Genomic DNA, 143,450 nt, shown 5'->3' on the forward strand with positions numbered 1-143,450 from the left:
TGGTGAGCAAACAGCTGGATTACCGTAACAGAGGCCCAGGGTGCAGTGCATCCCTCTGCTTGCACACCACCAGAACAGGCTTCCGGGATGGCTCTGGGTGATCAGCGGATCCATTTCCCTGGCACCGGAGTTCTCCATGGTAACGTCTGTCAATAAATAACTGATATGTGCACCATTCTTGCCAGCTGCAATGGCAAGTCAGTCAGGTCGGACCTCTCTGTACAAGATCACAGATTCTAGGGTGATTCCAAGATGTTCCAAAGCCAGCTGGGAGATATAATCCCTTGAGTGAGGCTTGGGATTTCCCCTGGGCCTCTGCAGAGCGGGACGTGCCCAGAACAGCTCCTGTTATAATGCCATAAAACAGGCGTTCAGGGAGTTCCTTCACACTAATAAAACCTCAGGTGACGCTTTGGAGCAGCATGGCATTGTGGGACATTGAACCAGGCCACTGATTCTCACATCATTGCAGCCATAATGTGGTGGAGAGGTTAATGTGGTTCAGTGTTCCATATAGGTATGTCTTCCGGAGCCTGATTTCCTGCTAGGGTTTCACATGCAAACTTCACAGCAAACTTCCCAGAATAGGTTTACCATAGAGCCCACTTGGGTTGAGGTGAGAAATAAAGTCGTACTCTGTACCCAGTTTTGCAGACCGAGAGCAATTCGATTTAGCAATTCCTACGCACAGTTTTGCAATCCGATCACATGGTTTAGAAATTCGTGCACACAGGTGTGGGGAGTGTTAACACTGTGACTCTGGTGGGGATTACGTACACATGTGCATGAAATGGCACCTAGTGTCCCAGGTTTGACAATCTGGTCACCTGCTAGACTCAAAATTGTCTTCACCCTATTTGACACTTTATAATTGGACAATCACTCATGCAGTAAATGGAAGTCTCTAGAGACACAAAGTTCATCTAACAAGAAAGCCTGGGAAGCTAATGTTAACTGGGTGGGTATGGATTGTTAAACCGTGGGTATGGATTATGAATTTATTTTTCACCAGGCGGGCTTTGCAGGTTACCAGGACCCATCCCTGAAGCCTAGTCAGGGTAGCATTCCACAGTGAGTGTCCGGTGGCTGCTTGACAAATGTGACCGGGCCAAGTTCAGCCCTAAATGGCTGCAGCTTGGCAATAGATACTGCCTTTGGAAAGGCAGAATGTTAGCTGTCTGGCAGGGCTGGAGCCTGAGCTATCATGGGCCTTTAAAAGATAGCAGCAAGAGTCAAGGAATCAACCTTCTCATTCTCACTGTTGGGTCCCAGGACTGGGTTCAGGGCACCATGTTTCATGGTGATGTTGTGCAAGACACAGCAGGCTTTGATTATCCTACAAACCTAAAAAGAAAAGATAGCCATAGATTACAGAAAGAAAACAATGATGATAGAATTTGGTCTATAGGATCTCTAATGTTTTTGCAAGAGTAGAACACCCTTTCGCAGCTGTTCTTTGTATACACACTTTCTTCGATTTGTAAAGCAGCTTACCACTGCTATGGCCAAACACATTCACCATCCTTTTAATCTCACTATCGGAATAGAAGCCCACTCCTGCTGGAATTTATGATTACTCAAAGTTGTTTCCCAATGAACCATGCTTCTCCAACAGCTTCATGTTCAAGGCGCACAGCCATTTGGTAAAAATGCAGGAGTCGTGTGCACCTCCTGGGAAGCAGGAGATCACATTCAGAAGGTAGTTTAGGGAGTCTCAGATGAGTTGGACATTGCTTGCGGTTCAGATATAGAAATGGATCTGGAGAGGGTGCCTTAATGTGCATGGAGGTGCAGTATATTGTGCCGATGATGTTGGGCAGAGCAGCAATAGATTGGAATCCCCTCTTCACCGAGACCAGTTCTTCTGCTTTTTAGGGAAATTTTTATGCATTGTGTGGCCAGTTGATTTAGTCCATCCATGACTCAGGTGCCTGTGATATGCTCACCCTAAGGCCCAATCTTATCAGAGTTCTGTATCAGAATGCCGGATTTTTCACGCAGTGTTGAATTATTATGTTTTTAAGTACAATATTTGTGGGAAGAAAATTAACAAATTGTTCACATATAAAAAAAAACTCACAAAAAAAGTAAAAAATAAGGCAAAATGGAAGTGAAAAACCCTTGTCACTAACAGTCAGAAACATCACCCAGTTAATCACCAGTTTGCATAACTAAACTCAATTGTATGTTTTATGGCATTTTGGTAATTTCTAAAAACATTATTTTAACAAAGGTACTCAGAGTGTTATGTTAAAATACACTGATCAGCCATACCATTCAAACCAGGGACAAGTAAAGCGAATAACACTGATTATCTCGTTAAAATGGCACCTGTTAATCGTGCCATTATATACTAGGCAAGTGAACAGTCTGTTCTTTAAGTTGATGTGTTGAAAGCAGGAAAAATGGGCAAATGTAAGGATCTGAGTGACTCTGAAAAAGCCAAATGGTGACAGCTAGACGACTGGGAGAGAGAATCTCTAAAATGGTAGGTCTTGTGGGGTGTTCCTGCTATGAAGGTCAATACCTACTAAAAGTGGTCCAAGGAAGGCCAACTGGTGAACTGGCTGACTAATGTGTGTGGGGAGCAAAGGCTAAACCCCTCTCATCTGATCCTACAGGAGAACTGCTGTAGCACAAATTGCTGAACAAGTTAATGCTGGCTGTGATAGAAAGCTGTCAGAACACACAGTGCATCACAGCTTGCTGTGTATAGGGCTGTGTAGCCACAGACCGGCTGGAGTGTCCAAGCTAACCCCTCTATACCGCCGAAAGCACCTACAATGGGCACATGAGAACTGGACCATGGAGCAACGGAAAAAGGTGGCCTGTTGTGATGAGTCATGTTTTCTGTTACATCATGTGGACGCCCAGGTGCATGTGCGTCATTTACCTGAGGAGTAGATAGCACCAGGATGCACTTTGGGAAGACGGCAAACCGACAGAGGCAGTGTGATGCTCTGGGCAATGTTCTGCTGGGTAACCTTGAGTCTTGGTATTCATGTGGATGTGCTCCCCTCCATGGCAACAGTATCCCCCAATGGCAGTGGCCTCTTTCAGTAGGATAATGTACCCTGCCACACTGCTAAGGCTGTTCAGGAATGGTTTGAAGAACATAAAGAGTTTACTTGGCCTCCAAATTCCCCAGACAATCAAGTCTGATTCATGGAAGCCCCACCTCATAGCTTACATTACCTGAAACAGCAATTCAACCCATGGTTTTTGGCCAGTTCTGAAAGGGTAGTGAGACAGAGCATTTTAAAACCAGCAAGCTCCTATACCAGGGGTGGACAATCTTATCTGCAAAGGGCCAGTGTGCGTGCAGGTTTTTGGGATGACCTTTAGGTGTGAGGACTCTTCAGCCAATCAGTCCTCTAATTTTTATTTTAAATATCATTGTTGATACACCACAGCACACAGTGCACAACAATGAAATGTGTCCTCTGCATTTAACCCATATGTGACTTTCGTGACATACTGTAGCAGGGGGCAGCTAATTCAGTGCCCGGGGAGCAGTGCTTGGGGGCGGTATCTTGCTCAGGGTACCTCAGTGGTGTTTTTGCTGGTCGGGGATTTGAACCTGCAATCTTCTGATTACGAGTGCGCTTCTCTAACCATTAAGCCACCACTACCACTGTAATCTAATTAGGGAGTTGCAGTGAAAACCCGCATACACACCGGCCCTTTGTGGATAATATTGGCCACCCCTGTCCTATACTGATCCCTGATCAGATTTCCCAGCCCCAATCCTAGAATTAGCCTAAACAGGTCTTGAGTCATCCAATGGTTAACGCAAAACTAGTGAACAATCAACCAATCCAAGACGCCAAACCACAGATGGTTAATTAAGAATTCACTGGCACATCCAATCAGATCTGTGTGATAGGCATTGACTGGTGTAAATTGCAGAATGCACTTCATGCTTGATCATAGCTTTAATTTAAACCTATATTTGATATAGGGTCGCGACTGAGCTGGCATGGTAAAAATTGAATTGTGAAGCCAAAAAGGTTGATAACCACTGTCTTAAAGGATGTGCTGATAATGTCTTGGTGCCAGATACCAAAGGACAGCACAGGTCTTGTGGAGCTCATGCTCATGTAAAGGTCAGAGCTGTTTTGGTGGTATGAGGGGGCCATACACAATACAGTGCACAGTCCTTATTAACATACTGTTGCTGCTGTATAATATATTAAGATTCATGGAAGCCTGACCTCGCAGCTTACATTACCTGAAACAGCAATTCAACCCATGGCTTTTGGTTCTTGGCAAGTTACTGTGTGTGAGGACTAAGAATGTCAAAATTAAACTTTTTAACATAAACAGACAATAAGCACAAATACAAAACAATTATTAAAACAAAGAATTAAATGCCAAGTTTACTTAAGAAAAGTAGCCAATCTATTTTACAATTAAAAAAGCTAAATAATGAAAATGAATATATGTAGACCGATAATAAACAGGTAAAGAATAAGAAAAAAGCCCTTTTCTCACTAGACAGAAGTGGAGGTTTATGCGGGTCAGGCAACAAAACCTTATAAATTATGACATTATTAGAGATTGTACATTTACTTTATTTTCTTGTCAGTTGCTGAGTTCTTGTTTTGTGTGTTTATTTCTTCAAGATCAGTGTCTCAAATAATGTACAGGCAGTCCCTGTGTTACGAGCAAAATCCGTCCTTAAGTTTGTCCATAAGTCAAATTTGTAGGTAAGTCAGAACAGGTACATATGGTTCTTATTTAGCATCAGTTAGTCAAATGTTTGTCTTAGTATACAGTATACATTTTACCTTTCAATGTATATAAAACACTCAAGAAACACTTCCAAATACACTAAAGCATCTTTAACACAATAATACGGTACATAATAAATAATAATAATACTACAACAATTAGAAACAAAATTAACAAAATTAATGATTTAGATGCTTCAATTTCATCGGACACTTACAACATTATAGGAATAACTGAAACATGGATGAGTGACAATGATGGTGAGGAATATAATATGGATGGTTATACGTTGTTCCGTAGAGACCGGATAGGCAAGAAGGGAGGTGGTGTTGCAGTATACGTAAAAGAAAACTTGCAGGCAAGGGAGCTCACTCATAAAAATAAAAGTACAGAAGCTGTATGGATAGAACTTGATGCTAAAGACTCAAATGGCCTAATTGTCTGGGTTTGTTATAGAGCACCTAATGTAGCTGCAGAGGAAAGCAGAATGTTATATGATGATATCAGGATTATGAGTAATAAAAATGATGTGGTTGTTATGGGTGATTTTAATTTACCTGGGATACAGTGGGACACAGTCTCTGGCTCTTCTGTAAATGAACTTGAGATGGTGGATTTTTTTACTCAGTTTGTTAATACCCCTACCAGGGGAGAAGCCCTTCTTGATCTTGTTTTCTCTAATAACCAGGATAGGATTGGAATATTAGAGGTTTTAGAACTTTGGACGGTAGTGATCATAACATGGTTAAATTCGAGGTTAATTTTAGTGTCCGAAGAGCAAAGTTGAAATTAAAAGTATACAATGTTAAGAAGGCTAACTTTAATGGTATGAGACTGAAACTAGAAACTGTAAACTGGATGGAGTTAAACAGCAAAACAGTTGAAGAGGTATGGGAATTTTTTAAAAGCACGTTGTTGCAAGTGCAAGAGGACTTCATACCTGTTTCCAGCAAAACTAAATCTAGGAAACGACAACCAAGGTGGTTTACTAAGGAAATTAAGAATAAAGTCAGGAGAAAAAGGGCTCTGTTCCACAATTGGAAAATGACTAATGATTTCAAAATTAAGCAGGAGTATCTAAGTCTACAGGTAGAGTTAAAAAATAACATTAGACTGTCCAAGAGGGATGCAGAAAAAAAAATTGCATTGGAGGCTAAGGATGACAATAAAAGTTTCTTCCAATATTTTAACTCCAAAAGAGCTCTAAAAGCTGAAATCACTAATTTGCAGGATAGTAAGGGCCTTATAATTGAAAATGAAATTGATATAGTAAATGAGTTTAATGATTATTTTTCACGGGTGTTCACAGTAGAGAACACGAGTAACTTACCACCAATTAGTACGAATTCAGCGTTGTCTATGACCAATATATGTATAACTGAGGCTGATGTGGTACTAAGCCTAGCTAAGCTCAAAATAAATAAATTGCAGGGCCCTGATGGCATCTTACCTATAGTTTTAAAAGAAATGAGGGATATTATTAGCCAACCTTTAATTTTAATATTCCGGAAATGGTTATCTGCGGGTGTGGTACCTTCAGATTGGAAGCATGTTAATATAACACCCATATTCAAAAAAGGGGATAGAAGTAATCCAGCAAACTATAGGCCAATCAGTTTAACTAGCATAACTGGAAAGGTAATGTAAGCTATAATCCAAGTGAAAATGGCAGATTACCTGGATTCAAATAACATTCTGAGGGATAGCCAACATGGATTTAGGAGAGGTAGATCCTGTTTAACGAATCTACTTGAGTGCTTTGAGGAAGCTACAAGTGAAATTGAAAACAAAAAATGTGATCTACTTAGATTTCCAGAAGTCCTTTGATGTTGTCCCCCACAAACGGCTCTTGCTAAAGCTCAAAGCTGCAGGGATTTTAGGAACTGTGGCAGCTTGGATCGAAAACTGGTTAACTGACAGGAAGCAGCGAGTAGTTATTAGAGGCACAATGTCACAGTGGGCCTGCTTTCATAGTGGAGTACCACAGGGCTCAATTTTAGGACCACTAATGTTCCTAATTTACATTAATGATACTGACACCAATACATACAGTAAACTGGTTAAATTTGCAGACGACACCAAGGTGGGTGGTGTAGCAGATACTGATCTAGCAGCAGAGAGGCTACAACGGGATCTGGATTTAATTAGCGACTGGGCTGATACTTGGCAGATGAAATTTAACACAGATAAATGTAAGGTAATCCATGCAGGGAGCAGAAATATACATTATACATACATATAATATATACAATATACAAGTACAGATATTTTATGGGTTCCACTGAAATAAAGGTAGCTGATTACGAGAAAGATCTCGGTGTGTATGTTGATGCTTCCATGTCCCACTCTCGCCAGTGTGGGGAAGCAATAAAAAAGGCCAATAGAATGTTGGGTTATACAGTATCTCTAGGTGTGTGGAGTTTAAGTCAAGGGAGGTGATGTTACATTTATATAATTCCTTGGTAAGACCCCACCTAGAATATTGTGTGCAGGTTTGGTCACCATACCTTAAGAAGGACATTGCTGCCTTAGAAAAGGTACAACGGAGGGCTACGAGAATGATTCCTGGTCTTAGAGGAATGTCTTATGAGGAGAGATTAGCTGAGCTGAATTTGTTTAGCCTCGAGCAAAGGAGACTAAGGGGGGACATGATCCATGTCTATAAGATTCTAACAGGTCTGGATGCTGTTCAGCCAAATGGCTATTTCAATATTAGTTTAAATACTAGAACTTGTGGCCATAAGTGGAAAATAGCGGGAGAACATTTTAAAACAAATTTGAGGAAGCACTTCTTTACACAGCATGTAGTTAGAGTATGGAATAGTCTAGCTAGTGTAGCGGAAGCTAAAACCCTGGGTTCCTTTAAATCAGAGCTAGATAAGATTTTAACAGCTCTGAGCTATTAGTTAAGTTCTCCCCAAACTAGCTTGATGGGCCGAATGGCCCCCTCTCGTTTGTAAATTTCTTATGTTCTTAATAAATGTAACCACGTGATACTGTACTGAAGAGAGATAGGGAAAGAATCTGTGTATAGGAATACAGTATTGTAAAAAACATTAAAGAAACTTCTTAAAAGAGTTTAAATAATAAAAAAGATCATGATTAAATGTTAACACTTAAGCTGGCTGTATACTTCAGACAAAATCGAGGATATTTTGGCAAGACACGTACGTAATCACCACAGTGTGGTGGGTCCCCGTGGCCAACTTCTTCTTTTGTTATAATCCTGCACACTGTCCATTGGTGAGTCCAAATCCAGGGGTCGGGTCCTACTTAGGACGCATTCGTAGACTGATTACGTCACAGCAACGCGACAAAGGCTGTCCAAGGCTCCTCCAGATGCGGCCCACAAATGCATCCTTCGTTTCCCAGTTTTTGAAGGATGGGCTGGGTGGATCCTTCACAGCCCGCCCTATCCCATAATTGAATCTTGGGATTGTTTAAAAAAAAATGACAGTAGCTGCGGAAGAGGCAGAATACACTCTTAAATGTAACTAAATCTAGCAGTGCAAATGTTAAATAGTTTAGGTTCCATCATTTTCAAGTTTGTCCACTTGATATGTTCACCGCTGGCATAGCAACCTTTAGCCAATCACATTGCTTCTTGCTCGGGATACGACGCAATTGGCTGCCACTTGTGGGAATGTACCCTCACGGTTGCTAGGCGGTGGGGGCATTAGGAGCTACGAGGTAAAGATTTGAAGGCTAGACCGTCCAATTTCACAGCCATTGTCTTCCGGCCTTCGCGGTCTTCGTGGCATTCGAAGGACGAGGTCTACGGAAGCCGCATCATAGGTAGGACCCAGCCGCCGAATTTGGACACACCTCATGATTGGCTGACGTAAGTGTGATGCTGTTGGTCAGCAGGACTAATTATGCTGTTTCCAGCATGCTTTGCGCCACAGTGCATATTACATTGCATACATTAATATATGTATTCCTGTATATCTGTTAATAGTAACTGTCGTAACCATGCTCGTAAGTACAAGTTGTCCATAAGTCATACATTGTTAACCCAGGGACCTGTTAAGTGTGCATACAGAGCGGGGGAAATGGCTCTTCAAGTTTTCCCTACTCTGTTTCAATTCAATAAGCATGATGTTTGGCACTTCAGTCTTAAAAAAACCTTTTGAAAACATTACAGGAGATGAAACAATTAAAACAGATATAAGACTGTTAAAAAATGGAAACAGTGGGACGATAAAATGATGATTTTTTTCAGGTGACTCCTTCAGTACTGAAGGCTCCCTTTGGTTGAGTCTCCCAATTCCAAACCTAGTGCTCCCAGTAATTCCCATCAGCTGGAGCAGAAGCTGCAGTGCACTGCCCCCGTGAGGTCGGATATGACCCCCTCCTGCACCAGCCCTTTCAGCAGGGCAGTCTCCTGGGCCACATCATGCATGGTCTGCATCAACATGGTGGTCATGGGCAGGCTGTCGTAGTAATGCAGCGGCATCCCCTTCTGCGTGAGGTCGTATCCAAAGCCAGCCAGGCTTACCTCGTCACAAAGGTAACTGGCCAGATTGAGGGCGGTCACGCCCAGGGTGGGCACATTCTGCAGACACACAAAGGTCATCATTCATAGCTGTAATAGGTACTGTAATCATTCATTAGACTAAACTTTGTCTCACCAGAAACAAATACAAACATTGTTCCTTACAATAACTTTATATCATAATAATTCCTTATCAGGCATGGAGAGTGACACACTACTGTACTATACGAATTTACACTGTCTCTTTTACATTTAAGAAAATTATTTGCATAGTGTGTGATAAGGATGTGACTTGTATGTGTGACTATCAGAAATGACCTTTGCATATATTTTCAAGACAGACCAAATGTGAAACTTTAGCCATCCGAGACAAAAGAATAGTATTTATTATTACTTCAAACCTAGACCTTACTGGTACAGATTAAGACCTACATGTGAGGACATCATTACCCTTTTGTTTACCGTTTTGTTAACTCATGTGTAATTAAAACACGACAAAAGATAAAATTTACACAACTTCAAAGCAATAAAATCCATGTGTAGTGCTTCATGCTCTACTAAAAAGCAACAGCATATGGGATGGGTTTGGATATAGTTTGTACTTTCCTGAGTACCCATCTTCACATGTGATGCCTATAGCGGGCAGAGACCTTTTCATAATGCTTCACATGGAGAGTTTATTTAGCCATAGTTCAGAACTCTGCAAGTGTAGACCTGGAGGGCTACTGGCTAATCAGGTTAGCCACCTAGACTGGAGGAGGATAAAGGATCCTCACATTTCAGTGTTTTCCTGTTTTCCAGAATGAGATGTTCACTCATGTGTCTCACTTATAATGGACACAACAAATAACACAAAGAAATGAATATTGTGATAACACATAACAATACTACAAAATGAGAGACAACACTCAACAGTAACACAAAATAACGTTAAACTAATACTGAACAATAAACATCACTAAACAATAGTACAAGGCAATAGCTCCAAACAATTACACTGAACAACACAAAGCGAGGCTTCACTGAACAGTAAACAACACAAAACAACAATGAACTACCAATGAAGAAAAAATAGCATGAAATGGAAAACACTGAACGATAAATAACATCAAACAATGAATTACGCAAGACATTAACACTAAACGATAAGACCGAACAATGAATAACAGAAAATAAACTACTATTACAAAAAATAGCAAATGAGTAGTGGTGATAAAGTGTGCCATTGTTTCATCTACAGTGTGTTTACATCTTATACCACTTTCTACTCCTTCCAGAAAAGAATGGCCCCTGTTTTGAGGAAACCTTCAACATGCAGATCCCCCTACACCCCTTATCCACTATAATTTGTACTACAGCAGAGTACTGCTTAACAGCCAAATGGCTGAGTTAAAAGAGATAATTGTATGACGATATCAGGTGGCGAGCGGCTTTCAGTTCTGCCTGAGGTTTAAAAAGTTTTGCTGTGTCAATAGGTAATTGTACCCAGGCATGGGCCTCCCACTGAGACCTTAAAATATAGAGACCCACTTACAGTTTGGCAAGGACACATCACAAATGAAGTCTAAGAGATTAAAGTAGAACGCTTAATATTTTATTTAGAACCTGCATAACTGCGCAGCATTAATTGTTAAAATGTCACTTGACTGGAACGTTTAGGGTTTCATATACCCCTATAAAGTGACACCACATGCATATTTCTTGTTTTCTCATTGTAGTGCTGGGGGAATATCCTGAAATTTTGGAGTAAATCCCTCCCACTTACCTGAGAGAGCAGCTAAACTTTCTGAAGCTGTGAAAAGGATCTCTCACCTTGTCCCATCCCCATATGTGGGACTGGGGGGTGGGCAGGTGCAGCAGGTCTAGCGCGGTCTCCCTGACGACATCCGGGTTCAGGATCCGGAACTGTGATAGCTCCAGGGGAATTCTGTCAGGCACCTTCTGCCAAAAGAACAGCCAGTCCCAAAAAGACTGGAGGTTCGAAACATCAGCGTAATCAGACGAGCAATAAAATACAGCCTTCCTGTAATGCTCGTCACAAAACAGTGATTAAGGTGATTAGGTGATTAGATTAAGTTCATCAGGAGAACAAATGGCATTCCAGCCTTGAACGCTGAAGAAGAAAGAAAAGGGAGAGGGTGGCACCAGGAACCTGCACTGTGAACGCTAAGATGGAAGGTAGAGATGTAGGGGTACACACTTTCCCCCATCACTACACCATAGTACCCTGAATGCTTTCTTACACGTTTCTCTTTTATTTTCTAAGTCAAGACACAAGTGAAGCTTTTGAATTCAATATAAATTTCACGCTACCGTAATTTAATAATAGACCCAACGGAAGGCATTGATGACTGTTTATGTGTAAAGTTGGGAAAATTGTTTCACTGTACTGCACCAGATACACGTCTGTGGAACTGTGAAGCATATCTGCAGGTTTAACCCAAAGACCCATCCTCTGTAATACACTTGTATGGTCCAGTGGTCGCCATCTGGTTGATCGTGATAGACCAGGGGGTGGGGTTCTCAGTTCATTACTGCATCACGTTTTCATTGCTTATTTTAGAAAATATAGCAGCTGACACGTTGTTGAAAATGTTGCAGCTGACATCTTCCAGAGTGTCAACACTCAGTGTGTGAACCGATCGGATAAAATCAAATTAATAATAAATCAAATGTGTATAATAAGCTAATTAATATGGCCGAGGAGAACTTACCACTTGCTTCTTGGTAATCATGGCCTTCAGCCAACTGAAATCCACTGATTTGAAGACCACCGCCACAAAGAGCAGCCTGGGGTCTGGGTCTTCCCACTTCTTGGGGCTGCCTTCTGGATAACTCATCCTGATGGAGGTACGGTTGCCCACATCTCTACAAAAGCCTTGCATGGGACCACTGTTCAGCCTTGGAGACCAGAGAGTCCAGTGTCAGTGGTGCTTATCAGAACGTAAATTTGATCAACTGTTGAAAGTACTACACGAGTGGTGAAAAAAGTGTGGATATACTTCCAATTGTCAGAGATTGCAGAACTTTATTTCAGTTACTCCATTTACTTATTTAGTCATCCATTCTATGATACTTGTAAACATTCTTTGATTGTTTATAAACATTACCGCCAATATTTGTGTAGTCATTTTTTAAACGTAATACCAAAAATGCTAGGTGTTTCCACAAGTTTTGCCACCAGTTTAAGTGGCCTACTTGAGAGGAGCACGGCTGTGATTTCCAGCTCTTAAAAGTATAGTCCTGGAGGTAAACATTTCACAGAGCAGAGAAAAATCAACAAGATTATTAGCAAATTAAAGAAAAACATGTCTGAAAACATTTCTGTGACTGAAAATAAAAACACCATGCATTAACTGAGGCAAGGCTTTGACGTCATGTACATTTAAAATGTTACAGGTGTTACATATGAAACACCTGCTTAATTTAATTGCTGGGTATTGATTACAACACCTGCCGCTGACCCGTTCAACACAAAAATCAACACAGAGAGCTTCCAGTGTTATGTAGTCCCAGTGTTACATCGAATGCTAGTTCATTGTTTGTCTAATATGCAATGTTTGTTATGTTAGGTAGTGAATATACTGTAGCAAGTAGTCTTCCCTATGTCTCCCTTATTATTAATAATTGTACAAGACTTTTTAGTAAATTATTCCATGACTTTAGCACTGCAATGTCTGTCCTGTCATGACTTCAACAGGAACATTTCGCTGTGTGTTGTACATTACTGAGATGACTTCACTTGACTTCTACAGTGAGTGACTAGTTGTGACCAGAAATAATAATAGTACTAATAATACATTTTATTTGTGGGCCCCTTTCTAAAACCCAAGGTCATCTTACATAACACATAGAAGACAAACAATAAAAACAAATAATTAAAAAAGGAGTTATGTAATAATATGTACATAATAGACAACAATTGGGTTAAAACGAGTAAGCCAATTTAAACAGATGGGTTTTGAATTTTGATTTAAATAATGGAAAAGAGTCAATATTTCTGATAACAGGCGGAAGTGAGTTCCAGAGTCGGGGAGCAGAGCAACTGAAAGCTTCTCATGGTGATGAGGCGGGAAGAGGGAACAATTAGATGGGTGGCAGATGATGATCTGAGAGAGCGGGAGGGAGTGGCGATGTGACACAGGCCACATAGATAGGGAGGGGTGAGATTGTAAATGCATTTAAAAGTGAGAAGCACTTTTAAAAACTATTCTAGTTTCTATGGGAAACCAGTGAAGCTGTTAAAGGACTGGGGTGATATGTTCCCTGGGGGGGGGGTGCCAGTTACGACTTGAGCTGCAGCGTTCTGAAGGAGTTAGAGTTTATGGAGGGACTTGTTGGGGAGACCAAAATCAATCCTAGAAGTGACGAGGCTATGGACAAGAATGGCAGCAGCATGGGGAGTGAGGAAGGGATGGAGTCGGCTTATGTTGCGCAGATGGAAATATGTGGACCGGGTCATATGATTAATGTGTGACTGAAATGAAAGAGTACTATCAAGGATGACGCCCAGACTCTTAAGCTGGGTGGAGGGGTGGATAGCGGAATTATCAATGTTGATGGAGAAACTGTGGGATTTAGTTAGAGTGGAAGTTGTACCAACGAGTAGAACTTCAGTTTTATTGCTATTGAGTTTGAGAAAGTTGGAGGAGAACCATGATTTAAACTCCATTAGACAGTCTGAGAGGGAAGAGAGTGGAAAGGAGCAGCTAGGATTGGAGGAAATATAGAGTTGGGTGTCATCAACGTAACAGTGAAAATTGATATTAAATTTCCTAAATATATGCCCGAGTGGTAGCATGTAAATAATGAATAAAAGGGGCCCCAATACTGAACCCTGGGGAACACCGGCTGAAACGAGGAATGAACGTGAGGAATTAATGAGATTTGAGTTGGATAAACTGAGTGCAGCCAGAGAGATATGAGGTGAACCAAGCAAGGGGAGTATGACTGATGCCAATGGATGATAATCTATTCAGAAGAGTATTGTGAGAAATAGTGTCAAAGGCTGCGCTCAGATCCAGGAGGATGAGAATGGTGAGACGACCAGAATCAGTTGCTATCAGGAGGTCATTGGTGATTTTTAGTAATGCTGTTTCTGTACTATGGATGGGGTGAAAACCAGACTGGAATTGTTCATAGAGGTTATGGTTACTGAGGTGTTTGAGAAGCTGGGAGGCAACGACTTTCTCAAGAACTTTTGAAATAAAAGGGAGGTTTGATATAGGACGAAGATTATCGAAGTTATAGGGATCTGCACCTGTTTTTTTTTTAAGAATTGGAGTAACGGAAGCGTTACAGAGTAACGGAACGGTTTTGAGTGATGGAGGGACAATTCCAGTATTAAGGGAAGAGTAGATAATGGTGGTAATGAGGGAGGCCAGGGAGGGGAGACAGGTTTTAGCTAGAGTAGTGGGTACAGGGTCAAGCTGACAGTTCACACAGGAGGTCTTTGAATACTAACACCTTATTAATACAGGAAAGTGCTTGTTTTGTGGAGGTGGTGTAAATATCTCGGTTATTAATAAGGAGTGTTAATATCTCCTTTAAGCCCTATACCAGGACACAATGACAGTAAGCCAGGAAGCACAGGGCACAGAATAGCAGACACCCAGTACACAGTGCCAGTCCATCACAGATTATGGGCAGCTCAGAGACACCAATAAACCTGACTACATATCTTTGGACAGAGAGGAAACAGGAGTCCCTGGAGGAAAATCCATGATACACGAGGAGATCACGAAAAAACACTACTGCTCATAACAGCCATTGTAAAAATGTGCACCTCTGGTGACTTATTTTTAGTTTGAATACATTGTTGTCCTGTTGTGATCAACATCAAAACTTGAAGTTTCAGTTTCAATTCTTTTATCAAATTGGAAAAACAACTGTCCCTGGTTTAGCCCCATAGTGTTTTAGTATTGCATCATTTTGTAATGTTTTATATTCTATATTATATTGTTGTATTATAACCAAGGATTGACATAACTGGAACACAAGTAGGCATTCACCTTTAAAAGCGATATTTGCGGCAATCGATTGTTGTAACAGCATGAATGCGTACATATTTTATGTACATTCACGCCGATATGACAAGAAATTATCGTTTGTTAAGATGCAGTCTTATTTTGGATTTTTTAATTTAATTTCTTAGGTTTTTTTATTCTGACATGTCGAGAAACACATTGCCTTTTGTTAGATTTATACCTGTTCAGAACTATTAGTTTTAAAAAATAATTTCAAAACAAATTCTGTTTTCCCTGTTGTACTGCAACTGCCCTGAACCATGAACCCAAAACTGAATTGTTCACTGAACTGCGAATTTTATGTACCATTACACCCCTGATTTGCGTGTTAAAGGATCCAATACCCCTTCAGAATAGCTACGAGTCCAGTGAATGGAGACAGACCTGATGATCACGTCAAACTGATCGATGAGAGGGCCCAGCTCCATTCCACGGAGGATCCCTCCATTCCCAACCACCACACATCGCTGACAGGCCTTCTCAAGATGCACCTGGGCTGCAGGGGTGGGCAGCAGGTTGAGGATGTCTGTCAGTTTGCCACGCATGTCCCGCAAGCCGAACGGTGGCGGATACTGAAACATGTCTTCTGTCAGTACAGTGTCTCTCCAAAGGAAATGGTCAGTCACACGCCAGGAGCTGTTCAGCCTGGTTTTGATGGCGTTTCTGACGAACTGTGGTCTGCACTGCCTGGTTAATATGCTCTGGGTATGTTGGTGCATGAGCTGACAGGACAAATGGAGAAGAAACAGTGAATATTTGCTCTGTTTGTGGCAAAGAGGTAGTAAACATCTTCAGTGCAGCACAGGGCACAAGGCTGGGGTGCCCCTTGGACAGGATGCCAGTCCATTACAGGGCACATTCACACATTTACTCAGAAACACAGTAATACACTACAAGCTCCTTAGAGCCCAGCCCCCCATAAACTTTTTGACAATATTTTTTGTCACGTGACAGAGAACTTCGGCCAGCTGGCCAGATTGAGATTTTCAATTCGAGATGTCTGCACACATATGTAACAGTTCTTACGTTGTAAATAGTCTGCTTTTGTATTTAACCATGTAAATGCACTTTTGACATAGCTAATTTTGGGTTTATAATGGAATAATATAGATTTGCCGTAAGATTTCCTGCGTGAGTCTGTACTAATTGATATATACCATATGTGTGTATGTGTGTGTGTCTGTGTATGTGTGTGTATTATATATATATTACAGTACTACAATACTATATGTACATACAGTCTATATATATATACACACACAGTACTACTATATATAAAAAATAAGATCTGAATCCGAAAATTAAAAAAATGCAACTGAAAAATAAGACCTCAAATATTAAAATATGACAGTGAAAGTGAAAACATTTTTAAAAATCTAGAACTGAATCAAAGTTATTTTTAAACCAAAAGAAACTTTCAATCACTTATTTTTAGTTTAATTTGTATTCAACATCAAAGCTTGAACTTCCAGTTTCAATTCTTTTTTCAAATCAGCAAAACCACTGTCCCTGATTTAGCTCCATAGGGAAAATAAGAGTAGAATGTTGTGGTGAAAGATACGGCTATACTGGGATCGGCCAGATCATGTGACCAGTCCCTGCGGCCTGCAGCTAAAGCAGAAGCCCTCTGCTCTCTCCCCAGGCCTGACCACATGGTCAGTAGCCAATACTCTGCTGCGACCTGAATATCAGTTTTCACTGCCGCTGCAGCTCCCTGCCCCCACCTGTACTATAAAACTCTTTACTCCAAATTAAGCTCCCGTTTGTTTCCCAAGCCCTGTGTCATGTGGCTCTGACCACCATGCTGCCCAAGGTGGATTTCACAAAGCGAGCGCTATTCTAACACTGCTGTCAGACATCAAAAATTTGTTTTTTTTTTTGTTTGTGGTCATGCAGATATTAATAGCATTACAAAAATGCAGAAATTAAACCAATGGGAATTTTATGCAGCTGCTGGCCTGATCTCAGAGTCCAAGGACACTGGGGGGGGATCATTCAGAGCTAAGCCCAAACAGCACCAACAATGTAGAGTGGGATTAAAACCCTGGAAGACGTGCATCTAAAGGCAAACAGGCATCACACCATCAGCTGAAAGATTGTTTGCCATGACGTGACACCGTATGTCATCACATCATTTTTGAGATGAAAAAAGAGAAAAAAAAACGTGAGCTGCACTGTGGCTCATTGGGTAGGAAGGTTACCGTACACCACCAAGGCTGGGGGTCTGAATCCTGCCCCTAGCCTGTGCAAAATGTTAATGTTTGTACAACAATAAAGCCCCCCCTTCTCTGGTAAATCACACAAAGAATCATGAACTGGCTGCCCTACCTTTCTGTGGCTGGGATCCACGACCCAGGCATGCAGTTTTGAGTCAGTCTTGACGTCAGAAAAGTAATTAAGCAAGTAAAAAAGGCAGACTAACGTCAAAAGCATCAGTGAGACTCGAGAGGGCCTGCAAGACAACACAAACACACAAATGCAAGGTTACTGGGGGCAGTAACACTAAACAGACATTAAACTGTTTGGTCGATTAGACTGGTGTGGCAGAGCTGAACATGACATCATAGGACTAATGGAAATGAAAAGCCAAAATCAAGAAATAAAAGCTAAAAAGCTGACATATAACTGTTATCAGTGCAAAAATACAAAGAGCTCCATCATGGAGGTTTCCACTCGTCCTGCTTCCTCTCCCTCCTCTTCTCACCAGTCCAGCTGGGCCTTTGTATAGTTAGCTTACTTTTTTCCTCCTGATCACGTGTCATTACAGCATGTTCCCTCATCCCACACGGAGCAGTCATGTGATAATCATGACTCACCAATGCCTGCAGGTATAACATTTTTGTTCACAGCGATCAAAGATGCATGCATCAAAAATATAAATGATTTCTTTGTAGTTGTGATGAGACAGTGGTTCCATAGATGTCACTGTGACCTCACACGACCAGGACTGTAGGTTTTATTCCAGCCCCATCTGAGTGGTGTCATGCCCCACTCGTCCTACCCTCTCGTAGGGCATGCCCCCTCATCTACCCCGTATGGATTCCCCGTGTTCACCAGCTGTTTCTCATTGTTGCAATTAGTTCAGTGTATTTAAGTCCACATAAGAGTATGTTTCCCCAGTCCTGTCATTGATGTTACATGTTTAATGTCCTTTATTGGGAGAAGATTCCCAATAAACCCGCATTCCCTGATCTATCGTCTCGCTGTTCCTGCTTCCACGGTCCCGTGTTGTGACAGAATGACAGGACTCCACAAAAAGACACCTTGCCTGACTGAGGCAGAATACCTCAGTCTATGTGACGAGGTGATTTATTGGCTTGAGCAGCCGGAGGTGAGGGGCGATCCCGTGCTGCGAGCCATCGCGCTTCGGACGAGGGATACCCTTGAGGAGATATCCCTGCCCGGAGACGTGCACCTTTCAGGGGAGGTGCGCGAAAACATTCGGCGGCTTTGAAGCGGAGTGGCGGTGGCTCACATGAGGCATGTGGCTGAGGCCTGTAGCTTGCCTTTTGGTCCACTGTCCGAGCTACCTGAGGTGTCCCAAACTCCACCATCCACTGCAGGAAGGAGGAAAAAGCGGAAGAACCGGAGATGGGAGGACCCGCAGGAGGTACTCTTCGCTGCCTACCCTGCTGCTTGTCGGGAGGTGTCCTTCCCGATCCTCAACCCAGCAGTGTTCCCCCCATCGTTCCTGTGCCGGCGGTTGAAGCTCCACCCCCGTCGTTCCTGCTTCATTCCCTGTGGTTCCAGACCGACCGGCTCCTGCTCCCCTGGTTCCAGACCCTCCGCCTCCAGCTCCCATGGCCCCAGTCCCCGTGCCTCCAGCTCCCATGGCCCCAGTCCCCGTGCCTCCAGCTCCCATGGCCCCAGTCCTCCCCAGTCCCCATGCCTCCAGCTCCCATGCCCCCAGTCCCTGATTACCAGACCTCCATAGTGGAGTTGGAGGAGCAGCTCAAGTGGGACCCCTCGGGAATCTCTCTGACATCCCCGGTGACTCCATCTGTGACTCCTTCACCATCAGCATGGCAGATCCTGGCCAAGCCCCCACCTCTCAGTCTCCCAGAAGGGGAGAGGACACCTGTGCCGGGGTTGGGTCCCACTCGCCCTGCCCCCTGTCCCTCTGGCTACGGCTTGGCGGTCTCCTGTGGTCCCCCTGGCTTCAGCTCGGGGGTCACCTTCGGTCCCGCCAGCAGCACCTTGTCGGCCGGCTACCGTCCCGCCTCCAATGCCTTGTTGGTCACCTGCAGGTCCCCCATCTTCGGCTCGTCAGTTGCCTATGCCTTCGCCTGCCGCGGCTGCTGTTCCTTCCTCCCCTTCACCTGTGTCCCCTTCGCCTTCCTCCTTGCCCCCTTTGTTGGTCCCCCCGCCTTCCTCTTACCCTGGTCCCATGGTGCCCTTGGTCTCGTTCCTCGCTCCCCTTGGGCACGCCCAGAGTGCGGTAATGTCATGCCCCGCTCATCCTACCCTCTTGTCGACCACGCCCCCTCATCTACCCCATGTGGATTCCCCGTGTTCACCAGCTGTTTCTTGTTGTTGCGATTAGTTCAGTGTATTTAAGTCCACATAAGAGTATGTTTCCCCAGTCCTGTCATTGACATTACATGTTTAATGTCCTGTATTGAGAGAAGATTCCTAATAAACCCACATTCCCTGATCTCTCGTCTCGCTGTTCCTGCTTAAGTTAAGTTGGAAGAAAAAAGTTGACAAGTTTCTCCCTGGATGTGCAAGAGTTTTTTCTCCAGTTAAAAAAAGCACCCAGCTACCTTCCTAAACTTCCCACAGTGAACAATAAAAAATAAAAAAAATTGCTTCCACCTGCGTGTTTGCACTGCGTTGTTCTTGTTATTTGCATGGTCTTCCATCTATATGCACTGTCATACACCACGATTTACTTATTTCCTGTAATTTTGCTGATTTACTATATTGCTGTAATTGCTGTGTAATTTTATTTATTTTCCCCCAATGTTTATTGTCCAGTGTTTCTTATTCAACTGTTCAAACTGTCTGATGCTCTGAGGAATCGCAATTTCATTATATGTGTATCAAATGACAATAACGTGACCTGACTTGGGCTCTAGTCGGTCTGTGCCTCTGTGCTTAAGCCTCTGTGTCTATGATTAAAAGGATTCCGGTTCAAAATCCATGTCTGCCAAAATCACTATTGAGTCCTTCAACCCAGCTGCTCTAGGTACTGGCTGACCCTGCACTTTGAACAAAAAATATCTCCTAAATTAAATGTAAAGGGGCACTGGAACCCAGCAGCACCTAAGTGGTTCTAGACAAACGAATGAATGAAAAAACATGAACCTCACAAAGCTGCCACAATGAGTGGTTAATTCGGCACTTGAGATTTTTGGTGAAGCGTACTTTGCACATTTCATGTACTCAGGAGATTTTAGGTTTCTTTAATCTCCGGTAGACAGTACTGAGATAAGGGTGAAAAGAAATTAAGATTTTTAAACTGCAAAATGAGCTCAGTGCTCTTTTTATACTCTGCTCACTCTCCATATTAAAAAAGTGGTTCTTGAGAGGACACTCAGGAAACTGCGTGTGTGTATGCGTGTGTCACTTCCTGTGTACGTGGCCCCACCAAACTCACAGTGCTCCAGCTATCAAACTTCAACATTGAAAAAGTGCATCGTGCAGAACACAAATAGAACAAAGATCAAAATTAGAAAACAACCTACAATTCCCTAATTTTCAAAATCACTGCTTATACCTATTTGAAGTTATCCTAACTGGAATAGAAGGGCAGTCTTTAAGCATATGTAATAATTTAAATATATTCTGAAACACAATATAAGAACAATTAGATTAATTTCCTTAATTATGACAAGCCCTTTTTAGCTAGCAGCACTCCTAATTACTTTGCGAGTTGACAAGCTGCTTTAAGGTGCCTGACACCCTGCGGCAGCAGGTTGTTCTGGCGAAGGCCAAAGGGATTAACCCATTCAGCCATTGCAAGAGTAGCTGTTCATTCCAAGTCTGTGATTTTTAGAATACGGCAGTTTTACAATGACACTAATTCATTCAAGTCCCCCAAAAATGCTGGCCCGTCCCTAGTTTATATTTCTTAATTTATAAAAATTATTTAGTTGGTTTTCCAGGGGTTACTACTACTACTACTAACAAAAATAATAATAATAATTATGTTATACTGTATAAAACCTTTCGATAATCAAAAGACAATCAGGTTCTGGTCCAGGTCCTGCTTAAGCGTTCCCAACGGGAACCGGAACTTGACCAGTTTTCAACATTCTGGGAACGCTGGGGGTTTCGCAGAGGGGTTTGTTCATTTCCAAAAACGAACTATACATTTTCAATTTTTTGTGACCCCTGATTTTTACTCATTGTGTTCACATTTGAAAAAATAGAAACCATTACACTGAGGAAAATCCCCCAATGACTGTGCAACATAAACCTCAAAGTGTTGTTAGCCTGTGGTCTACTGTAGCTCATACATGGAATTAGTGACACAAACATACACGTGCATCAGCTAAAATAATCGTGAGAATGCAGCACCTAGCAGAGATGGCACACAAGCCCTATTGGCATTTCCGTATTCTGCAGTGTTTTTGCCGGACAGCGACTGGTCATGTGCCAAACCACACTGATTTATTTCAGAGGAGAGTCTAATTTAGCCCACCTGAAGCAGTGCAGTGTCTTCAGTTTGCCCATGGTGCACAGGAGGTTCCGGACACCACAAGTCCTCAAATGGCGACTTCTGTCTGGGAGGCTGCATTTGCTGCAAATCAACCACAACAAATAAAACAGTCCAGACTACCTTAAATCCGACAAGTTACCCCGATAAATCAGTAACCCTGCTTTGTAATACAGGCCACAGATGACCTCATAGATGTGTGGCCTTGATAATTACAGAAACATTGCCAATGTTTGTATATTTTTAATTATCTGTACTAGACAAACAGCAATCGGTTCTCAAAAGCCTGTGAGGGCCAAAATAACTGATATTCATGATCCCCACATCTACAAAATCTGAGCTGAGTCTCGTCCTGCTGGGGAGAGGAGGGCTGGAGGCCAGTGTTCTGACCTGTACCTTATGGAAATAGTCCAAAAACACTGAACAATGTTGGTATTATCTACCGCTCTAAATTACCTTCAAACTCTCAAGAGGACAAACTGACCCAAAATTTCCTCAAAGCTTTCAATGGTGTCCTTCAAAATGCGGGCAAGGTCATTCCAACAACAAATGTCTTTTGCATCACCAAAATTTCCCTTTGACCGTGGGAGCAAAAAAAAGATAACTCAGAACGTTTTCTTATGAACTGTAACTTCAATAAATTTACCTTTTGCATAAGTCTAAGTTTCTTTTTTCAAAGTCAAAGGTCACCTGACGAACTACAGTGTTTTTTAAATGTTTTATTTAGAGGTTGCAGCAAGAAATCCTTCCTGACAAGCCTTTTACCTGTACCCCCTACATCATCACATGGGCACTTTACTTGGGAAGTCAGAGAAGATGCCACTTTGCATGCCACTGGGATGACCCAGGTCAACTTCAGCTTATCAAGAGAGTCAGTCAGTATCATTACATGCACAGCTAAGTCAAGCTATGGTTATAGCTCGACTATGCCATTTAATTGGACTACTGTCCTTGTTCCAGTATTCATACACAGGAGGGAATCGATTTATTGACTGAAGTATGTCAGACTCCGCTATAATAGGTGGTGACAAGGCTCCTTTCAGCTTATTAGTATTGGGCTTTTTCCGGTTGACCTATTACATCACAAACTTCAAAAATGCTAAAATTAATAATAATGGATGTGTGAATAAATATTGGGGTATTTATGACACAAAAAATAAGTTCAACATCCATCCATCCATCCATTATCTATAAGCTTTATCCATCTGGGTCGCGGGGAAGCTGGAGCCAATCCCAGCATCTTCGGGCGAGAGGCGGGGTACACCCTGGGCAGGCCGCCAGTCCACCACAGAAATTCAACATAAATTTGTTTAAATTGATTTAAACAGCAAGGATGAAAATGATTATGATTGTCTCGTAGAATGTATGTATGGAGGGCTAAGAGTGCCAAAATTAAATAAATAAATACACCAATAATTAATTAATTAAATGTGCCATGAATTGTTTGAAATGGGAAATAAAAAGAGAAACTATTACTTAAATGTGTCATGAATTATTTAAAATGGGAAATAAAAATATCGTTAATTAAATGTGCCATGAATTATTATCTACCATTAGAAATAAAATCATTATTAATTAATTACATGTGTCATTTACAATTATTTCACTATTTATTTAATTTTGGCACTTTCACCACATCATGAATTAATGTTATCTGTCACTGCGGGTCGTCAACCGAGAGTAACATCTGATTGGTTACCCTGTACAGCAAGTCAAAACAAATAGATCCCAGATAATGGATCGGTACGGGACCCGTCAACATACTCCGAGACAATAGATGACAGTATTTGTTTTTACATTGCTACTTATAATAATCAAGAAGAAGAAGAATTTCGCAACGGCCTTAATTGAGCGATATAGGTAGGGGTGTCACTACCGAAAATGTTACACCTACCGAAAATGTAACTTCCGCTACTACGCATGCGCATGGCTCCAATCATTAATTAATAATGATTTTATTTCTAATGGTAGATAATAATTCATGGCACATTTAATTAACAATATTTTTATTTCCCATTTTAAATAATTCATGACACATTTAAGTAATAGTTTCTCTTTATATTTCCCATTTTAAACAATTCATGGCACATTTAATTAATTAATTATTGGTGTATTTATTTATTTAATTTTGGCACTCTTAGAGGTAAACATTAAAATTATTTTTAAACGTATACTAGATAATCTTAAAAATGATTCATTATTAAAATTGCAAAACTTGCTAGGTTTTGTTTCCTAAGAAAGAGTAAAAATGTTTTAGCGAGACTTAAACTGCTTGCACTATAATATCCATACCAAACTGAAGGTAAGAAAAAGCCTGATCTTAATCTAGCTGACTAGTAATGTAAGAATTGCATGTGCATAACATGCGCTATTGGTATTAATATCGCAAGTCTTGCAGTCCTACTACAGGCATCTTTCAAATTCAGTACAAAATACCACGCCTCGCATTGTGATGTCATTTGGTGCCGGTACCAGTTTTTACGACAATGGAAAACCAACACCTTGAAGTACCGTACTTTTGGTAACTTCCTGAAGTACCAAAAGTACGGTACCTGGTGCGGTGAGAAAGCGGCCTTTAGTTGAGTGGTGAATAGGACGGCTTTACATCCTCTGCTATGCTCCAAGCTTCTTCTGTTACTTCCAGGTAAATGCCTGGGGAGAAACTGTGGAGCATGCACAGAGTGCCTAGGCCAGTTTCAGTCCGATTAAACTAATACATACCGGAGTAAATCGACTCCCAATCTCATTATTTTGGGGTCCGAATCAAATTCAATTTAATACTATTTCAGTCAGACTAACATGTTTACATGTACTTTAAAAGTCCAGTATGAGTCGGACTAACACAATCATTCTTAGTGTGCATGTAAACGTACTGATTAATGAAACAGAAACTTTGGGTTTGGATCTCCCCTTTTCTTTTCCAGTAGACCATAAACAGGTGTAATGCTGCCTGTGAACCTCACCAGTGGTACGCCTGCACTTCATTTTGCAAGTCATAGGAGAAATTCTCTGAGAAATCCCCCAAAACCCTTTACGCACTTTATTGTACACCTCAGCTACTTGGTTGGTGACCCCCCCAGGCTGACACGCGGTCCAGTCCCACCATCCGTAAATGGCCATCTATCTGCCACAGCCAGGTATTAGTTTGGAGTTCCCACTCAGGTTCTCAGCAATGAGGATCCATTTGGCACTCCCAGAACAACCACTTATTCAACAAAAAAGTCAAATTAGCAGTACCTAAGGATTCTCCAAAGAGAGAAAGTACCAGAGGAGTCCAGTCTTTGTCTCACGTCACTGGATAGCGTCCATTGTGGAAGGATTGGGTGCATTGTGCGATTGTTGTTCTGTCCTAGGTCTTAGGCAGGAAGATACTCTTTGTTCTTGTGGACATGCAGCCAGGCACTTGAGTGGGGAACATGCTGACCTGGTACAGTTACAGGGTTACAGGAAATTGTCAAATTAGTAAGAGCAGGAAAGACAGGATATATCTAGCAACTCGAAAGGAAAAAACAGGGGTTTGTGGGGCGCTCTCATGACAGTGAATAGAAGTACAGTGGTACCTCAGAACTCGAACTTAATCCGTTCAGAACTCCGGATCGAATCCTAAAAAGTTCGAGTTGTGATCAAATTTTCCCCATAAGAAATAATGGAAAACCAATTATTTGGTTCCCGGCCCCAAAAAATTACAGCTAAATATGTTTTTTTAGCATTTAAACACAAAATGAACCGGATAAAACAAGAAGAGCATATACTGTACTAAACACATCTAAGCACACTTATCAAAACAGTAATTTGTAAAGTAAGAAAATAAATGTATCCAAACAATGTGTAAAGTTAAAAAAAAAACAATGTGTCCTGCCCCGATCGTCCGCTCCTTCCGTGTGCAATGCCCCCTCGTTAACCCCGTGTGGAATCCCTGTGTGATCAGCTGTTTTTGGTTGTTTTTATTAGCTCTCTGTATTTCGTCCGCGTTTCAGTTTGTTTCCCCAGTCTGGTCATTGTATTGTCCGTCTACGTTTTGCCTGCCTTACCTGTAATTAAACCCTGTATTCCCGATACCCTGACATCTGTGCCTTTGTCTCCGTTCCGTCCCCGCTCAGCACGACAATATTATTATAATTAAATTTATTAATGGTTTATTATTAATATTAAAATAATGAAGAAATCTTTATTTTTAAATGTATTTTATTATATAATAATTACTGTTACTGTCTATCATTGTCTAAATGTATTTTTACTGTCTAAATATATGTATTCAGCTAGTGTAAACATGCACTATGCTATCACAGCAAATGCAAGGCTGAGACTGAAGCATTACCCTTTGTTTCCGCTGAGAGACGTGCCGCGTGACTCATTTCCCCGCGCTTACAAGTTATCTTAGGTCGGCGTTCACGGTTTGACTTCTGAGATTCAGATCGAGCTCTAGGTAAATTTTTTTTCAAACTGGTTGGTTCGACTTAAGAAATTCGAGTTCTAATGAGTTTGACAACTGAGGTACCACTGTAATTGTATATATTTGTATCATTTTTAAATGTGGTTTATTTCAAGGATTTAAAACCGTGTTTGTTGTTGAGATCAGGAGATAATAATAAAAAAAAAGAAACAAAAAACCAAACCAAAAAATTCTGGCCAGTAAATCCGTGTATCGTTCGTTCTTTGAATTTTCCATTTCAAAACCAAATCGGAAAAACAAAAAAATCAGCGATGTTTTTTGGTTCTTCTCTTTTGAAATCAGAACAGGGAAAAAGAAAAACAGGAAAAACAGGCTTAATATTTTGTTTTTCTGTTTTAAAATCAAACGAAAAAACTGTAAAATCACATTTGTTTTGTGATATTTACATGTTCACACAGTCAAACACGAAAAGGAGAGCAACAGTGATTCTTCTTCAGAAGACACATCTGTCACTGTAAATGCAGTACGAGTAATGACTGTGGGTGAGAGCTCAGACGGGTTCTAGACCAACGCCAAGTTGGAAGGACATTCAGTAAAGATACAAATAGACACTGGATCAAAGGCGTCCTTAGTGTCCTATTAAATCTACAGGAAATGCATGAGACATCTTCTTCAGAGCATATACAGGAAACCCAGTGCACATGAAAGGGATGACAGATGTACTGGTGCAGTGCAATGATCAGACTGTGAGACTCCCAGTCTACATCACAAAAGGAAACTATGCAACCAGTGCCGTATGCTATCAGACCGTAGGTGGAAGCTGACTTGGATGCTATGGTCCAGAATGGGGTTTTGGAGCCTGTAACAACCAGTGAATGGGCCACACCCATTGTTCCGGTACCAAAGAAAAATAGTGGAATCCGGACGTGTGGAGATTTCAAAGTAACCCTTAACCCTGCCTTAATAACGAAAGAGTACCCGCTTCCTGTGATTGATGACTTGTTTGCTGGACTGAGTGGAGGTCAGAAATTAAGTAAAATAGATCTAAGTCATCATTCCACATTTATTTATCCGGTTCATTCCACTGTCACTTCGTGTGAAAATGTTGCAACAGCTTCATGAAGTACAAAGTGGAATAGTAAGGATGACAGAAATTGCGAGAAGCAATTTCTGGTGGCCAGGCATGGACAGACAAATCGAAGAAATGGCTACAAGTTGTTCAGCTTGCCAGAAGACAAGAAACAATCCTCCACTAGCTCCTTTCCATCCTTGGGAATTTCCACAAGAGCCTTGGCAGCATGTGCACATTGACTTTGCAGGACCAGTGGAAGACAGAATGTTTCTGGTCGCTGTCGATGCACACAGCAAGTGGCCTGAAGTGGCTATAATGAGGTCAACTACAACAGAAATGACAATCGAAAAACTAGGAAAGATGTTCAGTCGTTTTGGATCCCCAGCTCAACTAGTCTCTGACAATGGATCACAACTTGTGTCTCAGAAAATGTCTGCTTTTCTACAAGCTAATGGAGTGCAGCACATCACATCAGCTCTTTAACATCCTGCTACTAACGGCCTTGCTGAAAGATTTATTCAGACTCTTAAACGAGCACTCAAAGCATCACAAGGACAAGAGAAACTACATCAAAGACTCCATAACTTTCTGTTGAACTACAGAAACACTCCTCACAGCACTACAAGATCATCTCCTGCAAGCCTAATGCTCAAAAGAGACCTGTTAAAACCCGCACCAGTGAAAGATGTAGTTCAAAGTCAACAGAAAAAACAGATACAACGCAGAGAGCATAAGGCTAAGAACAGAGTTTTCACATCAGGACACACTGTGTTAGCAAGAAACTATAGTGGAGGACCTAAATGGGTTCCTGCTACGGTCATTGCCCAAACTGGACCAGTTTCTTATACCGTCCAGACAAATGATAGTGTGTGGCGAAGACACGCTGATCAACTCCTCTCCGCTTCACCAACATCAGCAGAGCTGTTCCCAGGACATTCTTCAGATGCACTGACCGACACTTCAGTTCTTTTCCCCACACAAATGCTGCACCCAGTTCCAGTTCCAGTTGTGCCGACTACAGATGTGACAGCCAAAGGGACTGAGACACCTGTTCAGTCGAGTCCTAAAGACCCTCATTGGACAATAAGACTGATGTTCCCATAGAGCGCCAATATCCTCAGAGAGAGCAGCGAATGCCTCTCCGCCTGGATCTGTAGAGTAGATCAGTGGCAATTCCAAACCATTAAGGGCAGAATAATTCCCTTGGAATCAGTCAAGGGATCGAGACAGTCTACCCTCATCCCTGAGTTAGAGTTCATAGCATGTATGCTTATGTGTATTGACACAGAAGAAAGAAATGGTTGGCTGTGATGTTCAATCACCAGTGTTGTCATGTTTTGCTATAATGTTTGATACCAGAACTAGGGTGGATGTTCATATCCTTGAACTAATTTTTTCTGTTATTTGCATGGGGGACATCAGTTGTAAGAGGGGAGGAGATGTTATGTATTTTGAGTTACCAGGGCCACCGTAGTTGAGAGTGACACATGGTATTATGGGTAACGTAGTAGCCTGTGTTGTGTTGGTGCGAGCCGCCAAAAAGAAGCAGCCGTAATACAAATGATGTACGGAATAAAGACAACTAAACGGTAATCTGAGTTTGCATCTTCATTAAGGTGAAGACTTAACAACGTATTATATAATTTATAACATAAATTTTATATTACAACTTATACAGTGCCTGCCAAAAGTTTGGAAACACCTATACCCATAGGGAGGTTTACCTGTACTATTGTCTACATTTTGGATAATTATAAAGACATCAATAATATAAAATAACACATCCCTGCTAAAAAAAAAAAAAAAAAAAAGCCAGCGGAAATCAACAGAAACAGCCATGCTGCAACCACCGAAAGGGAGCTGCGAACTGCATATAACCACTTTATTTTGCTGTGGTTAAAAACAAGCTAGCTAAATACAGTAAGTGATATGTTGTTGAAGGGGTGTGCGTGACAATCAGAAAGATGCTAGGTTTCCTTCTGCCTTGTGATTTTGTTTTTTGTTTGCATTAATTAGGCTGTTAAACTTCTTGCATGATTCTTATATTGTTCTTATTGTGTGCCTATATGAAATGTTACTGACGGTATTAACTGCCTGCAGTAGTAACAGTCAAATGTTTTTCGCGGTAATTATTTATTAGTTATTGACTGCGCTGCCGAGAACTCACGGTGCACACCAGAAAACAGGGCTCCCCAAAAGCTACTGTGTAATTCGAACCCTGCCTTATGTCAATACGCACTGGAGACGCAAAAAGCTTGTAGGTACAATTGGAAACTACACCTAAACCCCAAAACAGTGGAGGATGCGCAAGTTGTTTTGTTAGTTGTTAGTTACTGGGAGAGTCATCTCCCAACTGATCTTTCGGTTTCATGGAATAAAATAACGTTACGCGAATAATTGCTGGCAAGTTTCATAGCCGACATCGGTGATATTGGTTATCGATCGGATATCCTATGCAAAAATATGGAGACGCAAACAAAGAAAATGTATCCATTAAATTAACTGAAATACAAAAAAATTCCATCTACTCAATGTTTGCTCCGGTAGTTCCATCTCTGTTCCCCGAATTTCCGCATAAAACTACCAAATTAGCGCCGGTGCTTGTGGGTGTTCGAAAGAAAAGTACCTGGAGTAGGTAGTAAAGAGGGTTCCAGGACTAGCTCTGATGAGGTACAGTCGGGCCGAGACCCTGCGGTGTGAACGCGACAAAAATTCCAGTTCTGGAAAAGGGTTCTCGTTCCCATAAAAAGATGTCCCGGCATGTCCATATATGTAACTGAGCACCGCGGGCCACCAAAACGCTTTCAGAGCAGTACTGATTTCTGAGTGTCCACATTCAAAAAGTTCACAAATAACTGCTGTATGTTGTTAATGGTTAAACTGTACCGTTGTCCTTTCTCTTTCTTTTCTTCTTCTCTGTGCTCTGCTGCCCTATATCTGTGGTCATCGAGATAAAAAAAACACTACTCTACTGTTTTTCTGATTTTTCGAGCTTCCATTTTGGTTTTAACTTTAAAACTGAAAAACGAAACATTATGCTTGTTTTTTTTATTGCCACGTTTTTCTTTTTCCCTGTTCCGATTTTAAAATAGAAAAACCAAAAACAATTGTTTTTTTGTTTTGTTTTTCTGACTTTTGAAATGAACGATACATGGATTCTAGTACCACAAATACTATGATTAATCATTCATTCTCCTAATCATCTTCATCATTAATGATTATCTCATCCTTGAGCATCCAGGTGGATTCTGCTAAACGGTTAATTAGCCACCTACAGTAGCATAATAACATGGACATATCACTGACATAGCAAACTTAAAAACGACATACAAACACGAACACACACACACACAAACTTTCAAACAGCCAGTTTCAGGCAAAAACTTAATGTGGTTTTTACTAGTAGGCTATTTCCCTTATTCGGAATAATAGCCACCTTCGCTACTAATTTTTAAAACTTTAAACGTAGGCCTACATAAAGACTTACAATCTCATTTATGTTTTTTGTTAATCTTATCTGTAATACGTACACTACAAGATGCAATAATATGGCATTTCAGGTATTAATAAAACAGACATGGTTTGAGGTGTTTCATTTTTGCTTTGGTTAATTTAAAATGTATTAAAATATATTTCAGTTGTTGTTTGCTTTAAGGTTTAAGGTAAGTACGTGCTCCCCTTCAAAAACCATTGTCTAAAATTGTTGCCTAAAGATTCTTAGTTTCAAGATGATCTGTGCCTGCCACACAACAACCCCTGTTCTCTTTGGGTAATATTTTATTACATTCTGCAAGGTGGGAACGAGTTATATCATTTAAATATTTATTCAGAGTAGAATACCGTAAAACGTAATTAATCTCAAACGAAACTCAATAAAATATACAATACTTTAAAAGACTACGAAGGAGAGACTGCCCCGCCGGAATTAAAAATTGCACTAAATTAGAGTGGTAAATTGTTATAGTTTTAGCTGTTTTCACGTGTTCTTAACGCTTATAAATCGTTAGCAATTGCTATTAACACTAAAAGCGACGACCGCGTACAACTGGCCAGCAGCCTTGTGTACTGCATATCGTGTTACCTTCCCAAGATTTGGTGGTGGTTTTTAAAACTATGTATCTATGCAGTTTCTCTCAATGACACGAAATATAAGCGCTGATATGCTTTAAGCTAATAATAACATTTAATATAATAATCTGTAGCAAAATGAACGCCTCTTTCTAGAATAGCCAATGCAGGATCGAGATCAACACTGAATTGAAATGTTACATATCATGACTGGGGGCTCGCTTAAGTGTACTTTATATAAACATGCGAAATTATACGTGATTTTATTTATTAGTTATATATAAAAATGGTTTTCTATTTCTTGTCGTGTTTCATTAAAACTTAGAATGAACGATACTTAAGCTGAAATCCGAATAATTTTTTTTTAGCGATGAACCCCACTCCAGTCCAGACACAGATTACATAAATACTGTACTGAAATACGTACCGTTATTTACAAGCTTTCGTGCATTTCCATTTTGCCGTGAACAAATGATATCATATACACCGACTGTGCTCAAAACCACATTTTGTTTGTGTTTTGGGACGTCAGAGTCAATCACAAAGTGGCCGTCGCGGATCATAACTGCGAAAAGCCCCTCCCGCATTTAATACCCCTCCCAGTTCTTAAGAATTCAACTGAGGAATTCCATGTATGAGACAAATAAGAGAATATGAGTATAAGAAGAAAAAAGAGGAATACCTAAGGTGGGAAATCGGAACGTGCGCAGTAACGCCGCCGCGAGACCACGTCCGTCCCGCAGCCCGACCGCGGCCATCCCTCACGGACAGTTACCTAGCAACTACTCCTTTCGCGAGCTTGCTGGAGCGAGGTTAAAAACCGTTATCCCCGGCGGCTTCAGGCGGCATCTCGACGCCGAAAGTCCATTTCTAAAGTCCGCTGCGGCCCCCCTCACGCCTCCAGACTTCGAGAACCACACACCACAAAGCAGAGATATTCAAAGAGCCTACCTTCTAGACTGCGGGGATATCCTCCCATTATCGCGAGAGACGTTAGCTGCATGTGGTTTATTACTATCTTAAAGCCGGTATGTACCCAAACATGCATAATAGGACGTCTGAGTTGTGAGCCTCCGCCTGCTGCATGGAGCAGTCTGGCCCTCGTCTCCCCGCATGAGCTGGCCGGCTGTCTCCGGTCGCCTGGCTCTTACGCAACGCTGCGCAGTTTCCACGAAACTGCTTGATTCGCAGCGTCGACCCGTGGGTTTAGTCGACGGCAGCTATGCGGATTTGTAACCCATCTCACGGCTCAGCGAGTCAGTGATCCTCACTAACGGAAATAGTTTTTTTTTTTTTGGGGGGGGGGGGAGGTGGTTAAGGGAATTCGAGAAGATGGGGCGCCTCCTCGCACCATGCTGGGTCACTTTCCTTCTCCCCCATCGCCTCGTATTGTGTGAGCCAGTGGTGTATTGGAAGTGTTATATTACCCGTGCGATAACATCGCATCATCTCCTTTATCTTTTAATTTGACAGGAAATCCAACTAAGACGGCCCCCCCGATCCTCAGTAAAATCATTCAGACTAAACTGTAATCTGATTTTCTGTAATCGGTTCAGAATGTTTATTTCTCTTTTGTACTGTTATATCTTTTTATGTTCAATATAATATGTCCAGGTTATGTCATTATGAGTGGCTGATGATCCTGTACAAACCCAAACATAACATTTTTTAATAAGCAGCCAGATTCCCCTGATCCAAAACAAATGTTTAGACATAAACAAAGCTGATACAAGTTCTCTGATCATAGAAAAATTTAAGCTTGTGGCCACCTATCTTACTCAGTTAATGGGACAAGTATTAAAATAAACTGTTCAATTAATTTCATATGATTTTCCACATGCTCTCAATTAATCTAAACTATTCCCAGCCCATCACCCACCTTTATTTAAATTTCTCCGAAACACAGAATGTCCCACATTGCAGTGGTCAGAGGCTATAACTAATGACAACCTTTTAAAAACTTTTTTTTTTTAAATGGTTACATGTATACGCATTGCGATGGACTGTGCATGACCAAAACAAGTGGTTGCTTTTTCACAAATTAGCTCAGGAAATATTTAATCAGAATAAATGTTTCTAGTAACAAAAACAAAATCACAATATCAAGTAAAGCTATAAGCAATCCACAGGTGTATAAGTCTAATGTGATTTGGAGTATAGCTATCTCTTAGTGCAAGGTAATCAAAAGTCCAAAGCTCACACAATGAAGTTCCTCCAGGATCAGGATTCACCTCCACAGTCCACAGCTGTCCAGCTACGTCACTTGTGGTATGTTGAAATGTGATATGGGTTAGGCTGATTTATGACAACAGGCTGCTCCATTAATGTTTCACTAGGTTTCTGATGTAATAGTAATAAAAATGTTATTGGCTATGTCCTAAAGTAGTCGAAGTTAGCATCTGGGTAGATTAATAACTAAAAAATATTGCTTTTAACTGAACTTTTCAAATAATCATTTAAAATGTGTATAGATTTGGATTTTTTAAAGCTGACTTTATATGTGATCTTAGATTTTGTCTTTGATTCTGTATCTGACTGGCTTAGCTGTTTATGTAGGATTGTGAACAAATCAGAAGTTTTACATCAACCGATATCATGGTTGTTTATAAATTCAAAACAAAAATGGAACAATGGTTTACATTTTAATGGATCTTTCCCCAACAAATGTCACATAGGATGTATGTTCATATATTACATGGTTAAGGATGACAAACACTAAGTAGCTGCTTTATTTAGAAACCAGCAGTATTATCCTTGATTTTCAACAGAAATGTAAAGAAATTACCAGCAATGCATACTAATGTATCCTTCACAGGTACTTAAATATGGTATGAAAAATATTGACAGCACATGATTTTCTGAATTTTTGCCATTTCAAATCAAGGTTTGTATTTTGCCTGTTCCTGTCCTTGGACCTCACTGGGTGAGGAAGAGCAGACTATTGCAGAGGTTGCTTCAGATCAAAAAGTCCTGTTCCACCTTTGACGACCTTACCGACCACTAGACAGGCAGAAGGAGAGCATAACTTGTCTTGGGATCCTGTGGTGAGGAGAAGAGGAAAGAGACCTCAGTGAGGACTCTATTCAACAAACAGAAGCTAGGCAGGTCTTAATCTGCATTATTAGTTATTTAGTCCTGGCTACCATGAACTTAGTTGGATTATCAGCTGTTAGGTACCCTATAATTGCTGAGCAACAGTGAACTTCCAGCTATCTAACCTCCACACCACATATGCAGTACAGGGTCGCAGGGAGACTGGAGCTTATTTCATGTAGCACAGAGCACATGGCTAAAGGATCACTCTGGACAGGATGCCAGTCCATCACAAGGCACATACAGTCACACTCTATGAGACACCATTTCAGGTAACCACATGACTTTTCCGGACCATCACAAGAAACTGAAGGAACATGCAAACTCCACACCCAGAATCAGGACATGATGGAACGCAGTTGTACTTTACACACAACGTCCATGCAGAAACTGATTCGGCACACTCAAACCAGTATCGCCTAGTACCCCACGGAAATCTTCGACTGGACAGACACAAGAACAGATGCAATTCTGACCCATCATGGTGGCCTGCTTCAGGAACTTGTAGCTGGTCTCGAAGGTCATCTGCTGCAGTGGAGAGGAGCTGGACTCAATGGCGAAGCGGTTTAGTGGCTTGTACTCGCCTTCAAAGCACATGTAATCAGCCACCAGGGACAGGTGGCGGGGGTCAACTTCAATGCCTGTGCAAACAATGATCTAATATCAATATACATAGGTCTCCACTGTTTGTTCCAAACCTGACAGCATGGATTAGTTTTCATGAAGAGCACTGAGCGCTCTATTACTTTTCTAAACAAACTATTTTTAATTAATGTTTTAATGATGATATGGGTCTTATTTTGTTGGATTTATGGAACCTTAGTTTACGATGAGTTCAAAGGGCTGCTTTACCGTAGACAGCAAAGACATCCTTGATTTCCTTCTCAATGACCCTGACTGCCACTTCGATGCCATATGTGTTTGCCATGGCATGGATCTCATTGGAATACAGGCGGTTCAAGTCAAGAATCTAGGAGTGCAAAGGGACAAAGTGAATTTCTTTTTCAATAACTGCTTTTGAATCCCGCTCATGTTTAAAGAGCGAAGTAGAAATACTCACGTCACCATACTTGATGACCTCCTGCAGGTTGATGCCTTCTGTGTTAAGCAATAGTCGTTTCTCGCCATGCTGACTGGTGACCTCGCTGAGCAGGCAGCGGGAAATACCTTTGATCTCATGCACAATGGCACTCTGGGCCTGAGATGCCACCAGCGAAGTCAAGTCAAGGCGTACATTGCTGAGAGGTAAAGCCAGCATAACCTAGCAACGTAAAGATAAGGGGATGATTATCAAGGGTTTATAAACTCACTCAAGCACCACCTACAAGTTAATGATCCATCACATTATTTCCTAGTATGATATGTGAAGTTTATAAATTAAGTGGAGGAACATGAACATTTTTCCAGAATCATAGGGGTATTGGATCATTTACAGTCATTCACATTTAAGTGCCAACAAGTATAGTAACAGTTAAAGCTGGTTAATACTTTTCTGCATGCATACTAGCGGAAATGTCTGCTCAAACATTTATGACACATTTGATGTCATTGTGCGCCTCTGCAGATGAACGCCTTCTGCACTATAAATTTGTGTCTACGCAGCTCTGGGCACACTGCGCATGACCGATTCGCTAGTGTCTACTTTAAATACCAACATGTAAGCTTTTGACAAGCGTTGGAGTAATTTGCAAACCCTACAGACTATTTAAAAGGAAATAACATTGTAAATGCATATATGTGAGTGTGTGTTTGCATATATCACATTTGAGGGCCAAATTGTCCCCAAAGTGTAGTAAAACCTGAAATTATCCTACTTTTGGGGACATCTTTTGGATAACCTCAGTTTAAAAAAAATCTGTGAATGCAATTAAAAAAGTAAAAATGCCAAATGTCTTGTATTTGGGTTGGTTACCTATGGTTAGGGTTAGGGATGGGTAGGAGTTACAGTAAGGGTATCGTGATTGGGATTAGGATTTTCCCCATAAAAATAAATGGACGGTCCCCATTTAATTAGGAAGACCAACTTGTGTGTGTGTGTGTGTGTGTGTGTGTGTGTGTGTGCGCGCATGGAGACTTGTCTCGAATTGAAAATCTCACGCCAGCCAGCTCATCAAAATTGGAAACCCTGTGAGCTGACTCTCTGAATTTTTAAAATATAGAGAAACGGATACAAACCTCACTGCTGTGGTACGTCTGCAGGGAAAATCACAGAATATAAATACAACGTGTTGTGCACATGTGCAAAGTATACTTGACCAGAGAACTGTGAGCATTTCTGTGTACACATACGCACAGTGGGTACGCGAGTGTTGCGCTTGTGTGGAGTAGTATGAACCAACCTTTAGGAATCTTTGTGAAATCAGTTTCATGTATCACCAACCATCCATCTTTGAATTTATGAAAAGCAGAGTATATACATATGTATGCATCATACATATGTATATGTATGTGAGAACCTGTATGACGAGACAATCAGGAGCTAAGCTGCTTACTTACTACATATTAAAATAAAGTCATGCCCACCTCACACCAGAGGTCACTTTGGCTGTCATATCTGTAACTTTCAATTGCAGTGCTAAGATCCAGCACCCTGTTCACCCGGAGCTGGTTCTGGTCCTCCGGCTGGGTTGGGTCTGGAGTGGCAGCTGGAGATTTTGCCGGAAACGGGTGAGGACTCCCCAGAAGCTGCTCTTCCTCATCATTCTCCTCCCCCTCTTCTGCATTGGGGGTTGATTCCTCTTTTTCCTCAAACAGGTCTTCTCCATCATTCTCCTCCCCCTCACTTTCATAATCCACCTACAGGGTGCACATCAACTCTTCAAAAAAAAAATGTATTGGACCCCCAATACAAAGCTGGTAGCTACTTAATCAAAAATAGTTAGAGCTATTATTGCAGCAAAAGTTGGCGTTACCAAATACTAATGTGGAGGGGTTGCATACAACTTGCAAGCAACATTTTTCAGTTTTTGAGTTTCTTTAAAATGTTTGTTAAAAATGCGTTCTGAATTACTGTGAAAACTATGCAGACATAGGAAGAATGTGTGCATGTGTCATTTGTAATTCAGTGGAATCTGATCATTTTATGGAGGGTTCAATACTTTTGCAAGGCACTGCAGACCGTGAGCATGCAAACAAGCAATCTGCATATGCTTTACATTATATATATTATATGAAATACCTTGAATATTCTAGTGGATTTCTGTTTTTCTGGTTTGAGTTAGTCAGTTACTCTCCATAGTGCCATTATTACCTCCTCTGATTGTTTTTCTCTCCTCTTTGCATCTGTAGCGTCTGCATCCCCCTCATCAGCCTCCGCATCCGCTGCATTACCGATGTCTTCCATCTCTGTGTCTCCGCCATCCTACACATAGGACGGTACCAAGTCATGTCATGTCAACTATGGGGTGCTGACATTTAGGCAACAGCTAGGTGCGACACAAAAGTTGGCAGTCACATTTAGTCAACAATGGCCAAGTGGATTCTTTAAAAATAATAATAATAAAAAAACATTCAGCATTTACAAAAACAATGGGCCCACCCATTTCTGGGTAGCGGAACAATTCCTCCTCCAAAACCCCTTTCTCTACCAGACATTCCCATTTAGTACAATAATTTGAAGTTTCTAAACTGTGGAATGATAGTGTTCTTTCTACTTTGGAGATTTTTCTACCGATTTTTACTACCACTATCTAAGCATCAGTACTGTGCACTGTGTGTGTCAAATTGTCATTCCTTATCTAGACCAATTAATATAGCAAACCACCTAAATTATGGTCCGGAATGTACAAAGTTAGTATTGTATGCACTGGGAGCACTACCTTTTGGATTCGTTATTAAAGCCGCAACACTAACAGCACTGAAAAAATTTGAAGGTATTGTAAGAAACGTGAGATTCCACGGTCACACAAGTGAGGCTGGTGGCCAAGAAAGAAGCATGGTGTACCCAAGTCAAGACTTTAATATTGAAGATATAGTATTTACTAATACTAACATTGATGTATTATATGCGCTACGTGAGCAGACTACGTGCTCTAAAGTGCACCAAGGGAGCACTGGCTGGGTCTTCATTCCTGCTGCTATCAGGGTACACAGCTCTACCAGGCCCAGCAAGACAGCCACGGGCCTGTCTGTACACTAACACTACTCACATACCCTTCTTGTTGTCCTATTTTATCTATTTATTGTTCATTGCACAGTCAATTCATACTACATATTTTGCACTGCTTTGGATTGTATATATCCATTTCTCATTTGTGGCCACTAATTTCTGTACCGCACCGTTGGCGTATTACAGCTTTTTTGCACATTTTTATTATACACAGTAAGACCTCATTTCTAATGCATTACTTTTTCTAATTTTTATTTTCCAATTACTTTGAGTGTACCTCAGTCTAGTGGTCATTAAGGTCGTCAAAAGGGGAAAGGGTCTGCTTTTCCTTGCCCAGTGAGGCCCAAGCACAAGAATGGATGAAGCGCTAACCTTGATGCAGGTTTTTTTTGCTGTCACTGTCTATTGTCTGTCCCTATTTGCTGCTGTAATGCCTGAATTGGATGGATCCATCCATCCACCCCCCCTCCAAACAGTTTGTGCCTGTGCCTGAAAGGTCATGTTTCATGTCACATGGCTAACAGAGTACTTGAAAATCAAATCACCACTGGGCCCTTAAAGCGAGGTCCTCAAGCCCCCCTGCTCCTGAGCAATGGCTGACCCGGTGCCCTGGCTTGACCTTTGCTCTCACCTGTATGTCTGGATGGAACAGGATGGAATATGGGAAGACTGGAACTTTGTGGTACATTCTGCCTGTATAATAACAAAGGTATTCTGTTCTTCTGCATTCCATTAACAAACCTGAGTCCCACTGGCCTCGCCAGCTTCCTGGTCAGCATCCTTCTGGGTGGCTTTACGCGCATCCACACGGTTTATGGATGCCAGCTTGGAGCTGCGTTTCTTTATGGCCAGAAGCAGAAGGTGCAGAAATCTACAACAAAATCATAATAAATCAGGACAATACAAAGAGACCTCGATAAATAAGACATAGCTACAGTACTGTGCAAAAGTCTTAGGCAGTCCAAAGAAATGTTTAAAGCTGTTTATCTGCGTAGCAAGTGCACTTTGGCTTAGAACAAAAAAACACAATTAAACATTAGAACATATGCAAATTAAGAGTGACAATAAAAACTAGTAATCATTTCTTCTGTTTTCTAAAAAGTTACTGATATCTAGTTGGACAACTAGATGAACGCCGCTTCAGCTCCCAAGCCTCTCCTCAGGGGCACCCCAGCTGTTCCATGATTTTGTTAAATTTCACCAACAGCTCAAAAAAAAGTCAGTGACAGATTGACTAGCTGTGTGAGGTGCTAGTGGCCAAGTTAAAAAATACATGGCTGCACTGGACGGTCGCTGCAAATACTGGGGTGATTTTAGCAGAGGTTCTGAAATGGCTAAGCTGACACACTTTGACAGGCATAATATCATAGTTTTACACCAACACGAGGATAATCTAAACATCATTTTCTTTGCCTGCCTAAGACTTTTGCACAGTACTGTATATCAATAAGTAGAATAGAATAGAATAGAATAGTTACTTTATTGTCATTCAGAGATACACGGGTTAGTGCACAACAGAACGAAATTGCGTTGCATTATTTTGCTCAACATCAGCCTGGCAGAGTGTGTAATAAATATATATAAAAAGATGTATATATAAATATATAAATAGGAGCAGAGTACAAGTACCACAATTTAGCAGCAAAAAACACAGTGTACATCACCACAAGACATAGTGCAAGACAGTAGACAGTGCAAGACACAGTGCAAGTTCTTGAAAAGTGACATGTGCATGGATGGAGAGACACGGAGTGTGGGGGAGGGGGAGTAGGGGAGGGGCTGTTATGAGTTCAGGAAGTACATCTTGCAGACACACAAGGAATGAGGAACTGCTCCACCACAACCTGCAGGTGAGCAGTCCCTTGTTCTATAGTTTCATCAGGCAAGTTCTGCCCTTCAGAAAGTCAATGCTACCAAACCTGCTGGTCCATACAGAGTGCCTGGACAGACTCTGAAGGCATGCGACACAGCTGGCAAGTGTTTTCATCAATATATTTAACCTCTCTCTACATCAGGTGGCTTTATCCCACTTGGAACAACCAAATATATATGTGAGGATGTTATTTGTAGACCCTAGTTCTGCATTTAGCACCATTATCCAACAAATTGATCAACTTACAGACGTGGACAAATTTGTTGGTACCCTTCCACAAAAAAAAAAAAACAATTTCTAAAATAACTTGAAACTTACAAAAGTGTAATGGCATTCCTTATTGTTCATTCCATATCTAACACAAATCAGACTTTGCTTTTGATTATTGATTCAGTTGAATATTTCATATTATTAAACATAAGAACATAAGAAATTTACAAACGAGAGGGGGCCATTCGGCCCATCAAGCTCGTTTGGGGAGAACTTAACTAATAGCTCAGAGTTGTTAAAATCTTATCTAGCTCTGATTTAAAGGAACCCAGGGTTTTAGCTTCCACTACACTAGCAGGAACACTATTCCATACTCTAACTACATGCTGTGTAAAGAAGTGCTTCCTTCCTAGCTCTAAAGCTGGAAGCACCTGAAAGCGGTTAGACACGTCACTTCAGGTGATGCCGCCTCTGTGAATGGTGTACGCCCTTTTCTACGTCTACGACCTACGTTCACCCAGCTCTCTCGACCTACCCGTTCATCATTCTCCCACCTCCCCGCTTGTGACGTACACACTGTCTCCCTAAATGGCGTATTAACTCTCTCCTTTAACTCATTGTTATGTTGGATGAGAGCCAGTTGCTCCTCGAGGTCACGAACCTGGACCATGAGTGAGTCCACTAACTTACATCGCTCGCAGACGAAGTTCGACTGGACGCAAGCATCCAGAAGGGCAAACATCTTGCAAACACAACACTGAGCTGGCCCCACAATTACCTAACTCACTATGACCCCGCCCTTTACTCCCAGCCCAGTATATTAATATAGCGTATTTAAACTTTTAGTTGATCTAATTAACGTATAGTTAAAACAATAAAGTGCCGAGTACACTAAAACACTAAATTAACACTTGCGTTAAATCTGAACTTTTTTTTTAATTATCCGACAGCGTCGGCGATAATTTTAAAATAACCAAATTAACAATTACTTACCCGAGACTAACTTCCTGCTGAACCACGTTTAGCTAAACTAAAGCAAAGTTGCTCTAGGGAGGCTGAAAAACCACAAAAAACCCTCTCAAAGCAGGCTACTGCCGGAGCGGGAAAAAAAGTGGAAAATGTCCTCCCGGCTCCGACCGGCGACCGAGCGAAGCTCAGGAGCAACTGTCCTTTCTAAGTTAATGTTACCGACATTAGACAATATTACCCCGCGAGTGTTTGATGCGAAGGTACGCAGACAGAAACGCCACTCGCACAACACCTGCAGCTATCGATAACACTCATGCTGTCAATTAAAAAGGACAGACAAGTACTCACGTAGACCGAGAAAAAAATTAAAAGTTAAAAATGAAACAACAACCACCCACGTAACTGTACTGGGACACAAACACTCAAATATACTTCCAGATAATTCCAGTCAACCGCTTCAACAGACGCACAACACAAGTGCACACAGCATCTACACCACTCCCGCACAGTGCAGCAATCCCAGCAGCCTCTACAGCAAACAAATGAAAATGGCATGGACTAAAACGGCTCAAGCTGTCTCAGGATTGAAGGGTGGCATCTCCAAACTGCAATTTTCAGATCTTTCCATAGATGTTCAATAGGATTAAGATCTGGGCTCATGAAGGGCCAATTAAGAATAGTCCAATGGTTTTCTCAGCCATTCTTGTGTGCTTCTAGCTGTATGTTTTGGGTCATTATTTTGTTGGAGGACCAATGACCTGCGACTGAGGTGGAGCTTTCTGACACTGGGCTGAAAGGTCTATGTTTTGCTCCAGGATGCCTTGGTAGTTGAGACTTCTTTGACTTCATTCAAGGTTCCCCGTGCCAGATGCAGCTTCTACATGTTTCACAGTAGGTACAGTATGGTGTTCTTTTCTTTTAAAGCTTCATTCTCCTTCTGTAAACATAGAGTTGATGTGACTGGCCAAAAAGCTCCGGTTTTGTGTCATCAGTCCAAAGGACATTCTCCCAGAAACTTTGGGGCTTGTCAACATGCATTTTGGCAAATTCCACTCTGGTTTTTATGTTTTTCTGTGAATAGTGGAGCCTCCTGGGTTTTCTTCCATGGAGCCCATTACTGTTCATAATGCGATGGATGCTGCAATCAGAAAGTGATGAACCTTGACCTTGGAGCTCAGCTGAATGGTTTTGGATGGTTTCCTTAACTCTTTTTCTACAATCCACAATATCCTTTAGATCAACCTAGGGTTGCATTTCCTCTTGCATCTATGTCCTGGAAGGTTGGCTACAGTTCCATGAACCTTATACTTTTTAATAACACTGGCAACTGTGGTCATAGGATCATGAAGCCGCTTGGAAATGGTCTTATAGCCTTTACCTAAAACATGATTATACTGGTATACAGTGATTCTGGTGCCAACGATGTCTGAACGGTTTTATATTAAATTTGTGGTGCTGATTAAGAATAGCAACTAGTAAGTAAACAGTCTAAAATCATACAAAAAAGAAATTAAAAATATTTAACAGTGACAGGAAAAAGTGATTTGATTAATTAATACAGTATTAATTAGTTATTAATTGTTCCGTGGCTGGTTGAAAAAGACTGTCTACGAAGTGTGATGTGACCTTTGTAAAAAAGTCATCAAACTGGCAACAATGGGCTCTAAAGCCATTGACTCACATATCAGGGGAGAGAAGCACAAGGCGTTTTGTTGACAGTCGGACAACAACTGTCCCCATTCAGTTGTTTGCCAGTCCTGCAAGTACAACCTCTACAGATGGGCCTACACCCGCTTTGGCAGTGTCTCCGGATCCCACGACAAGCAATGCCTTCAGTACATTCTCCTCAACCGGCACACTGAAAGCAGAAGTGCTATGGGCTTTGCAAACAGTTAGCAGATATCACTCCTGTACGTCCAATAATGACATTCACACTGGTGAGCAATTTGCTGGGGCACAGTTAGTAATTGTGAGAAGTTGTGGCCTACATACCCTTCACAGCTCATTCAACACTGGTTTTGAAGTGTGGATGGTGGAGAAGGTGCTCAAAGCACTACATTTTCTTTTCCACTCTGCACCAGCCAGAAGAGAGGACTTCACAGCTGCAACATCATCCTTAAGATTCCCTCTACCTATCTGTGGCCATCAGTGGCTCGAAAATTTGCCAGCTGTCGAACAAGCATTGGAAGTCTGGCCTTCTATTGTGAAATATGTGGACCTGGTGAAGTCAAAAATAGGTGGAAAAACCCAGGGACATCTTCTTCTCACTGCATTTGTGAAGCCCGAATGGATCCCCTTCTTCTGACCAAACTACATTTTTTCATGGCCCTATCACGAGCATATCAACCATTTCTGGCTAAATACCAGACAGGTGTTCCCATGATGCCCTTCCTTTGGAAGGACTTTGATTTGATCTGGGTAAATATTCACCACCACAGTAACAACAGCAATAAATGAACATGCAAACACGCACATGTGAACTTTACTCTAACTTTATTTTCAGACTCTCCTTCAACGCTTCATCATTCATTTCATTACCTAAGACACTGTTAAAGAGTCAAAAGACAGACCAAAAGCTATTGCATTTGTTATCACACACACAAGTCTCATTGGGGGAATGCATTATTATCATGGATGTCCATTATCTCAAAAACTAGAACCAATTCAGCAAAAGTAATGGGATTTTTGAATTCAGCACCCTCAAAATACCCTAAATGAATTCAAAAAACCTTGGCACCTGAAAAAATTTAAGCATATCTTTCTAAAATAAACAACAAATCGTTTCTTTTCACAGTAATATTGGTTTACTCTATCACATACTAAAGGCAAGCATATATTACACAATTGCTTTTAATTGTATCACTTTTCAGGAGAAATAAAGCATTGTTTCAATGAGCTGTAAGGGTATCAACAAATTTGTTCACATCTGTAGACCTGAGCACTTCTCTCTGCTCCTGGGTACTGGATTTTCTCACATACAGACCAAAGAGTGTCAGGACTGGAATGCACACCTCATCCACCCCGATCCTGAATACAGGTTCCCCACAGGGCTGTGTGTTGAGCCCAGTGCTCTTCACCCTTCTTACACGTGACTGCACCCCTACGCACCCATGAAATACCACTGTGAAATCTGCCAATGACACAATGGTAGTCAGACTGATCTATGATGATGAAGCAGCCTACAGGACAGAGGTCACACACCTGCATTAGTGGTGCACTGATTAAAAACCCAATTATAAACACCAGCAAGACAAAGGAAATCATTGTAGACTTCAGGAGAACAAAGATGAATGGACCCCCCCCCCCCCCTACATTCATGGTGAGGAAGTGGAATGTGTGAATCTATATAACAAAGGATCTCACATGGCTTCCTAACACCACTAACCTGGTGGGAAAAGCCCAACAACTGTGCTTTCTCAAGAAACTGAGAGAACCCCATATACCTTAGTAGCTTCTGTTTAACTTCTACTGCAGCCCCAGTACCACTTTACAATAAGGCTCCCGTTTGCGACTTGTAAATGGTAGTAACTCCTTAATAAAAAGAAAATATATTATATATATTATATATATTTATTTATAACTTTTTTTTAAATTGTCCATTAATAATGTAGAAAGTGTTACAACGTAATTAATAACCAGATTATAAACCATTCATAAACTCTTTATATGGGTAGCCTTATTGTAAAGTGCCACCACAGCACCACTGAAACTATCCTCTCCTAGGGCTTGACTGTGTGGTATTCCAGCTGCAGAGTGTAAGGACCTACATCGTGTAGCAAAGGTTGCTCAACGAGTCATCTGGGCTGACCCCCCAAAACTGGACTAACTCTAGCCGAATGAAGAAGGCAAGCAGCATAAGAGAGACAACCCACCCAGGTTATCATCTGTTTGACCCGTTGCCACCTGGAAAGTGATTCAGGGCGATCCGGTCCCAGACTAATAAACTGAAACCACTTTCTGACATACATTGCCACCCTCACTTTTTTCTAGACATTACTTAGAGGGGCTGTATGTGTGAACTCAAATGTCCGAATCAGTTATACATTAGACAGGTCAGTACTAGCTCCCTAGTATAAAGTAAAAGGTAATTTCAGATTGACCTCTACCCCCCTGCCCATGTGGGAATGGGGAATCATGCATGCTCTACCCAAGCACCACCCCTAATCGAAACCAACCAGCACATTTCTAGCAGCAGTGAATGTGTATGATAGACATTTTTCGGTTGTGAGCCACATGTGTGAAAGGGCAACTCCAGAAAAGTTGAAACCAACTTCCCCAGAGCTGCGACTTTCACTAACCCTTGAAGCAAACTTTCAATCCCCTAAGCACAGCTACACACAAACGCTGCCACTTTAATGTCTGCATATTTATATTTTATATTTGTTTTTTTTTTTTGTTTTTTTTACCTCATTTAATATTACTCTCCATTATTTGCATTAATGTTTTCTGTTATTCCACTGTCATTGATTTAAAATTGCTGCACAAGAAGAAGCGCAAACAGAATTTCATTGTACTGCAATGTGATGACAATAAAGTTCTCTAATCTCTTGCAAATAATTTTACATTCTTGCATGTTACTGGTCCCTTGGACAAAAATTAACGAACGTAACTGTAAATAATTTGAGTCAGCACTTGGCATGCCATTCTGGTCTCGACCCTGGAGTACACTTTTAGGCGAAGGGACCAGGGTCTGTATGGACTCTGCATGCTTAAGGACAGCTTTATTTCATCCAGAGGTCTCTCAGAGCCCATACAGTCAGCACACATCTAAATAACCACATTGCACCAACGTGCCTTTGTGGAACCTACAGTTACAGACCTAGACTGTAAGTAAATGCTAACCTTCTCCCCCATGCTCTCATACACTGTGTGGAGGAACAGCACGTCTTTGCTCTTTATTTTTGGACTTCTCGCACACTCAGCTATTTCAGGAAGTCTGCCTTGGTTAACTGTAGTCGTAACTACCATATTTAAATGGAAGCTAGCATTTAATACTGGCCTATACCTACTTCATAAAACAATCATTTAAACTGCGCAGAAATTCATGTCCTCCCCCCCGAAACAGCTTCTTCACTCTCCTAGCACCCCCCCCCCCAGATGGAAACAGTCCACAAGATCCCCCCGAGGAGCCGATGTTTTGTTCTAAATCCCTCTTTGTCCTTGCACATCTCCGTCACCCCTCCCCCAAAGAGACCTTCATTCTCAGAAATCAACAGTGGTACAGCTGAGACTGTTGTGAAATGCTCACTTTTAACTGTCCATTTCGCAGGAAGCTTCAGAATAACAATCATACGAATAGCCAAATGTGACCCTTGCCTGCTCCCAGGAACATGGCTTACCTCGGACTGTGAACATTATACCTATAATCCCCAACTACAGAATATCAAGTTTCACAGAGTTCCTCCTCTCAGCTTTTTATTACTAACAGAGAGGTGAATCACTCATTCGAAAAACAAAACCAGGAGAGCTGACCGGATATCACCTTGCCACTGTCGGCTGCTGTGCAGATCAGCTGTCTTAAGGATTCACAGACATTTTGAACCAAATCTGAGAATTATGCACTGTTCCTACATCCACCACCATCACTGTTAGGCCTGTAAGGTTGTACTTCATTATTCAAATAAAATAGCATTTAAATAATAAATGGTAAAAATATAAAAATTCATATGTGGATTTATGTAGGCTACTACGACTCATCCAACACGTGTGTCTTCATGTTTGTTTTGTCTAACGGCCCTTCTCTGGTACAATTCTACATTGCCATCATTCAGTTTATTGTAACCTCATTCATAAGAAAGAAAACTTCCTCTCAAAAGCTTTTGTTTAACTGTATATTTACTGCATTCTTGTCTGTACAGCCATATCTGTCTGTCCTTACATCTGCACCTTTCGTACCAAGTAAAATTTCTTGTGCACGTTTGAGCTTAGCAATTCTGACTGTCGCTTAATATAGAATATACCAGGGCTGTGGAGTCGGAGTCGAGGAGTCGGAGTCGGAGACAATTTTGGGTACCTGGAGTCGGAGTCGGCAAAAAGTTAACCGACTCCGACTCCTACTAAATTTAAATGGGAATTAAAAAAGTAAGTTGAAATGTCCCAATTCACAAACAGTCATAATGAACTACTTCTCTGCTGTAAGAATAAAGCCCAATGCATGCAGTGCATAATGTTACCACAAAACGAACATGTCAAGTAACCACGAAGCATGCTTTTCATTGACTGTATGCGTCACTATATGGGATGTAATGCACAGGTAAGGTGCGGCACCGCTTTCCATTGTGTCGTGTTCCACTGTTACAGGGAACTGTGAACCTAGCCTAAAGCCCCCCATACATTTACAGATGCACTGCCGATTTTTCAGCCGTTCAACGAGTCATCACGCGTCTGAAAAATCATCTGGTGTGTTCTCAGCTCCGTCGGCTCCCCTTCGCTATGCGCTACCCTTGAAACCTTGTTTTCATTGTGTTTGTCTTTAATCTGGCATTATAGCAGAGTGTTGGCTTCCTAGCCAGTAGTTCTGTGGTGAAATGACATGTATGTTGCCTTCCTTTCCTTCAATGGATGTAGAAAATACATTAGCATAGTATATACATACAGAGGAGTCGGAGTCGGGGAGTCGGAGTCGGAAGATTTAGAAACTGAGGAGTCGGAGTCGGAGCATTTATCTACCGACTCCACAGCCCTGGAATATACGATATGCCACTAGTGACAGACTTCTGTGAGTTTATTCAGCTGGCTAGAATGGCTGAAGCTAGTCAGCAAGAATCACAATAAGAACAATAACAAGAAACGTTTGGATTTTGCTGCGCAGATAGATTTGACAACGTTAACACTAGATATAGTCTAAACATTATTTTTTTTTACTTAGTTACGTGTTGTGTGCGAAGTGTCTGACTGTGCACCAGGGATTCTGATCCGGCAAGAGGCTCAGGGTATGGAGGACAGCTACCAGCAGCCTGAAAGTAAACTCAAATACCTGAAATCGATCCCTTTCACTTCAGGCACCGGCCATCAATACATAATTTAAGCTGCCCACACCTGCCTGATTGTTCAGGACAAGGCTTGTTATCTAGTTCCTTAGTCGTTGTGTTTCTTTGAAGTTCATTAATAGCACATGTTACAGGGCCCTCCTTTTATCCAAGTAATTGTTCTGCATGCTGTGTTTGTTGCTTACCATCTTTCACGTCACATGACTGAAGTGAATCTAAACAACAGCCTTGACCCAATCAATACCCGGCTGGAATTATGTGACCTCAACCTAGTTATGTTGGACAGCTTTAGTTCAGTCAGGATTAAGTAAATGGCTGTAACTGAGATCTGCCAGTTCGCCACTTGGCAAAGAGCTCTAAGACACTATGATGTGGTGAGAGTTTCTTTCACTCCGAACACCATAACAAAAGAGAATCTGGCACTGAGATCAGCCAAGGTTACAGTGTATGTAGGCTCACCTTGTTTCCATATAGTGTAGAATTTGCTGGGGCGTGAGCAGCTTTTCCTGTTTGTAGCACTCCGGAGGCAGGAAGTGGAAAGTGATTTTGAAGACGTTGTTCTTCTTTAGCTTGCCCTCCACCCGGATTGTCTCCTCCACTTCCACCTTGTGCAGGACCTACAAGCCGAAATACAGAGCAAACAAACCTCTACTCAATTACAACATTCAAACACTATAAACCCATGTATCAGTGGAACCACTTTGCAGATGTCAGAGGTAGACTAGGGATGTGCATCTCCATCACTGAGGCCAATTTCACACACATCTCAATGCATTGCCAATAGCAGACGTGGAGATATCAGTTCCAGAGAGTACAAATCCAGACCAAGATTTTGTTTCAACCAACCAGTTCAGAACTCTGTGACACTTTATACTCAACTGGTTAGTTGAAACAAAATCTTGGTCTGAATTTGTACTCTCTGAACCTGAAAGCTCCACCTCTTGCCAATAACCAGATACATTAAAGATACTGAAGCAACTACTAATGCAGTACAATAAGATTTACATTTATTACAATGCAGTTCAATTCAACACTATTTGATTCAACATGGTGCGATTCAATGAGATACAATAAGATCCACGGCCAGACACACCTCCAACTCGCGTGAGACTTGGCCAAGAATTGGCCACTGACAGCAGTGGCGAACTGGAGATGAGAGTGTGTGCTTGAGAAATAGTTTAGAAAGGAGGAATCGATCTAAATATAAAAGTGGTCAAAAAATTTTGGGCCCATTTCTGGAGCAATAGGGGATAAATTGCATTGCTCGGGGGCCAACAGTGAAACCACTCTGCTCATTAGTGACCTTCCGATCACAGGCACAGTGTCCTAACCCACTGAACCACAGATGGATATAAATCACAGTCTTTAAATTACATCCCAATTGAAACCAACTCAGTTGCAGGTCAGGTTACGTGGGAAGTGCAGCCAATACTGCAATCAGCCTGATTTATGAACTATTAGCATCGTGCCTACCTCTGCCAAACACACTCGGGTCAGCTTCTTCTTCAGGTTTTTCGCCTTTTTCAACGCTCTTCTGGAGTTCATCACAGGGATGCTCATCATGGGAGTCTTGATGTTTGAGCTTGCGATCAAGAGGATTTCCCTAAGCCTGTGAAACAGCCGCACCAATCACACAGAGTGCTTCAGGTATTAGACACTGACACAAATAGCTACAGAAAGGCCTGAAGTGGCCCTTCCACAAAGAGGAAGAGGAACGTGAAACACTTTGGCAGGAAGTGGCACAGGGCTGTCCATTTAGTTGGCAGAAGTTTCTTAGCTCATTTAGCACATTGGAAAACTGAAGTGTGAATGGTTGGAAATATATGTATTCTCAAGAAATTCTTTTTTTTTTTTCCTTCCACAATGTCTATATATTGTTGCCTTTTAAATAAGTAAATAATAATGACAACATTTCTGAATCTAAGTGAAACAGTTGGAAAATAATAATTGCTGCTAAAAGCACAGACTGAATTGACAAAATTTAAAATTTTTCTTTGTTGACCACTGATAAAACACTTTCCTCCCACTGCCACCAAACATGTTGTTTTTAATTCTAAATTATTTTTCAAGTACTTCATTAAAATGAAAGTTCTGACGTGGGAGCTTGCTGGACCCACATTACCCTCGACTCTCATTGGGCAATTCGCGTGTGATAGTATCTGGCGGTACTGCAGCCGGGGGGGGGGGGGGTGGCAGGTCGGTACCTGGGGATCCCCAGCGTGACGTTCATCTCTCCCCTTCCAGCAAAGTGGAAGGTGTTGAGGGTCATCTGTGTGGACGGCTCCCCGATGCTCTGGGCGGCAAGTAGCCCGACGGCCTCCCCGGGGTCACACAGGGCCCTCTGCCACTTCAGCTGGAGCAGGGATCTCAGCCTTAAACCAAAGGACGCAGTGAGAAACGCAACAGACCATGGGTACTTCTCAGGCTTGGTGACTGGTGAACAAGTTCAGCAAGACCAGGGGAAGGAAGGTTCATCATTTCCCAGTCAATACAACTAGACCTGTGTTTGCCAATACAGTCCTCGGGGACCCACCGACAGTACTCATTTTTGCTCCTTCCCAGCTTCCTACGGGGAGGGAGCAAAAAATGTGGACAGTCTGGGAGGGTGCTTGATGGGAGCAAAAACGTGAACCAGCTGTGGATCTCTGAGGACCAGATTAGGAAACACTGACCTAAACTAATACTTTTTAGCTGCCACAAACTAGCCTGCCTACTTGTTCAACTACATATAGTTTAGCTACTGCATATAATTAAAACATCATTTTTAATTATAGTCCCAAACTGCTCTCTTTCATGTTGCCCGTAACGTAAGTCGGTTCCAATTACTTCAAAAGAGTATATTAGCTAGTTAAGTTGAAAGCCAATGAAAAGCTGAAACTGGGGTCACCTGTCTATGTCTGTGTTCTCAATGTGTGTCGCTGTGCCCATTCGAGCTCCACATTCATCAAGGTACTCCTCTACGACATCATGAAAGGTCTCGGAGACGGATCCGAAGCACACGTCAGGCCGGAAGATGGACAGACACGGCTCGGGGCAGCGCTGGGCCTTCTTTGTATACTTCCGTCGGCCAGAGTCGTCCAGCGACTGCCATCTCTCCATCAGCTGAAAACAGATTAGCATTTTTCCAGCACTGGAAACAGCGAACCAAAGGAATACAATGACAGCTATACACTTAAGAGATTTTCATTCCTATTTTGCAATTCTGCGAGCAATCATACAATCTTAATCTGCATTACCAGTTACAAAAAAAAAAAGCTAAAAAAAAAGATGCCCGAATTGTACAATAGCTACAATTAATTTCCTTAGCAGAACCGGTGGGAACACCAAATTCAACCCGTGCAATGGACGTGGCATGATCAGTTATAATGGGAGTTGTCCCCGTCTACCTGAAGACTGCAGCCATCTCTCCCCTCTTGTAGACCCCCAGGCGGGTTCTGGGACTTCAGCTTAGCTAGCTTCTTCTGCGAGAAGAGCAGGAAGGCCCCCTGTCGGGCCGAGGCCGTCTGCTGCTTAGCCTTCCACCTCTCTATGGCTCTGAAATGGCTTTCCACCTCCTGGGGATCCATCTTGGATAGCACTTCATCCAAGCACTTGGACGTCCTGATGACCTGTAACGAATGAGAACCACCACTGTCATGCCACGATTTTAATATCTCAGTGTACGATAAAAAGAATCCAACTCATTGTACTGTTAACTGTGTGGCAACGTTGCATAATTAACAAACAGTGAAGAACAGAAGACTGGTTAAGGAAAGAAAGAAAAATGAAAACCTGTGCATCTCCCACACATAGGTGGCTTACCTCACAGTTGTCCCTGACAAAGGGCAGTTGACGACGCTGCAGGAACGGGGTCTTGGGGATGTCCAGGCCGTCCTCCCCGTAGAGGAACTGCACCACGCTGCCGTCACTATCCCGCACCGTCAGGTCGTACTGCACCACCAGGCCCTCCAGGTGCTTAATGACACACCTACGGGCAACAAGTGCACATTTCAGCACCCTGCCCTGTACTCACTGTCACTTACAGACAGCAGTTACCAGGACTTGACTGGTGAGGTATGGAGCACCCCGGTTGGTGGACAGTTGAGTTCAGAAGGTTTCTCACCTCTGAAGATATCCTGAGCGACTAGTCTTCACAGCCGTGTCTACAAGCCCTTCACGACCGGCCATGCAATGGAAGAAATATTCCTGGGGAGGAGGGGAAATAAGTAAAATTGTACCAGGAATCATGAATATTATGCTAAATTTATATATTAAAATCATCCTCCAATTTTTTAAGGGAAGGATAAAATTATAATATCCTAAACAATGTATTCAATTTTTACCATCTCCCGGGTTGGGGGTTTGAATCCCGCTTTTGCTCTGTGTATGGATCTAGCACGTTCTCTCCGTGTCATGGGGGTGTCCCCCCATGCACCTGCCCTGAGGCTAACTGGCGTCTCTAATTGCCAGCATTGTGTGAGTATGTGTACCACACCCCCAGGGAGAACCCCAGCTCTGGGTCTCCAGGACACGTGGACACCGCACATAGCATGGACTAACCGGAGGCCTGATGCCGGTGAGGAACCTGCCGGAAACAAAGCCCCCCGAGCGAGGCGACACGTCATAGGCCTGGAAGCATGGCAGGGACTTCCCAGAGGGCATCAAAGGAGGGCGCCTTCCTTCCAGCTCAATCTGCCCCAGCAGGCAGGAAATCTGAAGACAAATGTGTTGTGATGGTATGGTTCATAATGTAGCAGGAAAATAATGTGCTCACATGTACTATACTACTTAGAGTATAGAATTATTATACAAAAGTACGATATTCTAATTTTACATGCATGAGGGGAAGGTACCATTACTTTTACTAGGAAAATACCTGCATAGTGTTTACAGTGGAACCCTTTGCTCCAGACTGCACCATAAGCTGAAGGTTGTTGTCTGGGAAGCGGCGATGGAGTCCTAGAGGCATGCACACCTGTAACCAGAGCAAAGTGCCTGCTCAGAGGTATGCACACCTGTAGCCAGAGCAAAGTGCCTCCTCAGAGGCATGCACACCTGTAACCAGAGCAAAGTGCCTGCTCAGAGGCATGCACACCTGTAACCAGAGCAAAGTGCCTGCTCAGAGGCATGCACACCTGTAGCCAGAGCAAAGTGCCTGCTCAGAGGCATGCACACCTGTAACCAGAGCAAAGTGCCTGCTCAGAGGTATGCACACCTGTAACCAGAGCAAAGTGCCTGCTCAGAGGTATGCACACCTGTAACCAGAGCAAAGTGCCTGCTCAGAGATATGCACACCTGTAACCAGAGCAAAGTGCCTGCTCAGAGGCATGCACACCTGTAACCAGAGCAAAGTGCCTGCTCAGAGGTATGCACACCTGTAACCAGAGCAAAGTGCCTGCTCAGAGGCATGCACACCTGTAACCAGAGCAAAGTGCCTGCTCAGAGGCAAGCACACCTGTAGCTAGGGTTGCAAAATTCTAGGAATATTCTTGTTAATTCCCATACTTTCCCGTTAATTCCCATGGAAAGTTTCCAATGTGGAATATTTCCAAAATTCCCCAGCTTAACTTCCCATGGAACGGAAAGTTTCAGGAAAATTTCCAGAAATTTTCCAGCCCTTTGCGACCCTACCTGTAGCCAGAGCAAAGTGCCTGCTCAGAGGCATGCACACCTGTAGCCAGAGCAAAGTGCCTGCTCAGAGGTATGCACACCTGTAGCCAGAGCAAAGTGCCTGCTCAGAGGTATGCACACCTGTAACCAGAGCAAAGTACCTGCTCAGAGGTATGCACACCTGTAACCAGAGCAAAGTGCCTGCTCAGAGGTATGCACACCTGTAACCAGAGCAAAGTGCCTGCTCAGAGGTATGCACACCTGTAACCAGAGCAAAGTGCCTGCTCAGAGGCATGCACACCTGTAACCAGAGCAAAGTGCCTGCTCAGAGGCATGCACACCTGTAACCAGAGCAAAGTGCCTGCTCAGAGGCATGCACACCTGTAACCAGAGCAAAGTGCCTGCTCAGAGGTATGCACACCTGTAACCAGAGCAAAGTGCCTGCTCAGAGGCATGCACACCTGTAACCAGAGCAAAGTGCCTGCTCAGAGGCATGCACACCTGTAGCTAGGGTTGCAAAATTCTAGGAATATTCTTGTTAATTCCCATACTTTCCCGTTAATTCCCATGGAAAGTTTCCAATGTGGAATATTTCCAAAATTCCCCAGCTTAACTTCCCATGGAACGGAAAGTTTCAGGAAAATTTCCAGAAATTTTCCAGCCCTTTGCAACCCTACCTGTAGCCAGAGCAAAGTGCCTGCTCAGAGGTATGCACACCTGTAGCCAGAGCAAAGTGCCTGCTCAGAGGTATGCACACCTGTAACCAGAGCAAAGTACCTGCTCAGAGGCATGCACACCTGTAGCCAGAGCAAAGTGCCTGCTCAGAGGCATGCACACCTGTAACCAGAGCAAAGTGCCTGCTCAGAGATATGCACACCTGTAACCAGAGCAAAGTGCCTGCTCAGAGGCATGCACACCTGTAACCAGAGCAAAGTGCCTGCTCAGAGGCATGCACACCTGTAACCAGAGCAAAGTGCCTGCTCAGAGGCATGCACACCTGTAACCAGAGCAAAGTGCCTGCTCAGAGGCATGCACACCTGTAACCAGAGCAAAGTGCCTGCTCAGAGGCATGCACACCTGTAGCTAGGGTTGCAAAATTCTAGGAATATTCTTGTTAATTCCCATACTTTCCCGTTAATTCCCATGGAAAGTTTCCAATGTGGAATATTTCCAAAATTCCCCAGCTTAACTTCCCATGGAACGGAAAGTTTCAGGAAAATTTCCAGAAATTTTCCAGCCCTTTGCAACCCTACCTGTAGCCAGAGCAAAGTGCCTGCTCAGAGGTATGCACACCTGTAGCCAGAGCAAAGTGCCTGCTCAGAGGTATGCACACCTGTAGCCAGAGCAAAGTGCCTGCTCAGAGGCATGCACACCTGTAGCCAGAGCAAAGTGCCTGCTCAGAGGCATGCACACCTGTAACCAGAGCAAAGTGCCTGCTCAGAGATATGCACACCTGTAACCAGAGCAAAGTGCCTGCTCAGAGATATGCACACCTGTAACCAGAGCAAAGTGCCTGCTCAGAGGCATGCACACCTGTAACCAGAGCAAAGTGCCTGCTCAGAGGTATGCACACCTGTAACCAGAGCAAAGTGCCTGCTCAGAGATATTAGGGTTGCAAAGGGCTGGAAAATTTCTGGAAATTTTCCTGAAACTTTCCGTTCCATGGGAAGTTAAGCTGGGGAATTTTGGAAATATTCCACATTAGAAACTTTCCATGGGAATTAACGGGAAAGTATGGGAATTAACAAGAATATTCCTAGAATTTTGCAACCCTAAGAGATATGCACACCTGTAACCAGAGCAAAGTGCCTGCTCAGAGGCATGCACACCTGTAACCAGAGCAAAGTGCCTGCTCAGAGGCATGCACACCTGTAACCAGAGCAAAGTGCCTGCTCAGAGGCATGCACACCTGTAACCAGAGCAAAGTGCCTGCTCAGAGGCATGCACACCTGTAACCAGAGCAAAGTGCCTGCTCAGAGGTATGCACACCTGTAACCAGAGCAAAGTGCCTGCTCAGAGGCATGCACACCTGTAGCCAGAGCAAAGTGCCTGCTCAGAGGTATGCACACCTGTAACCAGAGCAAAGTGCCTGCTCAGAGGTATGCCAAACATACAAGAAGCACACACCCAATGTAATGCCCAAGTATGGCAACCCAGGGGAAAACCCTCCAAAGGAGTACCCCAGGGTTCCATGTTAGGGACAAAACATTTTCTAATATGTGAACAATGACTTAATAAAAGTGGTTTAACTCGCACACAGCTGGGACAGCGGACCCAGGATGGGGGGTGAAAATATACATAAAAACTTTAAGTAGTAAGTGGATAACAGGCAAGCTGCAAAGAGACATGTAAAATGGGGAAATGCTATATGAGAACCCTACAGAGAAACATTATCGTCAGCTGAGATAAAAATAACACAAGCCTAACAAAGAAAATCTGAGTCAAAATGTAACCTAATAGGGTCACATTCTGCCTTGAGGTAAAGGCATTGAAATATAGGAAGAAAAATTATTCAAATAAATCCTTCTACATTTCAAACAGAAACTAAGACTACTTTATTCAACTTCTCATTCAAAATTTAATCAAACTTATCATACATAATACAATATAGTACATAATGTATAGTACTATGCCAAAGTTTTAGGCAGTCAACGAAAACTATGTTTGAATGATCTTCATGTTGGTGTAAAACTATGACAAGATGTGTGTAAAAGAGTATCAGCTTAGGCATTTCAAAACCTCTGCTAAAACCACCCCAGTATTCATAGCAACTACCCAATACACCAATGTATTTTATGACTTAACCACTAGCACACCTTATACAGCTAATCGATACTTCACTGATTTTTTTTTTATTAAATGACTTTATTAAGTGAGCTGCTGGTGAAATAAATAAAAAAAAATAAATGGAATGACTGGGGTGTCATTGAGGAGAGGTTTGGGAACTGAAGTGGTGTTCATCTAACCATCCAACAAGATATCAGTAACTTTTTGGAGATCAAGAGAAATTCCTGTCAGTTTTCTTGTTTTACTCTTAATTTGCATATGTTCTAATGTTACATTGTGTTTTTTGTTCTAAGCACATAAACACTTACTATACAAATAAATGGCCTTAAACATTTCTTTTGACTGCCTGAAACTTTTGCATAGTACTGTATTTATTTTCCTGTTATGCATGGGATGCTGATAGTGCAAACACACCTTGTTGATGTTGTTGTTGACGAGGTTGACTTCCTCCTTAAACTTGAGGTCGACCATGTGCTGGTCCCTCTGGTCGGTGCTGAGATGGGCGTCCTGCCAGCGGCTCCTGGCCTCACTGACCTCAGCTGATGCAGGGAGGCTGAAGGCGGCTTGCAGAGCCTAACAGGGAAGACAGCAGTAGGAGGTGAGTGAGAGCCCAGACGGGGAATGGGATTGACTGAGATCTATCACGCATCATATCTAGATGTGCATCAAACCCATCTCCATGACCACTGCCAGGTGTCTCATCTCCCAAGATCACTGCTCAAAGCATGAGATTTATTTAAAACCTGACATTTAAAACACAAAAGCACATAGAGGAAGAAACACGGTTCTACTTTTTTTGCTCACTCCTGCTTTGTAAGAATTTGTTAGATTATAGAATAGAATAGCCACTTTATTGTCATTCAGAACCTACACCGGTTAGGGCACATCAGAACGAAATCACGTTGCATTGACTCACCATCGACCCAGCAGAGTGTTAGTACTAGAAAAGACTTAAACTTAAAAATATAGAGCTTAAATAGAGAATAGGAAATAGAATATACGTGGAACTAACCTAAAAATATATTAACTGCAGTATAGCAGCAAAATCCAGTTTACATCACCATTTCGGTTATAGTGCAAGACATATAGTGCAAAAAGTTCTTGAAAAAGTGACATGTGCATGGATGGAGAGAGGCAGAGTGTGGGGAGGGAGTTGGGGAGGGGTTGCCATAAGTTATTAAGAGTTACCAAGAATTAGGATGGTTTACAAAAGGCTTTCTCTACCCCAGTCCTTATAACAGTTTGCTAACCCATTCCACAGGGACCCCCAGACTATCCATGTTTTTGGGAAATGGGAGGGAGCAAAAACATGGTCCCTTGGGGGGGGGGGGGGGGAAGCACTGGCTTATAAGAACAATCAGGGGTACCCAGTCAAGGATGGTGCCACTGAAAAAGGCTGATGTGAGGCTGTAAGGCAGCTCAGGAGAGCAAAGGGAGGAGAGGCGACACTTATGCATTTCTCAATAACAACAACGCAAAGATCGTACTTGTGATCTTGGCAAGAGCTGTCTTGCTATCTTGCCTTCCGAGAATGAACTTGGGCCACAATGAATCATGGGATTGGTCTGTTTTGGCGAGGATGCAACTGATGCATCTTGATATCTGTGGCAGGGCAAGCGAGGATGCAACTGATGCCAGAGATGTTCACAAAATTAAAGTCCGAGTCAAGTCTCTATCGTGGTTCCAATTTGACATTACTATTTATCAAAAATGTAACCGCTTATATGTTTTTTTCTATCAGTAACTGATGTGACTAAATGGGAATCACCACTTGAACAGTTCAAAAACTGCTTGTCTCATAGTTCCTTAAGTTTATACAGTGGTATCTCAGTACTCAAACTCAGAAGTTGAACCGTGAACGGTGACCTAATAACTTGTCCGCGCGGGGAAATGAGTCATGCGGCACGTCTCTCAGCAGAAACAAAGGGTAACGCTTTAGTGTCAACCTCGCACTCGCTGTGATAGCATTGTTTGTTGGTCAGTGCTTTACACTGTGCTCTATCATTTTGGTAACCACTGCTCACCAAAAAGTTACGCAATAGCTGTACAAATGTTAAAACCTAAAAGTTTGCAATTTACGAATAAATTAACGAATACAGAGTAATAATAAAAATAAACAATAGACCGCATGGCATACACTCACTTTTTTTCTAATTTAAATTTTTTTTTTTTTAATGTTTTGCTTTTGTTCCTAGATTAAATACAAAGCCTTAGTATGACTCAAGGCAGTAGTGCTGTGTGTGGGTTTATGAAAAAGGTGTCACATTTTTGGGAGGACTGTCCATTCATTTCTATGGCCAAAACCCTAATCCCAACAATGACAACCTACAATGTATAATGTACAATATAATTTTCAACACAGGTTAAGCAATGCCTGTTTCTAAGTGGTGCAATCTAATGTAAAATAATACTGCAACCTTTGTCAGATCGGGTCTGCAGTTTGAACTAGTGGCAAAACAGAAAAAGCGTGTTTGTTGATATCGCCTGGAAGACGACGTAAAATGGGTACACAAGAACGGTCAAGTACACATATTGAGAAACAGCCCTAGTGCTCATCACTACCTTAATTCCACACTTGACTGACTCATTAATGATCTTCTTTCTCTTCTTATTGGCTCCAGGTTTAACCAAAATGTCTTCCACACCTATAAGAAAAGTGAGATTAAGTTAACTCAAGGTACAATGAGGGACAAAGAATAAAACAGTAATGACCACATGAGAGTTGGCTGACCAAACCAACCAACTCAAAGGTTTCTTGTTTTATAATGAATGATCCGTCATTGGTCTGTGTGAAATCTCACCCAAGGTGAAGCCGCGGTACAGCTGGAGGTACGCCGTGAAGAGCCGGGCCAGGCAGCTGAGAAGGTTTCCACTGGTGTGGCCTCCATACAGCTCATGGCAGCAGTGCACCAGGCCATAGGCAGAGCTGCCATAGTGGGCCTTATCTAGCACCCCCACCAGAAGCTCGCCCTGCCGGATAACAACCTGCCGCAAAGAGCCGTCAGAATACCTGAAAAGGTCTCGCCAGTGAAGTTGCCAAACTGCGTATATCTGGTTCTTATCAGTGTGCAGAAGACTAAATATTTATGTAAACAGGATAACTGAACTAGTGTGGAACAGCAGCACAATTAAATTCAAATGTAGGCACTGTCACGTTAGCACCAGTGACTTGTGGATAATAAAGGCTAGCATGGGGGAATAAGAGGCTGGCTGATGCATCTCACCTGCGATTCACACATGTCCTCAGGGTTGTATCGGGGAATGGCTCTCAGCGAGTCCTTCACCCACGCCTTGCTGGGTATCTTCGACTTCCCTGTCAGGTTTAGGGGGATTTCATTTTCTGGAATTACATTTAACAGCAGGGTGGAAACCACCTGTTGGAAAGAAATACAACACATTTATGAGGCTGCGCTGGAAAGCTGTGACCCATAAGGACACAGGACTCCATGCTCTGCCTGAACAAGCTCCACTGACCAGGACTGACCTGTTTTCCTGTCCAGAGAGGGTAGGGCTTCAGCAAGGCTGGTGGCTGGAGCTTCACTCTGCCCCTCCTGTCCGTCAGACCCCGGTACACCAACTCCATGTACTGCTCCCGGGTGAAGAAGCACCCTCGGATGGTCATGCTGGTACCGGATACCATGTGGTCCTGAATTAGCCCGGCAAGAGGCTTCCCATCCTGTTAGAGACAGACGTCAGTCAGAAGCGCAAGGTTCCGACGCGGCGATCAGGACGACTCCATCACAGATCAGACGGCTTAATGCAGGGCGACCAAGTTTTGGTTTGCTGCAACGAGAACACTGGAGGCAGGACGTGAAGAGGAGCGTCAAAAAGTATTCTGACTGTAGAAAGCAAAATACCAGACATTTCAGGCATTTTTAGGTCCCAAAAAAGAACACAAGTTCTGAGAAAGAGGATGTATGGCCACCCTGCTTAATGTAACTTTGGCAATGGCTAAATGAAGTGGAATGGAAGACAGGATAAAGAAAGAAAATGTTACACCCATTATGCCATGTTTTCCAAAGTCCTTTGAAGGCCCTTCTCATGGGACCTCAATTGGCAGGAGTCAAATTACAAAGCTGTGTCTAATCACTGCACCCCGAGGCACCTGATATCCCTTAGATTCCAGCCATCCAGGAACCAACCAAAACCTCAAGCTTCTCAACTAGGCCATTTCAGGATCTTTTCTTTAGGCTGTTATGGCCTCTACTCAACTTTGATCTCCTCCAAGTAAAAATAAAACTGCTTTAACTGAAGCATTACACGGAGCTCTCACCTTCGGTACCAGGTACTGCTGAGTGGTACTGACCAGGGTGTAGGCCTCCGCCCGGCCGAGCTCACTTTGGGGGAAGTGGGCGTTCATCTCATCGCCGTCAAAGTCGGCGTTGTAGGCCTTGCAGTTGGCATAGTGCAGCCGCAGCACCTTCTCCGCAGGCAGGATTCGGGCGCAGTGGGCTTGGATGGACGGCCGGTGCAGCGTGGGCTGCCGGTTCAGAAGCAGCACGTCACCGTTCTTAATGTGCCGGTTCACCTGCAAAGGAACCAGGAAACACCCGCTAAGACCGTGGCCGGCGAGAGTCGGACGCTTGTGCTGGCACGGCAGCACTGGCCGGAAGGTAAAGAGGGGAGATACTCGGCCGCGAGTATGTTCTTAAACCCCTAACGTCCATAAATGTCACACGACTGTCCAGAAGGATGTGAAAATGCGGGACAAATATGCACATCATTCAAACTGACATACATGAGGGTCTCTAGCAAAGCTTAAGCACCTGTTACACTGGTAGGTAATCAGTTACACATTAAACTAATGCTTTAAAATGACTAAGCATTTAGCACCACAAGAAATGCCCTCGGGGCAAATATATGCTAATAACCAACAACTTCCCCTACACTGTAAGGAATTTACGGTTTCTCATGTGATACTGACCAATCTACTAAAGAGCTTTCAAAATATATATTTCACCCATCTTTTAATGTGCAATGTGGCGTGACAATAAATGACCCTTTGAAATGCCTTGAGAATGTAAACCACATTAAGGGCACCTTCACGCTGTACTAAAGGGAAGCAAGGGACATTAAGGAGTCATTACTGCTGAGTCATTCAAAGCGAACACTGCTGCACACACGGACCCTGGGAGAAGGAGCCCGTACAGAAAACACCCGAAGCGGGGCAGCCAGAGGGCGAGGGTCACCCTTCGAACAACCAACACAGATTACACCACCTGCAAAGCCAAATACTGGCCGGCTGTTTCCAAAACAAAACGTTTTCTTGCTATTGAATTGCCAGATGGCCACACATAACCGAGACGGGGGGGAGGGGCAAAGACGTACAATCTTCATGGGCATGCGGTGCGGGCCAGGCGCGGGGGTGAGCAGCTGCTTGGCGATGGCCTCCCGCTGCGTGCGGTGGGTGGCACTTAGCATGGTGCGCGTGCCGTCCTCGTTGATGACAGTGGAGGCACCCGGGTGCACGTTGGGCCCGTTCATCACCGCCTGCCGTAGCTCCTTCACGTTCCACGGCGTCACCGGCTGGGGGTAGGTCAGCTTGGTGGCAAAGACCTACAGTGGGTTACACCAGCTTAGCGTAAGCTATCAATAGAAGTTAAAGCTGTAGTTTTATACCGTTTATTAACACTTATGTCTTATTTGTGGGTCATTAAATCGGTCGTACACACAGTACTGTATAGCTGCTATCTGTGGCCATGTTGCTACGGTGTTTTTCTGCATAAAATACTACATAATGTGCTGTTATCCATTGATGTTGCTAACTATTAACCAGGCTAGAACTGGGGCCTGTTTCATTATGCAGGATTTCTGGCTTAAGTGGACAACTTGTCAGATTTAAGGTAGTCTGGACTAAATGCAAGTGAATGAAAATAAACATCAGTTAAACTGGAGTAAATTAAATCTGCAAAGTTATCCGGGTAAGCGATCCCTAGTACTGCCAAATGGCTTTCGACTTGCTGTACTGAAAGGCTCGTGCGTGACGTCATTCCCACTTTCGAGTTTCTACCTCCGAGCTAAATGGAACGCAGCAATAGTTAATGATTTGTGCATTTGTGAGAACTGTTTTAAACACTGCTGTAAGGCAACCCGTAATGTGCCGTGTGCAGTGTGATGCAGGAGTGTTTGCTAGGTAGCTTGCTGAGTACGGTTTACGGGTACAATGGATCACAAAACTCACAGTTTGGCTCATATCACAATATCGGAGTCAAAGTTTGGATCATTTTTTTTGAATCAGCAAAAAAGACAAATATGACTTTGCTTTCCATTTATTGCTTAAAAAAACTGAAAGAAAACTCAAAAAGTAAGGAACTTTTAACCTGCCCATTTTCACTGCAACTATGCATCAGATGGAAGTCCATAGAGGACATACATCATTGTCTTGTTTTGTCTTATGTTGAGATCATGACTTAATTTTCTCAGGATCTCAACACAGCCAAAGTTCTCTCAAACCCACAAAATAAGTTCTTGGAAAAGCAAAAGTAATTAGACACGTGAACAACATGGGTCATGAGATGGAGGGAAGCAAGTTTAAAAAGTGATAGGGGCAATAAAACTTTCACACTATCATGGTTAAACTTTGCAATTAATAGGGAAGGGGCAGAGCCAATCAACTAAGGTCTGTTATACCACTAGTATGTTTATCAAATTTGAGGAACGCTTAGACATTTATTGTAGGTGCTTGACATTCATTCTGTTACGTGAGCAATGGCAGTGCAACTAATGTTTCCGGCTTGCCAGCTAACGTTAGCCGACTAGACTAAGATTGACATATCAAGCCGGTGACCGTGTTTGATCCTAAATCAGAGGAAAAGGTAACAGATTATTGAAATTCTCTGATAAAGTTATACTATTACATGTTAAAAACAAGAAAGTTTTGTTAGGTTACATCTGTGCCATTTTCACCACTTCTAAACATTTTTACATTTTTTGTTACAATGGACCTTACACCTAATGTTAAGGTAGTGTAAAATGTACATTATAACTAAGTGTCATGTTGAAACTATTTGCGTGGTGCAACCAATTATTTTTAGCAGTGTGTAAATTGAAAAATATAGGGGCAGCACACGTCTATTGTAGGCTACGATCGAACTTACACTTTAGCTGGTGCAACCCAATGCTGGAGGGTAACAACAGTGTGAACCAGCCTCAGAAGAGGAGAGACACGCATGCAACACGCAGTTGGGGGGGGGGGGGGGGAAGTGCCGAGAAAACCAAGGGTGCTTTTCCACTGCACCAGATATTTGAATATTTCCCAATATTGTGCAACCCTAGTATACTACAGCAAGTATTTTATTTCTAGTCATGCCATCCTGATCTTCTGTTTCTCCTGACCAGATCGCAATTAAGACCGTAATTAGTATTAACTTTTTTACTTAGAAAGCATTTGTAAGTCCCACCCAAAAGTACCAAAAAAGTTTGGTACTCTTGACAGTGGAACTTTTGGTATTGGCACACAACCGGAAGTCGATGGAAAAGGGAAAGTACTGAATGTACTGTATCAAAAGTACAATACCTGGTGCAGTGGGGGGGGGATCGAAACACTAAGTGGAAACACATGGACGGGGAGGAACATGCAAACTCACTGCCAAAGACACAGACACACACACAGACTTATACTTATATCTATGTGGGGAAAACCATAATCCTAACAATGACAAAATTGAATTTCCCCTTGTGGGGATTGAAAAAATGTCAAAATAACAGGTTTTTAATCACACTGTTGGGATATTTGGTCCCCAAAATGTGATATATACCTGAACCACACACACAGATACACACACACACACACACACACAGGTGTGAAACAAGACAGGCCAGAAGAGAATAAGACAACCACTTTTCCCCACACTGGCTCTCACACAGCCAAGCTAAGGTCCCAGACTCGTACCATGGGTATTCCGATCTCATTGGTGCCAATGTACATATCAGGACAAATGACAGAGCGGGCAGCGTAATCCACACGCTTGCCCATCATGTGCTTCCGGAAAAGACCTTCCTTTTTCTCCAAGATCTGGGGGGCAAAAAAACAGAGCTTTGTCAATGCGACGGAAAGGGCAAGTTTTCAAAAGAAAAACAACTCCGGGACTCACAGGTGTAAAAATTCAGGAATAACAGCTTAACATAATGCAGAGGTGCAGGCTAATTAATTGACACATTTTCATTCATTAATTAAATAAAAAGGAACTAATGAAGTCAGCTATGCCATTAAAAGGAGGAGAGAAGGGGTTGGGAAGACCTGACGGATTCCAGGAAATTTCTCAGTCATCAGCTTGTCCATGTCACTGTCGAACACAATGTTGACGTGACTCTGCAGGCGGATCCACATGTTGTACAGCTTATCGGTGAGGGTCACCCCCGGAACACCAGCCAGGAAGCTCTGATCAGTCTGATTCACTTCCACTTCTTCAGACTGAGAGATGTTCAGAAGACGCTTTTGTCAAAACAGCCATATTAACAGCTATAATGACATCATTCTGCTTATGAATTTTCTATGCATGCATTATGCAGGGGCACTGAATGTTTCATGAATGCATTATGAATGTATTATGAAGGTGCACTGAATGTTCTTTAAACACATACAGCCACAGAAAAAATTAAGAGACCACTAATATAAAGTGTTACCATTACTCTGACAATCATGTTCCTAAATCATCTGACATTGTATTATGTACAACCCAAAACAAGAAATTGAGAAATTAAGTAAGGCAAACTAGATTAGTAGTGACACTGAAAGCGCATAGTTCATTCCGTGGAACGAGCACATACTGCAGCTCTGCTAGATAAGCTTTTTGGAACACTGCACCGTGTACATACAATCAAGCAACAAGTTAAGATTCAACCAGTTAAGGAATTTCTGGGTTTCCTGTGCAACAAGAAGCAAGATTATTCAGATTGGCAAAATGTTAAGAGAAGAATGAAACGGTTCACCTCCAATTGTCGGGCCTTCTCATTGGCCATAAGAGCCAGCAGCTTCTGGATGACCACGCTGTCCTTCATCACAGCCTGCATATTGACCGTCTGTCCATTCGTAAACATCTGGTCCCCCAGGCAATTGACTGGCCGATATCTAAGAAAACGGGAGCAACAACCTATCAGCTAGTGCAGCAACACTAAAGACTGCATAATCAACATCTTATAAACTTGATACTTTAAAATATTTCTTCTACCACATTTGAGTAAAACAAGCTGCCAAGAATTCACATGCCGAGTGTAAACTGTACCTCGATGGGGGGACCACCATCAGCTGCAGAAAGAAGATCTCCTGGCTGATGTCTGCGTTGGAGCCCTCACAGACATCCAGTCCTGAGAAGAGGTGCTTCAGGAAGAAGCCTGAAACACCAATTACCATCATCAGTTCAATCAACAACTGGCGCAGCAGGTCTTCAGTGTACATGTGCTGGCTAACAAGGTTACTTTTCAGGTTAACATCATGTCTGCTTCTAGGACACAAAAGGTTTCCTCTGTATTCTTATGGTGCTTTCGACCTCACCAGGCACCATACATTAGTTGCTTCAAGAAAGTAAGTACGGTTCTTCAAGGTGTTGGTTCTCCACTGGCATAAAATCTGGTATTGCTGCTGAATGACGTCACAACACAAGGTGCGGTATTTTGTACTGAAATCCAAAAATGACTGTAGTACCCTAAAGGGTTACACGATGGGTGATATTAATACCAACGTTGCATGTTATGCACATGCAGTTCCCATATCAGTGCAAAGGCCACGCCGGCAGGTTTGAAATCATACTGTCTGGACATTGCAGAGCAGGGGATTTAAGTTTCACCAAAACATGTTTGCTTTGTTATAGGAAAGAAAAACTTGGTAAACATTGCAATTTTAAAGTTCCTTTTCAAGATTATCTAGTATGTTGCATATTTAAAAATCAGTTTAAAGCTTTCCTCTGCTGCTTTTGCATGAGCACGGCATGCATTCTCTGAGAGAATCATTACCATTCCTACCCTTGCAGTTTAAATCACTCCTAGACAGGTTTATGAGAAATTTATGTTGAACTCATAAATACCCAATATTTATTACAACAAAATCACACCACGATAGTTGAATATTTACCAATATTGTGCAGCCCAAGTATTTTATAGCAAATACTTTATTCATCTTCATGCCATCCTGATCTTCTTCTGGTTCGCAATTAACGCCTGGGTGTCTTTATTTGCCCACACATACTTTATTATTACTTTTTAATGCGTTTATCGTCGTTTTCCGAGTTCATAACTTTTTTCAAGGCGGTGTTTCTATCATCTTTCAAAGGCACAAGAAATCCACAAAGAAAGCACCTGCAAGTCCCACCCCAAAGCACCAAAAAACATTCCCCAGCTGGTTTGGTACTTTAGGTACTGAAACTGTGGGTATTGGGACTCGACTGGAAGTCAATGGAAAGGGGAAAGAACCAAAAAACCAAACCAAAAGTATGGTTCCTGCTGCAGTGGAATAGTGACCTTGGTTGCACTCGTCTAGCATAACACTCCCTAAAAGGGTTAATTCACTCTTGAAAGTAACCAACATCAGATCGTCGCTACTGTGTGAATGCGTGCTATGCATGTTACGTCCTTATTAGGCAGACTGACCCTTGCGGCAGAAGCTTTGGTACTCTGCTAGATGCTCAGCCACCCTGAATGCACAGATGGGTCACATTCAAGATTTTTATCCCATTAACGTTCATAGTACATGCGGCTAATGTAAGTCATGGGAAAGAGTTCACATTACATACTCATTTAATCATATTTATTTGGCCTGTAAATCTTACATGAATTGAGTGAAAATTTCTGAGAATCTTTAAAATTCCTTTTCATTTTGATTACATCAAAGCCATAATCATAGGCGGAGCTTGATGTTTACACTTGGTGGGGCAAAGAGAAAAAAAGCATCTTGCTTACCCTATGTGTTATCACACACATCTTCTTTTAATCTGCCCGTATGTTACCAACAAATGCAGAAGCTACCCAAAGGCGCAAAATGCTGACAGGAAACACGATTATAAACTCACACCAACAGTTTACTGAGCTTTGATGGTAAAAAAAAAAACCAACTTATCAACTAACAAAACTGCTAAATCCACTCAAGCAATAACATTTTGTTCATACAGCATGTGCAGGTGTGACTCAGACACATGTTCTATGCATTAATGCACATCACTGTCGATAAGCAACTTTTACTCATCCACCCTTCAACCAATATCCAGTACAGGGCAGTGGGGGGTCTGAGGCTACCCCCGAAACAGAGGACACTCTATGCGGGATGCCAGTCTGTCACAGTGCCCACGGACACATATAAAATGCAGTTTTTAGAGATGCCAACCACCCAAAGCATGTCTTTGTAAAATTTTACTCATAAATCAAAATAATAGCACTATGCAGAATACCTCCAATTGGCCATACACACAATGAATTACGTATTACCCATCTATCCATTTTCTATACCCACTGGTCATGTGCAGGGTCATGGGGTATGGAGCCTAACATTAGTTATTATCTAGAGCAGGGGTGGCCAATCTTATCCAGAAAGGGTCGTTGGGTGTGCAGGTTTTTGCTGCAATGCCCTAATTAGATTACTAATCAGAGCACAGGTTGGCTGAAGAGTCCTCACACCTGGGTTTAAACAGCTGACTTAAAGGTTATCCCAAAAACCCACATAAACACTGGTCCCTTATCTAAAGTTTCTACACAATAAAATCAACCAATATAAAGTTTTGCTGCCCTCTACAGTACAGCAATGGTATTACAGTTATTGATTACAGTCTAGCCCAGACCTGGGAAAAAGCCATTTATTTCGCAGCTGCTTTTATCCAAAATAAGATACAACAGAGAAAGCAGGGTCAGTCAGTCCCTAGAGAAACTCTGGGTTACTGGTCTTGCTAAAGTGCCCAACAGTAAAATCACTCTCCCAATCCTCAGATTTGAACAGGTGACCTTCTGATCACGGCCCCAGAGTTCTATCCCGCTGAACCACACACTGCCCATGCAGCTATTACTACTACACCACGCAACCATTAAAACCACTGAAAAAATGCAGTCCAATGAATGTTAGCATTTGCTGCCTCCCTCCCACCACACCTGGTACATCTCGACTCAGTCCCCTCCCCATGACCTGCTCTCTGGGGCCGGCGGCTCAGCCCCCTCCCCTTGACCTGCTCTCTGGGGCCGGCGGCTCAGCCCCCTCCCCTTGACCTGCTCTCTGGGGCCGGCGGCTCAGCCCCCTCCCCTTGACCTGCTCTCTGGGGCCGGCGGCTCAGCCCCCTCCCCGTGACCTGCTCTCTGGGGCCGGCGGCTCAGCCCCCTCCCCGTGACCTGCTCTCTGGGGCCGGCGGCTCAGTCCCCTCCCCTTGACCTGCTCTCTGGGGCCGGCGGCTCAGCCCCCTCCCCGTGACCTGCTCTCTGGGGCCGGCGGCTCAGCCCCCTCCCCGTGACCTGCTCTCTGGGGCCGGCGGCTCAGTCCCCTCCCCTTGACCTGCTCTCTGGGGCCGGCGGCTCAGTCCCCTCCCCTTGACCTGCTCTCTGGGGCCGGCGGCTCAGTCCCCTCCCCTTGACCTGCTCTCTGGGGCCGGCGGCTCAGCCCCCTCCCCGTGACCTGCTCTCTGGGGCCGGCGGCTCAGCCCCCTCCCCTTGACCTGCTCTCTGGGGCCGGCGGCTCAGTCCCCTCCCCTTGACCTGCTCTCTGGGGCCGGCGGCTCAGTCCCCTCCCCTTGACCTGCTCTCTGGGGCCGGCGGCTCAGCCCCCTCCCCTTGACCTGCTCTCTGGGGCCGGCGGCTCAGTCCCCTCCCCTTGACCTGCTCTCTGGGGCCGGCGGCTCAGCCCCCTCCCCTTGACCTGCTCTCTGGGGCCGGCGGCTCAGTCCCCTCCCCTTGACCTGCTCTCTGGGGCCGGCGGCTCAGTCCCCTCCCCTTGACCTGCTCTCTGGGGCCGGCGGCTCAGCCCCCTCCCCGTGACCTGCTCTCTGGGGCCGGCGGCTCAGCCCCCTCCCCTTGACCTGCTCTCTGGGGCCGGCGGCTCAGTCCCCTCCCCTTGACCTGCTCTCTGGGGCCGGCGGCTCAGTCCCCTCCCCTTGACCTGCTCTCTGGGGCCGGCGGCTCAGCCCCCTCCCCTTGACCTGCTCTCTGGGGCCGGCGGCTCAGTCCCCTCCCCTTGACCTGCTCTCTGGGGCCGGCGGCTCAGCCCCCTCCCCTTGACCTGCTCTCTGGGGCCGGCGGCTCAGTCCCCTCCCCGTGACCTGCTCTCTGGGGCCGGCGGCTCAGTCCCCTCCCCGTGACCTGCTCTCTGGGGCCGGCGGCTCAGTCCCCTCCCCGTGACCTGCTCTCTGGGACCGGCGGCTCAGTCCCCTCCCCTTGACCTGCTCTCTGGGGCCGGCGGCTCTCACCTTCATTCTTCCAGAGACCGGCCACGTGCTCCTTGGCTGTGCTCGGCGTCAGGTACCCTCTCTTCCCCAGCTGAGATCCATCGATGACTGGTAAAGGAGACAGCGTCAGCGAGGCCTAAATCACGCCTCCTGCTCAGCTTTTCCCGGAGCTCAGGAACACCCTGCAAGCTCAGACCACTGCCAGCTCCATCACGCCTAAGGAGATACCTTCACCCACATAATCACTAGTGAAGGTGTCAGCAACAATGCAGAGACCTAACAGCGTGACACAACTTGAAATGAACAACACTACCAAAAGTTTTCAAAGATTAGAAGAATATAACAGCCAACGCATGGAATAAGGGTCACTATGTAAGAAGATGATTCACAGTGATACGATTCACCAGTAGTACAAACTCAATGCTGAAATGCTTCAAATATCAGGAATACTGAAATACACTAGCAATTAAGTCAGCATCAGAAAGATGCAACATCAAATGACTATAGTCATACCATTGGCGCTTTTCCACTGCCCTACTGGAGCCGAACCACAAAGAGACAGTGCCCCCCTGTAAATCATGCGAGCCATATCCAAGCCACACCCCCACTGACATGGCCCTGCTTAGTAGCCGAAAGAGTAACCAATCAGAGTTGGCCGCTACTATGCACACCGCTCTGCAACAGGGTATAGACATAAGCAAAGTTTTTCAATAATTTCAGAGTTCCAAGTTATTTTCTTTTTCAGAATTAATATGTTTGGATGAATTGGTTTGAATAATGCAAAAGAAATGTTTAGGGGAAAGTGCCAAGTGAGCAATTTAATAACATATTTAAAGGCAAATGTGGACATGTTTATTTTTTCACTGTACTGTTGACGCATCGGCGCGTGCAGGGACGGGGTGACGGCGGTTTTGGCGCGTGCAGGGACGGGGTGACGGCGGTTTTGGCGCGTGCAGGGACGTGGTGACGGCGGTTTTGGCGCGTGCAGGGACGGGGTGACGGCGGTTTTGGCGCGTGCAGGGACAGGGTGACGGTGGTTTTGGCGCGTGCAGGGACGGGGTGACGGTGGTTTTGGCGCGTGCAGGGACGAGGTGACGGCGGTTTTGTTGCCCCTACTACAGTGGAAAACCGAACTGAGCTGGAACCGCGTGGTACCTAGTCTCCCTTCGCAGTGTGGCTCGGTTCCTGTATGCCAGTGGAAAAGCGCCATAAGATAAAAAAAGCACCAAAATCAGGAAATAAGATCCCTGCTGTTACCGTCTCCTTGCTCCTGGGTTTCCTTGAGCTTTGATGCGGGCAGAGTAACGATCAGCTTGCTGTTGTGTTCCTTGCGTACTTGCGGTCGGCCAGCCCTGTTTATTACAAATCAACGACAGTCTGTCTCAAGTGTAGCCAACAGCAGAAGTTTTATTAAAGGTTTTGTTGATTAAAGGAAATTTTAGTTAATGACTTAGCAATGGTTTACTAATGCAAAAGATGGGTGGTCCTAACAAAAAAGGAAACACACAGATCAACAATAACTTCAAAATGAGAAACCCAGCAGCGGCTTTCACCAGCAGTACAACCTGCGTGGCTATGATTGGTTAACAGAAATCATAAGGGTTACTCACAGGGAAAGGTCAGCCATTCGAATGGTACACTTACTTGCAGTTTGGACACTTCCTAGGTATCATGTTTTCCCTCCAAAATGTTTGAACGAGCTGGTTTTTACACTGACAGACACGCTTGACCTGAAAAACCCCAAGAAAAATGCATTTAACTCAAGGCAGAGGTTTTGGAATCTAAACGGCACTGATATTGAGGCACAGACACGTCCTGCTGGAACTCACCGGGAAAGCGGAGTCTCTGTCCTTCCATTTCCTTAGAAAGCCGGCAGTGTAGTCCTCCAGCACCTCCTGGATCTCTACACCCGTGGCCTTCACATTCCCCTCCAGATACTGCAAAGCATCAAGATGGCAAAGCCACTCCAGTCATCAGCAGTGCATTATACACTGTGCTTTGTGCGGCATGGATTCAATATACAGTGGTACCTCGGTTCTCGAACTTAATCCGTTCCGGACTCCGGATCTAATCCTAAAAAGTTTGAGTTCTGATCAAATTTTTCCCATAAGAAATAATGGAAAACCAATTAATTGGTTCCCGGCCCCCCCAAAATTACACCTAAATATGTTTTTTTTTTTAGCATTTAAACACAAAATGAACAGAGCAGCATTTTTTTCTTAATGGCTTCCAAATCGATAAAGATCTTATCCCAACATTACCCCTGTCCTGCCCCGATCGTCCGCTCCTTCCGTGTGCCACGCCCCCTCGTTAATCTCCTGTGGGATCCCCATGTAATCAGCTATTTCTGGTTGTTGTCATTAGTGCTCTGTATTAAGTCCGCGTTTCAGTTTGTTTCCCCAGTCCGGTCATTGGGGGCGTTCGACTTGCTTACAGCGCTGGCTTAAAGCAACGCATTCTGATTCCTGATCCTGACGCAATGCATTACGGGTAGATGCATTGCGACCTCTCACCCGGCTACACAAACTGGAACCACCTCCATGACGACACACCTTTGCCCTTATTGGCTGAAGAGTTTAGCTACACGCATGACGTTTGTATCCCAGGCAGTTCCGATGCGTAATCTGCTATTATCACCAACAAGCGCTGCTACTACAGCAAATGCGAGGCTGACACTGAAGCATTACCTTTTGTTTCCGCTCAGAGACGTGCCGTGTGACTCATTTCCTGGAGCGTACAATTTATATTAGGTCAGCGTTCACGGTTCGACTTCTGATATTCAGATCGAGTTCTAGGTCAAACTGGTTTGTTCGACTTTCAAGAAATTCGAGTTCTAGTGAGTTCGAGAACCGAGGTACCACTGTATGTGTAAGAATTGAAAACGACAAGCACAGGAAAGGCCACTGGAGGGCAGCAGCGAGCCCTAGGAATGACGCATACTGACCCGATTGAGCTCTGCCTCCAGCTCGTAAACAGCTTCAAGGGCCCCCACCTCCAGCACCCGCAGCTGCTGGAGCAAGAGGTGGATGGCAGAACGGGGGCAGCTCAGCATCTGGCATCTCATACAGGAGCCGCGGATCAGCAGGTAGAGTTTCTGATAATGGGAGACAGGCCGTTTAACACTCAGTGGCATCACACAAATTCCAAAGATATGCACATATATCTGAGTCTGGGGAAACTTAATACTGAATACCGGCCATTAAAAAGTTCAGACTGTATAGAATAGCACTGCTCTCTCTCCCCCCCCCCCCCCCCCCCACTAATAAAAACCATCCATCTATGTACCATTCATATTGTAAAATCATGACAATATTTATTATTTTTATACATTCTTTGTTTATAATTCTGCTAGTTTTTTTTCCAGGCAAAAAAGGAGGAAAAACTAAAACAATCATTTAGCAAGCCACTGTAATAAATTAATAATACAATGACATTTCAACAACACAACAAACTTTTTCAAAAGGTTGATTCCTGATTAATTCATCGTTCAAGAGCAAAGGATGTAGTGCAATCCAGCTTTACCCATCCGGCCTATCATTAATACTGGCTTCTTAGCCATCTTCCGTAAAAACACTTTAGTACTGCCTACACATTTTAGCGAATAAAAGGTATTTAAGTCTGAATGGCGAAATATAACACAGCGTCGGTTGATATCAGTGACTCCTGTGAATCGCTGCCTGTACTGCCATCCATCAGGTTCTCAGAAGCATCCCCAACCCGAGTGATGGTCACTTACATCAAAGAGGAGCGGGTTGTAGACAGGGAGCGGCAGCTCTATGTGTCCGAGGTGCCCGGGGCAGTTGTTAAAGCCCTGCATGCAGGTAGTGCAAACTTCTTTGGTGTCGGACGGCCCAAGCGAGAGGTCGTACAGGCCATTAGACGCAGGGTTTCCAACATTGTCCAGAAATCTCGGGTTAGTTATCGCCTTCACACTCAACTTCCTAAGACAAGGAGGAAAGCTTGGTGACTTTTAGGTGAGAACGGATACGTGGATTGAGGGTTAAATCAACACACAAACAAGCGATGTACTTGGCCTGGTTCAGCTAAGAATATATTAATAACGATTCCACTTTTGTTTGCTGTTCAGTGTTTTTAATTATACTACAGCCATTATGGCAGTCTCTGAGTTTCAGAGAACTAGTTAAACGTTAAAGTAGTTTCCAACAGAAATACATACTCATTGCACACAAGGTAGTTTATATAACTCGACTCATTTCATTTGCAATTAATTTTTTTTTCGCATGTTTCTGACATTGTATCAGGATGTTCGTTATCCAAGTACGTCCCACAGACAAAGTTAGCTTGTAATTTTGGTTAGCAAGTCGGCCAACACTGCTCACCTTATTTCTTCAGCCGAGTACATGCCAAATGACACGCCTTCAAGGCGCCTCCACGGTATCTCTTTGTCAACCAGCATCTTGACAAAAATGATAGTTAGGAATAAAAGCGTAAATAAACACAGTAAAAACAGTATGTTAGTTAACCCATGTACACATGGTTCCAGGCATTGGCGATCCAACACACGTGGTGCACTGCGAGAGCACCGACTATACCATTGCCCGCGTAGGGGTGGACGCCCGCACTTTTTGTTCGCTGGAATAAAACATCAATAAATGTATCTCTATTTACATAAATGTATTTATAATTTTATTTTTTTTCATTAAAATACGAAACTTTGTTTGACATCATAATGTAAATTTAAAAGATCCTCTATTTAAAAATGACTTATTCCTTCCCAACATGCATTTTGGGGAAATATGGCGGCTCTCTGTGGTGGTGTCGTGGGGTCGAGTTTTTGTAGGAACCATCAGCTTTTCCGATTGTTACACAAAAGCTTTATTGGGAGGTATGCTTTTGAAGTGAAACTCGCTTTTCGTATGTTATTTCATTTATTATTTCGCTTTTTGTTGGAAAATCTCTAATATGCGTGACATTGAGTAGCCCTTGTGTTAGCATTGACATTCCATAAGGAAATGTTTGGGTGCATTAATTAGACATATCAGTAACTCTGGGGCTAAATAATCATTATGATGTTTTATTTCTGATAGGTTAGGATGCAACCATGTTGCAGCTCAGCATACTGCGCCCTCTGAAACTGGTAGGTAGCTGTCTGCATTTGGGGTTTAACGTTAACCGGTTATAACAGCATGCATTTACCTAGGCTGAGATCTGGACGTGTTTTTTATATTTTGTGTGAAGCTGATTTCATTGATACCAGTATGTCGCTTCTGCCTGCAATCAGCATGACGTCTCAGCTTGATGTTATTACATGTATTATGATGTAAAAACTTAGTGTTGACTGTTTTTTGCGATGTCAAGCAGCGTTTGTGTTTTCACAGGCTCTGCTCAAGAGATTATAATTCCACGAAAGAAAAAATGGTAGGGCATTTAAAATGCTTAAAAATTGGTAACATCTGCATATATTTGACTATTTTGAATCAGTTCCGCACGCTCTGTTACAGGAATGAAGAGGCCGTACTCCAGGCTCTCGCATCCACCGTTAACAGGGTACTCTAGGTTTTCTGCTTACTCTGGTAATTGTTCTCCAAACAGTTCAGTATCGATTGCTTTTAAAACTTTTTTTTTTCCTGGTCCATCTTCAGGACCCAACTGCATCACATTACAGATTTCAGGACGACGCCTTTCTCACCCCAAAGACTTCCTCCGAATTCGTATGTATCAGAGAGTGTGTCCCATTCATGTGATTGCAGTATTAGTTCCAGTTAGTTACATATTTTGTATGAATCACAATACTGACCTTTACAGAAGTTTTACCTAAACCTTTTTGGGTTTTGAAATGATGGGTAGGGATTAAATGCATGGAAAAAGAACTGTGAGGGCAAAATTAAAATAATTTAAGCCTAACTGAGGCATGGTACCATTTTTTTTAGCAAAGGCGATTGTGACTTTTGAGAGCAGTGTGCTTGAACGCATAGGAACTATATATGTGTGTGTTGTTTGTTCCCCACAGAAGCTGTTCTCCCAGTCACAGGAGGCAGGGAAGAATGCCGCAGAGTACGTTGTCAACACTTACCCCAAGTATTTCACGAAGGACTATGCAGAGCCTCACGTACCTGTGAGTTTGCATTGCGCTGTTAATGGGACACTGCATGCATGTGCGTAACAGGTTCCTCGTAACGCTCCACAGTGCTTAAAGGCCGGGATATACTTGACGTGACGTGTATGCAACGCAAAAAGTGTACTGGCTATACCAAGAGCATCTGGCTGCAGACCAATGGGCGAACTCCGCTAGGAGGATCTCCACTGTGCGGCCAGAAACGCCACTCCTGGCCCAGACATGACCCTGCTGAAGAGAACTCAGTAGGCTGGATTATTAAAGTTAGTTCCCGATGTTGCACTAACGTCGTATCCAGCACTACTGTGGAGGACTTGTGATTCTGAGCCTCCTTCTTATAGAATAATACGATATCCTAGTGGAGATGATGATGATGATGATGATGATGATAGTAATATCAATATCCTATTATAATAATAATTACTATATTTTTATCCAGTGGCTAGAGTGCCAACCCTGCAACCAAACTCCACATTTTTCCCTGAAAATTGGAGGACCTGCTCACAGGGCTGGATGTAGGTTAACATCATACCCAGGATGAAGCACTTGCAGGTTAGGGGCCTTGAACAAGGGCCCGACAGAGTAGAATCACTCTTGACATTCATGGGATTTTAACCAGTAACCTTCTGATTGCCGATTCAGGTCCCTAGGTTCAGAGCACCACTCCGCCCGAAATATATACAAAATGTAATAATATTTAATATAACTTTATATGCACAAACACACACACATATATATGTACCGATACACATACACAGATATAAAATTATACTATAATTATACTAGCATTCTCTATATTCTAACCACTAATTCACATCGTATTGGTACTTTGCTCAGCCACATACCCACATACCAGTTTACTACACCAGGGTCGAATGTTGCATTGTATGTTAGATACCCTATATTGCCAAAAGTATTGGGACACCTGCCTTTACACACAGATGAACATTAATGACATCCCATTCTTAATACATAGGCTTTAATTTGGAGTTCGCCCATCCTTTGCAGCTATAACAGCTTCAACTCTTCTGGGAAGGCTGTCCACAAGGTTTAGGGGTGTGTTTATGGGGATTTTTGACCATTCTTCCAGGAGACCATTTGTGAGGTCAGGCACTGATGTTGCATGAGAAGGCCTGGCTCACAGTCTCCACTCTAATTCATCCCAAAGATGTTCTATCGGGTTGAGGTCAGGGCTCTGTGCAGGACAGTCAAGTTCCTCCACACTAGACTCGCTCATCCATGTCCTTATGGACCTTGCTTTGTGCACTGGTGCGCAGTCATGTTGGAACAGGAAGGGGCCATCCCCAAACCGTTCCCACAAAGTTAGGAGCATGAAATTGTCTAAAATTGCTTTAAATGCTGCAGCATTAAGATTCCTTTCACTGGAACTAAGGGGTCAAGTCCAACCCCTGAAAAACAGCCCCACACCATAATCCCTCTTCCACCAAACTTTACACTTGGCACAATGCAGTCAGGCAAGTACCGTTCTCCTGGCAACCTCCAAACCCAGACTCGTTCATCTGAGCTGCATAACAGCCTCCTTGTGACACCTCAGTGTGTAACAGACTCCTTGTAACACCCCTCAGTGCATAATGGCCTCCTTGAAACACCCGTGGCTCGTAGTGCCCTGCAGCTCATAACAGCTTCCTTGTAATGTCCTCCCCGTAACGCCCCTCAGTGCGTAGCAGCCTCCTCATCCTGCCCCGAGTTGCATAACGGCCTCCCTGTAACGCCCCTCAGTGCGTAGCAGCCTCCTCATCATGCCCCGAGTTGCATAACGGGCTCCCTGTAACGGCCTCCCTGTAACGGCCTCCCTGTAACGCCCCACAGTGCCTCATGCCGGACACTCTGAAGCCCCAGGTGAGCGACGTCAGCGAAGGGGCCCTGAAGGAGCTCATCCAGCTGAGGAAAGTCCGCCAGGCGGTCAGCATGTACGACCAGTTGCTGCAGGCTGGTAAGCAACACAGATCCTCTCGAGTCAGACAAGCGATAAAAGGACCCCTGAGATGATTAAGAGCTCTTACATCCAGGCTGGAAGGGAGCAAAAATTCATAGCGACAGTGTATGGCTGCCATAGAAACCAGTCTGGAAAACAAGCTTTAAATGTTTTATTATTTTTTTTTGTATTCAAGCTGCAGTAATAAATCGGGATGATTTCCAGTGCATCTTCAGTTTAGCGTTGTCCGTTTTGCAGTCTCTCCCCGCTCTGCTCTGACCAGTGTTTCTAAACCGTGTCACAGGCACTGCGGTTTCCCTAGAAATGACCAATGACCTCCTGGATCTTATCTGCTTCTACGGGGACCAGGATCCACAGCAAGAAGAAACACCCGATCAGGAAAAGAGTGAGGATGGGGTGAGGATGTTCAGCATGACTGAATGTGCAGTTTTATTCAGAAGATATGCACTTCCTGGTTTTGTGCATTTGGACTTGATTTTTGAGGTCCCTCTTTTTTTTTTTTTTTATAAGGCTTTATTAACTGCAGAAAGACCTCTTTGTTTGATAATTAATGACAGATTAAGACTGGAGAGCTCGTTGTTGATTCTTGTGCCGTCGTTCTTTTTCAAAGGAGGAGCAGGAATTGCCCCCGAAATCGAGGCGTGGGAGGTCAAGGAAATTGGAAGTGTGGAGGTGAGTGTCCAGGACTCTGGTGGGGGGGGGGGGCAGCTAGCGATTACCTGACAGTTCTGTGCTGTTTCCAGATGCTGATCTGATATTTTTTATTTTTCTTAAAGGAAAGACAACAATGCGGAGAGGATATTTAATCTGATGGCTGAGCGCAGTGAGCGCTCATACAGCGCCCTGATCAGGGGCATGGTCAAGGTGAGCAATTCATACTCAGCATCTCTCCCCTTTCCTTAAAGCTGGCCATGTACTTCAAACAACATCCAGCAAAATGGAATCGAACACACTGGTGAAAACAATCTGTCACTTAAAATGACGTCACTGCCTTGTTTGGTCTGTATGCCATGACCCTAGATGGCACAACAGACCCACAAATGCAAATAAACATATCGTGACGAGTGCGTGAGTCATTTTAATAAAGATGACAGCTAACAGCCATTATCAGTTTGAAACTAGCAGTGACACAACAATTTACATGGTACTCATGGGTAGTACTTTACGCATGCATTTCACAAAAAATATTACATGGTTACGACATTTATTATTAACAGAAATACACAAATGCACCTTACCGATATTTCAGGCATACTGTACTGGTAGTGGGTTTGTGCCAGTCATCTTTAGGTATTATTTTAATGTCACCTTTGCACCATTTCTAACATTTTTAGTATATTTATAAATGATTATGCAGTAGTGTACTGTAACTGTACTTTAAATTGGAATAGAGGAAATCAGCATTACATACGTTACTTAGGTTTGCATACTGTAAATACAGGTAATTACATTATTTACTTATCGTAGACAAAATGCGAACGCTAGTGTAGTGAATACAGAACAACTGCAGAAAGACACTACACTGCCGTTTCCATGAGCAAAGTTCCAGTTCAGCGTACAATACCGATTGGTCGGAGAGCTGGTCCTAAGTCCAGGCAGTCGTTAAACCAGAAAGTCGTTAAGTGAGGAGTGTCTTAACCCCGTTCTCTGTGAATCTGCAGTACGGCGCCCAATTGAAGGCGTTTGACCTGTATGCCGACATGCTAAACAACCGTATGTCTGGTAAGTTGGTGACGTGGCTGTTAGAGCACATAAACCCAACGAGTCCCAGCTCGTTATGTAGATAATAACCGCTGCGTCAGGTTAGCTGTTAGCTATTCAGCTTAGTCTCTTTTTTTCCACTAGCCATTCTTAAACATTGTAGTAATCATAGATTTATTAATTATTTTTAATAGAGCAAAGATGTTTGCACAAGTAATACCAGGGGAAGGTGAAGCTGGTTCTGAAGTCTAGCTTTAAATGTTTAGCTTCATTCAGTGAACAGTCTGATCCAGCCTGTCTCCGAGCCCAATGGAAAAAAGGCGTAATGGATACCAACGATCCGGGGCAAGGGTTGTCTGTGCGACACAGTGCCTCCTGCTGGCTGAAAGCTAAGTTCAATCATGTGACCGTTGGATCTTTTGTCTTTTAGTCGACGTGAACACCTTCAATGCGCTCATCATCGCCGCCCCAGAGGTCAGACAGAAATACAATGAGAAGTGGGAGCTGATCGTGGTGAGTGTCGAGCCTGACTGCGGCATCCGTCCGCGGGCCCGAGAGGCGGTTCTGCGGGTGTGATTCCCGTCTCCCCGGACCTGCAGGAGATCCTGAAGCAGATGAAGGAGCAGGGCATGAGGCCCAGCCTGCTGACGTTCAACGCCGTGCTGAAGAGCTCGCGCCGGTGCGGCCCTGCTGGCCGAATGCAGGCACTGCAGACGCTCAGCGAGATGAAGGCCGTGGGAATCGGTCAGTATCCGGGGCAGAGGGGCCTTTTCTGCCTGCAGTGTGGCGTTTCTCAGATGAGAGGGCAATTCTCATTTTAACACTAATTGTGTCGTTATTGTATGTACTGAACACATCGTTCCAACATTCACAGTGTGGGGTGGAAAAAAATCAGCGAATCCCTGGGCAGGTGAGCCCAGCAAAAGCTGAATGGAGTCAAGTGTTAAACCTGGAGTCCAGTCAATGAAATGAGACTGTTGGTGTGACTTTGAGATTCTCTGACTTATAGCACTCAGACATTTTCAGTTTGCTTTTCACAAGAAGCATCTGCTGATATGAACCGTGCCTTAACAAAAGAAGAGAACTCGGAAGACCTACGATCAAGATGTGTTGATTAGCATGAAGCTGGAAAGGGCTACAGAATCGCCTCAAACAGTTCAGATATTCATCAGACAGTCTGTAAATGGAGAGTTTTGTACTGAGGCAGGTCTCCCTACAATTGGGAGGTCAGCCAACATGACTCCAGAGACACAAAGTAGAATATTCAATGAAGTAAAAGGACCCTAGAGTAACAGCTATTCGCTGTCCTATAAGATCTCTCCATGCATGAGAGCTGGAGTCACCCCTGGATTGATCCTGTGCTCTGATGGTGCCACAGTGGCTTAATAAACCATCCAGAACAACCAAGTGGAAGGTGGCTGACCTAGAAATGGCCGGCTTAAGTAACATCCGCTGCATTTTTGCTTACTGGTTTCCACAGACCACAGACTCTGGCTCTAGCAGGGCTGCTATGATTGGGGGTGGAATCCTGAAAGGTTCAGGGGGCCCGATGTGGTCTGGGGCCTGGAACATTCCAGCAATTATTATCTTCCATCTAAATGTGGAGCCCGGGGTGAGCCTTTGGAAATGCTAGTTCGCTGCACATTTTTGAGTCACATCTCTCTCCTCTCTATCCTGCAGAGCCCAGTTTGGCTTCATATAACCACATCCTGGCAGCTTTCTACAGGACAGGTATGTTACGCCGTTAATGTTCACAAAGGCCCGCCTGAGGAAATGTAGCAGAAATAAGTACCCACAAGCTGGGTGGCTGAAGCTGTGAACCGCGTCCAGAGGAATCCTGCTCCAGACCTTCAAAGCAGAGCCTTTCGGATGTTCATGGGAAGCCCAAATTCACCACCGTCACAGCTAGTCTGTTGTGCTTCCTCCTCCTGCAGTGTTCGGACCCTCAGCCTCGTTCAGTAACGTGTCATCTGACATTCTTCACAAAGTCATGGACGAGGTTTCTGGGAAGTCTTTCATAGCCCGTGATCCAGATGATGGTGAGATCCTTCTGCATAAGTCATTTATTGTTAAAAAAAAACAAAACAAAAATTAAACCACAGCATAAATATGTGGTATATGTGTATAATTGCTGTGGGTGTCAGAATATACATAATTATCCATATTTACATATACCCAGTGTATTCAAACGGTGAGTCAATAATTTTGAGGCCTGCCTCAATACAAACACACTCTCTTCTGTTTGCAGTTCACTTCTTTAACTACGGCATGAAAATCGTGAGTATCCCTGACACTTGTGCTCAGAGCCGTGTGCAGTGGGTGGCAGTGTAGTGATGCCGCTCTTCCGCTTGCAGTGCTGCTCCCTGAAGGACCTGGGCCTGGCCTACAGGCTCCACCAACTGCTGGGGGTTGGAGACAACTGGCGCTTTCTGGGCAGCCCTTCCCAGGAAGCTCACTATTAGTGAGTGTCCCCCGTTGTACTGACAGCCTGTGGTCTGCCGGCTCGTGTGCTCACATCGGGATTTCACCTTTGTGTTTGAAATGACTCTCCCCAAACAGATGGATGTAGACTTATCCATGGATACTTTCAGCATATGTATTGCTAAGAAAATTTAGCCATGTAATTAAGAAAGTAAATTTAGAGGCTGTAGTGAAGGCCGGGGTGGTCCTTACTGTGGTTTCTGGCCAGGGTTCTTCTGCCCCCTGCTGGTGGTGTGTGAGATGTCAGCATTAGAATAGTCGCCATTGGCTGTGATGGCTGAGTTGTGCGCTGCTCTCAGGGTGCATTAGCTCTCAGCCCTGACGATGTTCAGTGTGTTCAGGCACATACAGGGAGTGCTGTATGTATATATTGGTGGGAGACGGTGATGAAATGGCGCAGGGGTACGGACCTCAGCCGGTAATGGGGGCTGAGTGCCGGCGGCCATGCCCAGTCCGGACTCGCGTGTGGCGGCCCGACTGACGGCACCGGCACGAAAAGGCCAGAATCTGAGTCTCCTCGAATACGGGCAGCACATTTTGTTTAGGTGTGGGGTTGGTGGGGTTCCTGCATGCTCCAGGGGTCGTTCCAGGGGTCATCCCTGCCTCTCTCTCTCTCGCCCTCCCCCCCGGCACAGCGGGCGCTTTTTCCACCTGATCTGCATGATGGAGACCGTGGACACAGTGCTGCTCTGGTACCGGGACCTGGTCCCCTCGGTGAGTCGACATCACCGCACGCCGACCGGCCCAAATGGCATCAGACAGACATTCAGCTGCCCACTCAATGAGGGATCCAGTCCCAATCCGAATACGGCGTTCGGCAGAGCGCAAATAGTGGGGTGTTGCAAATGTTTATTTGTTTTCGGGAAGAAGGAAAAAAACACGTCAGATAGCCGATGTGGCTGATAACCGTGAGCGGGTGGGAATTCTTGCTCCGCCTGAGCCACTCAGCATAATTAAAAAACCGTGTAGGCAAAACGGGGTGCATCGCTACTTTAATGCGTATGCTGAACTAGTTTATTATAGCGTTACTTGTTTTTTCCCTGTTGCACCTGCAAGTGTGTGAAGCGGAGTATGTCTGACCGGGAAGGTGGAGATCAGCCTCCATTTGCTCTGGGAATGTAGTTACTACAGATGCTCCTCTACTTACGAATGAGTTACCTTCTGAACGGCCGTTCACAACTTGAAATGTTCGTAAGTCGTTATTCAGCATCATTTTCAGGGTATACGCAAGTACAAAGAACTAGGATGAACAGCTACGCTGCTGTGCGGCGGGAGTAGCGGCCAAAAGTCGTACTAGGCGGAATTGGCGCTCAGAAAGAAAAAATTATGTTGTGGACAGGAAACGGGAGCCCAAGGAACACAATTTGTACTTAGTCCTCTTCGTATGTCTGAAAGTTCGTAAGTTGAAAGTTCGTAAGTAGAGGAGCGTCTGTACTTAATTTTTGTTTCAGTTGTATTGTGGCAAATAATGGAAAAATGACACATAGCACTGTAATGACTATAACTTTTAGTTTATAATTATATGATTAAATATAGAATTAAACTTAGGATTAAATTTCTGTCAGGGGTTAAAGGTTACTGCTTGGCATATGGTACTTTATGACATATAAGGATTTATTTGTTTGTTTGTTTATATTCTGTCTGTTCAGCATTCGTTTGTTCAATTCCGGTGGGTGGTGGCGGGTTTCACAGTGTTCACATGGGAGTTTATTGGTTTGAGTGTGGATTAGGAACTTAATGATAGTTTTAAAATGATTTTCTTTTCAATGGTATTTATGGTTGTATATGTTTATGCAGGGTAAAACCATAAACCAGTATTACATTTACGTGTTCATAATTATTATTATAGTTTTTGCGAAGAACACATATTAACACTTAAATATTCTAAAATTCAAAGTTTAATAAAAACAAAACAGCATGGTTACTCCTATTTCCACTTTTATTTGAATACAAATACAAATAATTTTGCTGCCTCCACAAATACAGTTAGAAATGCAAACACTGGGCTCGTTGCCCATCCCTACTCTCACTGTTTCTGCCCAGTTATTCTACCCCAATTCGGGTGCGATGAGAGACGTCCTACAAGCACTGGACACAGATAACAGGCTGGACCTCATTCCGGAGATTTGGAAAGGTGGGTGTGAACAGTAACGTTTGTGCTACCGGCGATGGCGGCCTTGTGCCCCCCCTCAGTTGTGTGCTTACCATAATATGACCCCCCCCCCACAGATATCAAGCGGCTGGGGCTGTCAAACAAGGCCGGTGATCTGGTGGAGGAGGTGCTCTCACTGATGGCGAGGGATAAGCACAGCCCAGAGGTGGGGGCCGGTTCCCGGGGGGTACGGCAGGTGGGAGGAGCCTCTCTTCTCGCTCACTGCTGCTCATCTGCTGCCTCCAGGTGCACGAGTCCTTCGCTGAGTGCGCGCTGGAGGTGAAGGCCACCTACGGGAGTGGCGAGCAGGGCCAGGTGACCCTGGACTGGACCGCCAGCGCACTGGGGAACATTGCCAGCATCCTGCTGGCTGCTGGGAGAACAAAGCAGGCCTGGTGAGATGGGGCAGGGTGCCTGTTGGCCAATCAGCTGAAAGCAAGTCTAGTGAGAAATGGGGTGGGGGCGGGCCAACTGCTGACCAATGAGCTGAAACCAGGCCTCCTGAGGGACCAGGTGTGGCTGTGCTGACCAATTAGCAGAAATCAGGCCTCCTGAGAGACCGGGTGTGGCTGTGCTGAACAATTAGCAGAAATCAGGCCTCCTGAGAGACCGGGTGTGGCTGTGCTGACCAATTAGCAGAAATCAGGCCTCCTGAGGGACCGGGTGTGGCTGTGCTGACCAATTAGCAGAAATCAGGCCTCCTGAGAGACCGGGTGTGGCGGTGCTGACCAATTAGCAGAAATCAGGCCTTCTGAGGGACCGGGTGTGGCGGTGCTGACCAATTAGCAGAAATCAGGCCTCCTGAGGGACCGGGTGTGGCTGTGCTGACCAGTTAGCAGAAATCAGGCCTTCTGAGGGACCGGGTGTGGCGGTGCTGACCAATTAGCAGAAATCAGGCCTCCTGAGAGACCGGGTGTGGCGGTGCTGACCAATTAGCAGAAATCAGGCCTCCTGAGAGACCGGGTGTGGCGGTGCTGACCAATTAGCAGAAATCAGGCCTCCTGAGGGACTGGGTGTGGCTGTGCTGACCAATGACCTGAAAGGTCCCTCTGCTGTCCTTTCCCTGCAGCATGTGATAGATGGATTGATGGATGGATGTCGTAGCCCTTCTGATTCTCTTTTTCGCTTTGCCTAGGGACATGCTGCCCCTCTTCAAAGCCAACAACAGGGTGCCGGCGTAAGTACAGCCAGTTTTAATGGATAAATCTAAAGATTCCTGCACCAATCTGCATGACATCATGACTGCATGACGATGAGCCTCAGTTAATTAGATGATTAAATGCAGTTAATGTGAATTGCATCTAATATGTACATTGATAGTTTGAAGAATTATTGTGGCTCCATATATCTGTAAGCGTGGTGTAATCAGTCTCTCTGATTGTCGTAACGCTGTGATGGACAGATGTGTTTGACGCACTCTACCATTCCAGAGAAAAGCTTCTGGACGACTTCCTGAGCTCAGCAATGCTCCGCGGCGATCCCCAGCGGGCAGTGACCCTCGTGCAGCTCTCAGCCAGCTTCAGCCTCCCAGCCACAGCCCGGCTCGCCCAGAGGGTGCAGCAGGAGTGTGAGCTCAACGAGGAGCACAAGTAAGACGACCTTAGCGCTCGGGTGGGTGGGCAGCGACCTCCTCACCAAAGGCCCCTCCTCAGCAGTAGGGCAGTCTAATCTCAGCTGACATTAAGCCTTTTAGTTTTTTAGAATTACATAATTCCGAACAAATTACTTTATGCAACTCCCCAAGTTGGGGATATAATCCATGCCGTAACTGCAGGATAGAACATTTTCCCCATAAGTGATTACTTAAATGAATTGGAGCAGAGTGAACTTTAGCACTAATTGAAATGGAAAGAATGGCCATGTGACATGAGTGATATGGCCATGTGACATGAGTGATTATGGCCATGTGACATGAGTGATTATGGCCATGTGACATGTTTCCTGTAATGTAAGTTAATAGGAATTTTAGATATTCCAGCTTTATTTACCTTTTACTATGTCAGCTACTATGTCGTTGTACTCCTGGCTGTCATGGTGCTTTGGGGTCTGCATTCTGAACGTGGTCTCTTTCCCCTGCAGGACACTCCTGGTGGAGTTAGAAGCTCTAAGTCATGACAAGGACTGAGCGTCTTTGGCATCTCCTGTGCTCTGTTATGACGGTCATTAATTTTTTCTTTGTTCTTGTGCTTTTAAGTTAATAAAATGTAATAAATCTGTCAGTGGTTTTGATTTCTTGGGAAGGGGGGAGGGGGGGGGAGTCATTTTGTGTTCGGCTGACTCAAAGGTAATGTCCTTAAAGCAGATTCTGTATTCCAGAGCAACTGGGATCAGGGCATCAGAGCATCAGGGTCAGCCAGTGAGGTGAAAAGGGTGAAATCATTCTGCCGGCCGCCGTATTTGACCCAGCAACCTTTCGAGCAGAAGCACAGCAGCCTAATGCACTGAGCCACACTGCCCAGCCTGCTGACCCCCCCCCCCCCGTCAGTCATGTCCTGTACGGTCACACCCCCTGTCAGTCATGTCCTGTACGGTCACCCCCCCCCCCCCCCCCCCCCTCTGCCACTAATATTGGCAGAGATCAATATTAGTTTGCGGATTCCATATCATTTTTTTTTTTTTAAGTTTTTGCTGAAGAGCATTTCCAGTCTACATTTAAATTAAAGACAACGGCTGTAATGATCTGCTTATTTGTTGTGTACCTTTCAGTTACGTCATTTTTGGTTTTGAATGCACAATGAAATGCATTTCTTGATATGGGCAAAACTTAAATTCACAACCAGATTGTAAGAATGGAAATTTCATTATGCTAATTATAGATGTTAGTTTATTAAGGCTAGTGCTGCAGAGCTTAAGGGACGCCCTCCACACACACACTTCACTTACAGCAGTAGTTTGGGAACATTTTAGTCCCTCAGTAAATTACACCAACACCAGAGAGCGAGTACTTCTTAAGGCCGAGACTGCTGGCTGTGTTATACTGACCTCGGGTGTGGCTGCACGCTAGGCCTGGGAGGACATTATTTGGGGAAAAATGTAAATATTTTTGAAATTCAAATATTCAACTGCAAAAATCCATTAGTGAAATGGAAAGAACAAGACAGAACTATTACTCATCTAACATGCATTTTTAAAATACCCGTCACTAGGGGCAGATTGCCGTGACTTTACTCAGCTGGCCAAAACGGCTGGAAGTAGCTACCGAGGAAGTAAGCAAAGTAAATACTGTTATTCTCAAGAAGAATGATATAAGTAACCCTCAAAAACCCGAAAGGCCCGTTCCGGTAACTGGATGTAACTGGTCATTTTTATCAACGGGAGATTTTAGAAAATCCCATCAAAATAGCGTATACTGTGGTTTAATGTATAGACAGCATGACAAGTTAGGTGCTCCCTAACCTAGTTAGACAAAGTGTAAACGGAGGCAGCATTTCCATTTCATGATGTTTGTGTTAAGCTACTTCATGCACATAAGCCTGTGTTACCCGTCTAAGGTCAATTGTTTTTTTTAATTTCATGCCACAGTTCAGATGTATTTTTTGTTGTTGCTGCTGCCCTTCCTGTCCTGTGGGTAGCTGAATGAATAGAAATGTGTTGTATATCGTCTGTTCGTCATTGTCCTCACTAACATTACAGGTTTCACCTTCCAGGTGCACAGTGTGCTCAGGTTACTGCACAATGCTTGGCTAGACCTGTAGTATAATTGCATAATTTATATTAGAATTTATTTTTATGATCAATGTTATATTTTAAAACATTTGAATGCCTAAGGAATGATCTAAGGAACTTTTAGCAGGAGGTTCAGACCAGGCAAGAAAAGCTGCCTCGCTACAGATATGTGACCATACTTGGTAGTTAGCTCATTATGATGCACTTATTTTTGAATTTTATTTGACATATTTCCTTTGAGTTTACAAATGATTATCTCTTAAGTTTTGTTATTCAGATGCGCAGACAGACGCATTACCTTATGCTTGGTTTATAACTTCCTATATTGTGTGTGCAGTTTCAATAAATTCCAGAGCAAATAAAACAAATTGTTTCCCTGCTGTACCAAATCATGAACAGAAGATACTCGTATGCACAGAATTGCTCATTCACGGTAGCGCTGTACAAGACTTGCACGTTAATCGCTTAACAAAATCGACCCGTGTGCAAATATGAGTAACTAAAATATTGGCCAATATATTTACAGTACCCTACATTTAAGTTAATATTTTAAAATGGATTTTCAACTTTTGTGATTATAAAAATCATAATTTGTAACTAAATCGATGCCCCACCCACCCCTGCTGCACATGGTCACTTATTTAGCCAGGAGTCAGTCACAGCAGGCTCAGGGCAGGTCACTTATTTAGCCAGGAGTCAGTCACAGCAGGCTCAGGGCAGGTCACTTATTTAGCCAGGAGTCAGCCACAGCAGGCTCAGGGTAGGTCACTTATTTAGCCAGGAGTCAGCCACAGCAGGCTCAGGGTAGGTCACTTATTTAGCCAGGAGTCAGCCACAGCAGGCTCAGGGTAGGTCACTTATTTAGCCAGGAGTCAGCCACAGCAGGCTCAGGGTAGGTCACTTATTTAGCCAGGAGTCAGTCACAGCAGGCTCAGGGCAGGTCACTTATTTAGCCAGGAGTCAGCCACAGCAGGCTCAGGGTAGGTCACTTATTTAGCCAGGAGTCAGCCACAGCAGGCTCAGGGTAGGTCACTTATTTAGCCAGGAGTCAGCCACAGCAGGCTCAGGGCAGGTCACTTATTTAGCCAAAACAAGGCAACAAGACAGAGGCGTGGCAACAGGAAAGACAAGGCAAGCAACTGACGGCAGTATAGCACAATAACAAATCTGATTTGGGTGTTTTTCACAAAAGTGAAAATAAAGGACTTGCGTTCAATAAATTCATTGATATTAATTGATGCTATTAATTTAGATTTCAGGCTAAAGTTATGGTAATACATGTTACCGTGCTGGGGGAGGGGGACTCGGGGGGGCCCCATGGAATTTTTTTTGCCTTGGGGCCCCAGAGTCCGGAAGAATCGTTGCTGGGTACAGAGAGGAGAGTCGGCCAGGACCTGGAGTGTGAAGGAGGGCAGAGTCTCAAAGGCTCACAGTGGCTTTCAGCGTGCGAGATGTTAGCAGAAATAGGAAGACGGCCACACCAGTGCATCCATTCTGCTTTTGCTTTATTTACATGCCTTGCGCTCTTGTCCACAGCAGTGTACATGGTCAGCGGGGGGGGAGTCAGTACAAAGTGACACCTCCCAAGAAGATACGCAGTCCTGCTGGATGAAGTACGACTGGCTACGTGAATGTATGGCGTGCGATCAGCACCAACACTGCAGCGGAGAGCTCAGGGGCACATAAAGGAGCAGTGGATTTCCTATCATCATCCAATATTACAGGGAAATTTCAACATATCAAACATATTTGCATATTTTTTATAATACTATATAACTGCAAGTATAACCCACTATAATATAAAACTGATTGCAAGTATTTTACACATGCACACCTTTGGACAAGCGATGTCATTTTGTTGAAAAGTGTTGTCATTTAAAATGAGTAACAAGTAGTTTTACAAAGACTTAAAGAATGACAGAAAACATGGTACCTTCACTGTAGGTCACCTCAGATCAATAAGGAAACCAAGTGAATGCTGTGGATTTTCCAGGATTTATTCATATGAAGCTGTACTGACAATGAACACAACGCCTGGTCAACAAACAGCCAGCGCATGGAAACATCCGGTATTAAATTAAAACGAAAATGAAGCGGTGATAGTATAGCAAACCAAGTGTGTGTTATGAACCATGACATGATACTGGTTGCACTTAAAATGTGGGGGAATCGGGGCACGTTTGTGAACACGGCACAATTACGGCTGCCAATTTTGGGGTGGGGTTGTTCCGTGTTCCCCAGCGGGCATAGGATGGCCAAGGGGACAAATGGAACGGACCTTCTTACTAAAAGTGCATCCCATCTGACAGCCCCGTATAACCATCCTCATTAATAACTGTGAAACGTACAGGTGTAGAGGCGCTGAGCCGCGATGGACTGAGATAAAGGCTCTGGTGTTACGCGTGTGGTGCTGCCGGCCTACTGGGCCTGGCTGGTGCCCAGCCCCACCGCGTTCGCATACGCTGACAGCAGGCTGACGATCTGCCGCGTCTCCAGCGTCAGCCGTGCCTCCGTCAGCCAGTCCCGTGCCACCCTGCGAGGCTCGCCCGTCAGCTGGTTCATGAACTTGGCTGCCAGCTCCAGGTCACCGCGCTCGATGCAGTAGGTGGCATACGAGAGCAGTCTGAAGGTATCCAGGTCGGCGGGGGTCAGCTTGTCCGGGGGGGGCAGCTGCTCTTGCTCGAAGAGCAGGAGTGACTGCAGGTAGGACAGGAAGTACTGGTACAGGCTGTTGCGCGTCTCGTCGATCATGGCGACGCGGCGCACCAGCTTGCGGATGCTGTAGAAACGCGCGCGCAGGGAGGCCTCGCTGAACACGCCGCGCTGCAGCGACTCGGAGGGCAGCGCCGTGGTCAGCACCTGGGCAAACTCGTTCTCACTGCAGCTGTCCCGCACGGCCTTTACCGCGCCCTCCAGGGGCTCTGTGGGGGTGTCGGCCCCCGCCGTCTTCAGGGTGTAGTTCAGAGCCTCTACGGACAGCCACAGCTGGTGGGCTTTCCGGGCCTGCTCCTCTGCCGTGGCATGGCCTGTGGGGAGGGGGAGTGACATCACTGCCTGATAGGAGCCACACCCACAAGGCCCCACCCACAATGTCTCATCCACACAGCCCCACCCACAAGGCCCCACCCACACAGCCACACCCACAAGGCCCCATCCACACAGCCACACCCACAAGGCCACACCCACAAGGCCCCACCCACAGTGTCTCATCCACACAGCCACACCCACAAGGCCCCACCCACAATGTCTCATCCACACAGCCACACCCACCCAAACCCCACGTCTCCCAGAGCAACCATACAACTCGATAAGGGTGCCTTTAAGCCAAATCAAACATGTAACCAAAAATTTTATCATTCGAAATTTTGTTCTACTGGAAGGCATTTTTTTTGTTATTGCTGCTGTTTCTAAGGAATTTCCCCATTGTGGGATTAATAAAGTCAATCTAATCTAATCTAATTTGCAGGCCAATGCTTCAGATAATAACAGACAGACCCCGATCAAATCCATCACAGGCAGAATAAAGCCCTTCCTCTCTCTGTCACAGTGCTGAGCCCCCATCCAGGAAGCAGTGTGAGCCAGGAGACATGCACCCCCCCCCCCCAGAGGCTGAGCAGCACACTCACTGTCAATGGCGTCCTCCAGACCCTTCAGCCTGGCATAGGCCTCGTTCATGTCCATGGTGAACTGGTCCAGCTGGTCCTGGTTGGCCCGCCGGAACTCAGTCTCTTGCGCCATGATTTTTCTGGTCAGTGTCTAGGGCAGGGGGGGGGGTGACAGGGGTCAGTGATTAGTACCTGACGGAACGCCGGGATCTGAGACGGAACGCCGGGATCGTGAGCACACTGCCGACGGGGGCCTGGGGTGCCAGCGGCTGCTCGGGGGGGGGGGGCACCCACCTCCTGGGCCTCGGCCCGGAGCTCCAGCTCCTGCACCTTCAGCACGTCACGCAGGTGGTCCGTGTGCGCGGCAGCCTGCCTGCGCAGCTGCGTGCGCATCTCCGCCTCCATCACCTCCCGGACCTCCTCCACCTGCAGCAGACAGCCTCAGCTCATTCCAGGGGACACACGTCATGCCAAGAGCTGAAGGCTGCGGTTTTGCTCAGTGTTTAGTCTTTCATATGTTTCTACTTTCTGGAGGAACAGTCTCTAAAATATGTTCCATATTTGAAAACAGTCTAAAGTAATTCTAGTGTCATTGCACTGCAAGACCACCTGGTGGCGCCAGTCACAGACCTTCCTGTTCTGCTCAAGGTGCAGCTCCTCATGGTGGCGCTCCAGTGCTGTGGCCACGGCCTTGTCCAGCGCCTTCTTGTCGTCCTGGCGCTGCTGCTTGAGCGCAGCCTCGATGTGGAGCTGCTCACGGACTCGCTGCTCAGCCAGCTCGTGGTTCAGCTGGTCGATGCGCCGATGCGCGTGGGCTATCAGTGAATTCAGGTCATCCGGGGTCAGCTTGCCTGCTGGACCAGAGAGCATGTCTGCTCAGGGCGGCCGGGAACTGCTGCAAACAGGCTCCGCTTTGCATTCACGCCAGGAGGAGCAGATTCATGTTCATTCACTGCATTTTTTCCAGTGTTCACTGCATTTCTGAGTGCACTGCTCATACAATCTAACAGGCATGATTTGATTCGGTTTAGAGTGGTAGCTGGTGGTCACGCCTGAAGACATGTGAGCTTTTGGTCAACAAAACAACCTCAAGCCAACTTGGGCAGGCTACTGGATTTGAGAGAGTGAGTCAAAGAATTGGGACACGGTCACTCAGGTGTTCCCCAAATAAGGTGGAATCCCGAACAGACCACTGGCCTCCCTCACAGTGTAAGAAGATGCCGGCAGCTCCTGTGTCTTCAGAGCAGAAACGAGAGCTCGATGCTCAGAATGGGATGCAGAGTGATACACGGTGGGGATTACGTCATGGGCGAAACCAGCAGGTGGCAGCACACGCACACACAGAGCGAGCCACCATGGCCAATCAAAGACCACGAGGAACACAGCCAAGACCCACCCTGTTACCAGTGTTTACAAGAACCAGCTCAGATTCAGACCCTCTTCACGGTGCTTATATTTTTACCAGTAAGGACACAAGTTTCCAAAAGATGACCTACTAGAGTCAGAATCAGCTGTAAGTCCTACTAAAAGTTCAAATAAACAACCGTAGATACATGTCCATCGTAAAGCATGACTCTGTACTCATGCATTGTGGGTATCCCCTCAGAAAACGGCCAACACCGCAGGCTCGCTGCTGCAAGCCACGGATAGACATCATCTTGGCTGTACTTAATCAGCCTGGTGAATTACCGTAGCGTGTGGGGGGAGGGAGGGTTCAGCGGGCACTGAATGACGCTCGGCTGCTCAGGGGACGCCTACTGGTGTTGGGGGGGGTCTCTGCAAAGCCGGCAGTCCGGCCAGGTTTCAGGACAGCACTGTCACCTCATAGCACCCTGGATGGGGGTCTGATCTGTCCCAGTATTTATGGATATCTGCCTATAGCCCTACACCTAACGACAGGCCTGGGGGGGTCACTCCTAAATGGACTAGCAATTAGTGAAGAAGAATAGATGGATGGATGATGAAAGAGAATGAATGACTAGCAATTATCTTGCTGTCCTAACATAGGAGTCATTAATTCCTAGCTACTGGAAATACATGTAAACTTCCACAGTTCATAATCTAGTACCACACTGCTAGTCTTCAGTTACCCATTACCAGTTTAATGACAAAAATTTCAAATGCCATGCGGGACACATCAGCATGAGGTTAAAGACACGCTGACAACCATAAGGCTTTTGCCGAGACCCAGCGAGCCGTGCAGCTTCTAACCGCAGCCTGAATTTAATTAACTAGTCCTCACAGGTAACTGATCGCAGGTAACCGGCATCAAATTCCCCGATTAAGTACGCTGCACAGGCTCTGTCTCGTGCCAGGAAGGTGCTGTGCCTTTAAGACGACATGAAGCAAAGCCTGATGGGGCGGGAGAGGGATTGCCATGACGACAGGGAGCTAGCAGAGCATGAGTGCAAACGGGAGGACGGCCCGGGGCCCACTCACCTACGTCAGACAGCTCTGCAACAGAAAGGGAAGGTGCAGAGAGGTTAGCGCCCACATGTGGCAGAACAGCACAAGGACGACCCAGCGGCCGCTGGGCCACGGTGCCAACTGACCTAACAATGTCTGCTTGGAAGCCTGTCTTATTCCAACACTGCAGGCCCCTGAGTGAGTCTGACCTCAGTTTACTGTAAATACGCTGTGAATGACTGGTTATCCAGTCAGATTTAGCTTCAGGCTGCCCTGTAAGACTCAAATATTCCTTTTAATTGAAGAACAAAAACTATTGAATTTGAGGGGTTGTAAACTTTTAGTTAAATGTCTGCTTTTATTAATAAATTAGCAGCTTATAGTAGAAACCGCATAATCCTGCTAAATATCTCCTCTTAGAGGACGTCCCACGTATCACACAGCTAAGCGATGGACAACAGCAAGTCACAGCCTGATATCACTGCTGTGTCCTTCATTATCTTCCCCTGCTGCCAGACAAACTGATGACAGGATCTTCCTCGCATGAACGACGATACATGCACAAACCCCAACAGGATGCCAGTATACGGCCCTCAGAAACACTAGGGAAAGGCACATTAAACAGAACTGGGAAAGTGGCTGACGTTAAACCACTTAAACAGCACTAACACTCTTCTGTGTGGCCAGATTGTATATGTGAAGAACATTAACCTTTTCCAAAAGTGTTATTACTGCTTTTGTATCCTCTAAACATTTTTACAGCTTTCTAATTTTAGCATTAAAAAATAAATTTGTCATGTTTTATCATATCGGTGTTCAGACTTATAACTGGACCAAAAAAATCTATGCTGCATAGGGGCTGGTAAGGCAGTCCACCAGCCAGCAGGGGGAGCCGTCGCAAACTTACTGAGGCCCTTCCAGCCTGCCTGGACATCGGGCGTGATGCTGCTCAGCTCCTTCTGAAACTGCTTCTTCGCTTCGCCCACCAGCTCGCTGTACTGGGACACAATTTTCGCCTCCGTCTGGGCTGACTGCACCTGCGGCGACAAGACCGAAGGAGTCACTGCAGGCATCCTGAGAAACGAGTCACTGCAGGCATCCTGAGAAACGAGTCACTGCAGGCATCCTGAGAAACGGATTGCAGTGCGCCACTGGGAGGGCAGCAGTGTTCACCAGGCCAGGTCTGTCCTGATTCTCTCACTGACTAAATTGCACTATTATCTAGAGATGCACCGATACCGATATTCGGATCGGTATCGGCGCCGATCCAGACCTATTTGACGGATCGGGAATCGGCCATGCGTGACCGATCCACGTCCTATACTTACTTATTTAGTTTTTGGCAATCAATCGCACGACAGCTCTTTCCCATTTTACATGTGTGTTTTTGCGGAATTCAAATCGAACGCTATCACTGCCCCTAAGTCTTTTTTGCTACTCAGTGGGTGTGAGTACAGTGACTTCCGCCTGCTGTGAGGTCATGCGCATACCCTTCGCAGTACGAGGAGCGTAAGATAAGACGTGACGATCTGGGAGCAGGGTTCGTACGGGTGCTGGAAATCCTGGAAAATGCTTGATTTTTAATATAGTGTTTTCAAGGTTAGAAAAGTGCTTGGATTTTGGACAATGTGCTTGAACCTGCTTGAATTTGAAATTGCATTGCTTTCATAATAATTCGTTACCTTACGGAGTAGTTTTCCTTTTAGCTAAAAATGCATTTTGCACGTAACGAAAATAACTCCGCTCGAGTCCGCGCTTGTGGCTGTAGTGGTGTAATCGTGCATTCCATTTGCCTCGGGATCCGATTTTCGGATTCCGATATTACGTCACATCCGCTAAAAACTCGGGAAAACCGAGTCGGATATAGTAGCAATACCATGGATCCATATGGAAAAAGCAAGATTTTTTGCTTAGCCGGACAACTTGTCGGATTCAAGGTACCTCAGTTTAAATGGCCTTTATCTTCGTTCACTTACAATTAGCCCGAACTACCTTAAATCCGACAAATAATCAGACTAATCATGAAATCCAATTCTAGAACGGTTAATTGGTAGCCATTGTTATCAATATCACTTGATAACACATTATGCGCGGTGCTTCACGTATAAAACTCCGTAGCAACATGTCCACAGATAAATTGGACGATATAGTGTGTGCGACCGATTTAATGAGCCACAAATGAGAAGTAGTGCTTAAACAGGATAAAGCTACAACTTTCCCTTCTGTTGATAAAGGGCGCAGCCATCTTCGATTCTGAACTCGGGATCCTCTGCGTTATCCGAGATATTTCTCGGGTCTCCGAGAAATGGGAGCGCGCATGTCATCACTTCCGGCTTCGAAACTCGGAATCCGACTCGGAATCCGAGTTCCTAGGGCAAATGGAATGCACGATAACAGTCTAAAGGGCACTTCCTTGCCAATTTGTTATTGATCGTGTAATTCACGCGAAAGTATTCAACAATTTAAGTTGAAATGTCATATTGTGTTTTTTTTAATAGCACAATGGATTTAAATGTGAAAAAGTACATACAGCATATATAAACGTAATTTACCGCGGTTGTTAGGTGCTGGAAAAGCATAAAAATGCACCTTGAAAGTGCTTGAAAAGTGCTGGAATTTGAAGTTGGAAAAGGTGTAAGAACCCTGTGGGAGTATTTTAGGCTTTTAACAGAAACCGGAAGCACAGCGTTTTGCAATCTATGTAAAATAAGGTTTTGAGGTGGGAATAGCGTTTAATGGAAAATCCCAACTGCGAGACAAAACAAAGCAATGGATGATTTGGGAGTCGCTAACTTAATTGGACTGTTTTGCGAACTCGTTGCTTGTGATACAAGAGGGGCTGCCATCGCGACAAAAGTGTAACTGCGCTGATGCCAATGGGAGAAAAACTTAAAATTTTAAGCATTCGCCACTTGTGTATATTTGCTTTGAAGATATTCAAATTGAACTGCAAATGCCTCAAAAACGCTTAAAACAAATTAAGTGGAACAGTACGTTATGTATGTTTGTAGTAGCCTAATTAAATATTTTTTGTCATACATTTTTTCCATCTGTATTTACTAGCTTAAAAAAAATAATATGTAAAGTATAACAAAGTAAAAAGAGCTCTTGTATCGGAATATGTATCGGTATCGGCAGTTGTGTATCGAAATCGGATCGGAACTGAAAAAACGTGGATCGCCCATCTCTACTATTATCCATCCCCGGACTCTTACAGATGAATTAAAGGGTGTTTCAGGAGTTATTGTCTTTTTTAAAAGGCCCAGGAAGTGCAGTGAGGCGTATAGGACAGCGCATTGGCAGTGGTCTGTAGTCACCTTGTTCACGACGTTGTCCAGATCGACCAGCATGTTGTGCAGGTGCTCCTCGGCGACGATGATCTGCGGCCAGGAGCCTGCGATCTCGCTCTGCTTGGCTTTGTCGACGATGCCTTTCAGGTTCTCCAGCTCGTTCCTGTGAAGTGGAACGCAAGTTCCATCACCAGGGAAACCGCTCAAGTGCATTGTGGGACAGCTGAGAGCAATACCAATAATTTGTTTAAAATACAGTGGTACCTCAGAACTCAAATTTAATCCGTTCAGAACTCCGGATCGAATCCTAAAAAGTTCGAGTTGTGATCGCATTTTCCCCATAAGAAATAATAGAAAACCAATTAATTGGTTCCCGGCCCCAAAAAATTACACCTAAATATGTTTTTTTAGCATTTAAACACAAAATGAACCGGATAAAACAAGAAGAGCATATACTGTACTAAACACATCTAAGCACATTTATCAAAACAGTAATTTGTAAAGTAAGAAAATAAATGTATCCAAACAATATGTAAAGTTAAAAAAAACAATGTGTCCTGCCCCGATTGTCCGCTCCTTCCGTGTGCAACGCCCCCTCGTTAACCCCATGCGGAATTCCCGTGTGATCAGCTGTTTCTGGTTGTTGTCATTAGTCCTCTGTATTTAGTCCGCGTTTCAGTTTGTTTCCCCAGTCCGGTCATTGTATTGTCCGTCTGTGTTTTGCCTGCTTTACCTGTAATTAAACCCCGTATTCCCCGATACCCTGACGTATGCGCTTTTGTCTCTGTTCCGTCCCCGCTCTGCACGACAATATTATTATAATTAAATGTATTAATGGTTTATTATTAATATTAAAATTAATAAGAAATCTTTATTTTAAAATGTATTTTATTATATAATAATAATTACTGTTACTGTCTATCATTGTCAATGTATTTTACACCTAAATATGAGAGACGTGCTGCGTGACTCGTACGTGTGGGGAAATAAGTTATCTTAGAAGTCAAACTGTGAACGCCCACCTGAGATTTAGATCGAGTACTAGGTAATTTTTTTCCGAAGTGGTTGGTTCGACTTTTAAGAAATTCGAATTCTAATGAGTTTGACAACTGAGGTACCACTGTAATACAAAAAATAATTGCTTCCAACATCCATATTGCGCAACTGTGATAGTATGTGAATAGGGCCGTTTATTTATCATTAATCTTCACCCCGGCTACCTGGCTTTGAGGAGGGTGTCGGAGGCAAGGTCTACGGCCTTGCTGCGCTCTTGCATGGCGTCCTCGAGCACCCGCCACTGAGAAGACTTCTCCTCCGATGTCACCTGAGGGACAGATATGGCCGGATTGAACAAGCTCTGAATTCAGCCCCTGCTCCTATGAGTAAGTAACCCCCGATTGTTATCACAGGCGCACAGCTCCAGGTACCCACCTCGGAGTCGTCCATGGCTTCCTTCAGCTTCTGTGTGTGTACGGAGATGGTGTGGACAGCAGCATTCTGGGCCTCGATGGCACGCAGGGTCACATTGGCCGTGCGGCTCAGCGCCTCCTCCAAGCCGGCTGTCAGAGCTGCACAGAACCAGCCGGAAGTTACATCTGCCCTCAAGGGCCCAGAGGTGACATGGTTATTCTAGCAAGCATGGGATCTGAACCCAGGACCTTCAGGAAATGGGCACACATCCGAAAACCTGCTGAGCTAGGAGCGTGGGAATCTGATGGCTACAGCTGGATCCCATTAATCATCCCTGCCAGCCCCCAATTCACACAGGCGAGCTGAGTTCATTAAACGGCAAACGCAGAATGGAGGGAAATAGTGGGTGGGACAGTTCTGCTACTTTGACCTTACCCAATGACATGAACATAACAGATGATGTGACACTTCCCTTGGTTTGCACCAGCTGATCTCAAACCTGGGCCGTGCAGGTCATTCCTGCACTATTGTGTCACCTAGACGCTTTGGCGCTGAGCCCTGTCATCTGTGACACACTGGGGCCCATGCAGGGAGGGGGGGGGGCTTAGGCAGCTGATGGAAGTGCGACTCACACGAGGGCTCTGACGACAGACAGGCATCTCTGAGCCAGGAGTATCTCATAACCTTCACGCAACACGTCCAACATTCTCCGGTCTCACAGTCAATGTGAAATGTCATATGTGAACAAGGACAGGTATAAATCAGGAATGGTCATGTGACCTGTCCATGCAAAGCCATTTTAGAGCCAGCCAGCCACTATCAGGCTAACTCTGATACTCTGACTCCTGATTTTAAAGGGCAGGACGTTTCAGAGCCCAGTGCATTCTGGGTCACGGCAAGTATATGGCACGCACCCTCCATGGGTACATGTCACAGGTCATCAGGGGTAGGGGGCATTCAAAGCTTACAGGCCAGGAGAGCCTTCTCAGCCTGCTCCTGCTGGGTGAGTCTGGCAGCCACTCCCTCTGGGGGGCGCTCCTTGACTGCATGCGAGTTTTCATGGGCGCACTCTGTACACTCCGCTCCTACGGACACACGACAGGGCACGATTACTCACCATGCACACAATCACACACAGTTGCATCATATAGACATCACACATCACACTCAAGCACGACTGTTTAGCAAAAACATGCGTGAGCGTTAATGACTTTTCAGGTTCAGTGCAAAAGAGCCAGTACACGTACACACGCGCACACACACACACGCGCACACACACACACGCACACACACACACACACACACACGCGCACACACAGTAGGGTTAGCGTAGGCCTGGAGAGGCTGTCATGTGCAGACTTATGCAGTGAGGTAGCAGACGACCCCCCCCAGACAAACGTGCCCCGTGAGTCAGTGAGCAGGAAAGAGCGGCAGCTACAGACTCAGCCAAACGCAGCCACAGCGCCCCCCCTCTGACCTGCAGGGGGCTCGGCCGGGGCATCAGGGCGGGGCTCTGCCTCAGCGTGGTGGGTGCCTGGCGCGGGCACAGAGGGCACCTCGCTGATGGCCGAAATGATGTGAGCCGCCTCCGTAGAGGCCTCTGGAACACAGCGACGAGACGTCAGCACGCAGAGGCACACGCTGCCCTTACGCGGTGCAGCCACAGGGGGTGCCGCTGCGCTATCAAGTCCCCATATGATTTCTGACTGTCTCTGGATTTTTTTTAAATGAGGGACACACACGTTTACGTGTGGGGCGTTAGAAAGCTGCAAACAGAAAATTATCATCATCTGAGTGAAGAAAATCCACAAATCAGTGACGATGTACGACAACTACTACTATTTACTAATTAATTACCAACACTAACATTCCAGTTGCCAATGCCAGCAGCTCGCAGCTAGAATAAAAGCTGATGAAGAAAGAACGAATAATTAGCTCCATAAATCCAGGCTAATGCTGCACTATAATTAATCAGGATAACATACCTTGGCCTCTTAAATATCAACCACTCAAACACTTTGCAGGAATTTCTTATAGAATAAATAATCCCTTACTGCAACACTGCAGATAAGTGCGAGGTAAGTGTAACATCAAATTATTCTGTCACCATAGGACAGCACAAACAACAGCCGATTCCCCACACTGACCACGGCCACACTCCCCATAAAAATGGCCTCTTCACGTGCAAATTTTTACGTGGGAGACATTTCCATATCCAGCGATCAAACCGGTCCTGTCCTGACAGTTTGCTAATGGTCTGCACAGACGTATTTCCCGCCGTGTTAAATTAGTACACGCCAGTGAATGAAGTATGTTGTGTTAACAGCTCGTTTGATTGTTATCTGTCCACTCTGATAGCAAGAGGTGTAGATGTGGGGAATTATAACCTTAGTCTTTAGCCATGAACTGCAGTACAATACTGACAAGTTAATACAAACCATATTAGTGCAGCATTAATACTGGTGTCACATCTTCATTAAACCCCAACCCATACTGCTCCAGCACGTTTTGCAGCCCCAGTTGTCCCACCTCGAACCCTGAGCTTGCAGTCTCCCGGCCCCCTTTGTCAGACACCCCTGGGTCAATGGAGGTTCCCTGCCCTGCTGGGTATTTGGGGGCTCGTCTGAATCTGCCGTTTAGACTCACCTAAAGGCGCCAACATCCCTCACCGAGATAAGGGCATCCGGAGCTGGTCACCATTTACAGCATTTGGCAGACGCCCTTAGCCAGTGTGTAGATGTTCAGAAGGGCCTGATCTTAACAGGTTCACTTTACCTGTGACCCGAGACCCCAGCCGCGCTAACCGACGCTCAGCCACCAGGCTCCGTGTGCTGCCCACACCCCCCCGCTAACCGACGCTCACCCACCAGGCTCAGTGTGCGGCCCACACCCCCCCGCTAACGAACACTCACCCACCAGGCTCAGTGTTGCGGCCCACGCCCCCCCCGCTAACCGACGCTCACCTACCAGGCTCAGTGTGCGGCCCACACCCCCTCGCTAACGAACACTCACCCACCAGGCTCAGTGTGCGGCCCACGCCCCCCCGCTAACCGACGCTGAACCACCAGGCTCAGTGTGCGGCCCACGCCCCCCCGCTAACCGACGCTCAGCCACCAGGCTCAGTGTGCGGCCCACGCCCCCCTGCTAACCGACACTGAACCACCAGGCTCAGTGTGCGGCCCACGCCCCCCCGCTAACCGACGCTGAACCACCAGGCTCAGTGTGCGGCCCACACCCCCCGCTAACCGACGCTGAACCACCAGGCTCAGTGTGCGGCCCACGCCCCCCCCCCCCCCGCTAACCGACGCTGAACCACCAGGCTCAGTGTGCGGCCCACGCCCCCCCGCTAACCGACGCTGAACCACCAGGCTCAGTGTGCGGCCCACGCCCCCCCGCTAACCGACGCTGAACCACCAGGCTCAGTGTGCGGCCCACGCCCCCCGCTAACCGATGCTGAACCACCAGGCTCAGTGTGCGGCCCACACCCCCCGCTAACTGACGCTGAACCACCAGGCTCAGTGTGCGGCCCACGCCCCCCCGCTAACCAACGCTCACCCTCCAGGGTCTGTGGGACAGTGGGGGGCGGCTCCTGCACTGCTGGGGGCTCTGTCGCCTTGGCCTTCACCTTGGGCTGCTTCGAGTCCTTGCTCGTTTCAGAGACTGAGGAGATCTTCAGGGGTTCTGTGGATACCTACAGAGGGGACAAGGACTGCAACACTGAGGATACACGGATACACACAAGCACAAAACATGTACAATAAACCAACAATGCAACCCCCAATGACAAAACCTTACAGGTCCACTCAAGTCACACTAGGAATAAACAGCTTCTAGTCATACAGTCATCACCCGGGATGCAGCCATGACAGTCACTGGTACAACATGCACGCCTCTTACAGGGGGATGCTCAATGAGAGTCCTCTCACCGGTTTCTTTGGCAATGGTGGTGAATATGTGGATGGACCCAGAGTCATTTGGAACACCTGGTCTGAATAGGGGACAGACTTCTCGATGTTCGCTCTGAACTTGGGGTCCCATTTGGCGTATAGGATGGTTCCGCCAACACCACCACCTAAAAACAGGAGACCAGTTCCCACGATCTTGCCTGCAGAAGCCCTGAAATCAGAAAGTGGTTGTATTAAAAGCTATTACCAAGAAATTAAAGACAATGACAATGAATTTTAATGATAAAATTGTCAGTCTTTGGACATTAGTCTATGTTAACACCCCTTTGAATGTACATAGAGAGGGAGGGAAATCAAACCTTCCCTTTAGATAAATATATAGTGGGATATCCGGCCTCACCCAATCAAGCATCCCCTTTAAATCAATACAGAGTAAGAGATCAGAATTTACCCAGTAAAACCTTCCCTTTAAATACCTACCCTGAGCTTCCCGCTGTAGCATAGAGGCGACAGGGCTGTCGGGAGCAGAGGGGCACAGTGCCATGCAGGCACTTCTGCAGAAGAAACAGATGACAGTGTCACACCGAGGGTCACCCACAGCAGCCAGGGAGAGATCAGAGAGTACAGCCTACAATTACATGTTTGACGCTAAAATTTTTTTTAAAAAGGCTCAACTTTAAGAGGAACTCAAGGCTTGATCAACCAGGAAATGGTGAAAAGGCACATCTCTTATAATGTGTTTACAGCAGCTTACAGGTCAAGGTCATTACCGAGGACGGACCCAGTGGAACCACAGCTGGTGCAAACACCATCAACGTGTTAGACACATATCACAACAGAATTTACGTTCAGGGGAAATTCTGATAATTAGGGATGCTTAACCTAGAAAAACAGACACACTCTGTGCTGAACATCTCAAAATTACTTTTTAAATTGGCACCTACATTTGAACCAGCAGGCAAGATAAGCTTCCATTCAAAAACCACCTTACTGACGCAGGTAGGAGCAGAGCAAGAGACTGATGAAGTTACTGACCCCTAGTGAATCATTTAATAATCGTCTCACTCATTAAAAATGCACGTTCTGCTCACAATCACATGATCTGTCCATCTGTACAAATCCAGCGATATACAAGTGCATGAAGAGAGACAGGATACACTGCAAAGGTAAAACCATTCCTGAAGTCACCTTCATCCTTTAAAAAGGAATGATGCTCCTCCTCTTGTACTGTTTGAGGGGACAAGCTTAGCAAAGACGCAAAACCAGAGATGAGCACCAAAAAAAAAAAAAAACTGGCAAATGTGGCAGACTCACTTTCAGGATGGTTTAAACACCAAAGGCACGATGTGACAAGCATCTTAATGGCCGACAAAATGGGTTTTTTTTTTTTAAATAAATAAAAAATTTAAAGCACGCTTGAGCACTCATCCTGCCAGCGTGGAGGAATTTCCAGGAATAACACATTACTGGAGTTGCTTGCACATAAATGTAAGTGCAGTGTAAGATCTACAGCTCAGGTCTTGGTTATAATAATAAGGTTACATGACAGGGGAGCAGACTGCATGGTCCCACTGAGGGGAGGGAACCAGGCACTGGCCGCTTCCTCAGCTCCCTCATAGCAGTCGGGTGACTGACTGTTACTTATGATCTGCCAGAAATGCCCCACCCAGCTGTAAAGCCAGAAGATGGCAGTGGGCATCCAGGCAGAAGCCCAGAGCTTACCCAGGAACATGATCCCTGCTAGTCACTCCATAGCAGGATAAAATACTGTACTCATCACTGCTTTGCCGTCAACCTGACTCATTACGGCACACAACACCACAGACTCACTGGAACTCGATTTCTACAACAAAATGATATTTACACCAAAACTGACCAAAGACATGGCTAACAGCCTGGAGAAAATGACAAAAGCGAGCATTCTGAGAGTTAAAGCTAAAAGCTGAAACCGCTGTGAGATACTGGCTGACTGTTTGCACTGACCGATCCCACAGCCTTCCCTAACTGCCCAGAGCAGAGCTGGATACACAAGAAACAAGCTTTATAAAACTGCTCTGAAACAGCATCTTCACCATCTCATGTTACATTGTCTGATAAGAGTAAAGAAAAGTACACTAGGCCAAAACAGACAGTAAGCCAATACACCCTGCTACCAGTACGGAAGCACATTTTTAAAAACAGAATGCAGCCATCAGGTAGATGCATCTGGACTACAGAATGGCTGCAGAAGAGCCTTAAAGCCCCTGTTAAAGAAAGCGCCCAATAACATACTCCGTCCATAAAGAAAGCGCCCAATAACATACTCCGTCCATAAAGAAAGCGCCCAACAACATACTCCGTCCATACAGTCTCCCTTCACGAAAGAACACTGCATTAACAGATTAACCATTTAATTTAACAACTGTGTCAGAACCAGAGTAAGCTGATAAATTGTGGTCAGAATGATTAAAAGCCTCTTGTTTTGCAAACAATGACAACACTTATATTATACTTTATATACTGGATGTGTTGTTATGCTTTAACATTGTCCTGCCACCACCCTTGAAAGGGTGGGGGAGTTACACAGCTGAAAAAGCTTAAATAAACAAAAGGCCTATATTGAACACTACCATTATTTACATGTCACTTTCTCCAACGTGCAATACTGGTGCTTGCACTACACCCACCTACCCCCCCACACACATATACATTCCCTTATTTATGACTTTTTAAATTTCTTTTATGTCTTAAGTTTGTTTGTTCATTTGTTTGTTCATTCATTTATTGATTTTAATGTTTCTATAAACTTCTGCAGGTCTCCAATGCTGAGAGACATGTTTCTTGTTTCTTCTATCGCCCAAAGCATTTCATTGTAATGTTGGCCCTGTGTTAACATATGCATGACAAATAAAACTAAAATAAGAAATCAAACGAAACGTAACACTTTACTTGACGGGGCACAAATATATAATAACTCAGTAACTACTGAAGTACAAATCATGAGTTGCTGCTTGAGATAAATATGTCAAGATTCATCAATGATCATGAGATCAGTATTTCATGTTATTCATGACTTGTTCCTTCAGTGGTTCACAAAGATTTATAGAATTAACTGATATAGTAACAAATATAGTAACGGCTTGACATAAAACATTCATCACTATTCAATAATGATGAATTGAACTGAGATCAGTATGTAACCAAGACTTTGTTTGTGGTTAATTAATACATAAGTAATAGCATAATACTAAATTCATGCCCTGTCAAGTAAAGTGTTACCACTAAACTAAACATACATACATTGCAAAAAGAGACACCAAAGTCTTCCTGTGCAAAGTGAGTTGATAAAGGTATATAATAAACCAGTCATGCCTATTACGAAAGCCTTGAATATGAAAACCCTGTCACGGGGAGAAATGTGTGGCCATAGATAAAAAAAGGGGGTTACGCTGGAACAAAAGTGAGAAACCATGTCAAATAAAGATAGCCACGTTTGTAGTTTCTGACCTTGATTCTCAGGGTGTCACTTTGGCAAATTGAATCCAATAAGTCAGCAAGTTTATATACACGCACAAGGTCATTATGTTATGAGGAATAACCGTGGGCATTTGACCAGATGCGACCATGACACGAAGCTCTCGTTCTTTAAACATGATCGGACTGCCCACGTTACGTTATAGCCTCCCTTCTATGTCAAGGTCACGTCCAGGACCTTACCATTCCTGCTCAAATCGCACATTAAAACACGCTTAGAACCACATTCGAGAAAAACACGTGTAGTTTTGCCTAATGACCCACGGACGCTACTATATCAATATACCATGCAAGTAAATAGTCCTTGTAGCATGCTAGGCAGCTAAGTGACCGACACGACATGGTGACCCCCAGCTCAGCTACGTGGGACTACCTCAAATAACGGAGACGAAACCGGGATTTTGGCGAACGTCTAGAAAAATACCCGCCACGGACGTGCTTATTTGTGTACTCCCATGGAAACCCAATCTTAAACCGAACCAAAATCCCAGAAAGAAAGAAAGAAACTGCTTCACTTCACGTGCTTGGCGTAGCAAAGCCAGCCGCTAACTAGCTACGTATTTTGCGTAGAACAGCCATCCCTTAATATGTACGCCTGCGTACATTCACGCTTATTGTACGTTTTTTGCGTAGTGTAACCACCACTGCAAACTTTATTCGCTAATTTGTGCTCCTATACATTTTATATCACATTATATCACATATCCTCACATCAACACAACGCTCCCTAAAAATAAATCCAAAGGGTTATTAAACAATCTTTATTGTAACGAAAGCGCAACAGGCCTCATTGAACCGGGTCAGTGAATGACAGTACAGAGGACCGGAGAACTCATTGAGCCACAGATACGTGCTCGCCCTTACCTGAGCTGCTGCACCAGCCGCTTTCCTACAGACACGCAGCATTATTGCTAGTACACTTACAACGACTTATTACACGTGACAGAGCGCCTCTGTTCAGAAAAACATTATAAATACTTGATTTCTACAGGCAAATTTTTCCCCAGGACACAGAATACGTCTCTCCCCGGTTTAGCCCAGTAACAGCGGGAAATGCGAGCACGCATGTGCGATGACACGTCCGTTGCGTAAAAAACGTCACTGGTCACAGAAATGACAACAGTAGGTCATGGAGCAGCCTGAACAACCTCACTAAAATACGGTACTTCAGAAGATTCTCCAAGGGATGTTCTTGGTGAAGTTTGATATATAATAAATTGGTTATGTCATTAGATGTTGCAGCCACGATAAATTTCTGACAGTATTTCAGGCTCTTCTCTGACCAGCACATCAAACTTCCGCTGTAAGTGCGCGATGACACCGGAAGTCCATCCTGCAGTTTGACGGTGCAAAATAAAAGTCGCCCGTAGCCTGCAGCTGAACTATAATTGGACAACATGGTCTCTCGTTCAGTGCTAGATCTTACATAGCCCAGTTTCCCTGTTGTTAAACGTATGTACATATGTAAATATATAAATTAAATTTTATATTTGTGTGTCAGAGCGTGTGTTTGTGCTGAATAATCAGTGACATATGTGGAACGTGTACCTTGCATGTTTAAAGAGGTAATGTGCTAATTTCACACACAGAGCACAGTTGAGATTGAAATTGCCAGTCCCTAAAGTGTACTCTGCTAGCCACCAGTCTACCATTCTTCCATTGGAGCCATTTCAGTAAAAAAAAAAAAAAAAAAAACATGTAATACAACATGCAATTTTATACTCGCCCCACGCCTACAGTTAAGTGGTTGTCAGTCTTCGTCTAAATTACTCGCCTCAGGCGAGTGGGCGAGCTTAATTTTCAGCCCTGCTTATATGTGTACATGGTTGCTATCAATTTTGTTCAGAGCAATGATGAAACTTTGATAAATTCTCTGGTAAGATCTTTTTTCATGTACAAACAAAAGCTTTCATCAGTTAATTACTATAAGTGCTTCCTTGTACTGTAGATCTGAGACTGCCTTCAGTGAGGACTTCCTTACAGGTTTAATTTGTGCAGTTACTGGAGGGCTGCTGACTCATGGATGCTTTTGCTTGTCTCAGCCCCGACGCAGCCTCACTTTCAGCCTTGGCCTCGACGCCGCATCTCTGACTGGTTTCCTCTCTGGAAGGACAGGCTGAGGCATCACTTTCAGTTTTTATTTTGAATTTATGGACTGAACACTGTCATTTAATCTGAAATATCTGACAGAAGTGTTGCTAGTCATTTAATTGTTCAGTTGCTGAACTTTAAATTACTTAAATTTACTTAAAAAGCTGTAATAAATATATTATCCATCCATTTTCTAACCACTTATACTGGTCAGATTTGCAGAGGCATAAACATGTTGTCATAATTAGTGAATAAAATTGTGAATATAATATTACTAATGAACTAATCATGGTCATGGAATATCTGGGGTTTGTATGTAACTCCATTCTCTTACCATCAAGGTGTTTTTTCTAAAATGTCTTTCACAGTACATATGGGGACCCAAACATGACAATAGCAAGATGAGGCTGTTTGGGTCATTAAGTGTTTTGTGGGCTGCAGTGATAGTAGCGGATTCGTAGACTTACAGTATTCATAGTAAGTACCGTGTCAATATATCTCTGTATTAGTGAGAGAAACTGTCAGTGCTCACTTGTGTTGTTTTATGGTGGCCTTACACCAAACGAGATTTCAAGCGATATCACTGTCACAGACAAATTTCCAATGTCGTAATAAAATCATAAGAGTTTTGCTAGAGTTTTGATGTACTCACATCATCTCAAATGTGTTACAGTATGTACGGTGGTCAGCATAGCCGTGTTAAGTCAGTCGTTCTCTTTCTTGACATTCCAATATATATAAATCGTGTTTAATATTATCATGGGTCTTTAGTCTTGGCTCATGCCAACTGTGATGTGGACATTGTTAAGAACCGATAGGTGAGCTCTCTCCAGCACCAAACGGGAAGCAGCAAAGCCGTTACAGGATCTCAAGTAGAGTAGAGAGACATGGAGGACGGTCAGGCCTTGTTGTCTGCATTCATGCAACCAGGGTCATGTCCACATTCTGCCACGTCTTCTCTTTTCATTGTTTTTGCACAGCAAACCATTGCACGTTCGACAGCAACTGTGTCCAAAAGCTGCTTCTGTTTCTGTTTCATTGCTCAAATGTTTTTTCTCTTCCTGTAAATTTCCACCAGAAGCATTGTGGGAAATATTCTTAATAGGAATCTAGTTGCAATCTTGCAAATAGTGATTATGGACACCTTGTCTTTAGATGTGTCAATGTTCTAGTGTATGGTTAGCATTAATCATGTGAGGTTTATGTGAAGGCCAAAAACATGCCCCAAAACCAGCACAAGACAGGACCCCACACGCAAGTTCATCTTTCCTTTTAATGGTTGTGGCTGACAAACAGGTTTTAAATGGGAATATTCATAACACAGTTTAAGCACTTTGTGAAATCCATTCCATAACTCTCACAGTCTCTATCCTTCCTATGCTACAGTGCTAAGATACGGGGGATTGACAACAGAGGGGGAAGGGGGACATTAATGGGTTTCAATACAAAATTTCTGGCCAGCCAGACAAAATATGACAAATGTTTCAAAACTGAAGATAACCTGGAGCCAGAGGGAAATGAGAAACATGGGAAGATCCACAAAAACAAACCTTAAGACAGATTTTCACAGAAAGCTGTCAGACATACAGAGTCCTTTTTTCCATCAAATATAGTCCACATACGATGGTACTGCTAAAAAAAAATGCATGCTTTTTATGCTACGAACCACAAACTTTACAAATAATTGTAATATATACACAGGAAAACGGTGAGCCTTCTTTCACTGTGTCTCAGCTGGACGGAGTGCACCACGGAGACGTGACTCACTTACTTCGTTACACTCCTCACAATTATTGATCAGCCTTGTGTGTGTTTCCCGGTTGACCGTATCACAAAACACAGTCACACCTACAACACAGCATTATTCATTAAGTAATACTTCAACTCATTTAAAAGAACAATCAGTAACAGTGCTACAAGTCAGCAATTTAACAGTTTGATTAAAATAAACACATACTGACCTAGAAAGATGTTTATCTGAAGTACACTCAGGTAAAAACTCTATGTCTCTCAATATGTGTTTGTCTGTCTTAAGGAAGTGATCCATCCTTATTTCAATTATTATTTATCATGTAATCAGCTAGTTTGGATTATTAACATTTGAGCACTACCTTCTCAGTCCCCTTTATTTATTAATTACCATAGCAAAGGTTTTTAGTTGTGTCACAGTATGATTTAATATTCATACCCATCGATTCCATAATGTATCACTTTCTTGTATAGGACATCCTTGGGATTTGACTTGAGCATTGTCGTTTGGTTCAGTATGAGCCAATTCCAAACTGCAGGCAAGACGTGGCCTTATCTCAAAGTCTCTGGTGCTCAGTGAAGATGTGCTCATGCTCAGCCTACCACAAATTATTTACATTTAGTGCAACACAGCATATTACTGGCTCCTTCATATTAAAGTGTTAATCTCCATGCCATAAGACACACATATGCTATGCTGCCATAGATCTACACCACTGTTTATGGCAAAAACTAGAATCACCCTGGGTGCTAAATACAGAAATGTACAGAAAACTTGAAGTGTTGATGAACACCTACAAATGAATGATCGTTTAGTTAACAAACTAGCACTAAATTCAATTTGGCGGTTAAAGAAAGACCACGACATTGGACCTTCTGGTCCTCGGTCCATCTCATATGCCAATATTCTATCTGCCAGTAAAAGTCTCCGAAAAGTTTAAAGCTGACCTCCATAGTGCTGGAACTGCATTAGTTTCAGCAAATTATCTATTGATGAATTCCAGGACAGTCATGTGCTGGTTTCATTGCTCTTGCGGGTTTCAGTGCTGCTCACAATACTCCTACTCGTCTTACTTTGTTTCTCAATGGCAGAAAACTGTAATTTTGCTCTTGTTAATAATCACGCATGCATTTAACAAACCAGTGTTTATGTACATTTTTGAGTCAATCCAATACTGTTTTAGCACTTAGGTAGGTCAGCTGAAGTGTCATGTTGAATGTGAAAGCCCAAATGAATCTGTCTGAAATGAGGAAAAGCGTTAGCGTGTTCCCGTGCAGACAATTTTTGACGGCTTTTAATCCTTCCAGTGTAATCTACTCGTAAAAATAAGTCGCAGCCATTTATCTCTGTCTGAAAACATTTTTAAAAGAGAAAAATGACACCTCCCACAGAAGGTGAGTTTAGAATAGACGACCGGAAAGATTCTAATGCTCAACTAGGCTGACAGTACGTGCAGCAAATCAGCTAAAAGCAGGTTCCTCGCTCTGCTAAATCCTCAGATAACCTCAGTGTTGTCATATTCCAGTGAAAGTCCTGATGCTTCTGTTCAGCCAGGACAGAAGCTGCTGCATTCTGTGCCTGATTTTACTTCACTTTGGTTATGCCAAGTTCTTTTAAATGATGTAGCATTACACACTGTTAAACTATGAATGTACATTACTCATATCATGGCGTCAGTTTGCCCTTTGGATGTTTTCCTCTCTCTGCTGCTCAAACCCAGCTAAGGCCCAAGGAGGATATAGCCTTATTAATCTTAGTGTTCACAAGCATGCATCTTTCTGAAAGCAGGGCATAGCGGCTTTGGATCAGAATCACATATACGTGTCTCTGAGCTAAGAAATATTTTCTGCTATGTTCAATGATGCATAGACAGATCTTCAGATATAGAGTGCTAAGTGCCAGATATTTTGCCAGTGAGCTAGTCTTCGACATCACTAAATTTCTACATTTTCATTACATTCACTAGCTGTAAATAAAGCAATTTCTCACACAATAGGCTTAAAGTCTTAAACACAGACCCTTCAAGTTCAAATGTGATTTGTCGAGGTGGAACATATTGGATCACTGTGAAGTTTAACTGTTCAGAAGGTCCATAGGCATCAGTACAGTTATCACACACACTTTAGCCATAAAATATACTTCCTGCCTTTAATTCTGCATCCACCCATTTTCTATACCTGCTTGTCCTATGCAGGGTCATGGGGCTTAGAGCCTATCCTGGACACAATGGGAACAAGGCAGGGAACAACCCAGGATGTGGTGCCAACCCATCGCAAGCATTTAAATCTTCTTGTACTGTAGTTAATTAGTCCTTATATATTTTTAAACATCTTTATTCTCATACTTCATATTATATTGTATTATATTCAGTCTGACTTCTCTGGTATTAGCTAGATCGGTTTTCCCCTAAATGTTATACTGTAATTTTTGGATAATAACAGAAAAAAGACCGTATAATTTTTTGCAAACCATTTTCTGTTCTTAAATTCCACAGCCAACAACCCTGGTACAGCGGCTCTTGTAACACTTTCAAAATGCAAGATATAAGCTTATATTGGATTCCTCACCATTTAGCACAGAAACGTCACTGTTAATGATGTGACAAGCCACTTATTTGTATGTGTTATGGTCATTCCCACATTGCTTGCAGCCAAAGTAAATGAAAGTGTATGACATAAGGCTTTGCCACAAAAATGTACTGTTACGTAATGTGTTTTAAGAGAGAGGCCGGACACAGAGAGAGAAGCAAAATGGTGGCACACTCAAAGTGAATAGGAGGTGAGTTATGGGAGGCCCGCTGAGACGATCACTCTCCAGATAACTGAGTATCGTGTAAACCACGCGTCGTTACTTTGGCTCATTCCTGATCAGATGCGGCCGCGGTCTTCTGCAATCCTCCTTTTTCTTCAGACTTCAGTTAAGGCAGCTAAGCGATCTGGGAGTGTTTTTTTTTTTTCTTTTGCCAGCGTCCGGTGGCTCCTACTGTCACATGGCGTCGCTGTCTGGAGACGAGGTACTCTTAGACCTGGGGCGAGGCCTCAGGACTCTAGGAGGAGGCTGGGGTTCAAAGTGGGGAGGCACAAAAAAGGAGAGATATGGATTAACCACAGCTGAGCATGTTTTGTGGAACTGTGACCACTGACTGTAAAAACTCAGAGAAGACGATAACCACAGCCTTGGTTTATTCTGTGTATTAATAACCAATCAGACTCCACAGCATAGGCAGAATGATTGTGAACTTAGTGATCAATGGTCATTGTTGACACACCACAGCACACGACAACGAAATGTGTCCTCTACATTTAACCCACATGTGATGTTGCAACAGAGCAGGGGGCAGCTAATTCAGCACCCAGGGTACAGTGCTTGGGGGCGGTACCTTGCTTAGGGTACCTCAGTGCTGCCTTGCTAGTCAGGGATTCAAACCTGCAATCTTTTAATTACAAGAGCGCTTCCCTAACCATTAAGCCACCAAGGTTCCCTTTTAGAGTTCCACATCACACCTTTGTTCTAGACTCTCCACAGTGAGAGTTTCCCTGTATTCATTCACCTCAATGCATTTTTTTTCCTGGACAAAGCAGTCTTCACAAAATACCTTTAAAATACCTTTTTAAGCACTACTTTGTTGTTTTTTTAATTTGGTAATAGTTTCTAAGAATGCCGTGCCTATAAGAATCTATGAACACATTCATAGCACATTATAATGCATCCATAAAGCATTATAAACATTGCTATAAATATTTATAAAAAGACATTACACATTATACCCATGTTTATTATACATTATGAATGCTTGAATCTATAATTATGGATTATGAATCTATAATACACTATAGATACCTTTATAATGCAGTACAAAGCATCCTTACTTCTTATACCAACCATTATAATGCATTATATTTGCATGTCTCCCCCCCTTCCAGAGCAGATTCCCTCTGATACTCTGACCCTCCCCCCAGTCCTAAGACATGCAGTTAGGCTAATTTCTCACTTCCCCATAGTATATGATTGTGTATATGTATATGTTCCCTACGATGTACTGGAATAGAAATGAAATGTATTTTTCTTTAAGATAAGTTTGTCTCAAACACAATGCAGTGCCAAAGGACCCAGAGGCATGCTCGCATGGATGTGTTCATTAGTACAGGCCAACCACACGCCTTGCTGCGAAAGACTGGTTAACAGCAAAGGGCACGTTCGGGAATAAAGAAACACTGCAGTGCAAAGAGCAGCTAAAGGCCTGATCCAGCCTGCACAGAACCAGCACTCACCTGGAGATCACAGCGGCCTGCACAGAACCAGCACTCACCTGGAGATCACAGCGGCCTGCACAGAACCAGCACTCACCTGGAGATCACAGCGGCCTGCACAGAACCAGCACTCACCTGGAGGGCACAGCGGCCTGCACAGAACCAGCACTCACCTAGAGAGCGCAGCGGCCTACCACAGAACCAGCACTCACCTAGAGAGCGCAGCGGCCTGCACAGAACCAGCACTCACCTGGAGAGCGCAGCGGCCTGCACAGAACCAGCATTCACCTGGAGAGCGCAGCGGCCTGCACAGAACCAGCACTCACCTGGAAAGTACAGCGGCCAGCACAGAACCAGCACTGATCTGGAGAGCACAGCGGCCTGCACAGAACCAGCACTCACCTGGAGAGCACAGCGGCCTGCACAGAACCAGCACTCACCTGGAGAGCGCAGCGGCCTGCACAGAACCAGGCTTTACCACCGGAAACAGCAAACCTCCATACAGCCAAACAAAGGCCAGGAAGAGGGCCGAAATGGGAGACCCTGATCCCAGCTGGGGTGGGGGGGGGGGTATGTGTGAGAGGCCTAAAGTCCTAAGGCTGAACCCTAGGGGCTGTTCCTTCTGGGTGGGGGGGCGGGGGGTTAGTCACCTCACTCACAAGCTTGCAGCCAATGACAGCAGGGAGTGGTACCTCAGGTGCCCTCCTCTTTGCCAGCCTGACCGCCGCAATCCCCACCGAGCTGTCCTCGTCCTCCTGCTCCCGGGGGGGGCTGGGCACCTGGTCGGTGACAGGGGGCGTGGGGCACGCAAAGAATTGCGCCTGGGGTGTGTCACGTGGCTCGGGGCTCAGGAGCTCATACTCAGCCAAGTCAAAGTCCCCCCCCGGGTGTCCTGCGCCATGGACAAGATGGCGTCAGACACAGCAGGCCCTCGGCGCAACTGAAAACCGGATTTCCAGGGTCATTCGCTTCGCCCGCGCTGCCCCTGACCGCACCCTCAGATCCTCCCTCTGTTTTCCGCAGCTCTATGCCTGTTACTTATAAGCGGTTCTGGCTGGCAGTCAGGTGATCAAAGCCAGCGCCCAGCATCACTGTTCCACCGCATAAATCACAGGGCGTTTTACATCAAAGACTTACTTGACTTTTAGCATCTGCTTTCATAGCACATATTATTCATGGGTAAAAAGTACCTTTACCTCATTTGACATCAATTTTTTTACAATTTTGAATGCTTTAGCTAGCTTATAACAAGGAAACGGAAACTTTTTAAATCTACCCATATTCCAAACTCCATATGCAGTACAGGGTCACAGGTAGGATGTGAAAAGCCAAATACAAACATAATGTTCTACCCAGTGTCAGTTCTACTGGAAATGTTAAGAGCATTTTACAGTTGAATTTCCATTTTAGGGAATTACTGTTTTACTTGGCACAGGGCAAAGAAAATGACACAAAACCTGTTCCAGTGCTCAAATTATGCTGAAATCACACAAATCCGGTCAGAGTGAGTCACCGTCCATCATGCTCCCAGCTACCGAATGAGCGTGCACTGCAGTGTTTCAGCAGACGTCTGAGTGCAGAGCCCAGCGTGACCACCGGGGCACAATTACACAGCTCACAGCTACATAAAAAGCATGAAAGCACCCAGAGAAACACGTGGACTGAAACATCACATTATGGAGTGCAAAGCTTGCAGCTCCATATCACCAGTGGCTGGCTGTATCACTAATCATCAGTGTTATTGTTCACCTACTTAGCAGGTGCTAATGTCCAAAGCAGCTCACATGGCTCACAGCAAACTGGTTTTTATACAGATAGATCTTTTCCTGGCTCTAAGGTCCAACAGTGAGCACCCGAAGACTTTACTAAATTCCATTAAGCCCCAAATGACACAAGGGAGGGAAACAAACACAGGTGACTTAAATGAAATTCCAGCTTTAACCAACATTTAAACATTTAACAATGGCTCAAAACAGAAACAGTTCCTTCTGTCGGCCTTTAGGTGCCAGTCACCCATGCTGAGGGCAGAGTGATTATCGCGCCTGGTCCCTGCTGGCTCAGACGCTGTTTCTTCTCTCATTCATTATTAAATTTAACAGCTACCCTTCATTCAGTTTTGGAGGAGAGAGTCCAGAGTCTCAGCCCCAGAGTCAGTATGAGAATGGAACAGAGCCTTTCTCAGCCCCAGAGTCAGTATGAGAATGGAACAGAGCCTTTCTCAGCCCCAGAGTCAGTATGAGAATGGAACAGAGCCTTTCTCAGCCCCAGAGTCAGTATGAGAATGGAACAGAGCCTTTCTCAGCCCCAGAGTCAGTATGAGAATGGAAGAGAACCTTTCTCAGCCTCAGAGTCAGTATGAGAATGGAACAGAGCCTTTCTCAGCCCCAGAGTCAGTATGAGAATGGAACAGAGCCTTTCTCAGCCCCAGAGTCAGTATGAGAATGGAACAGAGCCTTTCTCAGCCCCAGAGTCAGTATGAGAATGGAACAGAGCCTTTCTCAGCCCCAGAGTCAGTATGAGAATGGAACAGAGCCTTTCTCAGCCCCAGAGTCAGTATGAGAATGGAACAGAGCCTTTCTCAGCCCCAGAGTCAGTATGAGAATGGAACAGAACCTTTCTCAGCCTCAGAGTCAGTATGAGAATGGAACAGAGCCTTTCTCAGCCTCAGAGTCAGTATGAGAATGGAACAGAACCTTTCTCAGCCTCAGAGTCAGTATGAGAATGGAACAGAACCTTTCTCAGCCTCAGAGTCAGTATGAGAATGGAACAGAGCCTTTCTCAGCCCCAGAGTCAGTATGAGAATGGAACAGAGCCTTTCTCAGCCCCAGAGTCAGTATGAGAATGCAACAGAGCCTTTCTCAGCCCCAGAGTCAGTATGAGAATGGAACAGAGCCTTTCTCAGCCCCAGAGTCAGTATGAGAATGGAACAGAGCCTTTCTCAGCCTCAGAGTCAATTTGAGAATGGAACAGAGCCTTTCTCAGCCCCAGAGTCAGTATGAGAATGTAACAGAGCCTTTCTCAGCCCCAGAGTCAGTATGAGAATGGAACAGAGCCTTTCTCAGCCCCAGAGTCAGTATGAGAATGCAACAGAGCCTTTCTCAGCCCCAGAGTCAGTATGAGAATGGAACAGAGCCTTTCTCAGCCCCAGAGTCAGTATGAGAATGGAACAGAGCCTTTCTCAGCCCCAGAGTCAGTATGAGAATGGAACAGAGCCTTTCTCAGCCCCAGAGTCAGTATGAGAATGGAACAGAGCCTGTCTCAGCCCCAGAGTCAGTATGAGAATGGAACAGAGCCTTTCTCAGCCTCAGAGTCAGTATGAGAATGGAACAGAGCCTTTCTCAGCCCCAGAGTCAGTATGAGAATGGAACAGAGCCTTTCTCAGCCCCAGAGTCAGTATGAGAATGGAACAGAGCCTTTCTCAGCCCCAGAGTCAGTATGAGAATGGAACAGAGCCTTTCTCAGCCCCAGAGTCAGTATGAGAATGGAACAGAGCCTTTCTCAGCCTCAGAGTCAGTATGAGAATGGAACAGAGCCTTTCTCAGCCCCAGAGTCAGTATGAGAATGGAACAGAGCCTTTCTCAGCCCCAGAGTCAGTATGAGAATGGAACAGAGCCTTCCTCAGCCCCAGAGTCAGTATGAGAATGCAACAGAGCCTTTCTCAGCCCCAGAGTCAGTATGAGAATGGAACAGAGCCTTTCTCAGCCCCAGAGTCAGTATGAGAATGGAACAGAGCCTTTCTCAGCCCCAGAGTCAGTATGAGAATGGAACAGAGCCTGTCTCAGTCCCAGAGTCAGTATGAGAATGGAACAGAGCCTTTCTCAGCCTCAGAGTCAGTATGAGAATGGAACAGAGCCTTTCTCAGCCCCAGAGTCAGTATGAGAATGGAACAGAGCCTTTCTCAGCCCCAGAGTCAGTATGAGAATGGAACAGAGCCTTTCTCAGCCCCAGAGTCAGTATGAGAATGGAACAGAGCCTTACTCAGCCCCAGAGTCAGTATGAGAATGGAACAGAACCTTTCTCAGCCTCAGAGTCAGTATGAGAATGGAACAGAGCCTTTCTCAGCCCCAGAGTCAGTATGAGAATGGAACAGAGCCTTTCTCAGCCCCAGAGTCAGTATGAGAATGGAACAGAGCCTTTCTCAGTCCCAGAGTCAGTATGAGAATGGAACAGAGCCTTTCTCAGCCCCAGAGTCAGTATGAGAATGGAACAGAACCTTTCTCAGCCTCAGAGTCAGTATGAGAATGGAACAGAGCCTTTCTCAGCCTCAGAGTCAGTATGAGAATGGAACAGAACCTTTCTCAGCCTCAGAGTCAGTATGAGAATGGAACAGAACCTTTCTCAGCCTCAGAGTCAGTATGAGAATGGAACAGAGCCTTTCTCAGCCCCAGAGTCAGTATGAGAATGGAACAGAGCCTTTCTCAGCCTCAGAGTCAGTATGAGAATGCAACAGAGCCTTTCTCAGCCCCAGAGTCAGTATGAGAATGGAACAGAGCCTTTCTCAGCCCCAGAGTCAGTATGAGAATGGAACAGAGCCTTTCTCAGCCTCAGAGTCAATTTGAGAATGGAACAGAGCCTTTCTCAGCCCCAGAGTCAGTATGAGAATGTAACAGAGCCTTTCTCAGCCCCAGAGTCAGTATGAGAATGGAACAGAGCCTTTCTCAGCCCCAGAGTCAGTATGAGAATGCAACAGAGCCTTTCTCAGCCCCAGAGTCAGTATGAGAATGGAACAGAGCCTTTCTCAGCCCCAGAGTCAGTATGAGAATGGAACAGAGCCTTTCTCAGCCCCAGAGTCAGTATGAGAATGGAACAGAGCCTGTCTCAGCCCCAGAGTCAGTATGAGAATGGAACAGAGCCTTTCTCAGCCTCAGAGTCAGTATGAGAATGGAACAGAGCCTTTCTCAGCCCCAGAGTCAGTATGAGAATGGAACAGAGCCTTTCTCAGCCCCAGAGTCAGTATGAGAATGGAACAGAGCCTTTCTCAGCCCCAGAGTCAGTATGAGAATGGAACAGAGCCTTTCTCAGCCCCAGAGTCAGTATGAGAATGGAACAGAGCCTTTCTCAGCCCCAGAGTCAGTATGAGAATGGAACAGAACCTTTCTCAGCCTCAGAGTCAGTATGAGAATGGAACAGAGCCTTTCTCAGCCCCAGAGTCAGTATGAGAATGGAACAGAGCCTTTCTCAGCCCCAGAGTCAGTATGAGAATGGAACAGAGCCTTCCTCAGCCCCAGAGTCAGTATGAGAATGGAACAGAGCCTTTCTCAGCCCCAGAGTCAGTATGAGAATGGAACAGAGCCTTTCTCAGCCCCAGAGTCAGTATGAGAATGGAACAGAACCTTTCTCAGCCTCAGAGTCAGTATGAGAATGGAACAGAGCCTTTCTCAGCCTCAGAGTCAGTATGAGAATGGAACAGAACCTTTCTCAGCCTCAGAGTCAGTATGAGAATGGAACAGAGCCTTTCTCAGCCTCAGAGTCAGTATGAGAATGGAACAGAACCTTTCTCAGCCTCAGAGTCAGTATGAGAATGGAACAGACCCTTTCTCAGCCTCAGAGTCAGTATGAGAATGGAACAGAGCCTTTCTCAGCCCCAGAGTCAGTATGAGAATGGAACAGAGCCTTTCTCAGCCTCAGAGTCAGTATGAGAATGCAACAGAGCCTTTCTCAGCCCCAGAGTCAGTATGAGAATGGAACAGAGCCTTTCTCAGCCCCAGAGTCAGTATGAGAATGGAACAGAGCCTTTCTCAGCCCCAGAGTCAATTTGAGAATGGAACAGAGCCTTTCTCAGACCCAGAGTCAGTATGAGAATGGAACAGAGCCTTTCTCAACCCCAGAGTCAGTATGAGAATGGAACAGAGCCTTTCTCAGCCCCAGAGTCAGTATGAGAATGCAACAGAGCCTTTCTCAGCCCCAGAGTCAGTATGAGAATGGAACAGAGCCTTTCTCAGCCCCAGAGTCAGTATGAGAATGGAACAGAGCCTTTCTCAGCCCCAGAGTCAGTATGAGAATGGAACAGAGCCTTTCTCAGCCTCAGAGTCAATTTGAGAATGGAACAGAGCCTTTCTCAGCCCCAGAGTCAGTATGAGAATGGAACAGAGCCTTTCTCAGCCCCAGAGTCAGTATGAGAATGGAACAGAGCCTTTCTCAGCCCCAGAGTCAGTATGAGAATGGAACAGAGCCTTTCTCAGCCCCAGAGTCAGTATGAGAATGCAACAGAGCCTTTCTCAGCCCCAGAGTCAGTATGAGAATGGAACAGAGCCTGTCTCAGCCCCAGAGTCAGTATGAGAATGGAACAGAGCCTTTCTCAGCCCCAGAGTCAGTATGAGAATGGAACAGAGCCTTTCTCAGCCCCAGAGTCAGTATGAGAATGGAACAGAGCCTTTCTCAGCCCCAGAGTCAGTATGAGAATGGAACAGAGCCTTTCTCAGCCCCAGAGTCAGTATGAGAATGGAACAGAGCCTTTCTCAGCCCCAGAGTCAGTATGAGAATGGAACAGAGCCTTTCTCAGCCCCAGAGTCAGTATGAGAATGGAACAGAGCCTTTCTCAGCCCCAGAGTCAGTATGAGAATGCAACAGAGCCTTTCTCAGCCCCAGAGTCAGTATGAGAATGGAACAGAGCCTGTCTCAGCCCCAGAGTCAGTATGAGAATGGAACAGAGCCTTTCTCAGCCCCAGAGTCAGTATGAGAATGGAACAGAGCCTTTCTCAGCCCCAGAGTCAGTATGAGAATGGAACAGAGCCTTTCTCAGCCCCAGAGTCAGTATGAGAATGGAACAGAGCCTTTCTCAGCCCCAGAGTCAGTATGAGAATGGAACAGAGCCTTTCTCAGCCCCAGAGTCAGTATGAGAATGGAACAGAACCTTTCTCAGCCTCAGAGTCAGTATGAGAATGGAACAGAGCCTTTCTCAGCCCCAGAGTCAGTATGAGAATGGAACAGAGCCTTTCTCAGCCCCAGAGTCAGTATGAGAATGGAACAGAGCCTTTCTCAGCCCCAGAGTCAGTATGAGAATGGAACAGAGCCTTTCTCAGCCCCAGAGTCAGTATGAGAATGGAACAGAGCCTTTCTCAGCCCCAGAGTCAGTATGAGAATGGAACAGAACCTTTCTCAGCCTCAGAGTCAGTATGAGAATGGAACAGAGCCTTTCTCAGCCTCAGAGTCAGTATGAGAATGGAACAGAACCTTTCTCAGCCTCAGAGTCAGTATGAGAATGGAACAGAACCTTTCTCAGCCTCAGAGTCAGTATGAGAATGGAACAGAGCCTTTCTCAGCCCCAGAGTCAGTATGAGAATGGAACAGAGCCTTTCTCAGCCTCAGAGTCAGTATGAGAATGCAACAGAGCCTTTCTCAGCCCCAGAGTCAGTATGAGAATGGAACAGAGCCTTTCTCAGCCCCAGAGTCAGTATGAGAATGGAACAGAGCCTTTCTCAGCCTCAGAGTCAATTTGAGAATGGAACAGAGCCTTTCTCAGCCCCAGAGTCAGTATGAGAATGGAACAGAGCCTTTCTCAGCCCCAGAGTCAGTATGAGAATGGAACAGAGCCTTTCTCAGCCCCAGAGTCAGTATGAGAATGCAACAGAGCCTTTCTCAGCCCCAGAGTCAGTATGAGAATGGAACAGAGCCTTTCTCAGCCCCAGAGTCAGTATGAGAATGGAACAGAGCCTTTCTCAGCCTCAGAGTCAATTTGAGAATGGAACAGAGCCTTTCTCAGCCCCAGAGTCAGTATGAGAATGGAACAGAGCCTTTCTCAGCCCCAGAGTCAGTATGAGAATGGAACAGAGCCTTTCTCAGCCCCAGAGTCAGTATGAGAATGCAACAGAGCCTTTCTCAGCCCCAGAGTCAGTATGAGAATGGAACAGAGCCTTTCTCAGCCCCAGAGTCAGTATGAGAATGGAACAGAGCCTTTCTCAGCCCCAGAGTCAGTATGAGAATGGAACAGAGCCTTTCTCAGCCTCAGAGTCAATTTGAGAATGGAACAGAGCCTTTCTCAGCCCCAGAGTCAGTATGAGAATGGAACAGAGCCTTTCTCAGCCCCAGAGTCAGTATGAGAATGGAACAGAGCCTTTCTCAGCCCCAGAGTCAGTATGAGAATGGAACAGAGCCTTTCTCAGCCCCAGAGTCAGTATGAGAATGGAACAGAGCCTTTCTCAGCCCCAGAGTCAGTATGAGAATGCAACAGAGCCTTTCTCAGCCCCAGAGTCAGTATGAGAATGCAACAGAGCCTTTCTCAGCCCCAGAGTCAGTATGAGAATGGAACAGAGCCTGTCTCAGCCCCAGAGTCAGTATGAGAATGGAACAGAGCCTTTCTCAGCCCCAGAGTCAGTATGAGAATGGAACAGAGCCTTTCTCAGCCCCAGAGTCAGTATGAGAATGGAACAGAGCCTTTCTCAGCCCCAGAGTCAGTATGAGAATGGAACAGAGCCTTTCTCAGCCCCAGAGTCAGTATGAGAATGGAACAGAGCCTTTCTCAGCCCCAGAGTCAGTATGAGAATGGAACAGAGCCTTTCTCAGCCTCAGAGTCAGTATGAGAATGGAACAGAACCGTTCTCAGCCTCAGAGTCAGTATGAGAATGGAACAGAGCCTTTCTCAGCCCCAGAGTCAGTATGAGAATGGAACAGAGCCTGTCTCAGCCCCAGAGTCAGTATGAGAATGGAACAGAGCCTTTCTCAGCCTCAGAGTCAGTATGAGAATGGAACAGAGCCTTTCTCAGCCCCAGAGTCAGTATGAGAATGGAACAGAGCCTTACTCAGCCCCAGAGTCAGTATGAGAATGGAACAGAGCCTTTCTCAGCCTCAGAGTCAGTATGAGAATGGAACAGAGCCTTTCTCAGCCCCAGAGTCAGTATGAGAATGGAACAGAGCCTTTCTCAGCCCCAGAGTCAGTATGAGAATGGAACAGAGCCTTTCTCAGCCCCAGAGTCAGTATGAGAATGGAACAGAGCCTTTCTCAGCCCCAGAGTCAGTATGAGAATGGAACAGAGCCTTTCTCAGCCCCAGAGTCAGTATGAGAATGGAACAGAACCTTTCTCAGCCTCAGAGTCAGTATGAGAATGGAACAGAGCCTTTCTCAGCCTCAGAGTCAGTATGAGAATGGAACAGAACCTTTCTCAGCCTCAGAGTCAGTATGAGAATGGAACAGAACCTTTCTCAGCCTCAGAGTCAGTATGAGAATGGAACAGAGCCTTTCTCAGCCCCAGAGTCAGTATGAGAATGGAACAGAGCCTTTCTCAGCCTCAGAGTCAGTATGAGAATGCAACAGAGCCTTTCTCAGCCCCAGAGTCAGTATGAGAATGGAACAGAGCCTTTCTCAGCCCCAGAGTCAGTATGAGAATGGAACAGAGCCTTTCTCAGCCTCAGAGTCAATTTGAGAATGGAACAGAGCCTTTCTCAGCCCCAGAGTCAGTATGAGAATGTAACAGAGCCTTTCTCAGCCCCAGAGTCAGTATGAGAATGGAACAGAGCCTTTCTCAGCCCCAGAGTCAGTATGAGAATGGAACAGAGCCTTTCTCAGCCCCAGAGTCAGTATGAGAATGGAACAGAACCTTTCTCAGCCTCAGAGTCAGTATGAGAATGGAACAGAGCCTTTCTCAGCCTCAGAGTCAGTATGAGAATGGAACAGAACCTTTCTCAGCCTCAGAGTCAGTATGAGAATGGAACAGAACCTTTCTCAGCCTCAGAGTCAGTATGAGAATGGAACAGAGCCTTTCTCAGCCCCAGAGTCAGTATGAGAATGGAACAGAGCCTTTCTCAGCTTCAGAGTCAGTATGAGAATGCAACAGAGCCTTTCTCAGCCCCAGAGTCAGTATGAGAATGGAACAGAGCCTTTCTCAGCCCCAGAGTCAGTATGAGAATGGAACAGAGCCTTTCTCAGCCTCAGAGTCAATTTGAGAATGGAACAGAGCCTTTCTCAGCCCCAGAGTCAGTATGAGAATGGAACAGAGCCTTTCTCAGCCCCAGAGTCAATATGAGAATGGAACAGAGCCTTTCTCAGCCCCAGAGTCAGTATGAGAATGCAACAGAGCCTTTCTCAGCCCCAGAGTCAGTATGAGAATGGAACAGAGCCTTTCTCAGCCCCAGAGTCAGTATGAGAATGGAACAGAGCCTTTCTCAGCCCCAGAGTCAGTATGAGAATGGAACAGAGCCTTTCTCAGCCTCAGAGTCAATTTGAGAATGGAACAGAGCCTTTCTCAGCCCCAGAGTCAGTATGAGAATGGAACAGAGCCTTTCTCAGCCCCAGAGTCAGTATGAGAATGGAACAGAGCCTTTCTCAGCCCCAGAGTCAGTATGAGAATGGAACAGAGCCTTTCTCAGCCCCAGAGTCAGTATGAGAATGCAACAGAGCCTTTCTCAGCCCCAGAGTCAGTATGAGAATGGAACAGAGCCTGTCTCAGCCCCAGAGTCAGTATGAGAATGGAACAGAGCCTTTCTCAGCCCCAGAGTCAGTATGAGAATGGAACAGAGCCTTTCTCAGCCCCAGAGTCAGTATGAGAATGGAACAGAGCCTTTCTCAGCCCCAGAGTCAGTATGAGAATGGAACAGAGCCTTTCTCAGCCCCAGAGTCAGTATGAGAATGGAACAGAGCCTTTCTCAGCCCCAGAGTCAGTATGAGAATGGAACAGAGCCTTTCTCAGCCCCAGAGTCAGTATGAGAATGGAACAGAGCCTTTCTCAGCCCCAGAGTCAGTATGAGAATGCAACAGAGCCTTTCTCAGCCCCAGAGTCAGTATGAGAATGGAACAGAGCCTGTCTCAGCCCCAGAGTCAGTATGAGAATGGAACAGAGCCTTTCTCAGCCCCAGAGTCAGTATGAGAATGGAACAGAGCCTTTCTCAGCCCCAGAGTCAGTATGAGAATGGAACAGAACCTTTCTCAGCCTCAGAGTCAGTATGAGAATGGAACAGAGCCTTTCTCAGCCCCAGAGTCAGTATGAGAATGGAACAGAGCCTTTCTCAGCCCCAGAGTCAGTATGAGAATGGAACAGAGCCTTTCTCAGCCCCAGAGTCAGTATGAGAATGGAACAGAGCCTTTCTCAGCCCCAGAGTCAGTATGAGAATGGAACAGAGCCTTTCTCAGCCCCAGAGTCAGTATGAGAATGGAACAGAACCTTTCTCAGCCTCAGAGTCAGTATGAGAATGGAACAGAGCCTTTCTCAGCCTCAGAGTCAGTATGAGAATGGAACAGAACCTTTCTCAGCCTCAGAGTCAGTATGAGAATGGAACAGAACCTTTCTCAGCCTCAGAGTCAGTATGAGAATGGAACAGAGCCTTTCTCAGCCCCAGAGTCAGTATGAGAATGGAACAGAGCCTTTCTCAGCCTCAGAGTCAGTATGAGAATGCAACAGAGCCTTTCTCAGCCCCAGAGTCAGTATGAGAATGGAACAGAGCCTTTCTCAGCCCCAGAGTCAGTATGAGAATGGAACAGAGCCTTTCTCAGCCTCAGAGTCAATTTGAGAATGGAACAGAGCCTTTCTCAGCCCCAGAGTCAGTATGAGAATGGAACAGAGCCTTTCTCAGCCCCAGAGTCAGTATGAGAATGGAACAGAGCCTTTCTCAGCCTCAGAGTCAGTATGAGAATGCAACAGAGCCTTTCTCAGCCCCAGAGTCAGTATGAGAATGGAACAGAGCCTTTCTCAGCCCCAGAGTCAGTATGAGAATGGAACAGAGCCTTTCTCAGCCTCAGAGTCAATTTGAGAATGGAACAGAGCCTTTCTCAGCCCCAGAGTCAGTATGAGAATGGAACAGAGCCTTTCTCAGCCCCAGAGTCAGTATGAGAATGGAACAGAGCCTTTCTCAGCCCCAGAGTCAGTATGAGAATGCAACAGAGCCTTTCTCAGCCCCAGAGTCAGTATGAGAATGGAACAGAGCCTTTCTCAGCCCCAGAGTCAGTATGAGAATGGAACAGAGCCTTTCTCAGCCCCAGAGTCAGTATGAGAATGGAACAGAGCCTTTCTCAGCCTCAGAGTCAATTTGAGAATGGAACAGAGCCTTTCTCAGCCCCAGAGTCAGTATGAGAATGGAACAGAGCCTTTCTCAGCCCCAGAGTCAGTATGAGAATGGAACAGAGCCTTTCTCAGCCCCAGAGTCAGTATGAGAATGGAACAGAGCCTTTCTCAGCCCCAGAGTCAGTATGAGATTGGAACAGAGCCTTTCTCAGCCCCAGAGTCAGTATGAGAATGCAACAGAGCCTTTCTCAGCCCCAGAGTCAGTATGAGAATGCAACAGAGCCTTTCTCAGCCCCAGAGTCAGTATGAGAATGGAACAGAGCCTGTCTCAGCCCCAGAGTCAGTATGAGAATGGAACAGAGCCTTTCTCAGCCCCAGAGTCAGTATGAGAATGGAACAGAGCCTTTCTCAGCCCCAGAGTCAGTATGAGAATGGAACAGAGCCTTTCTCAGCCCCAGAGTCAGTATGAGAATGGAACAGAGCCTTTCTCAGCCCCAGAGTCAGTATGAGAATGGAACAGAGCCTTTCTCAGCCCCAGAGTCAGTATGAGAATGGAACAGAACCTTTCTCAGCCTCAGAGTCAGTATGAGAATGGAACAGAGCCTTTCTCAGCCCCAGAGTCAGTATGAGAATGGAACAGAGCCTTTCTCAGCCCCAGAGTCAGTATGAGAATGGAACAGAGCCTTTCTCAGCCCCAGAGTCAGTATGAGAATGGAACAGAGCCTTTCTCAGCCCCAGAGTCAGTATGAGAATGGAACAGAGCCTTTCTCAGCCCCAGAGTCAGTATGAGAATGGAACAGAACCTTTCTCAGCCTCAGAGTCAGTATGAGAATGGAACAGAGCCTTTCTCAGCCTCAGAGTCAGTATGAGAATGGAACAGAGCCTTTCTCAGCCTCAGAGTCAGTATGAGAATGGAACAGAACCTTTCTCAGCCTCAGAGTCAGTATGAGAATGGAACAGAACCTTTCTCAGCCTCAGAGTCAGTATGAGAATGGAACAGAGCCTTTCTCAGCCTCAGAGTCAGTATGAGAATGCAACAGAGCCTTTCTCAGCCCCAGAGTCAGTATGAGAATGGAACAGAGCCTTTCTCAGCCCCAGAGTCAGTATGAGAATGGAACAGAGCCTTTCTCAGCCTCAGAGTCAATTTGAGAATGGAACAGAGCCTTTCTCAGCCCCAGAGTCAGTATGAGAATGGAACAGAGCCTTTCTCAGCCCCAGAGTCAGTATGAGAATGGAACAGAGCCTTTCTCAGCCCCAGAGTCAGAATGAGAATGCAACAGAGCCTTTCTCAGCCCCAGAGTCAGTATGAGAATGCAACAGAGCCTTTCTCAGCCCCAGAGTCAGTATGAGAATGGAACAGAGCCTTTCTCAGCCCCAGAGTCAGTATGAGAATGGAACAGAGCCTTTCTCAGCCCCAGAGTCAGTATGAGAATGGAACAGAGCCTTTCTCAGCCCCAGAGTCAGTATGAGAATGGAACAGAGCCTTTCTCAGCCCCAGAGTCAGTATGAGAATGGAACAGAGCCTTTCTCAGCCCCAGAGTCAGTATGAGAATGGAACAGAGCCTTTCTCAGCCCCAGAGTCAGTATGAGAATGCAACAGAGCCTTTCTCAGCCCCAGAGTCAGTATGAGAATGCAACAGAGCCTTTCTCAGCCCCAGAGTCAGTATGAGAATGGAACAGAGCCTTTCTCAGCCCCAGAGTCAGTATGAGAATGGAACAGAGCCTTTCTCAGCCCCAGAGTCAGTATGAGAATGCAACAGAGCCTTTCTCAGCCCCAGAGTCAGTATGAGAATGCAACAGAGCCTTTCTCAGCCCCAGAGTCAGTATGAGAATGGAACAGAGCCTGTCTCAGCCCCAGAGTCAGTATGAGAATGGAACAGAGCCTTTCTCAGCCCCAGAGTCAGTATGAGAATGGAACAGAGCCTTTCTCAGCCCCAGAGTCAGTATGAGAATGGAACAGAGCCTTTCTCAGCCCCAGAGTCAGTATGAGAATGGAACAGAGCCTTTCTCAGCCCCAGAGTCAGTATGAGAATGGAACAGAGCCTTTCTCAGCCCCAGAGTCAGTATGAGAATGGAACAGAACCTTTCTCAGCCTCAGAGTCAGTATGAGAATGGAACAGAGCCTTTCTCAGCCCCAGAGTCAGTATGAGAATGGAACAGAGCCTTTCTCAGCCCCAGAGTCAGTATGAGAATGGAACAGAGCCTTTCTCAGCCCCAGAGTCAGTATGAGAATGGAACAGAGCCTTTCTCAGCCCCAGAGTCAGTATGAGAATGGAACAGAGCCTTTCTCAGCCCCAGAGTCAGTATGAGAATGGAACAGAACCTTTCTCAGCCTCAGAGTCAGTATGAGAATGGAACAGAGCCTTTCTCAGCCTCAGAGTCAGTATGAGAATGGAACAGAACCTTTCTCAGCCTCAGAGTCAGTATGAGAATGGAACAGAACCTTTCTCAGCCTCAGAGTCAGTATGAGAATGGAACAGAGCCTTTCTCAGCCCCAGAGTCAGTATGAGAATGGAACAGAGCCTTTCTCAGCCTCAGAGTCAGTATGAGAATGCAACAGAGCCTTTCTCAGCCCCAGAGTCAGTATGAGAATGGAACAGAGCCTTTCTCAGCCCCAGAGTCAGTATGAGAATGGAACAGAGCCTTTCTCAGCCTCAGAGTCAATTTGAGAATGGAACAGAGCCTTTCTCAGCCCCAGAGTCAGTATGAGAATGGAACAGAGCCTTTCTCAGCCCCAGAGTCAGTATGAGAATGGAACAGAGCCTTTCTCAGCCCCAGAGTCAGTATGAGAATGGAACAGAGCCTTTCTCAGCCCCAGAGTCAGTATGAGAATGCAACAGAGCCTTTCTCAGCCCCAGAGTCAGTATGAGAATGGAACAGAGCCTTTCTCAGCCCCAGAGTCAGTATGAGAATGGAACAGAGCCTTTCTCAGCCCCAGAGTCAGTATGAGAATGGAACAGAGCCTTTCTCAGCCCCAGAGTCAGTATGAGAATGCAACAGAGCCTTTCTCAGCCCCAGAGTCAGTATGAGAATGGAACAGAGCCTTTCTCAGCCCCAGAGTCAGTATGAGAATGGAACAGAGCCTTTCTCAGCCCCAGAGTCAGTATGAGAATGGAACAGAGCCTTTCTCAGCCCCAGAGTCAGTATGAGAATGGAACAGAGCCTTTCTCAGCCCCAGAGTCAGTATGAGAATGCAACAGAGCCTTTCTCTTGAGAGAGTCTCTCTCAATCCTGGAGTTAAAAACCCTACCACTGCTTACCATTACTGCTATTTTTGCCTCTAATAACATCTTCATAATCCAGGCACTATTCTGACTGCCTCTGAGGTGTAACCGCCAGCATCCGTCTCAGCCATCCAAGTACACAGGGGTAAGTCACGGTGAGCTAAGCAGAAGATCACACCGATGGGACTTCCCCATCCCTAAAGCAGCAACATCTCCAGCCTTGAATGCCTCAGCCTGGGAACACAGAGCTCGGTAGCTGATGCATGCAAACTGAGCTAACACCCCATAGCAAAGCATGAGCCGCCACTCACCAGCCTGGATGTTACAGTGGCTGCAGTGCGTACACCCTGGCGGGGGGGAGGGAGGGGGGGAACACCTTACACAGAGCAAATGAGGACGTTCCCAGTGCTAAGCGAGGCCACAATGTCTCCTGCAGCCATTGAGTTAAAGGCACTGAGTGACCGCCCCAACCACTTACAGAGTGACATCCAATGTATTCTGTTCATGGGGATCTTAATCAAGATGGAATGTTAAAACACAGTGTGCATCATCTCATACGTGGTAGGATTTAAGCTTGTATCCTTCCATAGATGAATCCATCCTTTAAGTATTTTGCATACACAGTTTTGCAGAGGCATGGAGTCTATGGGAGGCAGCAGAAAGCAGGGCAACACCCTGGCTTCAATGCCACTGCACACCACATTTACCATATTATAATACACCACATTTACCATATTATAATACACCACATTTACCATATTATAATACACCACATTTACCATATTATAATACACCACATTTTAGTTAAATATAATATTACAGTCATTTGAAATTTTATAACACTTTACTCGAGGGGGCACAATGTATTAATTAACCAGAAGCTAAGTGTTAGTTACATACTGATCTTTGTTCGTTCATTATTTTTCAATCCTAACAGTTCATGATCTGTACATAGGTAATAACTGGGTTATCAATTTGCTGCCCCCTCATGTAAAGTGTTACTAAAAATTTGAACAAATTAAAGGATAATTAAAGGAATTCAAAATGTACAAATTTTTAAAGTTATGATGGTGTGGTAACATCTGTAACATAAAGTGTATTAAGCTGAGTGAATTGATACATTTGGAAAGTTCTGCCATTATAGACAGAACAGCATCACCAGCTTCATGTTTTCTACATGTATGTGACAGGAAGACCAAGATGGCTGCCTTTAATGAGCCATCAGCCTGATTGGCTTTCCCTGGGTCATGTGCCTGGGTGATCACGGACTATCAGTGCTGCCTGCATGTTACTGGCTGCCAATGCTGAGGGACACACCGATTGTCCAATGGGTGCTGGATGAGCTGCTACATTGGCTAAGAAGGCATGGACTGAGTGACATGATCACACACCTTTTGGGTGATGAATTTTTTTTAATAATATATTAGCGAATGAAGTACACAAATTATACAAGTGAAAAATACCAGTTTGGAATAAATAAAATAGGCATACCTATTATAGGATTCTGGTGATGGTTCCTTCCTTCAATTACAAAATCTGTGCTCCCAGTCAGATTTGAAATGTTTCTGAAAATGATTTTATGGTCGCACAGAATTACATCACTCTCTGATAGCTTAAATATGCCTTGATGAGTCACTGAGATTGTGAATGTGGTCCAGATTGGACTTGGTCCATCTCAAAGCGACTTGTTTTCCTCAGCAATGCTTCAGCCGTTACAGTGACAGGAACAGCGTGAACACTAACTTGGAAGCCCAGGCTGTTAGCGATGTAGCCAGAAAAGTGTGAATATGTCTTGCTGATGGTAATAGAGCATTTCCAAGTCCCAGACTCCCAGTACACAATGTTGGCTATGTGATTTAGCTGCCAACACTGGGACTGCCTTAACTCCCAGAAATGACAACTATGAGAACTACTTTTCATCTTGGTTTCGTCTATGTATCATGATGTAGATCCAAACCAAGCCCAAAGAGGAGAGGAACTGCATTACACTGTGAGAAAAAGGGCACAGCACTGCTACAGTTTTGTTCCCCAAGGTACAAACAATATATATAAAAGCATGTAGGACCAATTATTTTTCAGTCTGATTGTTATGGTCCAAGTTCTATTAGATGGAAGCAAGGTCTCAGTAAAGTGGGCGGATGGACATTTAATGCTGGGTTCTAATTTTGATGTTATTAACAGTAATCAATAGGAGAGATCACCACTCCAGAAACTGGATTTTCAGGGTCGTGAATGACCCAGAATTCTCTAGAACCCACTTTGATCTTTTTGAGTTTATGGGACGACATTTAAGTCTGATTTCTTTCTAAATTTTTTACATTTAATACGCAATTTCGCTGATTAAATAATTAGTGGCAATAATTAGCAGTTCTTCCTTAGAAAAAAACTCTTTCCTTATTGAATTATGGGCTAAAAGATACAGAGCATTGTCCTCTAATGGCAGATACATTTTCGTCTAAAGACGGTGGGGGCAGTTATTTGTCAGGGCTTGGGGGGGTCCTTACTTTTAGAGGTGGCTGCCTCCGAGTTGCTACGGGCAGTCATCCTGGCCCTGGGGTGGCCCGTGGCGGACCGGGTCGCCCCCGGACTGACGCCGGGTGGAGAGGCATCTCTCTGGATGACAGACAGGTCCTGCATGCTGAAGCTCCTCAGCCGCTCAGACAGCGCCCCCTGGCCCTGGTGACATGCAAACGCAAAAGGCAGGTGATGTGGGACGGCGAGCGCATTCTTCACGGCAGCCGCGAGAATATGCATATTCAGTGGGAGGGGTTTGTATTTAATGAGGCAGCCCTTCGTTAAACAGGCTGTGGTTTCATACCTGAACATTAAAAAATACGTTGAAGCTGCACCAATGACTTCACAATTTCTAGCTTAGCGGCAGCCAAAATCTGTGCAATGCAGTCAACTTCTGTTTTGATCTATTTTATCATTAATATTAAAGTCTTATTTATGAACATTTTGCGGGACGCCCTAATGACCATGTACACTGTTGACATCAGTATCCCCCTCCATTCTAAATGTGGATAATAGGAGATATTTTGGGTAACTTTCACTGCATGCATTCCTGCAGCTAGACTCGGGTAGGATGGGATTTTGCCTGGCGTATGTCGTCTAGTCCCAGCATGTTTTGAAGGAAAAACAGGTATGAAATCATGTCTGTTTCCCAGCACTCTGTGAAAATGCAAAGACCAGCCACCCAAGTCTGTTAGAGGCCGGTAACCTCAACACCAGTAAAAGAGATGCAGTTAGTGACTGCAGACTTTGGTCTGGCTCAGTGCTCCCAGATGGTGGATGACTTGTGTCTGAGAGATTCAGGGGGTTAGTACCCTCTCAGCCTGAGGGGGGCGCCCCACAATAGAGGCAGTTAGTTTCTCCTTTTTTTCCATGCTAGGAATTACCTGCCAGTGTGTGAGTTCCCTGTAAATGCTTACATCACACAGGTGGGAAACCTGATGGAGATGAGAAGGCCTTTCATTAAACTCTCGCAGCTTAATAAGGAAAACTTTCCAGGCTGAATAATTAATGTGGGGATTTTAAATGCCTAAAGCTACTCTCAGTTAAGGAGTATTTTAAGGAGTTTTTTCTGCTGAAACATCCAGATTCTGTCAATTATTATAAGTGTGAGATATTAAATTTAAACCTTTGAATGCCAAGTCATCATCTGTTTGCACCATTACCATCTGATAAATGGTACAGTGCAATCAGATCCTGACAAACAGACTGAGACACTCCTTATTTCCCAGAGTTGTTTTCTCCCCTCTCCACTCTGCAAACTGATCAACATGTCACTTCGTGGGAAATATTGTGAATACAGCTGAAAATACCACAACTCAATACACTGAAACAAATTTCACTGCATAATCATAGACTCCTCAAATTGTTTACTGCTTCCTATATGTTTATTCTCATATGACCAATTTTAACCTATATTTCATTTTTTACAATCTGTTTTTTTTCTTGTGAAAGGTCTGCAAAAAGAGATGTTAACTAAATTTCATCATATGGAAGTATGACAACAATAAAGCTTTTTATCTTGTTGTATCTTATGTTATCGTATCTTATCTTACCTCATCTTATCTCATCTCATCTCATGATATCTTATGCTGCAAGGTAACATTATCCTATAACCTTTACTAACTATAACCATAATGGGGCAGGAATCTCAGAAGAGACTAAACCTTGTTAGTTGCATGCCGGACGACTGATGAGCTACCAAACACGTTATGATGACCTCACCTGCGGGAAGATGCAGAACTGCCTCTGTGGTCTTTTAGTGACAGTTAAATACCTGTTTTTAATGAGAGTTGTCAGCACCTGATTCTAATAGACCTGTATTTACATTTTTGGTCCCCAGACATTAAAGGTAAAAGGAAACCTTTGGGATGAAGATTTACACTCCTAATATTAATATTGTTACATAAACAACATCTGGTTTAATATATAAGTTTATGAAAATGTACAACATTTATCAATAAGAAAGTTAAAGATAACTGGTGAAGTTGCTTCTCAGTTGGGCAAAATATTTAGATCACACAAGAAGTAATTTTGTCCCTAATTAGCTCATTCCTAATAGGATGCAAAAAATATTACCTACAGTACAAAAGTCAAAATTTTGGGCACACTAAGACGCCTACAAAGGAGAATGATACAGTGTTGCATCACATGACCTGACCACCTGACCTAACCACAGTAGAAATGGTTTTGGAGGAGTTTGACCACATAATTAAGGATAAGCGGCCAATGAATGCTCAGCATATGTGGGACCTCCTTCAGGAGAGCTGGAAAAGCATCTCAGGAGGCCACCTAATGAACCTGGTATAGGAGACAGTAGGGTCAGACAGTCCCTGGAGCAACTGGGGTTAAGGGCCTTGCTCAAGGGCAAAATGGTGGCATCACTCTGCTGACCACGGGATCTGGGAACCAACAACCTTCTGAGTCCTAACCTACAGAACTGCCCCCAACATTTCTAAAATACTTTTTTGGTCAGTGCAGAATTCCACATGTTATTTTACATAATGCATTTATGCTAAAATGTAGCGAATGTGTGTGTGTGTGTGTGTGTGTGGATTAGGTTTATTTATATTATGGGGACCAAATATCTCCCACAATGTGATTAAAACCTGTTATTTTGACATTGTGGTGACCATTTTTTGGGTTCCCACAAAGATCTGTGAATACAATCAGAAAACTAACTTTTGTTTGGTTACTTATGGTTAAGGTTGTCATGTCGGGATTAGAGATTTCCCCATAGAAATGAATGGAGAGTCCCCACAAAGATAAGTACAAACCTGGCAGAAACTCTACGGATGCTCACTGACCACAAGCTTTCCTCACTTGTATGTCACTTGGGAGAAAGAGTGTCTGCTAATAATGTAAGGTAATAAAGTTTACACACAGCTAATCAGGGAGAACGGAAATAACTGCAGCGTCACCTCAAAATGGAGGTGAATCGATCTGAAAGGCTTGGAAGGGCCTGCATTCAACCAAGCAGAGACAGACGCTTTAAAGCTAACAAAGCCCTTTATGGGGACAGAGGAAGGGCGTTAGGAGACGGTACTGCAGCCTTTACAGGCTTAATCAATGACATAACCAGCTGTCAAGTCCTTCCTCTGTCTCTAGCGGTTTGCCCTTCCGGGAACAGCGCATTCAGTCAGGAAGGGAAAGGTGTAGGCCCACCCAGACGGTGCCGAGATCAGCTCTCCTTCAAAATCAGGCCACTGTGTAAACACTCAGGGACCACTGAGTCAACAAAAGAACGCCGATGAGTCAGCAAGACCAAGAAAATCCTCTTGGATGGACAGTAGGGATGGAGGCAGCCATGGGTCAGTTTCAAAAAATGAACAGTGTTGAAAACTGGTGTGATGCCTGGGCAGGTTTTTAAAGAGCTCAGTTACAGTCAGACAGGAGCATAACAGCAGAAGATGAATTTACAAATAGAAATTCCTAGAAATCCCTTCAAAACAGTTATTCGTGAGTACCTTTCAGCTTCTAATTTTACTAATCAAATACTGCGAGCAACCACTGGAGTCCACTCTGATTACTCAAGTTCTGAAATGTTTACTTTATAAAAATGCATCCCTGTGGTCATTGTGTGTAGGAACAAAAGAGCCTGGTTCTAGAGGGAATGACTGCTTTTTACAAAATGAACAACTGACACAGTAAAGCCTTGTACTCACACCCACTGAAATGTTCTCCTATGATCTTGGGGCATTTGGCGATTCAGCTGATGGAACCTGATTAATCACCTAATTCGATGCCCATTCTGGGAAGGCTGCTATTGATGTATAAGTCCATTCATCTTCCAGTGTAGGATCCCTTTGAGACCGAAGCGTATGCCGAGGAGGACAGGGCACAAAGCAGGAGTCACTGTGGCTGGGATGCCAGTCCATCACAGGGCAAAGGAACACTCAGAGAAGCCCAAAGGCACAGGGTGGCTATCAAGTGTCCCATTGTAGAGATGTGAGGCCACAGCCTTACCCAGCAACACACCAATGTGGAGCCAACACAGCACATCAACCATCTGCTGCACCACTGCCAGTGTTAAACATTGCTTTCAGTGTCCTGTCTTCAGGTTAACTTGCATTGATATAATATATTTAATATATATTGATAACGACATGCGATGGAGAGAGCTCATCGAAGCCTTATGTCCCACAAGGGATGAAGAGGATTGATTGAATATATATTGATATATATATATATATATATATATATATATATTATTTTATTTTTCTCCCCCGACCTATAAATTTGAAACTTGTTTAACAATGAATTCATTGCTTTAACTTTCACAAAATGGTCACTGAATGCCACCCACAAACTCGCACGTATCCTAAGCTTTTGTCACTGGCGGCGTGCGAGATAGATACCTTGGCGGCAGCCGTCACTGCAGCCGTGGCAGCGACGTTGAGCCCCTTTCTCCCAAAATGCACCAGGGCATCGTAGCTCTTGTCCTTCGCTTGGCAGAGATAGTCGTCGATATCCTAAAAACCACGAACGCACATGTGAAACGTTAGGGATGAATTTACAAGTGTCTGCATCAGCAGCTAACACACTCCTTCCTAAACAGCAGGAAATGATGGAAAACATACTCAAAGTCTCAAGTTCAAGTACAGGATAATAATTACTAAGCTCTCAGGAATTCACTCTATGGGCACATAAATGGGCACTTGTCTTTGGAGTAAAAATGGCGTTCCTGAGGTGGCACTCGGATGCTTTCTGACGATTTACTTATTTATCAGACACTTCTGGGGTCAGTGGGCGGGGGGGGGGGGGGGGATTGAGCATCGAGTGCCTCTCTAGCACTTGGGGATACTAGCCCAGCAGTTATACGACTACTGTGCCAGCCGCAGCATTCAAAACTTCCAGACATAAGCACAGATCGCCCTGAGTTATACACTGCTCCTTATACCAGCCCGTATCATGTACACCAGACACAAGAACGTGAATCAATCTCCCACTGGCCAACACTGACACTGACACAGAGTGAATGCCAGGGGCACTGCTTCCTGGAAGATAGTAAGGACCTCACTCTCATAGTGCTTATTAGAAAAAGTGGAAAGTTCAGATCCAGAAAGCACAAATCCAGACCATGGTTTTGTTTCAACCAAGTAGTTGAGTATAAAAAGTCACAGTCACAAAGTACTCAGCTGGTTGGTTGGAACAAAACCCTGGTCTGGATTTATGCTTTCTGGATCTGAACTTTCCACCTCTGCTTATTAGATATGAAAAACCTCAGCTATTACTTTTCACATTAAATGATGCAAAATCCTCTGTAAAAATGAATTCAGTAGCTGAAGGTAGGGTGCTGTTTTAGTACACTAAATGTTGCATCATTGATATCCATATTCCCAGTCACTTATTCAATGCAGGGCCCCACTAGCGGAAGCCTTAAGAACAAAAGATGAAAAATTAAAAAGCCAAAAGCCCTTTGAGTCAATCATGATGTTTGAAACACATCAGCTGAAACTGTATGATTTAACACTAAAACCTCAGGAGGAGGGAAAAAGTAATTATATTTAAAGTAACTGTGAGTATGTGAAAATAGGTCTTCGTTCCATTATTAATCACCCACAGACACAGTGAACAGGGGTTGTACCTTTTCCTTGGAGGACAGGGTCGGGTGAACGAACTTCCTGTAGAGCACACTGGAGCCTTTAGTGTACGGGGATAGTAGCCACACCACAAAGGCGATCTTCAGCTCGTAGTAAAATGGAAGCCTGTTATCAAACGGAGAGGACGATTAACATACCCTACTGCCACCATAAGGGAAGAGAAAGAAATGTGTGTGCGCTTATATACAGGTTTTATGGTAAAGAGACAAGAGCCCTTGAGTGGGGCAGATTCATTCAGGGAACAGAGCAGGGGGGGGGTGTAACCAGGTGACAGCCCATGGAGAGCAGTGTTCATCTAGTGTTCCAGAGCCAATAAGAGGCATCAATCCCTTCAGGACAGTCATCCTCAAAGCACCTTCCCTTTAAGGGAAGATTGTCTCACCCTCTGATTGGGTCAATCAGTTACCAGCCATACCCCACTGGCTCCTCTTGAGGCTGACTGTGAGGAAACCATGGTTACCACCGCTCCGCATGGTGCTGGTCGCCCCCCATTGGTGCACGGCAGCTTCTCAACAGGCCATCATGTCACAATACGTGCACATCCATAAATCATAACCTTATCAACATGTCATTTAATGTAGCTTCTGGGCAGATATCTCTTAAATATGCAACTGCCTAATGTTTGTAATTGTCAAGCCTCAACATAATTATAATTGAGATTCTTTAATTTTATTTGTATTTATCAGCTCAGTTGTTGGGACTATGAATAAGTTTAAACTTTAAACAAGTTAACTAAGGACATATAGGAAGTGAGAAGGATAATATTCACGTTTGGGAACGTGATTTCAATGCTCACCAGCAAAGAAAAATGTCTGTGATTGTTTCTGCTGTGGTGAAAAGAGCAAATATGATCCAGTACATCATCCATTTTACCTGCGGGTGGAAGATTGTAAGCATTATTTTACAGCTCTGAACAGGTGAAAAGTCCAGGGCCTTTTCTGATAGGGACACGCGTGATACTCACATACTCCTTCACGTCTTTCGACTTGACGGCTTTGTATGAGGAATAGGCCGGGTACAGCGTGCCAAAAATAAGCCTGACAGGAGAGGAAGGAAAGGTCACTCTCATCACACATACACAGAAGTCAAAGTCATGTGACTTCGAAAACAATGGCCGTTTGGAAAACGTGCTATTACTATAAAAAAGAGGGAACTTTTCCATTTTATTAACAGTGACTGGAGGACACCGTTTGATCCAACCAAATGGTTTCAGTTCACACTGGTAAAAAACAAAGGTTTTAATGTGGTCTTTTATCATTGCCTGCTTTCTAATTAGTAATATGAAAAATTCACAATGATCAGCTGTGAAACTGGAGGCCCCAAATAACATCAAAATCTGTATAAAATTCTAAAACACCGAAATGCATTTTTTTAGTAACTGTCGCTGGTATTACTATCCAATCCCAACCGCTTATCCTGGTAAGGGCCAGGGAGCCTGTCACAGGTTACACAGGGTACAAAGCTTAGCGAATACAGTCATTCTCTATGGGCAACTTACAACTGGCATAATTTTGGGCGGGATTTAAAACCGCCATATTGGAGGTGGCTTCCGACAAAGCCGCCAATCGCTCTGGCTCCGCCTGACCGTCAGCCCCAGAAACTGGGCTACCGGGTCAAGCGGGTGCTAGACATTGGTTCCTAGGGCTATTAGAAACAACAGGTGTTAGATACGGATTTAAAATTAGCACCAGCATTTGCCCGACCTCCTACACGCAGCGAGAGGGATTATTCTGGCTCCTCAGAATTTGCTGAGCGCAGGATGGGGGTGCTGTCCCACCCCGTCTCGCCTTACTTGAGACACGGACGCCGTATCTGCCCGTCTTTATTCTGGACGTACGCACAGCAGGAACCTCGCTGACACGCGGAATTGTACGCACTCTCGCAAGGTTACATTTGGTCGAGCTCACGGGACAACACAGCGCTTGTCAGCAGAGACAAAGGAAAGGGTCTCATCTGTTTCTAAACGTGGCCGTATGTGTGTGTGCTGAGCAAGGAGGAATGCCAGCGCTGTGGGAAATAAGAATAGCCGAATTATATGGCATGAGCTAGGGCTCGCTTACTGACTAAGGGTTTTCAGCTTTTAAACCAGTCATCTCATCACAATGTGTCATTTACATAATGAGGGAGTCGTAAAAGAGCAAATAATGCACTTAGGCTTATCTAATGCTTATGAGGTATTTACAAATAGACATGATAGTTTTTCCTTTAATTAGTTTAATTTCTCCGAATACGCTTGTCCAGGCCAAAAAATTTCAAACATTTATCAAAGAGAAACATTTATTGAAAAAATGAAAACTCCTATAATACCTAATATCTTTAAAGTAAGATGAAAATAATTGTACATGTAAAAAAATAGAATACAGGCAAATATACATTTCACTTGTTTGGTCATGTGACTTTACACAGACATTGCATCACCAGAGAGAGAAAAGAGTGCCTGGAATTCTCGTCAACTCTCACTCACTCGCTCACTCTCTCTGTTTGCACCTTTGATACTTGTCTAATAATTTATCTTACAAAACAATGGACTACATCTGTGAGAAACGTCTGTTAAAAAGAGGTTTACAACAACTTTGAGAGACAGTTGTCTTTCTTAAGTAATATGTGTATTGCAAATTCTTCATAAAAACCTAGCATTCACTTTCATTCTGTAATAACCATTCAAGAAACCTGCAAAGTTTGACATGCTACTTCTTATCCTTCAAATATTGCAGGACCACTGCACACTGGCTAACACTGCAATGTGACCCCAAACTTGCTCTTACCTGTATATGTGTCTGTGTCTCCTGCTGAGCATGATGGGATATGTGAAAAGAAATTTCCCCACAGGCATAAATAAAGTATCACAATTCTATTCTATTCTATTCTATTCTTCAATTTAGTGATGTTTTGGATGTAAACTACCTCGTTTAAGAATGAAATTCAAACTGATGTCAATCGTCTCACAACTTGACTTGATTTTGAAGCAAGTCATACCATCTTACAGTATTTTTGCCAGTCTTCTGACTGACTGAATTTTCTGTGCAACTGAATTTGAGTCAAATAAAAAGTATGTCTTCATACAATGATAAATGATGGGAAGAGACAGAAAAAGGCTTTCTAGAGGAGAATATAATTGTTAGATAAACTCACCATCTTATGAGCCCCAAAGCAAATCACACCCGACAATCTTAATATCGCGGTGCTGTCTGCAGGTCCACATTAGATTTTCCTATTGACCTTGTGAGCAGAGGATGTCTCACTTGTTGTAATGTTTTTATTGGACAGTAGTTGTTGCTGACGAATCAGGTACTACATAACCCTTCAATAAAAACAAAACAAAAAAGTTAGGGGAAACTTTGAAGTCCAAGGACACATCTGGGCAGTTACAGTCTGAATTGAACATCTGCTTACACCTGATATCAGCAGTTCCAGCCATTACGTGACTCTCAGTCGCCTGCACAAGCTGCACATTGCTCCTCACTTCCCGTGACTGAAAATCTCACTTCCTACATATCTCCTCTCACTTCCTGCACATCCAATTCTTACCTATCTCGCTCCAAACAAGCACACTGGGATCTTGATGATGAATGAATACCAGGAAGTTACCTGCCCTTCTCTAAAAGATGGTGTTTAGGTCAACTAATCAAGCATGTTTTTCTTCTACACTAACTTCCTGTTTGGTACAATTGACAAGCTCTCAGTAATACCTTTAAGCTGAAAATGTCATCAAAATAAATATATGCTAATGTAAGGAATCAGAGTACCAGAAAGGTCATGGCTCTCGCCAGCACTGAAGATCCACAGATTTGGACCCTGTTTAGTTGTGTTTTCTGCTATAATGGTGACCTGGGATAGGTCACAGTGCAGCTTCCAGTCCCTGGTCACAGTGGGATGCCTTTGCAAAAACACAAACCTTGAATGCAGTAATAAGCAGACTGTCAACAAGGATGCCCTTCTAGCCAAACTCGGCACAGGCGCACTGACTGTACATGTAACAAAATGAAATTCTACACTTAGGCACTATTGGTTCAGCTAGTAACTTACCCAGTTTTTCAACTAGGCTTACTATAGTGCACGACACAGTGTTAAACCCTGATATTAACGCTAATTTCCTCATTTTCCATTTGACGATATAGGTTCTAAATTATACTTAATAAATGAACCAGTTTGTCTTTGTTCTCATTTCATGATATTGATTTATACAAACTGGTATCTCGTCTGGGACGTGATCCTAGCTTGTGCCCTTACTGCCCTGCCTGGGATAGGCTCCAGGCCCCCCTGGGACCCAGATCGGCATAAGTGCTCTGAAGACGGATGGATGTGTGAATGGTTTATACGACTTGTAAGCATCTGCGCTGGGTTATACTGCTGTGCAGCGTGTCATCGATACAGCTTATATTGCAGATCCACAGCCGTAAATGATACCAGGCTCCAGTCTGTGTACCTAGCCTGTAACCCAGACCCTGGGAACAAACCCACACTACAGGCTCAACACGCTGTAGCAGTGCTGCAGAAGCTAATGGCTTTCTGGTCCAGCACCATCCACAGACCAAAAAGACATCCTGATGTGCCTTTTGTGGGCCTGAACTGCACCTTATGTTGTCTACAGTAGACGACAGTAGTGAAGGTCCCCCTAACTCTGTCTGGGTTACGCTGAACAAACACATGTCACCAGACAGTAAATAACAGTGAGAGTACTGAAGATCAGACTTAGTTACTCTGACCTGTAAGATTAGCTATTTTGGGGATGCCTGACATATCTGTGGCTGCTGACTGTCGCTCTGACACCGCAGCACATTAAAGCCGATTTTCGCTGCTGGATTTCTCACATGGCAGCTAACGCAAGTGTGTAACTGATATTCTGATGTGTAAATCGGATTTGGATATTAAACTCCTGAGACCCCGATCGGGATAACCGTGTAGAAGACGGATTGATACTGAAGTTAGGTTTGTGACATTTCTCTTCTTTGATCTTCAAGCTATAATAAAGTCAGTACTGAGAACTGTCACAAAAAGAGATTTTACCGAGAATAAACCTGCTGCCCAATGCAACATAGTGAGGAATGTTTGGCGTCAGAGCACAAGGCCCCCCGGGGCCCCCACAGCAGCAGAGGATCGAGGGCCTCGTTCAGGGGTCCAACAGCAATATGATTACTCTGCTGACCACAGGATTTGAACCCATGCCCGACTGGACACGAGCAAAAAACTACACATTGCCCTAAAATGCAGATGTGGACGATGTAAGGTGGTAAGAATCATGACATTTCATCGCTTACAGCTTCCTGTGTTTCCCATTACAGACACTCTGCTGGCTTTTATCAAACTGAGCTCCCTTACTGGCCCTTATAATAGACCAGCTAAATTGAACAAAGCTGAACAGGCAGAATCCCCCTCAGCAGAGACTAATTATTGATTTATTGCCTACTGTAGGATACTTAAGTATGCGTGTTTTAAAGGTCCATTTTTTGTTCAGGTTTTGTAGCAAAAGTCTTCGAGACTTTTCCCACATTTGACTTGCTGACAAACATAAC

General features: G+C 44.4%; 5 protein-coding genes and 1 non-coding gene across 20 annotated transcripts in view; 2 read left to right on the forward strand and 4 right to left on the reverse strand.

Annotated features, from left to right (window-relative positions):
- Positions 1 to 4,350: 4,350 nt before the first annotated feature.
- On the reverse strand, positions 4,351 to 32,721 carry st3gal5 (ST3 beta-galactoside alpha-2,3-sialyltransferase 5). Of its 9 annotated transcripts, none has more exons than XM_023800005.2 (8): positions 32,401 to 32,721; positions 25,154 to 25,340; positions 21,902 to 22,000; positions 17,584 to 17,707; positions 15,640 to 15,977; positions 11,944 to 12,130; positions 11,042 to 11,200; positions 4,351 to 9,289 (listed from the first exon to the last, which is right to left on the reverse strand). In XM_023800005.2, exons 2-8 carry the CDS (start codon positions 25,243 to 25,245, stop codon positions 9,032 to 9,034), a joined length of 1,257 nt encoding a protein of 418 aa, XP_023655773.2. In that variant the 5' UTR covers positions 25,246 to 25,340; positions 32,401 to 32,721; the 3' UTR covers positions 4,351 to 9,031. The 9 variants fall into 9 exon arrangements, with proteins under 9 accessions (XP_023655773.2, XP_023655776.2, XP_023655775.2 ...); XM_023800008.2 differs by lacking the exon at positions 32,401 to 32,721 and adding an exon at positions 32,225 to 32,388; XM_023800007.2 differs by lacking the exon at positions 32,401 to 32,721 and adding an exon at positions 32,132 to 32,388.
- A 1,357-nt stretch (positions 32,722 to 34,078) lies between these two features.
- Positions 34,079 to 74,945, reverse strand: polr1a (RNA polymerase I subunit A). Its single transcript, XM_023800034.2, has 34 exons — positions 74,757 to 74,945; positions 74,153 to 74,357; positions 73,361 to 73,510; positions 72,246 to 72,353; positions 72,061 to 72,146; positions 71,674 to 71,768; positions 70,438 to 70,524; positions 66,292 to 66,400; positions 65,999 to 66,137; positions 65,307 to 65,480; positions 64,959 to 65,081; positions 62,396 to 62,623; positions 61,341 to 61,595; positions 60,552 to 60,743; positions 60,292 to 60,441; positions 59,869 to 60,052; positions 59,630 to 59,712; positions 57,482 to 57,640; positions 53,547 to 53,645; positions 53,231 to 53,383; positions 52,794 to 52,876; positions 52,493 to 52,658; positions 52,078 to 52,299; positions 51,579 to 51,793; positions 50,896 to 51,063; positions 50,165 to 50,300; positions 49,151 to 49,308; positions 39,392 to 39,521; positions 37,793 to 37,903; positions 37,066 to 37,338; positions 35,603 to 35,803; positions 35,395 to 35,512; positions 35,019 to 35,183; positions 34,079 to 34,488 (listed from the first exon to the last, which is right to left on the reverse strand). The coding sequence occupies exons 1-34, from the start codon at positions 74,831 to 74,833 to the stop codon at positions 34,388 to 34,390; spliced, it is 5,103 nt and encodes a 1,700-aa protein (XP_023655802.2). The 5' UTR covers positions 74,834 to 74,945; the 3' UTR covers positions 34,079 to 34,387.
- Positions 74,946 to 75,136: 191 nt separating this feature from the next.
- Positions 75,137 to 87,002, forward strand: ptcd3 (pentatricopeptide repeat domain 3). The gene is made up of 24 exons (XM_023799926.2): positions 75,137 to 75,262; positions 75,465 to 75,514; positions 75,756 to 75,795; positions 75,879 to 75,924; positions 76,020 to 76,088; positions 76,388 to 76,492; positions 78,323 to 78,446; positions 78,733 to 78,845; positions 79,060 to 79,121; positions 79,226 to 79,313; positions 80,111 to 80,171; positions 80,581 to 80,663; positions 80,750 to 80,894; positions 81,831 to 81,881; positions 82,085 to 82,189; positions 82,399 to 82,427; positions 82,505 to 82,611; positions 83,267 to 83,345; positions 84,675 to 84,765; positions 84,861 to 84,949; positions 85,030 to 85,178; positions 85,919 to 85,960; positions 86,214 to 86,372; positions 86,863 to 87,002. The coding sequence occupies exons 1-24, from the start codon at positions 75,174 to 75,176 to the stop codon at positions 86,906 to 86,908; spliced, it is 2,022 nt and encodes a 673-aa protein (XP_023655694.1). The 5' UTR covers positions 75,137 to 75,173; the 3' UTR covers positions 86,909 to 87,002.
- On the forward strand, positions 83,009 to 83,147 carry LOC111837749 (small nucleolar RNA SNORD94). Its single transcript, XR_002836730.1, has one exon. It is a non-coding gene; the product is annotated as a small nucleolar RNA SNORD94 (small nucleolar RNA).
- A 3,428-nt stretch (positions 87,003 to 90,430) lies between the features above and the next one.
- Positions 90,431 to 107,651, reverse strand: immt (inner membrane protein, mitochondrial (mitofilin)). Of its 5 annotated transcripts, none has more exons than XM_072718553.1 (15): positions 107,443 to 107,651; positions 103,546 to 103,619; positions 103,087 to 103,276; positions 102,716 to 102,851; positions 100,638 to 100,760; positions 100,129 to 100,245; positions 99,182 to 99,318; positions 98,971 to 99,074; positions 97,778 to 97,913; positions 95,368 to 95,497; positions 94,494 to 94,508; positions 92,685 to 92,905; positions 92,349 to 92,480; positions 92,076 to 92,205; positions 90,431 to 91,475 (listed from the first exon to the last, which is right to left on the reverse strand). In XM_072718553.1, exons 1-15 carry the CDS (start codon positions 107,482 to 107,484, stop codon positions 90,868 to 90,870), a joined length of 2,295 nt encoding a protein of 764 aa, XP_072574654.1. In that variant the 5' UTR covers positions 107,485 to 107,651; the 3' UTR covers positions 90,431 to 90,867. The 5 variants fall into 5 exon arrangements, with proteins under 5 accessions (XP_072574654.1, XP_072574653.1, XP_072574657.1 ...); XM_072718552.1 differs by having other exon boundaries at positions 92,685 to 92,908; XM_072718556.1 differs by lacking the exon at positions 100,638 to 100,760 and having other exon boundaries at positions 92,685 to 92,908.
- Positions 107,652 to 109,924: 2,273 nt separating this feature from the next.
- The window catches only part of reep1 (receptor accessory protein 1), a 38,126-nt gene continuing 4,600 nt past the window's right edge, over positions 109,925 to 143,450 (reverse strand). Inside the window, exons 2-10 of one of the 3 annotated variants that reach the window (XM_023800018.2) lie at positions 138,902 to 138,974; positions 138,734 to 138,810; positions 137,922 to 138,042; positions 136,693 to 136,806; positions 133,222 to 133,272; positions 132,328 to 132,499; positions 130,135 to 130,170; positions 115,362 to 115,561; positions 109,925 to 113,476 (exon numbers count right to left, since the gene is read on the reverse strand). In XM_023800018.2, the coding sequence (XP_023655786.1) occupies positions 113,405 to 113,476; positions 115,362 to 115,561; positions 130,135 to 130,170; positions 132,328 to 132,499; positions 133,222 to 133,272; positions 136,693 to 136,806; positions 137,922 to 138,042; positions 138,734 to 138,810; positions 138,902 to 138,974 (916 nt within the window). In that variant the 3' untranslated portion in view covers positions 109,925 to 113,404. The remainder of the gene's footprint in view (positions 113,477 to 115,361; positions 115,562 to 130,134; positions 130,171 to 132,327; positions 132,500 to 133,221; positions 133,273 to 136,692; positions 136,807 to 137,921; positions 138,043 to 138,733; positions 138,811 to 138,901; positions 138,975 to 143,450) is intronic. The other 2 variants (XM_023800020.2, XM_023800019.2) reach the window with 2 other exon arrangements.

Source organism: Paramormyrops kingsleyae, chromosome 12 (genome assembly GCF_048594095.1).
Source record: "Paramormyrops kingsleyae isolate MSU_618 chromosome 12, PKINGS_0.4, whole genome shotgun sequence".
Lineage (NCBI taxonomy): Eukaryota > Metazoa > Chordata > Actinopteri > Osteoglossiformes > Mormyridae > Paramormyrops > Paramormyrops kingsleyae.

Bases quoted from the DNA above. Each gene is read 5' to 3' on its own strand.
- polr1a (XM_023800034.2), bottom strand. From the start codon at position 74,833: ATGCTGGTTGACAAAGAGATACCGTGGAGGCGCCTTGAAGGCGTGTCA. The intron at 70,525-71,673 runs GTAACAGCAGGG...CTCCTTTACCAG, and splicing joins AACCCAGGAGCAAGGAGACG to TCATCGATGGATCTCAGCTG. The intron at 66,401-70,437 runs GTGAGAGCCGCC...TTGGTGTTTCAG, and splicing joins CGGTCTCTGGAAGAATGAAG to GCTTCTTCCTGAAGCACCTC.
- ptcd3 (XM_023799926.2), top strand. From the start codon at position 75,174: ATGGCGGCTCTCTGTGGTGGTGTCGTGGGGTCGAGTTTTTGTAGGAAC. The intron at 80,172-80,580 runs GTAAGTTGGTGA...TTTGTCTTTTAG, and splicing joins GCTAAACAACCGTATGTCTG to TCGACGTGAACACCTTCAAT. The intron at 80,664-80,749 runs GTGAGTGTCGAG...CCGGACCTGCAG, and splicing joins AGAAGTGGGAGCTGATCGTG to GAGATCCTGAAGCAGATGAA.
- immt (XM_072718552.1), bottom strand. From the start codon at position 107,484: ATGCTGCGTGTCTGTAGGAAAGCGGCTGGTGCAGCAGCTCAG. The intron at 99,075-99,181 runs GTGGGTACCTGG...TCTGTCCCTCAG, and splicing joins AAGCCATGGACGACTCCGAG to GTGACATCGGAGGAGAAGTC. The intron at 95,498-97,777 runs GTGACTACAGAC...TTGTCGCCGCAG, and splicing joins TGGACAACGTCGTGAACAAG to GTGCAGTCAGCCCAGACGGA.
- st3gal5 (XM_023800005.2), bottom strand. From the start codon at position 25,245: ATGCACCCAATCCTTCCACAATGGACGCTATCCAGTGACGTGAGACAA. The intron at 22,001-25,153 runs GTACTGCTAATT...GTTGATTTGCAG, and splicing joins TCTCTTTGGAGAATCCTTAG to CAAATGCAGCCTCCCAGACA. The intron at 11,201-11,943 runs GTAAGTTCTCCT...TCGAACCTCCAG, and splicing joins TGATTACCAAGAAGCAAGTG to TCTTTTTGGGACTGGCTGTT.